Source organism: Serinus canaria, chromosome 2 (assembly GCF_022539315.1).
Source record: "Serinus canaria isolate serCan28SL12 chromosome 2, serCan2020, whole genome shotgun sequence".
NCBI lineage: Eukaryota > Metazoa > Chordata > Aves > Passeriformes > Fringillidae > Serinus > Serinus canaria.
In genome coordinates this window covers 106,376,838-106,521,016 of record NC_066315.1, presented here as the reverse complement: position 1 = coordinate 106,521,016, position 144,179 = coordinate 106,376,838, and the positions used below count along the sequence as shown (strand labels likewise).

At 42.9% G+C, this 144,179-nt stretch overlaps 1 protein-coding gene across 4 annotated transcripts; it reads left to right on the top strand.

Moving 5' to 3' along the window:
- The first annotated feature begins 29,499 nt into the window (after positions 1–29,499).
- On the top strand, positions 29,500–129,936 carry KCTD1 (potassium channel tetramerization domain containing 1). 4 transcript variants are annotated; one of them, XM_050970593.1, is made up of 5 exons: positions 29,500–29,524; positions 96,201–96,379; positions 122,753–122,897; positions 125,763–126,068; positions 128,963–129,936. In XM_050970593.1, the coding sequence occupies exons 2-5, from the start codon at positions 96,216–96,218 to the stop codon at positions 129,119–129,121; spliced, it is 774 nt and encodes a 257-aa protein (XP_050826550.1). In that variant the 5' UTR covers positions 29,500–29,524; positions 96,201–96,215; the 3' UTR covers positions 129,122–129,936. The 4 variants fall into 4 exon arrangements, with proteins under 4 accessions (XP_050826550.1, XP_018765168.1, XP_050826549.1 ...); XM_018909623.3 differs by lacking the exon at positions 29,500–29,524 and adding an exon at positions 61,813–61,938; XM_050970592.1 differs by lacking the exon at positions 29,500–29,524 and adding an exon at positions 62,622–64,487.
- Positions 129,937–144,179: the final 14,243 nt, after the last annotated feature.

The following is a 144,179-nucleotide window of genomic DNA, read 5'->3' as shown; positions in this document are numbered from 1 at the left end:
TCCCTGATTTATGTTGATTTAAAGATACTGAGAAACAGAACCCCATCAATTCCCTGGCCCCTTTACTGCACATTTACTCACCCTCTGTATTCAGAACTGCACTTTACTACCTGTGTAAATTTCTGTGGTTCCAGCTTCCAGCCATCAGTTCTAATTTAGAGCCCTTCAGTAGCCAGTAATTTTTTCTGTCTCTCACTCATACACCACAGCACAACCATCACTGTGACTCTCTTCACTGCTCTTTTCTGTTCTTCCCACCTTCCCTTTACCATGTGAGTGCAAGGTCTGCAGGTAGCACACCAGTATTGGCTTCACAAGGCTTTCACAAAAGACTATTCCTTCTCTTTGTAGACCTAGTGAGTACCACAGGATGTTCATTTTCAGCTCCTTTTCTGAGCACTCTTCCTCCTCTGCCATACCCCACAGACAACCTCCCTCAACTTGTATTTTTAGCATGGAAATGTTTGGGGTTTTTTCTAAGTGGTCCTCTTCTTCCAAGGTATTTAATCACTATGTAATTATAAACTTTTGTTTATCACTTACAGTTGTCTGCCAATTTTGCCAACAGTGATGTTGCAATTCCAGAGCCCTGAAGAAAATGTTTAAGAATATCATCTTTAATGTCCTCTAGTTTTCTCTCCCCTGTTGTTCAAAACCCATTGAATTTCTGTGCTTGTAATTGAATTTCTGTGCTTCTGTGCTTCCTCTTTTGTGTTGTTTGTAGTACAGCTTTTTTTGGAGAGACATGACCTGCAATTTTTATTTCAAGTCATGCTTCTCCTTCATCTTCTCATGGATCGTAGCCTTCAGGCTGCCTGTGGTCCAGGAACCTTTTCTGTCCTTTGGCAAAAACAACACATCTACAGCAGGACCAGAAGTTGTTCCTTCTGCTAACATACCAATTCCTTTCACCTAGGTGGAAAAAAACAGCTCTAAATTCCCTCTCAGAATTACTGCTCACTCATAGAGAGTCAGTGAGGAGGTCTCCTTACACAGTACCACCAAGAGCAGATTTATCTGCTGGAGGTGTAAAATCTTGGGTTGATCAAGGGTTCAAGGCCTGGGTTCAAGCCTTATGTTCTTCAGATGAAGCCACATAGCTGGAGGCAGACAAGACAGACAGCAAGGCAACCCTTGTGTGCAGCTTTTGGTTGAAGCAAGCCCATATCTGCCTGCTGGAGGCTGAGCAGACATGTCCCCAGGGCTCAGTCAGCAGGGCTGTCTCTGTGCCCTGTGGCCTCCCCCTCCCCTCCAGCACACACTGGCACAGTCAAGGAGAAATCCAGAATTTATGCACTTAAGCCAATGGGAAAAAGATATGAAGCAGTGATGTGCCTGGCAGACCTTTAACTGCAGCAAAGGTCTATATGGAAGCATTTTTCTGTAGGGAGTGAAAAGGGCAGGGACAGCAAGGAGGAATGTCCTGACTCCACCACCCATGTGGGAGCTGCAGCATTCCCGCCAATTTAGGCAATTCCTGAGATGAGATAGAGTTGCATCCCAGAAATTGTATCACCACAGCTTTTCCTACTGTGCCTATACCTCACAGCCCTGTGCAGCAGCCAGTTGTTTGGCTGAAGCAGCTGGAAAGTTGCTTCCTTCTTCCTCTACCCCTTCCCTTCTACCCTTATTAAAGTCAAGGAGGAATTCTTAGTGCTGATTTTTAAGCAGACTGAGAGAGCAAAGTGCAGTTGGATGGCATTTACTTACCCTTGGCCAAATTTGAGATGGAAGTTTACGTGTTCAAAGAAATATAGATAGCAATCTTGACTTTGTTGTTTGGATTGCAAAAGTATCAGGAAGCAAAGGTGCTCTGTAACTAATTTCTATTGTATTCTCCAGACAGCTTGCTCAGTAGCATAAATCCTATTAACAGACGACCTCTGATGTTGCCTTTTGAGCAGTGTGCACTTTTGAGGAGCAGGAGCAGTGTTTGCCCATGTCTCTGTAATTTCCCCACTGAATGAACAATGCTCTTTCCTCCCTTTCCCCCAGGTGTGACTGCTTCATCAGCACTTCCCTGGCTCTGCATGAAACGTGGGCATGCTACACAATAAACCCTCTGTTTTCCACAGCTGTACTCACACCAGCAAGACTCTTTGTACCATTCTGAGGCTGAAAGCTCTCACCCTTCTCCCCATTCTCCTTGTGGGGGTGCAAAATATCCCAGAGAAAAACCCAGCTTGTTCAGCTACAGGGAGATTTACTTCATTAGCCCTTTAATCGATGAGAAGGAAGTCACTGGACTATGTGCCATAGCTGCCATCCTGGAGTGCTACCAAGCCCAGCTTCCAAAAGAGGTAGCTAAGTCTGGAAATACTATGTGATGTTACTCTGAGCACTCAAAAGTGGACTTGTCACCTGCTGAGAAAAAGTCCCTTGCAGCCTCATTAACTGCAGCCAATGCAGTGGAAACTCTTGCACGTGCCTCTCTTCGAAAGAAGCTGATCAAGAGATAAAAAAAATATCTCTGATCTTATTTTTTCTCTCCCTCCCTCTTTCTGCCCTTTTCAAGTTCATGGATCTCAGACTTGCTAAGGGTGAAGGATCCACTCAGAATGAAGACACTATAAAAGAGGAGAGCTGAAGATCAGCTCTTCAAGGGGATGAAAAATTCAATGATAAAACCATCTTCCACTTTGTTTAGTTTACCTACCCAAAGCAGGCTCTTACCAGAGAGCCTGCTTTGGGTAGGTAAATCTCTTTTGCTTAATTTCCCAAAATATGACAAAACCAGGACTCACCTCTGGGAAGAATGGCCAAAAGGGAATGGAAAAGTTACTGCTAACCTTTCTTTAGCAGATGGGGAAAGCTTAGCCGAGGAAAGGTGTTGTGCCTTCAGTTTTAAGTCCTACTATGAAAGACACATGCACTCTGTCAACTTCCAAGTCCCCAGCTCATTCTCCCTGAAGAGCCATGGGGCTGAGCCAGCCCTGTTGGGCTGAGAGCTGCACTCGGGTTTAACACCTACGATGGTGCTCTCCATCTGTCACTATGTGTAATTGTACTTCCCTACCGCTGTTTGCAGGCTGGGGGACGGCCATGCAGAGACACAGCTCTCTTCTAATTAAAGTACTCGGATTTAATCAAGGTTACAGCAGCTTGAGGATGACAGACTACCCACAGAAAAGACAGCATCCTGAGCCATCTTAACTGAGTGCATAGAGAAAGGAAGCAGTGCTTTTGTTCCTTTTGCTTAGCACTTCTGCATTCCAGCTGCCAGGGCTGAAGGCCAGCACTTGCTTTTGCAGGCAGCCAGAACTGCAGGCTGTGTGTGTGCTCTCTTTGGTATCAGAGGTGTGGAGCTCTGCTCCTGGACAGACCAAACTGGATGACATCACAGGGAGGGCATTCCTTGGATCACCCCTCAATGTGACCCTGCCACTGGGGGACACTGGAAGGCAGAAGTGGGGAGAGACTGGAAGAGGAAGATGTGAGCCAGGAGTCCTGCAACCCTGTGGCTGCCAGAGTACTGTGCGCCAAGCCCTCTAATGCCTCTAGTGCCAGATTTTCACCATCTGTAAATATTGTTTGCCATTGTCTAGCTAATTTTCAAGTGACACTTGAAGTCTTGATACTAGGTCATGGATTCTACAAACAGCTGTGCCTGTCAAAGACTATCATTCCTAATTGGGGGTTGCCATGCCACTACCAGAAAGCATTGTCACCTCAGCTCTGCCAAGAAAGGGGCACACAAGCCCTTCCTTATCTGCTTCAAGCCAGTTAGAAAAATTGCCTTCCTCATCTATGTAACCTCAGCCAGCTGCCTTGCTCAGGAACTCTCACTGAATCATGTCTTCTGGCAGGAGAAATAACTTCCAGCAACTAGGACAGGAACACCTTCATCTAGGTGTGTTGAGTGCATGAAGAACATACCCCCGGAACTTCACTCTGCAGCACCAGCAGCATGCACAAGACCATTCTCGCACATGTACTCTGTCCTTCCTGTGGACATCTCAGAAACTCCATAGCCACAAGAAGAATGGAGATGTCTAGATTTGGCATTCCCTTCTGTTGGTTTTAGTTTTATGTCCCTGGAAATGGGATGCCAAGCCCTTAATGCAGACGGTCTTAAAAGCCATGCAACCATTTGCTCTCATAATGTTTGGGATCCAGATTTTGTCATTTTTGCCAGCTAAGACTGATCACAGAGTCATTAGTGGGCCAGACATGGTTCCCTACTGGAAGTCAGTTGCCTGAAAGCCATGTTTGTGTTACTGCAGCATCATGCCTGAGCTTGCAGTACTGACACATCAGGTACCACACTTCTGCCTCAATGCTGAACCAATTTCTTAACATGGACTTATGGGCTGCTTCAAAGTTCACATCTTAAAGGCACAAAAATTACCTAGAATTTCTTTGGGCAGAGTCATGCCATTGCTATTGGCTAACTTTTGAGTGTCTGGTCACTACAAAAGATTCTGTCAAAAGACACTACAGAGTGCTTGACCAAAGATAGAGAGCATCACATAACAGAAGAAAGGCCAAAAGACAGATACAACATGACATGAAACTGTGGGAAAATGGGTGTATCTTCAGTTTTGCCTGTTTCAGGTGCTGAGGTATTTAATCTCTTGTAAAACACAATTAACATATGTTTAGGATTCACTGCCTAGAATCCTGTTCCAAGTTGGTCATGAAATTCCTTTTCTAGCAGTTGCCAGAAAAAGAGCTGGTCCTTCAACACCTGAGACTTACCTAGTAGGAAGGACTCAGCAAGTGGGGAGGGACAACCCAAAACCCCTTATCCTTTGGGCTCCCTCCAGCCAGGAATGAGAGAGGAGGTTGAATTCCATTGGACAGAGGGGAGAAGAGCACTGGAAACTTCATGGTACATGTCTCATGGCACTGTCACTTGGTCTCATCTGTCCTGGGGAGGGTTTAGGTTTGTGAGCCAGCTGAAGCAAAAACCTGGTTTAGGTCTGGCTGTGGTAATTGCATAGCATTGAAACCATCACTGCAGATACTCCCTGAAAAAGTAAAGCTCCCTGATTGATCCCTGCATAATTGTAAGCCAAATAAGCTTTTTTTTTTTTTTTTTTTTAATGTGGAAGTCCAAGCTATTTGTGCCTTTCCTCACTTATCCAGAGCTTGCTAGGACACCAAGCCTGAGGCATTTAAAGCACTGCTGCAAAGTATTGCTCCTCATTAAATTCTGTCCTTCCACACCCTCATCCCCTCGCCTCACAGTATTAGGTGACACTGCTACCTTGCAGCAGAAAGCCATCAGCTCTGAGAAGTGATGAGAGCCTATTTCAGGGCTGCAGCACTGCTGTGAACAAGGTGCTCAAGTATGATACATTATCCCTCCAAGGCTGAAAGTATCACCTCTGCGATGCTCCTAAACTCTCAGCTAGGTGAGGTTAACACCACAGCCCAGGTTTCTCATGTGATAGAACACTGATATGCTCCTAACCAAAAAATCAACACTGTTTATACACACAGGACACTGGAGCTTAATACCTTTTGCACTGCCCTGTGCCCGATTTTTATATCCCTTGTGGGCAGGAGAGCTTATTGCTCAGAATACATTCCAATGACTTTTACACATTGAATTTGTTTAATTTGCAGCAGCTAGTGGAAGCCCCACTATGAAATACTGATTTTTCTAAACTAGTAGCTATGTGACTAAACTCTATCATATAAACCAGCAAAGGATACGTCCTCAGACATTGGATTTATTTCCTTGACAGATGTAGTATAGCTTTATACAACAGTGTGGTAACATGGTAGATAACTGTAACATAGTATATACTGTAGTACAGTTTTATATTACTATGTATTTCCAGCAGTTGTTCTGGTAAAATCTGATGTAAACTTTAAATAGTTTAATATATTTATAATGACAAAGCAAATTCTGTAAAAAAAACCCAAGCAGGTTCACCAAATTAGAGCTGTGCTACTGCAGTCTCCAACAGAGCCATATTACAAAATAAAGGGATGCCTGTCACCTGGACAATAAAGTACAGATTTATTTTAAACCAGGTTTTTTGCCCTGCACATTAATGACCTGTACCATAGCTCATGCCATTCAGATGTTTAAATAAAGGGGTAAGTAGGTACTGCTCTGGCAGCAACCACTTCTCTATGAACCTGTGTTTATAAACTTGTAGGCAGCTGAAATATGATTCTTCTAAGGCTTCACTTGAACTCAAAATTCCCACACACTCAGCCAAGATGAATCTTCCTCCAAGCAGAATACACTTGCCAGTCCTATCATAGAGCAACACTGCACAAAACTGCTGGGAACAAACTGAAGAGTGTTTTATCCAATTGCAACTGCCTGAGGTCAATGAAGAAGGCATTAGTTTTATTTTTAGCTTGCTTTTACAGCCTGATTGCATTTTTCATAAGATAATCCAGTAGAGGTTCTCCTCTCTGTTGCTTTGGGTTTCTTTTTAATCATCAAGTTTCCCACATTACTAATTAACAAGCTCTTAATAAATCGCTGATTGTTTAATATGAATCAGAAGAAGAAAACACTGGCATCCCATGACTAAATTTTTTCATGGTTTGTTAATGGAAACTCCAGGATATTTGTCACTGAAGCACCCCAGCACCTCTCAAAAAATGAAGGATTTGGTCTCATACCACTGCAATGGGAAAGTGCAAGAGTGATGTAAAAAGAGGCTGGCAAGTCGGAAGCAGAGCAAAGATCAATTTAAAAACTTGCTTTCAGTCCTAAAAGAAATGGGTAACACCAATGTCAAGGCAGAGTAGGCTGTTTATCAGTTTGTCCTATCTGACAACCATTTTGCAGTCCTGGGGTACATAAGTCTTTAGTTTAGATTGGAAGACTATAGAAATAAAAACAGGCTACAGATGAAAGTCAATAGCCAAACCTGCTTGTAGTTTGGCTTTTGATATCAGATACCAAATATATATTTGCTTTTGTGTAAAGCTGGAGTCTTAGCTTGGAAAAACCTGTGCCATGGAATTTAAGCAACAGTCAGAGGTAAATTTCAGTAATCATAACAGCATTGAGCTATTTGCTTTGCATGACCAACTGTCAAAGCACTCTGCAAATTGCAAGGAGAAAACCCCCACCAGAAAATTCTGTACCTTTTTGTAAAAAAATATCAGCCACAACTTTACTTGTCTTTTCAATGTGTAAAATACACTTAGTCTTGGTCTTAAAATGGTAGTCTTGTCTCTGTTAATTTCCTCTCAGATAGGACTTTGTGGCTGAGAACTTTTAATTCCTGTCTTCAGCCACTTTTTTACTGTTACAATAAATCTTTTGATCCGAAGCTAGAGTACTGGAGCTGGATGAGAGTGTATGCAAATTCAGTCAAAGCCTTTGCCCAGTTGATTCAATCTTCCTTTTAATCCCCATGATGATCTGCAGTAATGGATAAAAATTATGAGCAGGAGGAAGAAGGGAAAAAACAAACCAACCCTCAGGAAGCAATTTTGATTGCTGTGAGGAAGCACTGGAGGCTCTTAGCCCCAGGGAACTCTCCCCAGTTCACTGGAGGCTTTCAGATACCATGGTGATGGGGGACTTCATGAATAACTAGGTAGATAAATGGTAAGTGCTTTTGATCTCTGCTAGCCTGCATTTCATTCTGTCAGCTGGAGAGGAGGCTATTCAAATCTGTCGGCTGTAGGAGGTCAGCCAGGAGAGAGAAAATGTCTTCATTACAGCCTTCTGTTCAGCCAGGCCTCCCAGCTGACCTCGGTGCCCAGGCTTGTCAGTCAGATGAGGCAAATTTTCCAACCGAGGGAAGATGCTGCTGCGCCAGATTTTTATCCCTGGTTTAAGAGCTCGAGCTCGGAGGCAGCAGCATAAGGCCAAGGAAGAGTTAGCTTGCATTTTGACATCTCCCCCAAAACTGCCATGGGATTCATGGGAACCTTCCCCTGGTGGGGTGCATGTGGGGAACCTGGACTCGTTTTCCTCAGCACTTTCTCAGCGCCACTGGGGTAGGAGGCCCTGAAGGCAGGCGTGAACAGAGCCACTATAGAAGACAGAGTAACTCTGTCATTAGAAATGCCTAAATATTGATTACATTTTCTGCCTTGAATCTTCTCATTCAGTGAGTCTCCTCTCACAGGTCTCATATAAATTTCAGGCAAAGGAGCTGGAGTTCCCTTTAGCTTCCATTCCAGGCTGAAAGTGAATTTCTCATGTTTAAAGATCCCACCCATTTTTGTGGCAATACCCAGGAAGGAAGCCAGATGCAGAGCCCTGTCTAATGGAGAAGGAAGATCTCAGCTATTCAGGATGGAGAAGAGGTCACATTTTTGCAAAAGGATGCATAAAAATTGAAATAGGAATTCCAATCCCATTATTTGGTAATGGGATTTGTAAACCTCATGTTCACAGGCTGAGATAAACAATGTATGCTTCCTGAATCCCTCTTGGAAGAAGAACTCCTTGCAGCATAGCTAAATTACACAGTAAGTTATCATTTACAAAGAACAAAAATAAGAAAAGGAGCCAGTGAAATTAATTTATGTCTAAAGGATTTTTCACTTTTTGGATTGAAGGGTAGGGAAACAGGCTCCTCTAAAACCACACTTGTAATGGAGATGATTTTACTGTGTTAGTTCATTTCCAGAAAACTCTATTAAAAATGTTCCTTTTACTCAAGCCAGCCAGGTTTTAATAGTATCAAAGCAAAATATGGTCTGCTATTAGCATGAAATAACATTAGCATAAATAGAAAAGAGTAAGGACACTTGAAAAAAGTTCCACATAAATGGCCTGCTCATTTCACTAGACACTACTGTAGCTGAGAAACTGTGAAATTTCCATAATAATCGAGTGCAGAGAAAAACAAACAACAATTTTATTGATAGGGAAATTACATCCTGTTGCTGAATATAAAACTACGGCTCTGTTCAATGGCCCTTTAACAGCATTGAAAGTATATGTCAATTTGTAAGTGTAAATGAAATGTAAACAAAATATTCAGTTCAGCATGGCCACAGAGACCTCCTGATAGTATTTCAGGGCAGGAACCCTGGAGACATATATTTGGATTCCATATCCCAGACTCCATATCCTAGAGCTAGTGGCATCTGATACCTTTGTGGAAAAGATTTATGCAGCTGCTGTGTGGTGACATACTTGTGACAAAAAGCACCACACCAACGGTCCTGTGAGACATTACTGGCCTTGGGGGAAAAGAGCTCCTTTGGGTTTTTTCCTTGCTTTGTTTTAAAAAGAGGATCCTTCCACACTTTGCATGAATAATCCCAGATATTGCAGTTGGAAGTTACACTGCTGCAGTGCTTACGACTTCCTGTGCAACAGGACTCTTCCCAAGGGAAGTAGAATGCTTCTGTTATGTGGAGAGCAGTAAGGAGAGCAGCTATGGAAAGGGAGTCCAGCTGGGAGGGACCACACCAGTTGTCACTACACAGAACAGAGCTGGCAGCCAGGGGATGGGGCTCTGGCTGCCCAGCAGCCCCTGACTCAATCAGGGCTGGCAGATGCGTGGTGAAGGCAGCAGAGCTGCCTGGTTTTCTTCAGGAGCACCTTCCCAGATGCACTGCAGCAGCTGTCACCATGAAGCTTGGAGAACCCACAGGGAGTCTGGGGATTGTGGCACTTGCTGGAGCCCCAGAGCTGCTGTGGTCCCAGACCCTGGCTAGCTGTGGCTCCAGCCAGGAACCTGCTGTGGAGCCAGGCTGTGGCAGATGGGACCCCACCACCCATCCCAAGTGCTGGTAGCAGCAGATTCCTTCCTTCTGCCTGCACACGTGCCTAGGTACAGAACATCTCTGTCCCCACTGCCTCCCACACCCATGAACGCTGCTGCAAAGTAGGTCTGAAGAGCTCCCCAGTCAGCAGAAGGGCTTTTTACATCCTCTGCGTGCTCTGCATGGCAGTGAGTGATTTCCCCCGGGGCAGCACAATGAAAGGAAAGGCCCTAAAATGATGCCTTTAGCTGCACCCCTGCCAGGCAGCCCCCACCAAGCCCAGCCTGGATGCCTTGTCCTCAAAACAGTGTTGGGGGAGAAAGGTTTGGGGGGATGGGAGCGATTGTGTGGCTACACAAAGCCTGCTGAACAGTTAATGCTTTAACCTTGCGTATAATTTATACAATAAACAAAGTCACATGTTTCTCTAATAATTTAGATGTAAGCAAATGTTGATTTATTCAGGAAGGCTACTGCCAGCAGCAAAGCCTGCAGCACTGAAATTTGAATTAAACTAGGACAGAAGCAGGCTAGTCTATAATAACATTTGTATAATTTTATTTTTGCCCTTGGCTCAGTTCATTTCCTTCTACAGTAGATGCATGAAATTGGTTCTTCAGCCACCTTTAGCTGATGTTCATTGATATAGGGGGTAGGCAGAGAAGCAAGAGAATGTAACCTTTTTAGACTTTGTGTTTGCAATCATAAGGCCATGAATTCTTAGGTCATTTATGACAGTAATTTTCTTCTGTGCCTTTCCTCAGTATTCTCTGACATCTCCATGTCACCTGAAATGATGGAGCTTTTCTCCCCTTTTTTTTTTTTCCTGCATGGAGACTTCTAGAACAGAGCTTGCTAAACAGATGCAAATGTTGTGTTGTTTTTATTCTTTCATTCGGGCCTGAGGGCATGAAATTGGAGTTCTCTTACTCTGCTTTCAACATGAAGGAAGGGGACTGTATGATACTTCAAAATGATGGTGAAAAAAATACACACTAGTACAGATCCCTGCAAAGGATCCCTTGGCTTCTCTTCCAACTTTGTGTTTGAGGAGGAGAAAATAAGCTGGATAAGGGGGAAGATGCAGACCAGCACAGGGCAGTGGTTCTGTTAGGGGTTCCTGGTGGCAGTGAAAGTCCTGCTCCCGAGCCTCAGAAACACAAGAACACAAAGATAAAGTGTTTCACTTTGGGTGAAAACCACAATGGGTTTCCAAGTGGAGTCAGAGGATCCCTCTCCGCAAGTGAACTCCTGTGTTCCTTTTCTGGCCATGACTAGGCACTAAGTGGGAGCTGTCCCACTGCAGAAGGAAGCCCAGCGTTATCTGCCTGCATGCCCACAAGTCCTCTGCAGCGCTGGGCTGCTATGCCCTGGAGACCCTGCTTGAAATGCTTCTAAAGTCAGTGTTTCCAGCTGGGCTGAGCCAGGAAGGACACTCCTAGGCTGAAAGGACTTTATGGGCAAAGGAGTGAAAGAGGAGAGACTGGAGAAAGGGGAGATGAGGGGAGGGAAACAGGAGCTAAGAACAGCACTGGCACAAGAGTGATAACTTCTCTGTCTGGCAATGGCACAAAATCATCTTTTAGCTGCAGCCAGGATGAGCAAGAATGTTGCACGAGACTGACTTATTTTTTTCCAGACATAAACCTGGCCAGGTGTAAAAGCTCACATGCCCATCACAAACTGAGGTAGTAGTGCTCTCATGCATAACACCCATGTATATGGTGATTTCACAGCTGTGGTTTTTGATAAGGAGTGACTTTCATTTTTGCAGTCCTCTCAGTTGCAAATAAAAGCTTCTTAACAGGACTCAAAATTAAACCAAGTCCTGTGAGTCCAGGGCAGTTTCTGGGGCTCATGACCCGTCCATGTGCCCAGCACACACAGACCCTGAAACCTGTCAGTGACACTTTCAAGGCTAGCCCAGTAAAAGTTTGAGCAGAAACAGCCCCCTGATGTGTTTTAGTAGAGGGCTGTGGCTGACTGCCAGGATGGGAAACGCCAGCCTCAAGTTCCTCCACTGTAAAAGTAATATTCTCCCTCTCCTCACCACACAGTGACCACAAAAATGGTACCAGTCCTTGCCCTGCTGAATAACCTCAGGAGTGCAAACACTGAAACAGGACCGTTTTCCAACCCTAAGCCCTAGCAGTATGTGACCTATGGATGTCTTGGATCTTATGGCCTCACGTGACCCACCTTGCACTGTCTCCCCTAAAAAGTAAGGGCCGTGCCACATTCCCCTTCAAGCAACTTTCCCTAGCTGTGGGCCACAGTGAAGGGAGCAGAGCCACCTCTGTGTGACTGCTGTGTCCCTTCAGTTCTGTCCATGGCAATACTCACAGGCCTTTGTTCCAGGTTCCAGTCTTCTTCCTCTCCCCACCCGCTGGTTACTGTAAGCAAGGGAAGGGCAAGCCGGGGGTATTTCCTTTGCCAAAGCACGTGGGAAGCAGCAGCAGACCGCAACACCACCGGCCACAGCCTCCCAGGCTGCTCTTTGGATCCCACAGCCATGTGCCCCTGACCTGGGGCAAAGTCAAGTTTGAGCTCTTACTTCCCTTATTATTAATTAAAACATTGGAGGAGATCCTCAGCTGGAGTAAATATTCATTGCTCCTGGCTCTCGCCCACTGGTTGCTGAAAGCACCCAGAAGTAGTCACATTTATGCTGTTAACACTGATCTTGGCTCACACTTCTGTGGTCAAATAAATAAATATCACTGCATCCCATTTAGCTCTGTTAATGCCACATTAAGAATGGCATGTGTTTTGACATAACCACCCCTTCCCACATTTCTTTTAAACACCATAAATGAAGCATTAAAACTCCCAATCCATCACAGTGACATCAGATCAGTGGACTGTGACTTTTATGACATCAGAACAATTGATTGTATGACTCTTTTATGTGCAGCTTGCTATGCGACAATGGCTCTTCTCTCCATATATTACATCTTAACATCTCGGGAAAATCTCAAGAGATAAAAAGGAATCACTGTGAAGCAGTGAAGTACAGTAGCTACAGAATTGCCATAAAACTGTCATAAAAATTGTAGAAACAAAAATGCCTTTAAAGATGGCAATGTTCCATTATGGGTCCCTAGCTAATGGTCTGGAGTTGCCCTATGCATACCTTACCGTATTTACTGCTTTTGGATATTTCTGTACCTTTCTCCCAGAAGATCATATGGTTATCAAGACATGCTGGTTTCCCTGCACACTTTAAGTCTCTTCACCCTATTATATCACCTCTAACAAGCCAAGTGATGTTTGTAGCAGGCAAAATTCAGGGCTTCTTTTCAAATAGCCCAAAAATAGTAATAAAAAAGAAGGAGAAGAAAAAAAATCTGACAAGGAAAGAGAGGTATAACCTGTTTGTTGTTACAAGATTGCTGAAAGAAAACAGATATTCTGTAGTGCTTATATAGAAAGGTATTGTTAAAATTAGAATCCAGGTACAGAATAAGCAGGTCTCCCCTGCTGAGAGGTGACATGGAAAGCTCTGCCCAGAAGAAAGACCTCCAACTGGATTTTTTACTGTAAACCCACATGGGCTGGGCCCATGGGCTGTGCCACGTAGCTGTGTGCTTTCTTGTGCTCCCCAGACTATTCACACTATCCAAAGCTGCTACCAGGGGCATTGAGCAAGACAGTGCTTCTCTTTTGCAGATACAGATGTGGCTTCTGTTGCTCTGTGGGACAATAAGGCCCAATGAGCAAAAGCTAATTTATTTTTTCATTAATTTTATCTTTTGTTGTAATTTCGAGGCAATTCAATGTAGACAGAAAGATGCTACAGTCATAAGGATGGTGTAGGTCATAGCAGAAGTTAATGCCTTGGGGTCCTGAACGATGAGCTCTGGCAAACCCCATCCCTGCTGCTGCAGATGTCAGTGTTCCTGTCCCTCCTCTGAGCAGCGTCACAGGGTCACATCATGTGCCAGTGCCCTCCCTGATCCATCTCCCTGTGCTTTCCTGGGGGTCCAGGATGGATGTGCACCGTTGCTCCAGCACCCACAGGAGCCACAGACACACGGACAGGCATCTGTCTCACTCCCTCTGCTCCTGCAAGGGGTGACTTCTGGCAGAGGAGATGGGCCAGTGACCTGAGCGAGGGCTGCTGTCCCTTGAGCACCTGCAGCTGTGCTGCTCCACATGTGAGTGGGCACCCACAGCTCCTTCCCAGGGTGTCTGCCTCACTAGAACAACACAGCAGCTTCAAGAAGCACATTAACATCTTGAAAGTACTTTGGGATCATTACACAGAAGGCACTGGAGAAAAGATACATTCATGGTAAAATCTTGATGGGTAGACAGGTGTGCCAACACCCTCTAGTCACACTCAGAAATGATGCAGTAGAAGAAAAGCAGGGCCTCTCCAGCTGTTTTTTTCCAACCCCTCCAGCACACACACACAGAGATGCGCACACACCTGGGAGCTCCAAACCACAGCTGGACAGGACATTTGCTACAGGGAGTAAACACAGACTGTTGGCCCTCCAATCAAAGCTGCCAAGCAAGGAAAGCTGCAGAGAGTTCAGCAGCCTAAAAAACCAACCCCCAGGTATGGTGGCAGCTCTGGGAAACCCCTGGTACTGTGGTGGGAGGGGAGCTTCACCAGACACTCCCAGCCTTGCTTGGTACTCACATGAAACAGGGACCCGGATAAATTTACTTATTACTTTATTTATCCAGGGATAAATTACGCCTTTTTTTCCTCTTCTTCCTCTGTCCCTCCCAAACTGGCACATTGTGGGAGGCTGAGAGAAAATCTAAGCTATCCAAGATGATAAATGATTACTACTTACCCCTCTTTCAAGGATCTGCACTCACTTTTATTGGGGTGAGAGGGGAAGAGATGTGTGGCTGGGACCTTTACAAGAGCCCTTAGCAGACTCCAGGGTGATTTCAAGGGCAGCTTATGGCAGAGGATATTGACAACAACAGAGCCCATCTTGAACACACACCCTTAACTCATTCTTAATTTATATGCAGACCAAGCAGCAACATTATTGTTCAGCTAGGGGCATATTTAATTGCTGAATGTTCTGCAGATGTCTTGCAGGCTGTATAGATAAAGGCATTTTAAGTTGCTGACTTATAACAGCACATCTTTCTTCTTTTAACATAAAAATTCCTACCTTCTTTGATGGATGTAGAATTTTTAAGACTGAAATCCTGTGCTAGTCCTTGAGAATATTTTAGCAAATGCTAAACTCCCTGACGCTGCGTGGGATCAGCTAAACCCTGATGCCTTTTCATTGGGGAAAAGAAATTAGCTTCATTACTGTAAAAGCAGTGTTTTCCCATGACATGAAATTGAGGAAGGCCCATTATTGTTTCTTAAAACCCAGCAGTGTGACTCGCCAGGCTCCAGCCAGACACTGAAGCGATGGCAGTTTATTTAAGTGCAAGCAGCCTGCTCTGGGCTGAATAAGACATCCAAGGAGTGCAGAGCCTTGCCCTAAGGTGACTGTAACCCAAGGGCAGCTCTGCAAAGCATTGCTGGTGCCAAGGGTCCAGCACAGCTTCCCTTCCCTGCAACACTGTGAGGTGCCAAGCAATTCAGGGTCAGCCCCATAACTTTAAGCTCCTGTCTATTGAGAGTTCCGGTCTTATACTTAAGGACTGGATACTGCATACCGTGTCTGGGTTTTGGGGTGTTTTTAAATCTCTCCCAACCTTCAAGACTAATCAGACTTACAAATGGTTGTTCCATATAAATATTTTAAAGACACCTACAATGTCCTTTCTGGCTTGTGCTGCACCAGGACACCTCCATCCCAATGACATAGGTGTCTGACAATTTGTCAAGGAGATAACCATAAATTCGGCAGAAAACCGGACTCCATTTAAAAAAAAAAAGAAAAAGAACCATAAAAGCTGGGAGGAGGCAACTTGATGTGGCATGGCTCCTGGCAATGAGGAAGCATGAGTGCATACTGAAGCTTAGAAATAGAAAGTGATGTCCTCATAAAAATATGGCTCTAGGCTGGTGTGCCACTAGAAATTCTTCTGTCAGTTTAGAATATTTAGCTCTAAGGGATCTCTACTTTCAAATGGATCTTTTGATGCAAAATAGGCTGCACAGACAGAGATAGTGTTGAAGAAGGGAGAGTTGCATTCGCTCCCAGTCATGCTCAGTAAACTGGAGATTTTTAGATAGGCTTTTTGATCCCAAAGTATTGAGAGGGCAGGTGGGTTACCTTACCAGTGTGTTAGGTCTCCAGGTTCTTCTAACTGAAAACTGTTACTGATACCAGGGCAGCTAAATAATAACTGAAAACTTCAACACTGCTGGTTATCAGGGGAACCTCTTTAGCCTAATTTGAAAGCTCAAAGCTTCAGGCAACTGATTTTTTTTCGTTACAGGCTCTTTTGTGTGATGTTCCAATGCAGTATATCCAATCAATGATTCCATATCACGGATGGTACCGTCATGTGGATGTTTATTCCTCCTGTGTTTTGTATTTGACTTGTTAAACTGCAAGAAGAGTTCAGGGAGCAAACAGGGGGAAAAAAAAATAAAAAGCAAGCTCCTTGGCTCCCCTACTGCAGAAATTTTAAACTAGTGAATACACAAGCCTCAGCGCTCCAAGAGAAATGAAAAGAAGCGGAAAGTGAAAATATATACATATGTATATACATGAACAAAACATGAGCCATAGTCATGGCAATCTGGGCTCCAATGTGCCAAACAAAAGGGGTTATTCCTTCAAGCAATCTTTGTGTTGTAAAATTTAGGACACGGCAAGGCTGGTTTATGATCACACTGTAGATTCCACTATAAAACTACACAGTTTCTGTACAGTAAATTCCACTGGATAATTAGAGCAGACTGCTTTGGAAGATTTTAATATTGCATCTTCTAAAAAAGGGATGTTAAGGATAGTCTGGCTGGAGAGAAGGGGACAAGACTAATCATCAAGATACTTGTTCTTCCTTTCTTCTGTACTTCTTTTCATGACACACACTTCATTATTTAGGTTCATTTGGGGAAATGACAAGAACTGTGAGGATTCTTTCTGCACCGAGTTTTTTAACGTAAATAATAATGGTCCTGATCTTCAGATGAAATAAATCAGACTATTTCATTTACAGTGTGTCTGTGTAAATAACGTTAAATTGATTTTATTTATTGGGATGTCAAAAATAAAAGTAAAAGCAGCCTCCATGATGAATCGTTCATTTACAGAGGGTTCTGATGCCTTCTGAGGTTTTGGTCCAGAAGAGCAGGAGCAGCTTAAGGAAACTCCATCAGTTCATAACCCTTTTGATTTAATTTCTTGTGAACTATTTCACTTTGGAGCAAAGATCTCAGCTCAACTAAAACCAGTGCTTATATAAACTGCATTTTTTATTGTGTTTACAAGATTTTACTTTCTGGTTTTCTTGCCCCTCTGTTCTGAAGCAAGCCACAAATCTGCATATCTGGTGCTGTAGTCCCTGGTCAGTGAGACAACCATGAGACAGAAATTTTCTCATTATCTTTTCACACAATCACTCTTAATTAAGTACTAATATTTGCATCTTAGCATCAGCAACAATGGGACAAACAGGCAATCAAAAGTGTCAGGCATCCGGCAGAGATACACTGAGCTGTTTTCTTAGACCAGGAGAAAAATCCCTGCTTTTATTGGCTTGATGGTGCTTAGTGATAGAGCTGATGGTGCTGATAACCTTGTGCTGTCATTGACACTAGCCAGGCACGAGGCTGTTCCATCCTGCAGGGCTGTATCCTGCATTTGCCATTCCCCTGAAGCACTTTCTAGGTAGCTGGATCTTACTTTTTTTTTTTTTTTCCCCATCCTAAAATATAAAAATCATCTAACCACTATTTATGCATTATGAAAGCAAAGTGTTTGTGGACACACACCGGCCTGGAGTTCAACCAGGACTGCTGATCCTTTCCTGCATTAGCTCCCTGCCATGTGAATCTTCATGGTAAGTCCCAAGATGATTCTGTTGATTCCTGGAAGATGCCATCAATGCAGTTGTGACAGCGAGGGATGAAGCAACTCTTACACATGCACACTGGGCGTATTAATCTCATTCACAAGCGAGGCGTTACCCAGATTTAAAGGTATTTCAGCTTAGTAAACAAATCACTGCTGGAGTCAGCTGGGTGTAATCAGATGAGACCTCTTTTCTCCCTTAAAGGCTTTGGTGTCAAAATAACAAATCAAATGGTAAATTGATCAAATTAATGCAAGAAGAGCAAAATTTTCCTTCTTACACCTACCCGTCTTACTCTGTATCCACACAGTTCAGATCTGTTTGTCCACCTTTCAGATATTTTGAGTTCCTGTCATTTCTAAGCAGGAGTTAAGAAGGTGAACCTAAGAAGGCAATGTCTGCCACTCAGGATATTCAGTTAAATAGTGAAAAAAACAGCGCTCTCCAGCTAGGAAGCACAGCAGAAAAGCAAAGAAATGCATGATTAGGAAGCAAGGTGAGCCTGCTGAGCACTCAACCCAGTGAGGCAGAAACAATGGAAAGGCCCGCCCATGCCTGCAGGGGAACTGCAGTCCCCAGGAGTCCTGGAAATTGTGCCAGCACCTGCCAAAATGTGCCTGGGGTGGCACAACATCACCTACCTTTCAGAGTCCTCTCAAATCTGAAATGAAGCTCAGCAAACCAAAGCTAAATACAACTGTAGGGTTTAGGCATTTACCCTGTGAACGCACAGGGTATACCCAGGCATTAAGAAACTGAAAAAAAAAATCAAAACAAACTCCCAAAAAACCAAACCATCAACAACAACAAACAACCCCCCCCAGGCCTGAACAGGTAGGGACTGTGTTTATTTAAACATCATAGCTAAGAGATGTATGAATCCAGGTGTGTTACAAACGTCATGCTCAAATGATGTGGCAAGTGACATTAGAAGGAATGCTTTCCATACTGGCAAAGGCAACCTGGTACAGAATTACCTGCAGAATTCAGCATGGCAAGAACAGCAACTATTTTACCTACTGCCAGCTTCTTTTGTATGACTGTCTGGGAGCTGCATTTTTCTGAGATATCATGACCCAGACCTTCTGGAAGCACCAGCATCTCCACAAGCAAGGGGGCTCCCTTTTGCTGCTATTTATTTTCAGTTTGTGCTGGAGGAACAACACATGCATTTCTGTCAAGTCATGCGGCTCAAATTAATGTCCATCCTAACAATAATGTCAAAAATAACTCCTTTTTCCAAACAGCAGATTTTAATTGCCACTTTAATCAGTGTAATAATCAGTGCAGTATGGAGGGTTTAGGCCCCAGCTCATCAAAGCATTTAAACATGTGCTAAGTATCATTGCACTTGTGCAAAGAGTGCAAAAGAATAAGCAGGGCTGAAGGGCAAAATAAAACTCTTAAAACCAGTGAATGTACTTGTTGCTATTGTAGAATCATGGAATAGAATAATTTTGGTTGGAAAAGACCTTTAAGATCATTGATTCCAACAAATTATGCAAGTCCACCACTAAACCCTAAGTGCTACATCTGCACATCTCTTAAATATCTCCAGGGATGGTGACTCAACTGCTTCCCTAGACAACCTGTTCCAGTGTTTGGCAACCCTTTTTGGTGAAGAAATTTTTCCTAATATCCAATCTAATCCTCCCTTGGTGTAATTTGAGATAAGGTCTCCCTTTTTGAATCACCTTTTCTCCAGTCACCCCACTTCCCTCAGCTGCTCCTCATCAGAGTGGTGCTCTAAACTCTCCACCAGCCCCATTGCCCTTCTCTGGACACACTCCAGCACCTCAGTGTCTTGTAGTGAGGAGCCCAACACTGAGCACAACATTCAGGTATTGTGAGGAGTCTCTCTAAGGAGGATCCTATTGGCATTTCCATGCTAAAAAGAATCAGTAAAAAGCAATCAAATGTCACTACTCTGCAGAATCCAGCAAGTCAGATTTAGAAAACACCCTTTGAAAAGATGACATTGTCTCCAAATAGTGATCAGGAAACATGTCACCTCCCATCACTGGTGATCCCACTGTGTGCAGGGGTGGCTGCCATCTGCAGTCACCCAGGAGCACCCAGTGGCCGAGCTGGTAATGAGCACCTGGACCTCGAGAGAGCCTCCAGGCACTCTGTGATCCAGCTCAGCCATTTAGGACTAGGATGCTTAAACATCTTCCTGCAATTCTCTCCACAGGCTGCAGAGCAGTCTTTCTGATTGTCCCATCTTTCTTCAAAAATATTTTTTTCAAAACTCAGTTGGAGAAAGCCATTCTGAATGAAGCATTGATTGTGTAGCCCATAATTTTAAAATTAGGAAATGAAGGGGGTTTGTGCATAGCTTTGAGTCTACTGCTCACAGATAGATATGTATGTTTATACACACATACAGATATACACAGAAGAGTATTCAGTATTACTATTCCTCTAAAGCAGTTCTCATAAGCCATGAAATTTTTAAAACCTGAAAAAAAAAGGTAACACAACATATTTGTTGCCAGTACTAAAGGTAATATGAAATTGCAGTATGCTTGTTTCCACAAGCTTACACTTTGGATCTGTGATATGATCTTCAGAGTAAAATTCATTTGAGATCAAGATAGAAATGAGAAGTACAAACCTGGTGTATTTAAATCTATAGGAACTTTGCTATTGACTTCAGTTTGACAAGGAGTGCAGTTGTCATGAAAATTATTTTTTCTTGAGCCCCTGAAGTACCAAGTAACTGTCAAAAAAATCCAGAAGGGTGGTATGTGGCACACATCCATTTGTAGGTTCCTCATTCCCTGAAGTGCTGTGATTGAAAGCCAAGCATTCATTACAAGGAAGTTTGCAACACTTAGTAAAGTTTTGCAGCTAAGTTAGTTAAGAAGACTGAAAGCACATACATAAAAACAAATCCCACAGCTGTATAGCTTAGACCATAGAGTAAAGTTGTTGTATTAGCTTTTCTTGAGAAATAGATTGTGCCTTTGTGATCTTACACCATCATTTCTCACTGAAATCCAGCAAGCACGTAAATTCCTTTCACAAACAGAAGTCATCCACACTGATATAGTGTAGTTAAGATGATTTACTTGGATTTCCTTCAAGCTTTTGACAAGGTCCTTTACTAAAAAAATCCTGTAAAAGCGACACAGCAGAGAAGTTGTGTTGTTCTCTGTTGTAAAAAGCAAACTGGGAGACAGGAACTCCTGAGTCCTCATTGTATTTCCTTTGATCTATATGCCCTGTTCATAATACCCCTGACACTTATTCCTTCTGTGGCTTTGGGCAAGTCATATAATCTCTCTGCCTCGTTTTCCTATCTCCAGGGGTATTGCATGGATTAGTTTGTCAATGTTTGCAAAGCAGCTGAAAGAGTATTCACCGGATTCTCCCAGGGAAGCAGGGACACTCAGCTGCTTGGGAAGTCATGACCAAGAAACTCTAAAGCATGCTACAGAAAAGGAAAACCAGAAGAAAAACTAACCCAGTTTTGACACAGACTCCACCTAGTTTTGTTCAACTTGTTCATGAAAAGTCTGCATACACCAACTCTCTTTCCACAGCTATTAAAGGACCCCGGGACCTGCCCAGGTCCTTCAGGTTTTGGTTGTGGCTGCTGTTGAGACAGAAGGACAATTAATTGTTCCCAAAGGGGACACCAAAGCCTCCCTCAATGAGTATTTGCAATAGTGAGCTGGCAGAGGAAAATAAACAGTGAGTGAGTGACACTTGCTGATACTTATTGTCCCATGCCATTGAAGAGGACTGTGAGAAGCCTGAGGGGAACTGAAAAGCTTTGCTGTATCCTGAATTTGGGGATGACTGATGATCAAATGAAATTTATCTTGGATGACTGTAAGGGAATAAACATTGGCAGGGTTTTCTCTGTGACCTCATAGCTTTTACTTTGATTTAAGTTTGGCTTGAATTTGCTGCACAGTCACAGCCAGCACGTTTTCATGTCTGTCTGTATGATAGAATAGAGAAATAACTGAGGATCACTCCTTGGCATCAGCGTGGGTTTAACTGACCACTGAGTTTAAAAGGCAAATTGAAAACAAAAGCTAAGAGAGGAATCAAAAGAGACAATATCACAGCCAAGCCATTGACAAGTGGCACCAAATCACTAGGCAAAGCCAAAGGAATATTTTCTCAGCATTTGTAATCCTTCCTGATCATTTTGGGAACTGCTTTTCTCTGCTGGCTGACGTCATAAGAGTGAAGGTGGCTGCTGCATTAGCAGCATTTTCTCCTGCGGAAGAGAAGTTCAGAACCCAGAGGGATAAGCCACCTTTGGCAGTGTGGGTGCATCTGCAGTAAGTTGTTTTTCACTTTGGAGCAGCTCTCAGTGCACACAGGTAGTGTAATTGCAGGGAGAGGAGAAGGCAATCAGCTGCCTTGGCCAAGCCCTTCCCCTTTCCTTGCACCAGCAACTATGCCAACTACATCAAGCCACTGACTCCTTGCCAGCACTGTTTGCTTTTATATCAGTCAGGGGAGTGCTCCTAGCATAGATGTCACCTTGGCAGCAATGCTTTCCTGCTGATGTGCTCTTACTTTTGAGATGACTCTTTTGTGCCACCTTCCTGGAATTGTCTCTGGATTTATATTTGATGATCATCATGTCCTTTCTCTTCTAGGAGCTCCCCTTTCCTGTGTACTCTCCATGGTTCTGTCGCTCACCAGAACGCTGAAGACTAGAGGAAATACCACAAAAAAACCCAGAGCAGTCTAGCAGGAGGGACTTCTCTCAACATCTGTCTTCTGCTGGTCTGGATGGAGCAAGGTTGCCCGGAGGTATGTATGGCAGTATTGCCTTTGCATGAAGTAGCACAGCAATTTTCATTGACTGTGGCATGAGAGGCAGAGTTTTGCCAGATGGACATTTTTCCCTGGCAGACATTTTCAGCCTCTGCCTTAGGAAATGTGACTGTGTTTATTTTCACAGGCAGTCAACTAAAATCCTCTTTAACTTGTAGGTCTCTTCATGTCCCTCCGGCAGCTGTGATAGGACCAGCAGGGCATGGATTAAAATATCGATGAGCTTCTGGTAAAGCCACTGGTTTTGACCAAGAAATTAACAAATATGGATTGTGATGAGGCCACAAGGCTCATATCTCTGACTGCTATCATTACCCCAAAAAACACTGTTGTCTATCACCACCTACTATATACATTTACATTTTTTTCTTATATAAAAATAGCTACTGAGACATTAATAAAACATGAACATTACCTTCATAACTGCAGCTGGGATATACACACTATAGATGGAACCAAGGAGAAGACACACAGTACTTAACATTTAAGCAACTTCCCTTCTTTGCATAAATTCATCCATCAAATATGGCCAGAGTAGCCCAGGTGCTGTAATTCCCTGCAAACCCCAAAAATTACAGTGATATAAAATCAGTATGTGAAAAACTGTTGCTTTTCAGGAAGTGGCTGGGAGAAAAACCTTATTGATTTAAAAGTGGATTTCTCCAAATTATTCAAAACAGAAAAGCTCCACTGCTTTCCACAGATTCCTGCTTCTACAGAGAAAGAACAGGAGATGCTAGCAACATCACTTTTTTAAAGCTCATGTATAATGTTGAAGGCATAACATAATTTCTGCCACACATAAATATAATACGAATGATAATGTGTTTTTGATTTGGAAAGGGATTGTTTCAGATACTTGCTGCTTCTTCAGCAGAAGGGCAGTGAGTATCTCCTTCAAATATCCTTTTGACAAGATACACTTACTCTACAATGAATCTAGAAAATTACTCTGGTTTCAAAATCTGCAGGTCACTCCTTACAAGCTGTACTTCTAAGTCTAAAGACATGGAATACACTGTTCCTGAGGGGTGGATGAAGCAACAGCCCTGTTCACTTTCTGTGATCTGCCCCTTTCTTTATCCAGATCCTTGAAAACCCCAGATCATAATACCCACTCCTGGACTTTGGGCTATTCAAAACATAGACACAAATCCAGATTTCACAGCCTGAGTTTCTCTTGCAGCTCACTCTGCAGTTTCTCTTGTGTATCACTCTGAAAGATTTCCTCAGTTCAGCAGGATGGTATCTTGGGTAGAAATTCATACTTCAAATAATAATCTCAATGTATTTTCATATTATGCTGAATCACACATTTTCTGGAGGAGAGTGTTTAGAAACACATCTCTGTTGAAAGAAAATGCTGTAACATCAATGTCAATTTTCTTTCTGAAATCTCAAGTGAGTAACACTTCTGAGAATGGCAGTTTTAATGTTAAAAATCCACGAGGGAATGTTGTTGGTGTGTTTTACTATTTAACAACACCAAATACCTCTTCTCATTGTGTCTGTGTATATAGGTGTGCTCAGGGAATCATTTTTATAGGTAGGAATGCAGAGAGATTCTGACACCCAAAGGATGCACAAAGAGATACACTAACATAAATTTCTATGGTGCCCTGAAGGTACTTCCATTGTATTATAGGGCTTCTCATGAGCAGTTCTGGCCCAGGCAATAGGACCACAAAGTAAAACTGAGTGTTTCTGGACTAGATGAACTGAGAATGAGGCAGATTATACTACCTGTAGAAACCATGTTTTCTGGCTTAGGCTATTGAAATATGAAAAGGCAAAACAAGTTAATCAAATGCTTATTTTTCTCCTTACCAATTTCCCTTCTCCCCCAACCTACACACACATACCCACAAAAGCACATTTTACCCACTTTTCCTCGGTGTAGTCTTTAATTAGAATGAGTTGAGCAGTTAAATTGGAACGATCTTAGAGCAATTTGTACAATCTCATGAGATACATTATCAGTTATGCCCTGAATTCTGCACAGTCTCTCTGAACAGTGAGGCCATCTGAGGCTCCTTCCATATCCAACCCTGCTGTATTTCACATGATCCAGCCCAGAAAAGCTCACAGTAACTGTGAGAGTGCATTAATCCTTTTGCAAAGGGTATTGACTAATCTGAAAAAACCATCTGGCTTGCAGTGAGGGGCAGAGGTTTCTAATATACATTGGGAAAATCCAGTCAGAGTAAAAGACAGCAGGAGCAGAGGCAAACTCTGACTTGCCTCTGCCCTCACAAGTTGTTTAGAATGGGTCCTTTCTCACCTATTTTGCAGCAGAGACAGGTTTTCTGTACAGAAATGTCTGAAGGCAGGAAACAAAGTGTGGTACTATCCTCTTGAGCCCCCCAGAAAGTCTCTGCAATCACCAAGCAAGCAGAGGAGATGCTTCTCAGGGGAAAGAATAACTAGGGAGGGAGGAGAAACATAGAGAACATGAGAGCAATGCAGAGAATTTCCCAAAGTTAATTATAAATGCATATGCACATGGGAGGCAATGACACCAGGGTAGGGTTCACATTTTCAAACCTACATGCTCATAGGCAATACTCTAACCTTTTTAACCTATCCACAAGTGTCGTGACTTGCTAGAGGTTTTAGCACCTCTAGCCTCCATTGCTGGCAGAGGGATTTAGAAGTGCTAAAGACTCCCAAAAGTCACTCATAAAACAGCCCCCAAAGCCTGAAGAGAGGCTTTCTGTGAAACTACTCTGTGATCCCTTGATTACCCATCCAGACTGTAAGATTATCCATAACTTCACAAGGGAGCAAGAAGAGTTTTGTACACTCCTTCTGAAAAAAATTTATGCTTCTGGAGAAGGAAGTTCACTCTGGGAGTTTTCATACCAATGATAAAATTACAAAAAATGAGCCTCATGTCCCATTCTAGTGATGCCATTTCACTTTAAAACAGCGAGTCTGATGTTACTCTCTGAAGCAGACAACTGAAGGAGCTTGCAGTACAAGAGATTTTGGTGCTGGGATGCAGAGAGAGACATCACCCCCTCTTACAGTGACTGGCAGACAGAACTGTCATATCTGGTCATGACATGAGGCCAGAGTTAAGTGATCCACAAGGAAATCCACCACTCCTTCTGTTTCTGTATGGATTTGCATTGCATAACACAGGGACAACCACATAACCAGGAAGTGTAGTGGGGTGTAGAAGTAGTTTTGTTCAACTTGTCCTTGTTTACCCAGCAGCAAAAGGACATTAGTGCAAGCAGGACACAAGGACTATTGCAGAAACATGGCAGAAGCACTTGCTGCTGCTCAGGTTCAGTTCCCTTCCCATAGAAGATCCAGCACCTGTAATTCTCACAAATGCAGAAGGGATATTGTTGCTTAGGCTACTTCTTTATTTGGTAGGGTTCACACTGTTCCATCCATTTCACAGCTAAATAACAAAATCTATTTCTTCAAATACTGCATCAAAATATTGCTGGTAATAAAGAAAAAGATACATTATTTTTAACATTCCTTGGGGAAAACCAATCTGGAAAAACTGTGTTTATAAATCTCCCCAATTCAAATGCAATGTAAAATCCTTTTTATTTTTCTCCAAGGAAAAAAGACCCACTGACAAAATATCTAATGCAGGCAATGGTTGCTAGCTTTATATTTCCACACCAAGCTGCTCTTCTCAGTATTTTTGAAACAAAACTTCAGCACGCATGAAGTCTGTGAACTGCAGAATGGAACTTTTAAGAGAAGGTCAAGCTGACAAGAGGGCCTTCCTGAGAAGAGCCAAAGTCCTTGTTTCCAGACAGGATTATAGCTAAATCAGAAATAATGCCCTTTTGCAAGTGGACACATATGATTTGCAGCCATTGGAAAACCTGCCTGTTCAAAAGCTGCAATTTTCCAAACTGTTAACATTGACAATGATATGGAAAAACTACTGTAGTTTTCCAGAGGCTAATTGTGAACAGGTGATGATTTGAGGAAAAACTCAGAAGTCAAACACTGAGCTCAGTTTGAGCTCATTAAGGTTGCTATTCAGCATCAGTAAAATATTCATAATGCACAAACATGCTGTAGTTTTTATAAACCTGTTTAAAAAAAGATAACTCCAAGTAAAATGGAACAGAATTTGGTTTAATGTGTTCTCCTTTGTATGCAAATTACCTCCCAGGAGTTAATAAAGGTAAACACTGCTATCTTATTTAGATATACGTGGCAGCCTGTATGGGCTATATTTAAATCTTGTGAACATTACCAATGTCAAAATACATCCCTAGATCAGAGTTTGAGCTCATCAGTAGTAAACTCAGGCCTGAGTTTAGACAGAGAAGGCTGAGGATACTGCAAACTGTGAGAAGAAAGAATAACCAGAGCCAGGGTCTCTCACCTCTTCTGGGGACTTACTATGGAAACGTTTAATTTGCATGTGAAAAGAGATGCAGATAGTACTTCAGTGGAGCAGTTAATATCGACTTGTTTGAGTAAATCTCCATGTTATTCATGTGCCTTTATATTTTGTATCCCCGTGTAGAGGGAAGAACCAGGCTGCAGTTCCATCTTGATGATAGTGGACAAACTGAGGCAGCACTACCTACCCAAAAGGGCTTGCAGCTGCCCCTGTGGGCATTCACCCTATCCCACTTCAGCCCATAATTTTCTGTCTTGGAGAAGAAAGTTTTACCAAATTAGCCTCCTTAAGGTAAAAAATAATATGATTTTTTACTTCATGAGAAAATATACCTTTTCTTATCTAGTGCTGACATCATTTGATAAACTCCTTGCTGCAGGAAAAATAACTGTACAAGGATATTTTTCATATTTTTAAAGGATGCTATATTGCTATTTTTCTTCCCCTTTCACCATAATAGCCATTTTCTAGCTTGAAATAAAAGTTTGTTCCTTTACTGATTATTTTTCTCTGCATTATGCAGGTCGCTAATGAGTGCCAGGCTGCTGGCATGGCTTTATTTATTTATTAGAAAGAGAAGAGCAGTGAAGCATTTAAAAGTCACATACACAGGCCATAATTTATTTTTTTTCTGTTGACACATTGTAATACAGAAATAAAGTTGGGTCACAACACAGGTGTACTGGATTTTATGTAAGGTTTTATTTCATCAGGATGGAAAACTGAAAATTTTCTTTACTGTGAACTGACGAACCATGAGAACCTTTAAATTGTTGAACCAGCTTTAAGTACTTTAAAATCACTGTGCTCAAGCTGCATCACATTAGTGAGGGTTGCAATGATCCTGTTTCATACGAACCCAGTTGGGGAAGCTGCAGATGGCTGAGGGGAGTTTTCCCTCTTGTGCTCTGCTAGTTTTTGGAAGAATATTAAAAATAGAGTTTGAAGATGAAGCCATGTTTCTTGGGGCACGTAAGCGTGCGATTACTCTAGCTTTACCTTTTAATTTCTGTCCGCCATTCCTGGTTAATTAACCTATTTGTTCTCGTTACAGCAGAATGACAAAGCATTGGCAAATGGTGCGAGATTCCTACATGGGAAGTCCTACCATGTTATTAGGCTTATCACTTAAAGAAAAGAGGAGAACGAAAAAGAACTCATTGGGTTGGATGCGTTTTTAAGCAAGAGAATTAGTCATTCCTTAGGCTGCAGCAGCTGCCGTAGGAGAAGGGACGATTGCTATATTTTGCATTACTTTCTCTAAAATACTAAAACCGTATCATAAAAAGCTAATTGCAGATATTTTCTGGACAAGTCTGTTCTATTCAGGGGCTTTACTGGGCAGTTTTGGCCTAGTAGCCTGGTCTTTCTCGTAGGAAATGTCAGTAAAGTCCCTGAATTAATGGACTGTGAAGTGCTTAGAAACATACCGTTTCACAAAAGTATACAGCGAGGATGTGACACTAATGGGAGGTGACCCGTGGGTTTATGACAAAATAGTCCACTCTAACAGGAACAACAACAAATTAATACAGCTTCTATGCACAGAAGCTTCAAACAAAGCAAGACACAGTGGCGTTGGAGGCGAAGAAAGGTAGAATAAGGGAAAAGTGACCGATAAGATTTGTAAATTATTTGTCTATTTACGGTTTCGTTGTATTCAGGAGAAGGCAGCTGCAAACTGCAGGGTAAAGAAAATTAAAAAGGCAAGGCTCCATTGTAATTGGGTAATCGGAGAAGGAAAGTTAGTAGCATTTGGAAAGATGTCACACGAACCTAAGTGGTAAATTCCAGGATTTGTTTACACGGATTTGTTTTCTTTTAATTTTGCTGCTTAAAAAAAATAAATATAGATAGACACATATAGAAAAATTTTAAAAATGCAGTGCAACTCCTTCAATCTTTTTGCAATTCTGCATGGTTGAACATTTGAAATGAGTTTGTGTATCACCCCCAGGCATTGATTCAGACTTGACTGGGGCAAAGCAGACTCCATGTGCTTATTTTTATACACGTCATTTGGGAAGTTATACAGCCAAGGGAACAGAAAATGTGTTGCTCCACTGCCAAATTATCCCATATCCCTCGATCAAAACGGGAGGTGATCCTAATCAACAAGTTGTGCGACCTTAGTGCAATGGCAATGTCAGGTCAACTCGAGAAAGTGAAGAGACAGAGCTAAATACAAATAAAAAGAAAGAGAGAGACAGAAAAGAAGAAAGAAACAACCAACAATCCTTATAATTATCATCATCTGCTGCTTTTCCCTCTTCTGGCAAAGAAACACTCCATCCATTTGCAGAAATCGCCCGCGGAAACGTTACATCAAAACTAATCACAACGATTAAAATCAGCTTTTCTGTGCAAGAGGAGAGTAAAAAGCAAGTTGTAGGCTGGAATGAGAGTGTTTTTTCCACCAAAAAAATCCGAAAAAATATACACGCGATATATATATATATATCTTTCTATATGCACGTTTCGAAGGAGATCAATTTTATGCCCGTGTGATCAGTTAATTTAATTTAACTTTTATTTCGGAGATTGATTCAGACTGGAGGTAGAGACATGAGCTAATTGTATCCTGATCCTTGCCTTGAGGGGTTTCAAAGCCCTGGAGCAACTATTCTCTGTATTTTGCTCTGTCTACCTTAGCCAAGCTATTGCATTTCTCTCTGGTGTAGCGAGGAGAGCAGACCGCTGCCGGGAGAGAGAAATATCGGAAGTGTGAGTTGGGGGGGGAAAGGGGAGAAAGAAGGGGGGAAGAAAAAAAAAAAAAAAAAAAAAAAAAAGGAAGGGGGAGGAAAAAAAAAAAAAAAAAAGAGGGACACTTTGGCGGCTCCGATGTTCCAGGTAAGGGCTGCTCGGGATTGTTGTTGTTTGCAGCGGAGGGTGCGGAGGGACTCGGGCGCCTCTCGCTTCCACGCATGTGCCGGGCGCTCGCACCCCGCGCGGGGACGCGGCGCGGCCGCCTCGCCCGCCGCGCTCCCCCGCGCAACCCGCGCCCCCGCGCAGCGCCGCGGGGAGGCGGGCGGCGAGCGGCGGCGAGCGGGGGAAGGAGGGAAGGAGGGAGGGGGCCGCTCGGCGGGCGGGCGGGGGGCGCCTCCTTTCCCCGCCGCTGCGATGGGGGGACTCGGGCGGCGGTGTGTGCGGGGCGGGGGGTGGGGGGGTGGGGGGGGGATGTGTTTAATTTAAACGTGAGTGTTTCCGCGCTGGGGCTGCGCGCCTGGCATTGTTCTCGCCGGGCTGCAGGAGGGGGCCGCCATTGTGTGTGTGTGTGTCTCTGTGCGAGAGCGGGAGGCACCTTCCCCCATGCCCGCGCCCCCTCCGGAGCCCCCCGCGGCGCCCTTTGTTGCCGGGGCGGCGGAGGGAGAGGCGGCCCCGCCGTTGTCCTCCGCGCTCCTCCCGCGGGGCACCGGCGGCCGCGCTCCCTCCGCCCCGGGACCGCGGGTGCCCCCCGGGACTGGCAGCGCTGCCCCGTGTCCGACGCCGGTCCGGATGAGGGAGCCGGATCCGCCGGCTAAAAAAAAAAAAAAAAAAAAAAAAAAAAAAAAAAATTTAAAAAAATTAAAAATAAGGAAGAAGAATGCAAGCCGCCCGCCGCCTGTTTCCAATCAGCGCGGTACAAGTTTATGTGAGCGCGCCCCGCGGGCACCGAGCGTGCTCGGACTGTTCGGGGGAATTAAAGATGGGCGAAACGCTTCCCTCTCCGGGGCGGCGGGGGCTGCCGAGGAGCGCGGCTGCTCGCCGGCCGGGAAGGGAAGGGAAGGGGCCGCCCCGTGCCCGCAGGCGGCGCCCGGTGCGCGGGGGGGGCGCGGTGCGGCTGGTGGTTCCCGTTATTGTCGTTCCCGGTCACTAGCCCGGAGGAAAAGCTGGGCCTGGAAGGCAACTTTTCAGCTTCAGCTGCCCCCGAGCTCCTGGGGGCGGCCGGGAGCCGGGGGCCGTGGAAGGGGGCTAGGCGCTGCGGGCGTGGGGAGTGGGGAAACTCCGGGGTGACCGGGGGAAGTTGGGTCCTTGTGCACGCCGAGTGCAACGGGGAGAAAAAAGAAAAAAAAAAAAAAAGAAAAAAAAAAAAAAAAAGAAAAAGTATTGGTTTAATAGTTGCGGGTGGGGTTCGGCGGCGCCCGCGGAAGGATGCTCGGCCCGCGGAAGGATGCAGGCCCCGCGGGTCGGAGGCACTTGGCGAAACTTCCCTTTGCCTATTCAAAATGACTGCGGTGATTTTGGTGTATTAATTGCGCCCGAAGCACAACACAAAATGTTCTAGCACACGCTAGAGGTCCCTCTCAGAGCTGTCAGACGTTAGGGTGTTTTCAGGTTGGGTTGTTCTTCATTATTTATTTTTCCCCGCTTTAACTGTTTGTACAAAACCGGCTGTCCCTTCAAATGCCAGCGCAGCGTGCTTTGTTCAAATAAGGGTGAAAAAAGATTTGCGACTTTCTTGTTTGTGCTCTGGTTGTTTGGGCATCAGTTAATAAACTGCACTCTTGGAAAAATGAACGTAAACGGTATTAATTTCATACAGTGATTTTATGAGTTTTGCTTGAAATAGCCTCACCGTTTGTTGTTGGGGCCAATTCCAAATTTTGTACTCGGTTTTCTTATGTGAATCCTGCCATGGAAGTAAACAGCGTAAACCTTGAATAAGGATGCCAGGCAATGGCTTGTGGTTTTTAAAATAGAAACATGCAAGCAAGCAAAAAGCCAAGTATTGAGATTACAAAGAGTCAATAAAGATGATGGAGGTGACTAAAAATCATTGATCCCGATAAATTTCCATATCCAGACCATGTTAGAAAACTAATTAGTCCCCCCATTCTTCATGTATTACAACAATATTATCACCATTTTACGGATGGAGAAACTGAGAAATAAAAAGAAGGTCACTGACTTGCCTGAAGCCATATAGCAAATAAAAGATAGATCTGGAATCAGCTAGGACAGATTTAGATCTCTTGCTGATTTGCACTCCTTTAACCATTGATTTCAGTGGAATTCTTCTGGATTTAAGTCAAGTTTGGACCTTATGTGTTCCTCTGTCCCTTAGAAACACTGACTTAATGTAAATTCCATTTTGACCATGAGTGGATTAGATGCAAGATTTTAGGGGGAGTATTTGGTGTACATCCACTTTTGAAAGGCAAATTGCTGTGAAACTTTAGGGTTCAGTTGGCTTTTGATTCTTCTTTTTTTTTTTTCCTCATTAGAGTTTCATTTGTCACCTCAGTGTAGTTCCCTAGTTGGGTTTTGATATTGTGGGGTTTTTATAATTGAACTATTTCCTCATGTCTAGTGCAGGGTTTTTACTGGATTCTGAGAGACATTTCTTACTAGATGTCTCTGAATGAAACCTTCAGTTTTATGTTGGAACACCCTAAGAACACCGTAAGATTTCGCGTGAGGAAAACTTCCATTCATTGCAGATCTCTCTCAGGCAGAAATGAAAAATTTCATGAATGTTGCTTGCAAAAAACAGCCAGGCTTTCCCCTGCAGAGTGGAAAGGCTGCATGTAGAAGACTTGCTCACATAGGCTCTTTATTGGATTATGGTAAGTTTATGTATGGAGAAAATGCAATGTGAAGGGAAATATTCACTGATCATAACAAATGTTTGTACATTATTCAAAGTGGGGTCTCCCACAATTAACCAAATACCAAATCTGCCAGTCACAGTCAGATAGCATTTCACATGAGCCTAGCTGGGAAGGAATGATAATTTCTGCTTTCTGTATTCCAACTACTTTAGGAATATTTTCAGGATACCATAAAGCAGACACAGATGTACAGATTGTAGTTGTAGTACTTTGCTCTTCATTTATGAATGTGTGCTGGTATATACAAATTGTCTCCACTGAAGCACAGTATAAAGTTCCTGCTTTCATGTCATCGGATGAATTTAGGAAGATGCTGGTACTTCAGGGAGCTGACATTGCTGCAGTGAGGGTCTGACCTGATATCCTCATGTGTGGGGAAGCAGGCATAGAATTTGGGTGTCGTTAAGACACCCCCTCCCCCTGCTCCCATTTGAGCTTATTTGTCTGAAATAGAAAGCATTTAGTTGGGAATTAGCTCCACAGAGTGCATATGGTTTGTTTAAGACCTTGTACTGGCTCCCTGGCTGAGCAGAGTTTTAACTGCCAGAGCTTTAGCCTCCTTTCTCATGTTCTGTGCAGTAAACTACTGTGCCTCACTTGCAGTACATGTTCAACTCTTCTCTTGTACCAGAGGAAAAATAATGTTGATCAGAAGCAAATTTTAGCAGAGATGCCTGCTGTTACTTATTTTGGATCCTTTTACGCTGTTGCAGCGGAGCCAAGTTGGATCTCCTTCCAGGAAATAAATTTAGTTAGTTGTTGGTTTTTTTTCTGACAGAAACATAATTCTTACTCTAAATGGAATCTTTTCTGTTGGTCTGTGTTGCATTTATGTTTTCTTTTTACAGCCTGGGTAAAATTAATCTCTGGTATAGTGCCATTGACTTCTGTGTTGTTTCACAAGGCATTAATTTGTTTTTCTGTGTTAAAATTCAGATTTCTGTTGTCCCGCTTTCCATAGAATACTTCTTTTTTTTTCAAAGAAAGAAGTTTGATTTTAGAAGGAAACAAATACAAAATGTACATCTTCATTTTTATTTTGCCCACCTTTACCACTCGTGTAGGCAGAGATCTCTTCTTTGGTAAATTAGGTTGAGTATGTATGTTTAGAGAATGTCTAGGCAGGAGAAGGGAGTAGCTACTATCTTCCTAGCTGATAATACCTTCAAAAAAAAAGTAGAAGTGAAAGCCATTAGCACATTCCATATTGATGATGTATGCTGTGGCTTTAATAATCTTGGGTTCTCTAATGTGCATTTCAATCATGCTCTTAATCCAGAAATCAAATGAACAACATCCCATATCCAAATGAGCCAAAGCTGATGCTGTAGTTGTAATCCCGTGTTTATGAAGTGAATGGCTCACCTGATAACCTCTTCCTGACAGCTCCTCATCTGGCTGCCTTCCCCCACTGGCGGTGGAAGTCAGGGTTTGATGTGGTTGGCAGGTTTGTGCAGACGCGGCTTCGCAGGTGGTTTGTAGGGAACTGAAGTGTGCGGGTGAGGAATACAAAGTTTAGGAGTGCTTGCTGGGACAAAGGACAACTCACCCTGACAAGGTATTTAATGGCTTTTACTCAACTAGTCTTCCTTGCCCAGTGCACTTATAGATAAGGAAAAGCCTTTAAAAAAACCCAAAACTGAAAAAAACACCTCTCAACAGCAGGGTTGCTCAAAGATGATAGGAAAAGGAGTTCTGTCTCACACAGGTTAATGGCTCTTTCTGCTTCTCATTCTCGTGGTTGTTCCCCCTCAGCCAGCGTTTATGACTCAGTTCTGCCTCAAACCTCAGGTTCAGGATAGGCATCTATGGGTTTTCCCTTATTTTCCCTGGCATAGTTGAGGATGATTTGCAGGACAGAGCCACAGGCATGTACATCTCTCTTCTGACTCAGTGATTGTGGTTGCCTCTATCTAACAGGCTGCTGGTGTGGGAACTAAACTGCTGTATTAGGCTTTGTCAGACCTCACCTGTCAGCTTTAGTTCTCATAGGTGATCTCTGAAGCCGCATCAAGATTGGATCAGGCAGAAGTGATGGGAGGTAGTCTCAGGCAAAATATCTCCATCAGACAGGAGGAAATGTTAGTATTCCTCCATAAATTATGGGTGAAACTTAATCTGTAGAACAGTGTGCATCTCCAAGCATTCATCTTTGAGGAGAGTGAGCTTGAGCTGGAATCACAGCTAGAAGGCTGACTGGAGAATGGACAGGCTGTCTTTTGAAAGAAGATTAGAAGAGGGTTGAATATCCTTTTTAGCAACAGTGTAGTCTGCAAAGTGATATAAAAATTCCCCGTCAGGTCACAAAAGTGGTGAATCCCAGAGAGAAGTAGCTGTTCAAGCTAAATGACAATAAACGTGGATATAAACTGGGCCTGTTTAGGCAATAGTTTCCCAGAACACTTTTGGATGCATTATCTAGAAGATGCAGCATTTAAAGTGAGACCTTAAATTTGGTAATACTCTGTTTTGGGCATGCCTTTAAAAGCAGGACTACTTGGAGAATATTTCCAAAAAGATACCTCTGTGACCTCTGTGACCTTTAAAACCAGGGTACTTGGAGAACATTTCCAAAAAGGTACCTCTGTGACCTTAGTTTTGACCAATAGGCTGTGATTGACTAAGTTTTTTTAATCAGCATTTCTATCAGTGGACAAAAGAGTTAGCTTTTTAAAGAATATTTATATACATTTACATATATTTACATTTATATATATGTGTGTGTGTATATATAGATATATGCGTCAGCAATCAATTTCCATACCCAAAACCCACTATTTATTTTGAATGTTCCTTAGGTAGAAATTTGAAAAATGCCAACTGACAGAAGCATATTTGAATATAGAATTTTTTCACTGGAAAAATAAATCAATATTTATTTTTATAATCAGTGAAAATTTTGCATAAGTTTTATCAATGGGAGGAATTTCTCATTTGCTCTTGACATAGGATCCTTAGTTTCATTCCAGCTGCAAAACTATTTCTCTTTCTATAGTTCTTCAATTTTTCCAAATTAGACGTTTAATGCTTACAGTTTTCCTATGGTTTCTGTAGTGGCACTCACTTTATTTTCAACACATTGTATAAGAAGGAGAGAGGAGATTCAGCAAAGAAACATGAGCAAAAAGCCCTTTTTTCTTTTCCTCACTTTCTTACAAATGTAACTTAAAAACATCCTCTCGATCATCCAGTCACCCTGTCAACTTCCAGCGCGCTTAATTTGCTTTCATGCCCAGTCTGTAAATCCCGGTGGGGCAGGACCATCTCCCCTCCTGCAGCAGAGCACTGCAGGTATTCCACAATTAATAATATCTGCTGCCATCAGTGTTGCCAGGAGAGCAGGGAGAGGAGAGAGGAGGAGCGGCAGGTGTTGAGTATAATAACTCCGAATAACTGGTGGAAGCCAAAGGCTCCAGGGGCTGCCGAAGCAGCCAAAAGTTTGCTTCCTAAGAGCACTTTGCCTTAAAACAGCTTTCTTTCCCTCCACAAACAAAACTCGGCTGCGGCATTAGGTGGAAGAGGTGCTTTCAAGGGGAATACAGGTCCGTCAGCATGATCCCAGAGCTGCCAAGGGAAGGAGGGAGGAGCGCCCGGTTCGCCAGGACCTAGGGAATGGAATGGAATGGAATGGAATGGAATGGAATGGAATGGAATGGAATGGAATGGAATGGAATGGAATGGAATGGAATGGAATGGAATGGGGGTCTCTAGCTAAAAGACCGATGCGAGTCTCCCCAGGATGCTTTCTAAACCAGGCAAGACTCGCCAAGAGGTTTAGTTAGGTTGCCCTAACAGAGGTTGATGGGCCATCCGTTCAGCTGCTGAATAATTCACAGATCGTTATCGTTTCTGTAGCCCATTATGTACCCATTACACCCAATCACTTCTAAACACTAAAGAGAGATAATCCATGGCTAAGGACCACTCACGCAAGGTAAACAGACATTCCTGGCTTGTCACTAACATGCAGGTGTGAGACCATTTATCTACAGCAGCCTGCTCTGCTCTAAGTGGGACGGCAGGAGAAGGGTTTGACAGGCTTAACATCTGTATGGGAGAGGGCCCAGAGTGACGGCAGGGCAGCTGTCCCAGCTGGTGGCTCTAAGTGAAGTGTGATAGATGAGTAATGCCATGATGATTGACTCTCACAATTAATAGACAAATATCCTGTATATAGGTTAAGTTTTATAGATTTATACTTATGTTTTACCTCCTCGCGTGGTTATCAAGGGACAGCTGGAGTTGAGACATCTGGGAGGGCCGGCTTGTTCACATCTGTATGGGAGAGGGCTCAGAGTGATGGCAGGGCAGCTGTCCCAGCTGGTGGCTGTAGGTGAAGGCATGGAGACCCTTACAGGAGAAAATGAGAAAAGGGCTGACTAAATGGGCAGAGGACAATTTACACCCTGGTTATCAAAGGCAGGTCGCAGATGCAAGGGATTTAGGGAGAGCCTTGAGAACTGGTGAAAGTCCAAGGGAGGAATTCAAACAGAGTCAAAAGGGAGAGCTGGGGCAGGCAGGACTCCAGCCTGTGTGGTCAAACAAAAGGCCAATGGGTTTATTCTAGGCATTCAAGAGATAGTCACTGATGAGATCCAGGTGAAATCTTACATGGATCTGCAGCTTGGCTCTGGAGAAGGGGGAAAGAAGCATCAGAGTTCAAGATGGCTGCAGATGTGAGCTGAGACAAAATGAGAAAGTGCAACCTTCCATATCCTCCAGCTATTCCTTACAGTGGCCTCTATGGTACAAAAATAGCTTGGGATTCCTGGAGGCAAAATGAGGACATGATTTTTGCTGTTAGGAGAAAACTGAATTTCTGAGGCTGGTAATGCTTTTTCAAGGAAGAGACGTCCTGAGGAACCAGTAGGCAGGAGCGTTCCTGCCTGGGAAGAACTCTGGTCAAGAATAAAACAGCTCTTTCTCAGGAAGAGAGGTGGTTCTTTCAGGGAAAACTGTGGCTTTGAAGAGGCATTTTCTTTAACTCAAAACTCTGTGTTTATTACTGGCTGCATACAGTCTTTCCTTTTTTCCTTAGTCTTCCTTGAGTACTTGCATCAATGTCCTGCAACTGAGAGTTCCACAGGTTGCTGAGAGATAAGCTGTAGAGTGATATCCTTATTCATTTATAAGCTAATGCCTTTTCTAATTCCATTAGGTGCCCTCTTGTTTTATGAAGGGCATCTGATTTCTCCTTCACACCATTCATTATTTTATATACCTCAATTCCATCATCTTTTACTGTTTTCCTTTCTAAATGAAATAGTTCTGGTTTTAATCTTTTTGTTTAGAAATACCCCCACATGTCTCTAATCTTTTTTGTTGCCTTTGGCTATCTAGTGTAGCTATCTATCACTCCCATCTTGCTTCTCACTGGATCTTTTAAAGCTAGTTCCAAAGTCATCAGTGTGAAAGAGACTGAAGGATGGTATTGTGGTTAAAGTATATTACTGAGACTCCAAATTTCTTCTTCCAGATATCCTGCCCTATGACCTTGGACTAATCACTTGGCTGCAGAGTTTCACAGTTTCCCTTGTAGTTCCAGAAAATACCACGGGGAAATCTCAAGCAAAATATATTAAGTGTTTCTCTCTGTCTAGATGGAAATTATTCTAAATGTGTAGCCATGTTAAACGTAGTGGTTTTGGTTGTTTTTCCAGAAGGCATCTGCATGTGTGCTGAAATTTGTAACCTCTCCCTAACTCTTTGATTGTATGGTGCTTGACTGTTTCCTATTTGTTACACTCCTCTGATATTAGGTTCCAAACATATTCAATTAAGTAATTTCTTTTTTGTTATTTTATGGTGAGCTTCATATGGAAAGTATGAGTTGCTAGCAATTTGGGCCAAACAGACATATGATTTTCATGTATCCTTGGGGATTTGGAAAGTCAGCACAGTTCTGATGAAAGTGAAAAACAGGATGAAATTCTGACTTTTTTACATGTAGGACACAGCCTGTTCCTGGGAGACACAAGGTACACCTAACTCCCACTCATACTTCCCACGTGTGGGATTTAGACCAAGGTATTGCTGGCTTGCCTCCAGTCTACACAAAGTAATTATCCACAACCTGTCAAGGCTCTTACAGAGAGCATAAGACTCACCCATCTGGTTCCCTCCTCTGACGTTTACAGCAGGGCCTGGCTGTTACATATTTTTAGCACCTCTATCACTCTCCAAAAGCCCACATCAGGTCTGGACACCTTACTGCCTGGGTGTGTCATTTGGTGCCTCATTTCTGGCACACAGGAGCCAGGAGCACTCTGTACATTGCTGTCACAGCCCCACACTCCAAGGAATCTCCCGAGCACACACCTTCCCAGTGTCATCCCATGCTGCAGAAAGATCATGTGTCAAGCAGTAGGGGAGAGAGATCTATGAGTTTCTGAACTATAAAACCTTTCTTTTAAAATCTTCTTGTGCCACAAAAGATGCTGGAAAAATACACTTTGATAGGATGCTATTCCAGCAGAATGACAAAAGCAAGCTGCTTTGACATTTGTAGAATAAAAGTAAGGAAAACTACCTTGTTCTTTACACTGTTTTTTTTTTTTTTTTGTGTCCTTGTTTTCCACCTAGCCCGATAGCTTTTTTTTTTTTTTTTTTTTTTTTTTTTTTTTTTTTTTTTTTTGCCTTGATGTCCCTCTTTCCCTTTGTAAACAGATAGTCAGCTCCTGCTTTCATGAATCCCCCAGACCCCCCAGACAGCACTGTCTGCTCTTTCCACTGGAGCTCAAGCCTCTGTACATATTCCTGTGCAAGCCCCAGGAAATTTGGTGCTCTTGTGGTCTCTGTGAAAAGAGGCCAGTCCTGGAAGACTCCTGATAACCCCGTTCAGGTCGATAGGCTTGTTTGTATGATTAAGGATAACACATAAGGATGCTCAGGGGTGTTGAGACATCTAGAATATTTGCAGCTTTAAAAAAGAAAAAGGGTGGTTTGGATTTTGGTGGGGTTTGGAGTGCTTTGTTTCCCTTATGCCTTATAGCTGGCATTTTGTCATAGCCTTCTGCTCACTAGCATTCCCATGACACATGAACATGCTCAAAAAAACTTCTTGTGAGAAGTCAGTGAGCTTCATTAAATTTTCAAAGTCTAGAGCTGTGATCCTCTTTGCCCCTCTCTACGGGCGGCTGGCCCTGCCAGATTCTGATTGCTTATGTGAACATTTGATAAATCTCACTGTGGACTACATTTGCTCTTTCACCCAAACAGTCATCACACACATTTTCCTAACACTTTAAAATTATGCCTGCCAAACATTTTCTGATGTAAAGTTAAAAGCCATCTATTACTGAAGTGATTTTTCAGCCCTCGTGGGCATGTTTTTCTTTCTTCTTTTTTTTTCTTCTTGTGTAGTTCAGATAGTTTCAAGCTCTTTTAAACAGACTGCCAAGGGTCAGTTTCAAAAAAAAAATTTCTTCTTTAGTTTTCTCCTAAAAAGTATGGTGGTGCTGTTGTTTTCTTTTATGCAGCTCCTTTCAAAGCTGAATTGCAGTGAGTTTAATGTTTTCTTACTGACACGGCCACAGAGAACTTAATATAAAGCTGGAGATTGCTGCTTATTCTCTGTAAAGGTGTCAGTCCTGCACTTACATCAGGAAGGAGACTTTTCCCATTGACTTCAGTCAGCCACAGCCAAATAGAGCCCACCCCACGATGCTGAAGCTGATGACACTCTCTCTGAAGTGGCCTCCACCATGTGCAGTGACATTCATGCCCTGCTGTGCTCCTGAGATGCCCAAACTGGCAATGAGGCTTGAAGGATGCACAGCTCCCCCCTGGCTGCCATGGTCACCTGCAGGGAAGGGAACTGGGATGGAATTGGATCCAACTCATCCAGGCTTGGAGCACTCTCAGGTTCCCCAGTCTAAGCTGGACCTGTGTGGATTTGGTTGCATCTTTGCAGTCCAGTGATCTGGTGTCACTCATAGCCAGGCTCTACATGCAAACCATTTATTCATAGTCAGAGCTTTGCCTGACCCTTCCCTAATTTTTACTCCCTGTAGAGCTCATTCCTGCAGTCAGTGTGTGAGCAGAAGGCAAGATGTCACTTCTTGCCTCCCTTTCCTCCCCTTCTCAGTGCTCCGGGCATTTTCCTTTAAATGCCTCTATTTTTCCTCTGGGTTCCAGAGCTGTGCATGGTTTTTGAAACTGATTAAAGCAGTTTGGCCTACCATGGCAGAGAGATGCTAAAACAAAGCATGTGTGTCTCTTGGTCTTAAACCAGGATTTTTCTTATTCTTCTTTCCCAGCTGCTTGTTTAGCAAACACGGTTAAACAGGATCATGGTGTAAGAAAACAAAGCAAATCTTACCTTTCTAGAGACCACCAGCCTGAAAACACACCCAGCTTTTTTCCAAAACCCTGTTAGTGCCCTTGAACTCACTGAAGCCTGCTCCAGCATGGAATGGTCTGACCAATCTGAATTCATCATTTCCCTTCAAAGAGCCTTGGCAGAACCTTTATTTGAAATCGTATTTGTTGCTTGTTTGTGTCACAACTGCACTTCATGCAGTTTCTGGAAGTGTAGAGACTTGGGTCTGGGCCAGTCCAAAATAAAGAAGCTAATACACAATTACCCCCCCAGCCTGGTGAAAGACGGGAAATACAAAATTACGTATAAAGCCTCCTCTGGTGCAGATAGAAGCTTAATAACAATATAACATTTAAACTGCACTGCAATTAAAATATAATCCTTTAAATTTCTTGCATTTGGAGGGAGGAGAGAATTGGACAGAAGTGCAGAGAAGGAGTCAGAAGTGGAGGCATTACAATCTTTACCCTCAACATGGAACTACTTAAGCTCACCATAATTGCATCACAGAAGGTATGCATACCCTGAAACCAAAAAGGAAGCAGGAAGGCTAGAAAAAACAAACACAGCATGATGAACCAAACAGGTAACCTTCAGGAAAAGGAAATCTAGCCCTGGCTAACCCAAAAGACAGGAACGTAAACTGGCAAGGGAAAACGAAACACGGGAAACAGGAGCACTGAGAGGATATTTCAAATGCAAAGAGACACATTTCTACAAACAAACGAGAAATTAAAATATCTAAAACAGAATCAGTGGATTTGCTGGATCAAAGGGGCAGTTAAAAATGACAAGATACAATTATAGAGACTACATTATATCCTCCCATCAGTCTTTACCAATTGAAAATGCAGTCAGTCTCTAGATATTCTATTTAATTACTGTAGATGGGTGCCTGTCAAACACTGAGGTATCAGAAGAGAAACTGCAGGATTGACATGCTAAAGTAACAAACCTCCCAGAGCAGATGGCATCAATCAAGACTGATAGCTGTTAACAAAATCATGCAAGTTCCCCTTACAAATAGGCTATTCTGCTATAGCAAAGCAATGGAACATTGCATGTATTTTACTTTAAAATCAGGATCATCTCAACCGAATGGAAAAGAAAGAAATGTTGAAATATATGTTAGCAAACTCAAAAATCTGCTTAATGCTAAGCATGGCTGATCCAGTAACAGTGAAAAATGCTTTTTATAATTTCCTAAAAAAGTCTTGAAGTTCTCAGTGATTATGAAGAACCATTTAATATAAACTTTTAAGGAAATTTCAGAAAGTCTTTGGTAATTTATCTCAGAAGACGTTGTTAAGAAAATCTAAATCATTAAGTGAGATGTGAAATTCTGCCCTAGATATGTTTTACAAAACAAAGGAACTGTTGCAGGAATGAAAAATGAAAGGTTGGCAAGGAAGGCAGTAGAATACTTTGATGAATTATCAGAACAATAAGGTGGGACATATAAACATAACAACATTGGGAAAATTATCTGGCTCCTTGGTCATCCAGGGAGAGATGACTCTGAAAAACTTGGGGACCCAAATAAACTGAGATGAAGAGGAAAGTGGCATTAATTTTATTGCTTTGCCAACATGGAAAGTGCCAGCAGTTGGTAAAATAAATTCAGTCTTTAATTTTGCTCTGCCACAATATTAGGAAATTTTTTGTGTAGCAGTGTTAGTTTGTAAAAAAGAAACCAGTGTTATTCCCAGTGTTAACCAGTGAAGACTCAGCTTTTCTAAATTCTTGGCTAGAATTGGCTGCAGCATCACTTCTGCCTATTTCCGTGTTTATTTCCCTGCCTTTGCATGCTGAACCAACCAGGGCAATGATCTCACAAAGATCAGAAATGCAAAAGGAAACATAAATCCAGAAAGTCTAAAGCTGATAAGAGGAATTATATTTTGATACTAAATGGAAACTCCGTGGTGCAGGATGGAGTAGATGACCTTTAATGGTCCCTTCCAACTCAAACTATTCTATGATTTGAAGATTCTATAGCTGACAGCAAATATCATTCAGCTCAGCATGGACTGGCACAGTGAGGTTCATCTGGGGTTGGTCCTTAGGAGAGAGACAGAAAAGAAGGCTGTAGAAAAATGGGACTTGGTGCCTTGGTGCCTATAAAAATTACTATATTTTGTAATCCAAAGGTTCCTTTCACTGCTCTTGTGCATTTTCCTTTCCTTACTCCTGCAATGATCATGTTCTGCTGCAAAAAGTATTCAGTTTGTTATGAGTAATTTGAAATTTTGTCAGTCCTGGAGTGGGCAAAAAAGAAATGGAGAGATGCTTGAATAAAGAGAAATCCTAATTTATAGAAATGAATAGGACATGATTAAAGCAGTGAATAAGTCCCTTTCATCTCACACCAAATACAGTATTTGTGGGATGTCAGGATTATGAATTTCTTGTGAATGACTGAAGTTCAAAATACTCCTATCTGTAATTTTGCAGTTAGTGGCACTTCAGGGTCCAGGAATCACCAGAGGACATTACAGAGAGGGAAATAATTTAGAGAAGAAACTTATGACACAAATCACAGCAGAAAAACAGGATTTACTTCCAACATACAGTACAAGCTCTAGTCTGCAAGCTAAGGAATAATCATATGAAAATTCTCTGCCTAACCTGATCTACAAATAAAATCCATTTAATTCCTCTACCTTTCCCTGGCAAAGAGTAACATTACAGGTAAAATGGTGGATACCTTCAGGTGATATTGCCAACACTGATTTTTTTTATTATCTAAAACAAAACAAAAACAAAAAAGAAAAAAAGAGATTGCATTTTGTTCTTCATAATCAGTGTCCCCAGTGGATGCTTCTGATCTTCTTTAAGGGAGTATTTTAGAAGAAACTGCATTTGAAAGCCCAGGATTTGACTTTCGTTTTTTATAACAGGACTGATAATTTTAGGTGCAAAGTTCCTAGCTCCGAGGGTGCTGAGATTCCAGGCTTTAGAGGCCACCAGAAAACACAGAGCATTCAATATCCAATGCCTTCCCACAAGCTCTCCTACACAGACTCCTGGGCTAACACCTCTTGCTGTGTGTACAGGAGAAGGGCAAGGAGGAAAGTGAAAAGCCACATTGCACAGTCTTCTGTTCACAAGCACAGACTGTCTAATCTCCACAGCTTGGTGCACATCTTTGTGTATATTCTGGGATTAATGAATGTGGCATTCATATCTGCCAGTCACAAAACAGCAATTTGCATGCAAGCTGCTCCGAGCATCCCCGCCTGTGCCAGGGTTTTGTGGAGGTGGTCAGAACCTCACAGGATTAGACATGCTGGACAAAAATTGCTATATTTAGCTATGCATAGGGAGTTCTCCTGTTTCCTTGGTTATCTAGTACATTTGCAACCAGATGTTCTACTGAAGGCATTTTCAAGTGTTATCAATAACTTCTTCAGTCTGTAAACTGATCACAGAGCTGGATAAAACTCATTGCTAAATAGAAAGCACAACTCCATCCCAGTAGACTGTCAAACAGAACAGCAGGAGGCAAAGAAATGAATACCAAAGTCTGTCCAGAAGTTAAAATGGAGCAGGTGGAACCTTTCCTAGTCACTCACAGGGACGGACATGGTTGCTCAATGCACCATGCATTTGTGAATGGTGGGGAGATTATGAGCAGACAGTTAAACAAGGAGATGTATTTTTGTGCTCTGTTCTGAGCGAAATGAGAGAAACAAGTTCCCAAAAGACACAGAGAGTGAGCCATAGAAGTTGTGGATTTGTTTTCACTGTGCTCAGAACCTTTCTTTCTGCTATGAGCAGATGACAGCAAAGTCATCGTAAAAATTATGATTATTTGAATAGAAAAAACACAGATTAATATAATGGTAGCAATGATATTGGCCACCTGTCCTGTTGCATTTTTTATCAGCAGATTTCAAAGTTTATAAAAAAGAGGTGTTTTACTTTAAATGCATTTTCCAGAGAGAGTAACTGCTGCACAAAAGATGGAGTGACCTATCCAAATTCAGCCAGGAGGCAATTGGCTGAGTCAGGAGTAGAAACCAGAGTGCCACCCCAATGAGGAAGGCATCCTAAAACAAATGGAACCAAGCAGAAATGGGAACAATGTCCCCACATTTCAGCAGTGAGTGGTGCCAGCTGGCTCATTCCCCATTTCTTTAAAATAGTAGCACACACCTTTTTTTTTTTTTTTTTTTTTTTTTAAGGTAAGTATTTAATTAATTACTGAACTGGCTCTGCCATTTCTCTACAGAATGAAAACAATCACTTAAGTCTCTCCTGTCAACCCCACCCAACACCTACTCAGTTACAGCAGATGGATGAGTGCCACAGACCAGATGTCAAAATGATCCCAAATTTGACGCTGCACAAGAAACTGTGGCGTGCTGCAGAAAGAGCCTCTCCCACAGGAATACCATTGAAATGCCAGGTTGCACTGATCCCTGTCAGAGGTGGTGTGCACAGAACCCAGACAGCAAAGGCTGCATCTGCTGCCACAGCCTCCTGAAATCTTTCAGTCTCTTTTAGTAGTCTTGCCTAAATTTTGTTGTCTTCTGAGAGTGGGAAGGTTTGCTGGAAAAGGAGATAGAAATACCTGGCTGGGGTCCAAGAGGGATGAGATGAGTGTCTCCTCTCCTTGGAACAGCTTTGATTATACCTGCTTTTGTAGTGCCTAGTAATAGGGCTGCTTAGGAGGCTCCTGGCTGCCCTTGGACATCAGCCTTGAAGGACAGGTGATCTCTCTTCTGAAACACTTAAAGTCTTCTCCTTAATATGAAGAGATTCATCTCTACCTGTCCTGGTGTGGGCAGGTATGTACATATGTGAAGAAGGTGTGAAGCTTTGACATTTACATAGGTGCCCAGCTTCATTCAAATGGTTTATGTGATGTTGTATCCATTGACCACTTTAAGCCTGAAGCAGTGTAAGCTTCTGGGCAAACCTGAGGGCCTTGAGGTTGGATGGACGGCCCAGAGTTACTGGGCTTACCAAGGAAATTGGTCACCCTCTGTGTCTGTAGCATGGCATGGTGATCTGAGCCAGGAGAGCCCCTCCGGAACTGTAGAGCATCTGTAGTTGATACAGAAGAGTTCAGATGAACTCCAGACGTGCCTTTGCAAGCCTAGTTTGACTTCTCCCAGAGCAACACCTCTTGCAAACAAAAACTTGTTCAGTGGGACTGGCACACTCATCCCAGAGCCAGGCCATAGTCTTAGCTGTTCAGACAGGAAATATGTACAAAACAGTCATCTGACAAGAAAAGGTCTGTCAAAACTGAAGTTTTTTGCAGGAATTTTTCAGTTTTGATTAAATTATGAAGGGCAAAGCCTTCTTGGGTAAACTGAGTGGACAAATGAGTACCAAAAGTCTGCTGATTTGAGCAACCACATAGGAGAGCCCAAACACCTGGAACCTGTATGAGACAGAGGTCCACCCTTCAGACCTGAGAATGGTTTTCCTTTTGTCTTAATGGGTATTTGAAACCTCAAAACTCTAATTTCCTAGATATGTACTTGTTTCTGTCACACTCTCCCTATGCTGGAAAGGGAGATCATGGATGACACTGTTTTATTAATTTTAATTTTGAACCTCTGAGTGTCTTTTTTTTTTCAGAGTATTTAGCATTTTGCAGCATTCTGCCCCAGTTACATGTAATGAGCACTTAGCTCTTTCGCAAATGAGATCTCAAGTCATTACAGTCCGACATCCACAGCAAAAAAAAGTAGAAGGTTTTTGTGCCCACTTGGTTTAAGTTACTAGGCCAGTACCCTAACACAGAAACTTTGCAGCAGAGCCAGGGATATAATCAAAGGATGTATCTTCAGCTCCAGGCAAATCTGAGACAAACTGTCGGACTACAGATGCCTATTCAATGAGTCGCATCCATCCTGGGCACTGAATGAGGCAAAGGCCCTGTAGAAAAAGGAGGATGTGATTAGATAATCATTAAGTGCAAAAGAAAATGTGGCAGTAGGAGAAGCAACATAGCTATGCTGGCTTTAAGCTAATTAGTGGGGAAACAGATTTATTTTAGCTGTGGCTGTATGGAAGGCTCTAGTGTTGGGTAACTTGTATTAATGTCACACCTCTAGTTTGCTGAGCAGACTTACCATATTCTCTTTGGTGCCACAAACTCTCAGCAGCATAAGAGAGTCAGGATCTCTTTTCAGATCAAAGCTTAATCATGTTTCTGCTGCCTTATCACGTTCTCTTTATTTCCAGCACATGCGTGGGATCACACAAGGCAGGCATGGCCTGAAATACCAAGGCACTACATGTAAAATGGTGGCTGATTCTTGGCAGCAGAGTCAGGAATTCAACACTTTTTTAATATTCTGTAAGGTCTTTGTTTTCCAACACTAAAGAATAGAATCTGTTCCAAAATCCTTACAGTGTTCTTATGGACATATTATCAAAAATCCTACATTTTTGATAATATGTCCATAAGACACAAGGAGCTAATCCATGTTAATCATTAACCGACTCCAGAACAATGACATGTGAGTGCAAGTTCTTTGTGCATATTGGACCTCATTACTGTGTTCCTTTTGGAGCAGTGACCTCACCATTTTGGCTTGTGTTGCATCAGCACCATCTAACACTGTAGCAATGGAGGTACCAGAGGGTTTTATACATGGCTATTGAATTCTGTGCGTTTCAGTTGAGGTTTTTTATACTGCATAATTTTGCAGCTCTGATTCCCAAGCTGGAAAGCAGTTTCTGTCATCTAACCAAGATCAAGGAGGTGATGCCCACTAGTATCTTCACATCAGTGCAACTGTGCTAACAGTGATGAGACTCTATCAGTAGCTATCAGTGATCAGACTCATCAATTGTTGGTCAAAATAAAATGAAAACTTCCCCATTAATCAGTCACGTTATTAAAACTGTCAACAGACAAGTCCTGATATAGTAAAGGAAGCCTAGTAAGAGAGGACAGGAAGGGACATGGGAGATCTAGAGTTCTCTAGTTGATATTTTGTACTAGTTGATTAGCAGGTCACTAGAACTTCTTGGAATAAATATTTTCTTTGTGACACTTGTGTTTGATAAAGTGTTGGAGAAAACAAGGAATAGCAAAGAAGAGCACCAAGCAATGTATATAAACTCTCTAGACGCAGCTAAAAAGTGCCAAATATGTGTCTCTGGATGGCTCTGAGTTCCCAGTGAAGTCCCCAATGAAGGGTACAAATCAGAGCTTGAAATGTTTTCTATCAATGCCCTTCCCACCCCATAGTCTGTTGCCAGAGCCAGTTACCTACCCCTTATCATCCAGCAGCCCTTCAGGAGCCCTCGCTAAAGGCAAAGGGAAGGAGCATCTGAGGCCATGGTTTCTGTGGCTCAGAAGACTGATTTCCCTTCATTTAAGGATTAATGTTTTTCACAGTTCTAAGGATGACTGCTCAAATGTTCTTAATCGTGTGTGTGCTTGCCTGATGGGAAATGTGCAAGAGCATTTGGGGACTGTGGCATTGGTACATGGCAAATGGCCATTAACAGAACAAACTCTGCCTCCGGCAAATTAACTTTGCCCAGAATTCTGGAGGGGTTTTTTGTGTTGGTGGTGGTGGTGGTAGTGGGTTTATTTTAAAGTGAATTTATTTGATTAAATAAAGGAAATGGAGGATGTAATTTCAGAAGTTTTGTGAGGATGGAGACCTTCTTCCCTGACGCGTGCACATATTTTTCAGTTCTGCTTTCCCACTTCTGTTTGCCTAGGCATTGGCCTGCATCCTTTCATGTGTATTGCCTCTGATATCTGACTCATTATGGCAACAGAAATGTTGATGCCAGACCCAGAAGCAGTACTTAAAAACCTGCTATTCTCTCTCAAGCTCAAAGCTAACCCAGTTTGTGGCAAATGAATGAATCATTTGGCACCTTGTCCGTGCATCAGTTTGGAAAAATAGGACCTTTTTCCTCTGCCCTTCTGTGTCTTTTTCTATTTAACCAGGCTGCCATAAAGACCAGTAACTCTAGGGTGTGGAGTTTAATGATTGGAAAATAAATAACTAGTTTAGTGCATTCTCTCTTGTGTTGCCAAGCCTCTCCTCTCACCTCCTAGTATGTTTCCCATTGTCTCACATCTAGGATTAAAGAGATTCCTGGATTTAAAAAGGGAAAAACAATCATCCTTTATGTTTGGGATGAAGAATACTTGGCCTTTATGTTTGAGGTGGAGGATAAACAGATAAGGCAGTAAGAGAAGGGAAAAGTAGAACAGGACTTGAAAATTATTGCAGTCTGAAAACTCAAACCCAGAAGTTAAGTGACTACTCCCAAACACACTGTTTAAAAAATAATCCAGGTTTCATCTCTTTCTTCATGCTTTGTTTTAGAACATCATGTCATCATGAATACTAGAGATCAGCAAGAGCTGGGCAGTGTTTTACCCAAACACCAGCAAGGACACGTGGCTGAAAGCAGACAGATTCCCCCCCACATGGCTAGGGAACATCAGTCCTGGCAGGACTGCAGTGCTTGGTGCCACCTTGAGCAGAGCATTGCAATTGTTGGGCGCTGTGTGCCAAAGTGAGGAGCTGGAACCTCCTGAGGAGGCAGTCAGTGTTATAGAAAAATGAAGATACTTGTAGAAAGAGGGGTAGAATCATCCTGTCTTTCCCACAGATATTACTGCTGTTTGTTGAGCTGTTTGTGTGGGCCCATAGGAACAAGAGAGCAGCCAGGGATTCTCCCAGAGAAGTGTGGGAAGTCATCTATCATGAGATGTAATCCCAGCTCAGAGAGGAAGGGGTTTTTCTTTTCTCCTGCTTTGAAGCTGACAGCCATGCAATGTTTTATTTCCTCCTGTTTTCCACAGGATTGCAAAGGAGAAGAGATAAAGCAGAAGGAGGAGATCGTAGAAGGCATGGTCAGTGTAGCTTCACATACCAGTTCAGTGTATTTTCTGCACAACTTTTCCCTGTCTTTCATCTTTCCAATCTCTCCTAGCAGAAAAGTAGAAAACAGTTAAGGCAGATGGGTATGTAATTCTGCTCATTCCCAAAGGAAGAACAGGTGGTGAAGGAAAGGGCATGGAAGAAAGCATGATGTGATTTGGAGAGAGTGGAGGATGAATGAGCAGGAAAAGCACTGTCCAGGCTGGGACTGATGTGTAGCATTTAAGTGGCTATGATGCACAAGGCAGAGGGGGAAAACTGAGGAGTTTATCTTAGAAGAATAAGAAAAAAGAGTCCCAGGACAAGGATAATTATCAGCCAGATTTACCAGCTCAAGACTGGACTGTTGACAGTGGCATCAAAATTCAATTTCTAGTTTCTTTCAACTGGAGTGAACAAAGAGAAACTATTACATTTTGTACCCCTTTGAGGGTTGTAAAAATAGCAAATGAGAGAACCCTTGGTGTACCTTAAAACACAACTTTTGTTCACTTTCAGCCACCTTTGGGACAAAGTGGCTGAAGCCAAGCAAGATATGTGAAGCTTGGCAGCACTGTTTGGAGTCCTTACCAAGTGTCTCAGAAGAACTCCTCTCTTGCCTCTGCAGGCACAGCAAACTTATTTAGGCTTTACCTGTGACTGCAGGAGTTTGTCTTGAGAGAAGGTTGATGGAGGTTTTGTACAGAGCTGACCTGAGGCTCTTGTTGTCATCTTATCACAAAGCTCTCATACCTTCTCAGTGATTTCTCATGGGCAGCTCCTCACACCACTAACTGCTTCTTCATAGCAAACAATTCCAACTCCCTTCACAGCACAGCCAACAAACCCCATCTCCCTTTTCTACTACCTAGCCCACTCTTTTGTAGCACTCTTCTTATTGGACACAGCTGTGGCCTATTAAGGCCAGGCCTGTTCTTAATCTTTGGTGATTAGTACAGCTGCAACTCCTCAGGTGTGAGACTACCTTCTGCACTATCTTTATTTTCTTACATTCCATCCCTCCACAGGCTCTAGCAACACAGAAGCTCCTGAGGGCAGCAGATTGCCTTGAGGAGCAAATCAGCTCTGGTTCCAAGTCTATGTCATTTGTACCAGAGCCTTAGAAGATGACACTTGCTCCTGCTCCTGCTCCTTCACCAAGGCAGAGTCACTGCTGGAAGGGAAAAGAGGCAAATCCCACCTCTTGTCAGCTGTCGGATGAAGGAAATCTGGTTCTGCAGCATCCTTCTTTGTCTCTGTTATTTCTGGCCCCTCCCTTTTCTGTGTTGAATATGCTCTTGCCCTGAACTTTGTCCACTCCTGCCCTTTACTAGGACAAGAGCTCAAATTTAGTTTTGCTGCTGAGAATAATTCACTTCTTTTGGATATAGAGCTCATGAATATGCCTGCATGTGCCAAAGGAACATAAATGGATCAGGGCTACAGGAATGCTCCTACAGTGACTTTTTCTATCCAGTGGGTCTGCTGATGGGGAGAATTGCAGGCAACCAGACCACATCTTCCTCTGTTAAATGCTTCTCTCAGCAAAATTTTGGAGAATTGTAGACAGTTTGACAATAGGATAGCTTTAGGGCTCTAAAGGCTTGGCTAACTGCCAACAAACTTATAGGGCACACAGGGATTGCTAGAGGAAAACACAACCTGAGTGGGAGTAATTTCAGAACTATTTAATGTCCTTCTGTGGTACAGCTCCAGGACCCCACCTTTTCCTGTTGTTCACTGTTGCTCCATCTTGGTTAACTCAGCCCAGCCCTGATATCCCAGTATCAAATCGTCTCTGATACAGCAGTGGCAGTGGTTCAAAAGGAGCAAGACAGGATGCTAATGGAGGAAAGAGCCATCTGTTTGGTCTGGATTTCTGTGGGGTTTGGTTGGGGTGGTTTTTTTTGGCAGGGGGAGGTCCTTACTCAAGAAGAATGTCCGTGGTGAAATTTTACTTTTCTCTATTATGACTTTTAAGTTATAATGGGTCAGACTGGTTGTTGTGAGTCCAAGAAGAGTTCCCCTCAACATTGTTAATTTTACTAGTGTGGTGGTAGATTTTCTGGAGTTCTTGCTCTCTCCTAGAAAATCTTCATGACCCTGAGCTCTGTATCAACATTGAGGTCTCACATATATCATTAGGGCACAGCAGCAGTCTTGGCATCCTTGCAGTTTACTGAGAATGCCCTTTAAAAATATAATAGTTAGTTGAATGATGGTTGATTTCACAGAGCAAGGGGACTTTCTATTTCTTCCATGAGGAAACCAAGCCAAATATGTGATTCAGATTATTCTACCGGAAAGTTTTTAGCTCTTGTGCCCAGATTACTAATATTTTCCCCCAAGGTGTATGCATTTTGCAGCGAGCACAAACAGAGTGGCATGGATCACCAGAAGCTCTCAGATGACTGCAAACAGCTGAGACAGAATTCTCCCTTCCCCAGTCTATTTGCTAAGCCTTATTCTGTTGGCAGATTCAACAGAGTCAGCCCAGGCAGTGTCAGCCCAGAACAGAAGGATGCTCTTCATGGCTGAATGCAAAGAGACAGGTGCAACCAGTGGTCTTAGATTCTCTTTTCTTGCTTTTGGAGTGCTTCTTGAAGTACTTTGCAGGATTAGATAATAGGTGCTTTATGAGCAATAGGCAATTTCCACATGATAAAAGTTTGGTCTTCATTATCCAGCCAAGTGTCTTCAAACTGGTTATGCCAATACAATAAAATCCCTGCCCGTTTCTGCATACTTTTCTGTGATTTGGCAACATTTTACACACACACACTTTAGAGATACACTCTTTTAGCACCGTGTAAAACAATTGTGTCATCCAAGCCAGAAGATTTATTAACTGGTTTTGATTGTTTCCTTATTTTTATTAGTCGGTTTTCAGATAAAGTGGTTTTTTCCTTTGGTTTATTTTTTTTTTATTCCAGTTGAAGTTGTAGAACATTCACAACATTTCCTGTTTGTTTCATGTCCTTTCTGCAAAGCAGAAGAAATTGAGAGGAACGATTCTCTCTCTGAGGTTAAACTGAAGGATAAATTTTGTAGGGCCAATATTTGCCACCTTTCATTAAAAAATGTATTATTACTGATGTATTGTGTGGAGGAGTCTTGCCTAATAAAAATACCACAGTGCTTACATTCAAATTATGCTGGAAAATGTTGCTTTACATTTCTGAATCTTTTAAATGGTGAAAACTTTTCTTATTTTTAAGTATCAAAATTGTTCTGTTGACCAGCAGATAACACACTATAAGCTTTCAGATATTACTCCACTAACTTAACAAAAATACTGAAAAAGTATTGGACTTATCTATATTTGTTGTTTTATCAACAGTCACCAGCTCTAGAGAAAGCTTAAGAGATGGAACAGTCCTTCAGAGAGCATGAACAAACCAGAATTTAGCAGCCTGTACCTCAGGTGGGCTTTTGAGCAGCACAGAGAAGGGAGGTAGTGGCATTTGTCCATGGTACTAGGGAGAAGCTTCATGAAAGCTCAGAGCTCATGAACAGAAGGTATAAAGAAATGAAGATCTGGCAAAATTCCTCAATGTGGAGGTGGTTTATAGCTTCTGTGTGTGTCTGGTACTACTGCAGAGAGCTGGAATTCTCAGCATTACTTCCTAGAATAGGAAGGCTTCTTGGACTTCATAGAGCTTAAGAGCCATGCAGACAGATACCCCTGCAAGGGTCAGACTTGTTCTGCTGGGCAGCCAAAAGGCCTCTGGGTTTGTATGCTCCATACAGCAGAATTTCAGCAACCCCAGTGAGTGAGAAGAATTATACAAGTCCTGGGGGGACAGGCTGACCCATGAGCATCCCACCATGAGCTTCTGGCATGATACAGCTTCAGAATTGTTTTCCTGTATGAGTTTGGATGTGATCAAAGGAAGCAAAGCAGGCAGGTTCAAACTGATTTCCTGTCTGTGGGTGCTAATTAGTCCTGCTGACCTCAGTAGGACATCAGGATTTTTCTAGTTTATCAGCTGCATGTGGGGTTCTTTCTACCCATCCCTAATTAGCGCAGGCACTGGTGGCCAAACTGGAATTCAGTAGCCAAAATCCTGTCCCTCTCTATATGGGATCTGACAAACTCATTTGAAGCAATGGGTTGTACAAAATTCTTGTACAACTTCCTTTGAAATACAGTTCCTGCCCCAAAAATTGTTAAAAATTGTTCCAGATACTTTGATCCATTTAGCTTTACAAACAAAGCTCCTGTAATTCTGCCTCTACACTTTAGATAAGACTGACATTCCTAAGTACCTAAACTCCACTACTTTCTGATTGAATAAAACTAGTTCTTAGAGAATATTATGAAACTTTTTAGTGTAAGCCAAGCCAAATATATCTTGCTGGACAAAGAAAAGCTTAAAAATTTGGGAACTCCAGTGAAGATAGAAGAACTAAGATGATTAAATGCTCTGTCTGGAGCTGTGCAGAATGATCCAAGGATAACTGCTGAAATAGTAGGAGATTTTGGTAAAGTATCCAGAAAGTGTCATTTAGCTAATCTTAAGGTAAAGAAAAATGTGGTACAGAAAATGTAAACCCTAGAAAGAATGTATTTCCCTTCACTCCACTACCATGTGCCAGAGAGAGGGAAGGTCAGCTGCTCAGAAGAACACTGTGTTCACTAACTCTAATTTAATTATCTACATAAGCAGCCATGTTTGCAAATGGCTAAGGACCAAGCAGCTCCCATGGAAACCATATCAGGTGCAAGCCTGTTTAAAAGTACAGCTGGCTTAAATACCTATACAACCACTATTGAGTGCAGAGACCTTCTGATAATCAGAACAAAAGGAGTTCTAGTGGTTCTGAGAACTTGAAGAAATCTGGGTATGAACTTCTTGAAGTAGTTCTTTGTGATTCTCTGACTCTTCTACACATATTGCCAAAGAGGTAGCAAAAATGGCTTGTGTGTAGGATTTGGAAGGTGATTTTTTGATTAAGAAATTATGTGAGGCAAAGAAGTCAGTAATTTAGAGACTTGTCCAGGAAACCAGTTCAAGTTATCAACTCAATGAGTTCTCAGAGGCAGTTTTATCTAGGAAATCCCAGGAGTTCCAACCAGCAGCATTCAGAATAAAATCTTAATAATATCTTAAAATTACAGGCATTTCTGCTTCCTAAAATTGCAAAACTGTGGCTCGCCTCCTGATTTCCAAGTATTTACAGAGAAGTAATTCAAGCTTTCAAAGTTGTCTGCCAAAGACTAATTTTAAACCTCTCAGTTCCAGCATATGGAGGAGGAAACTCCAACCAAGAATAGTGAGGCTCTGAGATTTGGCAACCCTGCCATCAAGATGCTACTCTTGAGGCCGAATCCATAGGAATGGCCTTGAAAGAAAGACCCTATTATCTCTCACCAGCTCTTCAAACTCTCCATCCCCCAAAAAACTCTCAATTGCAATAGGATGCTGGGCTGTTTGCAAATAGATTAAATTGTTCACAGCTGCTTGGGAATTAACAAACTTCCTCCTCTTTACGGCTTATTTCTGAGCCAGGTGGAAGATACCGTGTGAGATTCTTGTAGGACCTGCAGTTGGCACAAGGAACACTGTTTTCAAGTCTGCACATATATCTGAGTTACCAGGGCTCAATAATAATTTTCTGGCAGATTAGTCCTGCCCTACAGCAGGTTTCTATGATCACTAAAGCCAGAATGGAAGCAATGGGTCTGGATTTCACACTTTATATCCTTCCACACTGAAGCTTTGATTTTAAACGCCGCTTTATTTTTTTTTCTTTTGACACTGATCTGCAAGAGCAAGTGTGACAATTCACAGGTAAACAGCAGAGTAAACTGAAGGAACAGGTCCATAACAGACCCAGTGACACACTCATAACTTGAAGAAAATTACTCAGAATAACTCGATAAACCTTTGCCAAGATTGCTAAGGGAGAGATCAAGCACTGCAAATTGCAAATGTGACCTTGTTTTGTCCAAGGCAAAGGAAGAGCTGGTAATTTTTCTCTTGCTTATTTTAACAATGCTCATTTCTACTAAAAGCAGGGTCTTTACTGGCAAATAACTACCTGCTTGTAGTTGTATAATTCATGAATGTGCAAAGTCTTGGCTCTAGGATTTTTTAGATTATTTTAATTTATTTGATGATACCTTTTGCTCTGTAAAAGGAAATTGAGTTTTAGCCTTGATCTTCAAATAAGAAAACATTGATTGAAGCCCAGCTTAACCTTTCATAGATAGAAAAAGCAAGGCTATTCAAAGCACAGTACAATTCAGGGCTGGACAAAAAAGCTTTGCAGTTAAGCATTCTCAACAGTTGCAGAAGTGGTTTGTTGGGGTGTTTTTAGTGCCAAACTCTTACAAAATACTGATGCTTACCAGATGCTAGAAGGTATTTTTCATCTGTTTCATTACCTGATGCTGGGAAAAGAGAGGTATATCCAATATATCCAGTCTTTTTCACTAAACTTTATAAATTTTCTTTTTGTCTTCTCTGAATAATTTCAGGTTTTCTACTTTTCCAGGCTTTACTCTCTATAACTTAAAATGCAGCAAAATGCAGGTGCAAACTGCAAAGAGACCTGAAAGGTCCTTTATGGCCTCTGGCTTTAAACCTCAAATGAAAGTCCTGACAGTATCCTGAGGCTTTTCCCCCAGTTTCATTTGAAGACAGGTACAGTGGGAACATTTAGTTCATGCAAGTGGTTTTCCATAAAGAACTTCCTTTATTTTTAAATATTCTGCCACATTTTCTACCATTTTTTTTCTCAGTATGAATTAAACCATGCTGATAGAGGAAGTGATGGGGTCTGGCAGTAAACATTGCAGTACTTTTTTTATCCCAGCACTCTTTTTTCATATGACCTATGAATTTGTTCCCTTCTACTCGAATGCTGCTTTACAAGTTAGTGTAACTTAAAACTCAACAGCAGTGGAAAGGTGGGTCTGGGTGACAGCCTGAGCAGGGCTCTGACACTGTTTAACAGTGTGTATACACCCTCTGTGGGCTTCCTTTGAACTCACACAATTCTAAAGTTGCTTAAATTGGGTTTGTGTCAACCCAGCTGAGATAACTCAATTGAGAAGAGAAAATCCAAGAAGACAGACCATTGGTACTGGGGTTTTTGCTACATAAATACCTGAAAGGGAATTTCCAAATTCATGATGACACAGACATAATACTGGTGGAAAAGGGGAATAATCAGTTTATTTCAGTCACTAAATCAAAACAAAAGTATATTGACAGTGAATTCATTCTATAAAGAGGCTTTAAAGCCACTAGTTGACAGTCAAAAGAAGATTCCCTTTTCCATGCTGGGCTGTAGGCCAGCTGTTGTCCTGTCCCTTGAGGATCCCAAACTCTGAGAAAAGCCTGGTATGAATAAGTTGCATAGGGTGTAAAGCTCTGCCTCTGGCCCTATGCAGGGATCAGTGCTCAGCACACCTCATGGCAACACAGAAGCTTTGGGTCATGCAATGGGGATGGTTAAAGGAACCAAGATAAAATCCATATGGTACAGAAACAAGTGGGAAAGTGCACTTCTTCAGAGTCTCATGTTATTACACTCTTGTTTGGATTCGAGGTTTTTGGGTTTTTTCCCTTTTTTCCTAAAGGAATGTTTAAGGAGTTTTCTTAGCCAGATCTTGTTATCATATAATCAGTTGTCCCTCCCTGCATTTGTAGACCTCATCCAGCCCAGTGTGACTTCCAGCCGGAACTCATAGTTCAAAATAAACTTTTACTGGAAGATTATGATCAGAAAATAGGATTTCAAGAACTCCATATCCAATACAGCATAAAGTTATGCTCTATTACATAGTACTTAAAACACTGTAAGAAGTAAAAGCTTGTACTTAGATCTACAACACCTGTAAGCTTTGTGGTTTCACAGGGACCCCTCTCTTTGGAGCTCCCTTTCTTGAGTTACTGGCTATGTCCTTGTAAATTTCCCTCACCTTCATGTAGAATGTATGGACTCAGTTGAGAAGGAATAAAAACTAACCAGTTATCAGCCTGGATAGAAAAAGCTCTTTCTGCCTCCATGGAGAGAAAACTTTGTGCCACTAACACACCAGGTTGCTTGGTGTCAGTAGTTCATAGAAATGATCAGACAATCACAAGTGCAACTTTAACCAGCTACCACTGTGCCACACAGACCAGCCAATTTGTTTCAAGTGCCTCAACACCAGAGAAGCAAAGACAAACACAAACTGAAATACAGCTAAATAAAAGCATTAATATATCTCCTGGCAACTTACCTCCAGCACATTTTAAAAGACCCTTAAAACCTTTATGCAGCACAATGCAATTTATTACCTGCCTCTCTCCAAGCTGTCTGATAACATAGCTCTTCCATATTTTTGGAAGCAAAAGTGCTCCAGCTGCTTGACACTGAAAATAAAGGTGATTTGCAAAGTCTTGCTTTTTAGTTTGCCAAGCACTGAATGTGTGCTTTCTTAAAAAGATGATGGCTTGGTGTTTCTCTGGTTTATTTTGAAAACAAAGCAGTTGGGAAACAAACTGTGGCCTCGGTAGTAGAAATATTGCTTTTGTAAAAGGTTAAAAAAAAAAAAAAAAAAAAGCCGTGAGTGAGTAACTATAAATACCTGCAGGGGAAAAAAATAAAATAGGAGCGTACTGGGGAAATAGGCTTTCAGTTGGCATCTGGGAGCTTCACAAGGGGGCTGGCTTGATGCTGCCTTCACGTTTCACAAGGTTTGGCTGGTAGCTGGTGCTTTGATATGCGCAACTACTACTAACATTTCATAATATGACGATCTAAGAGGTGAAATAGCTTTTGTATTTTAAAACCCATTAAGAACAGCTGCAACTTAGTGCTGATGGATACATCCTCACTTTACTAAATCAATGTCTCCTTTGTTGAGTTATTTGAAGCTGTTTCATTGCCACGCAGATGGGAAATACTAAAAAAGAAAAGAAAAGAAAAAAATTTAAATAAAGGTGATTTAAAATCTGTTATAGCACACTACATGTTAGCATTAGCTGTTGCCAGTATGAAAAAGTAATGAAACAACTAGAAATATCATATACAAAAATAAAAGAGTAAAATAAAAATAGAATTAGCATTTGAAGTGACAGGTCTGAAATGCTAAAAAAGCTTATCTCAAAACTGCATGTTTCTGGGTGGGAGAAGGATTTCTAGGACATGCTTTTTCCCTGAGTGAATTTTCCAAGAGTCCCAAGTGTTATTTGCCTTCTAGTTCTGTAGTGTCAATATGGATTTCTCATACCAATTTCCACATAGCCTGCCCCTACAGTGAAAACATCTTGTGTTTAGAAAACGTATTACGACATTTAAAAATGTTTACTGTATTAAACAGTAAACGTGTATGTGGAGAAAAAGTGATTTTCTTTAAAAAATGCCTGGTGGCGAGCATTAGGGTTAACTCGCAAGTGTTTTTTAGCAGTGTTTTTTAAATAAACTTTTCCATATGCCTAGACAGCATCATAAGAATCAAACGGACCCAGTGGTTTTTTCTTTGCTTATTGGCTTTTGGGATATTCCAGTTTAGTTCCTCATGAAGCCTCATGATGAAACACCTACCAAGACTCACCAAAGCATGAAGGTTTAGGTGGCTGTAATGAAATAACCACTCACAGAGGCTATGGGAGGAGTAGATTTTTTTAGTCTGAAGGAGAACTGGGCTGTGGAAAGCTTTAGCACAATAGCCGATTGTCAAAGAACACAGCTCTAGCAAGCTCTCCGCTTGCCAGAGGCGAGGCCAGGGGCGAGAGTAGCTTAAAAAAGAAGTGAAGAAAGACCTGAAACTATTTGCTAATGTGGTAACAAGCACTACCTTTATTATGAACCAACTGACTCATGGAGGAGGTTGTTTTGGTTTTTAAACCGGCACGCTCATTCTGTGGTACATGAACCGATCTCCAAGTACTCCTAAGGATAATCCTTAGTGAGGCCAGTCCATGATTAGTGTTCTGTGGGTATCACATCCTCTCTCCTGACAGCAGTAATAAAATGGATTCTCCAAGTGCGGACAGGACCTATTTGATAATCAGCCTCAAACCTTGAGTCCTAGGGGAGAATGTAGAATGCTGCCTCTGCCTGCACAGAGCTCTCAGCAGGATAAACCTCTGATTAGTGACGTGGAGGGTGGAGTGGATGTAAGTTTAATGTTATATGCCAGCTCACATTAGACAACCTTGTGCAACTCTGTCAGTTTTGGAATGCAGTTCGATTACCTTATCTAACTGGATAGCTTGAACAATAGGATTTAAACTTCTGGAATACAACTGACTATGCTAAATGCTATTTTTAGGAACGTAGATAGGTAAGTTAACATATGTGTATATGATTAACTTACCTATTTGCATATAGATTATACAGCTCTATAACTTATGCATGTGTCTTCCCAGTTATGGGCACCTGCAGCACTCTGAACACCTCACTTGCTACTCTCTAAATTCCCCCTGGCTGCTGAGGTGCTTCCAGTTGATGTGTGTAATACGGATGCTCCGTATACACTTTTCCCCTCCAACCTCACTGCAAGTTCTTTATGTCCTTTATACTTACTGTTCATATACTGGGCTGCATATTCATCTGCAAGTCTGTCAACATAGTTCACCTCCTGTAATCAGAAAATGGTGATTAAATGAACATCCAAGTACAGAAGCTGTCAACCTCGTGTTCATCTTTTTTAAAGTTAAAAAAAGTATTCAATTACCTTTTGCACTCATATGGCTCTGAAAAGGTCTTAAAAAAAAAAAGTGTCTTCTACGATCGTAAAATAGAATCCAATGTCAATGCCGATCACGTAGTTTTTAGCATTTATAGGAATAATAAAGAAAAATAATGTCTGTAAAAAAAGTTTATGCTGCAAGCCCGGCAGTTATCTGTCTTCCAGGGTGTGTTGTAAAAGCTCCTAAAAGGAGCTTGTCTGGGGAATTTAGCTTTTAACCCCAACAAGGTACTGTTTGTTTTAGCTATCTGTTTCAGCATTTGGTCCATCTCATGGGACGGTCTTTGAGACTTTGTTTCAGGATTAGGTTACAGATAGAGTATGACAAAGAAAGGAAAAAAAAAATCCTTATTTATACCCTCTTACGTGCATAGGGAAAAAATGCAGAATTTTATAAATGCGCCCTCGACCTAGGAGGGAACATAATCCACTCTCAAGCTACAGAGTGAGCACAACTTCTGTAGTGCGTGCAACAACTTTGACCTCCGTGTAATTACTCCAGGCTTACATCAATATAACAGTGCTGGGTTTCTCTTCAATTATTTCCCGGGAGTGGCAGGCTCTCTTCCCGCAGTGCTTATTTATTTGAAATTGGCCTAATTTGCTCAACAATTTGCACATCCCTTCTTTGGCGTCCCACATCTCCCCGGACGGCGGGAGCTGGAGCTGTCCGGGCCGCCCCGTCCGTGGCCGTCGGTCTCTGCCCCGGGGGAGCGGACCCGGGGCTCGGCACCGCCCAGCACCGGCGGGCACCGAGCCCCCGCAAAGGGAAGCATCGCGGCTGGGGCCCGGCGCTGAGCAATTCTTACGGATGAGTAAGCAGCAAATGTGGTAACTCAGGCCAACAGCTCTGCAATTAGGGCTATAATTTCAGGTGTAGCCAGCAGTCGCAATGAATATTTATTTCATCCTACCGAATAAAAGAAATGGCCCGGCTAAATAGCATGGGGAGTTATGTGGAGTACTTTGGTTGGGAGAGTTGGGGGGACCCACCTCGTCCCCTCCCGTCCCGAGTGGGACTAGCTCGCTCTCCCCGCGGTGCGCGGCCGTAGGCTTATGCCCTCGTTCCTGCCCGAGCCCAGCCGGGCCAAGGACCCTTCCCGGGAAGGAAGGGTAAGGAAGGCAGCGTGCAGCCAGCCGCCTTCCCGGGGCAGAGCCGGCCGGGGGACGGAGCGCCCCGCGGGCGGGGGGCGCGGGCGGCGGGGGCAGGGCTGAGCCGGGGCTCCGCGCCCCCCGCCCGCGCTGCGCCGCTCCGGGGCTCCCCTCTGCGAAAACACCCGCAAAGTGTTGTGTGTTTTGGGTCCGGCGGCTCCGCACCCCGGCGCGGTTGCGGGAGCCCCCTCGGGTTTTGCTCCGTCGCGGAAGAGGGTAGCAGTGGAAGAGCGCGGCGGGCGCGATGGGAGGCAGCGGCGGCACGGGGGGGCCGAGGCCCCTCCGGCTGCCCTAAGGTCTGCAGCCCCAGCGAGCAAGAGGGCGGCCCGGAGCGCCCGTCAGCCCCGAGTCCTTATTGCTCCCTCTCCGCAGCCAACCTCGCCGGGGCTCCCGCAAGCCAAGCGAGCGTCGCGGCTACCGACTGGCTGTTCCCGGGCGGACTCCAAGCCGCACGGATGCAATGCCCCGAGCGTCCGTCTCCTCCCGAGCCCCTCGACCGAAATCCAGGCGCCCGATTAAAGGTGCGAGGTCGGCGGCAGGCGATGTCGCGGCAGCACGGCAGGCGGGGAACGGGGCCGGGTCCTCCGCCCGCTCCCCGGCAGCATCCTATCGAGGTCTGAGCCGTGCTGCGGACAGGCACAGCCCGAGTCTTTTGTGTGTGGGGGGGTTTGGGTTTCGTTTGGGTTTTTGTTTGATTTTTGTTTTCTTCGCTTTGCGGGTTTTTTTTCCCCGTTTTTGGTCTGTGTTTAAGTTACTGTGGAATGAGGAGGTGCGAGGCATCGTAGCAGCTCGGTGGCGGTGCGTCCCTACCGAAAGAGCCGCTCCACACGCGGAGTGCTTTCCTTTTCGGGGATGGGGAGGTGGGACGGGCGCCGAGGGTGGCGGGGGAGCCTCCGGGCCGGGGCGCACCTGCCCGGCGGTTCCCCCCCGCTCCCGGCGCCCATCAGCGTTGCTCGACGGGACGGACCCGAGGTGAGCGGCGGGCGCGGTAAGTACCGCTCCCTTCCCCGCGGTACCCCCTCAGCGCGACTCAGCCTCCTCCCCATCCATCCCAACCTCTCCCGCCCCTTCCCCGCCGCCGCCAGTGGGAGCGCGGCCCCTTTAAGAGCCCGGCTTTGCCTCCCGGTAGCTGAAGGTCATTAAAACACAAAAGCGCTCCAGCGCTGCGGTCCAATATAGCGCATGCGCCCTGCCCGAGGACTGGCAGGGAGACGGCAATATGGCGAGAATGCCTGGCAGCGGCGGCGGCGGCGGAGAGTGGAGCGGCGGCGGCGGAGGGGGCGGCGGACGCGGCGGAGGCGGCGGGAACAATGCGGGGGACCGGCCGTCCGGTCGCGGCGTCGCCCCCCGCCCGCACCGCTACTGCAGCGCCGGCGAGGAGGAGGAGGGCGAGGAGGAGGATGAGATCCAGGAGGTGCAGATAACGGGGGACGAGGAGGAGGAGGACGGAGCCGATGGGGGGCTGCTGCTGGACGAGGAGGAGGAGGAAGAGGAGATGGGTCTGGAGTGGGACGGCGAGGAGGAGACGGAGCCGCTGCCGCCCGCCCCGGGCCGTACACCGAGCGGCGGCAGCAGCGGCGTCGGGGCTGCCCCGGGGGGCGCCGCGGCGGCTGCCCCGGGGGGCGGCGGCGGCGGCGGCCCCGGGGGGGCGGCGGAGGACGCGGAGCTGGAGGCGGCCCTGCTGCTGCAGCGGCCGGAGCGGGCGCGGCTGAGCGAGAACACGCGGCTGGCCACCCGCTACGCCGTGCGCATCTTCCGCGAGTACCTGAGCGAGAAGGCGCAGAGCCCCGACTTCGAGACCATGGACAAGGGGGCGCTCTGCCGGGTCCTGCGCTCCTTCTACGCCGAGGCACGCTCCAAGAGCGGGCAGCTCTACTCCAAGTCCTCCCTCATCAGCATCCGCAGCTCCCTCAACCGCTACCTCAACGAGCCGCCCTACTGCCGCACCCTCGACCTCACCAAGGACCCCGAGCTGCGCGCCGCCAACCTCACCCTGGCCGCTGTCATCCGCAAGCTGGAGGAGCAGGGTGCCGGGCCGGTGGTGCAGAAGCAGGCCATCACCCGCGCCGACCTCCGCAAGCTCTACACGTGCAGCGTGTTCAGCACCCAGAGCCCCTTCGGGCTGCTCAACAAGGTCTGGTTTGAGACCTGCATGTACTTCTGCACCCGGGGCCGGGAGAACCAGCGGGAGCTGGAGGAGGACTCGTTTGGGCTGGCCGTGGATGAGGATGGACGCAAGTTTGTCTACTTCAAGGCGCTGGGGCCCTACCACAAGTCACGCTCGTCCTCCTGGAGCAAGAAGCGGGCGGAGAGCAGCGACGAAGAGAACCTGCCTCGTATGTATGAGACTGGCACAGAGTTCTGCCCCTATGCCAGCTTTGTCAAGTACCTCTCCAAGCGCAACCCCCTGTGCAAGGCCTTCTTCCAGCGTCCGCGGGACCACTGCAGCGAGGGCGACATCACCTGGTACGAGAACAAGGCCATCGGGAAGAACCTCCTGGGTACCCGCATGCAGATGCTCTCTAAGGCGGCCAAGCTCTCCAAGACCTACACCAACCACTGCATCGGTGCCGTCTCCATTGCCACCCTCAACAGTATCGCTGGCATTGGCACCAAGCTGGGAGGACTGCAGCCACCCCACCACCACCACCCCCCTCCCCACCACCACCACCTCCTCCACCACCCCGCTGGCGGGGGCTGCTACACCCCTGCCGCCCTCAATGGTGGACCTCGGCCGCGGCCACCCGCTGCCAACCCCTATGTGCTGCCCAAAGACGGTGACGCTGCGCCTGTGAAAGCAGAAGCGGCCGCAGTGGCCCCGGCCAAGCGGGCGCTCTACGAGGCAGTGTTCCCGGCAGGGGCTGCGGCCGGCGGCGATGCATGTGGGCCCTCTGCCTCCCCAAAAAGACTCTGCCGCCGCCCCGCTGAGCCCCTGGATGCCGCTGCGCCCGCCGTGGTGGTGGTCTCAGTGAAACATGACCCCTTGCCTCACCTCCTCCCCGAAGCAAATGGGCACAGAAGCACCACCTCACCCACAGTAGTTTCACCTGCTATTGTTACCCCCACACAGGTAACCGGAACAAGAAAAAGGAAAAAAAAAAAAAAAGTGGCAACCCCTCACCCTGTCCCCACATAGTCTGCACTGCCCCCCTCTTTTCTTGCCCCCAAGGCTGGGCACTGAGGCACACCGCCAGCATTGGGGTGGCTCTTGGGTCACGCTCACTCTTCAGGCACCCAAAGAGCCCGGACGCGAGTTATCCAACTTACTTGTTCCCCCCAGTCTCTTCATGCCCTGCCACTGGTCCAGTGGCCACTCACTGTGTGCCTGGTTGTTGGACTTGATGGGTGCCTAGGTGCTGCCATGCTCCCCGTCGACGGCAGCGCCGACAGTTCAGCCCTATGGGCTTCCCTTTTCCTCCTTTTTAATTCTTTTCCCCCCTCTTTTATTTCTCTTTTTGCGGGAGATGTGACTTAGGGAAGTCGAAAGTCAGTCGGGCCAGAATAGTAGATAGGGGCATCAGGTATCATTAGTGTGTGTGGTGTTCTTGATGTGCTAATGAACTATTTGAATAACCTCAAATGCAAGAAACAGCCGGGAGAATACTCAATTACACACTAGTAATGAGGGTGTAATTTTAAACTTCAGAAGTTAACAAGAGGGTTAATATGGCAATTGCATTCATCTTGTATTTGTTTATTTAAAATAGCTCTGTTTCCTGGCAGTGATCCCTTTTTTTTTTTTAAGGCACATTGGCTTTACTTACATTAGTTACCATAGTGGCGAAATATACAGTTAGAGCACAATTAAACGGGTTTAGGTGCAGCTTAGCGGTGGAATGAGCCCAAATTCATTAAATGTGTTTCGTTAAGGTAAAACGGTGTTGTCGAAAACGCTGTTGAGCTGTGCCTTAATGCGTGCCTTGCAGAGCCCCCTCTGCCGTGTGCCAGCACGTGCTGGTGCCTGCTCCCCATCCCCTCCAAAAGTACTTTCCTCTCGGGTGTTTGAGCGCCCGAGCTAAATTACTTCAATTAAAGCCTCGCTGCACCTCTGCAATTGGCTTGAAGTTTGGAAGCCATTCTAAGTAAATCTGTAAAGCGTATGCAGTTACGTTGTGCCCCATAAAATACCGCGTTTCGGGCAAGAACTTTACTTCTGGCTGCCCTACATGATTACAAAACCCCTCTGACATTCTTGTGTCAAGTAATAACAGGGATCGCAACCGTCAGCCAGGGAGCGCGGCGCTGGGCAAGCACAGGTATATGACATGCCTGAGCTCTTTCCCGAGTGGAAATACCAGTTCTGGACAGACTGACCCTTTCAAAGAGTTTGCCAACTAATCAACCAGCCTGAAGGCTAATTGGGGTGGGGAGGGGGAGGGCAGGGCTCCCGGCGAATGCCTGCATAAGCATCTATGTTCTTTAAGATACCTGTGACCTCTCCTTTCTTTCAGGAGGCTTTTTTTTGGACCACTTCAGTGGTGTACTGTAGCTTGATCCCCTGCTGTGTGTATCTGGTGTCTCTGAATGGCTTAGAGGCTTGATTATGTGCAGATAATGTTTTTGTTCTAGCTCATTATTTCACGTAAAAGCTAATGCTCTTCCCTGTATTTAACCCTAGATTCCTCTTCCCCTTGCTTTTAACGATCTTGAAAGCAATTTTGAAACTTGGAGCACAGTTCAGCTTTTTAGGAGGAGCACTGCCCGCGCGTCTGGGAAGGGGAAGAGGGAACTGAGCAGAGCAGTCAGGGAAGTCAGGGAGTGTGTGTGTGTCTTTAACCTATTAAATGGGGTTGTTACTTTCAGTTGTCAGACTGGAGAACTCCATCTCTAGTCTGGCCCACGAATCCCTTCACACTTGCATAAAGCTTAGGCTAGGAGAAATCCAGCTGCTGTAGTGTTTGTTGCAAAGCTGAGCTTCCTACGGGAAGCGTTCAGAGCTGTAATTCTCATTAGCAGTGGGCTGTGGGGAGAAAGGGAGAAATAGCTAAAATAGAGTACACAGGCATCTGCTGTCTTCCTAAGCGTATCAAGAAAGAAAATGTGCAATCAGCAAGGGTAACAGCACTAGGCAATGTGAGTTTTATCAGTAATTATATGGAAATGTTCACCTCCATTCATAATGTCATGAGTTAAACAAGGTGCCCACTCACTTTTGTAGCTGAATCTTGCCTTTGCTACAAACCTCTTTAATTTAAATCTTTAATAGGAAAAAAAAGCATGTCTCTTTTATTTTTTTTTTAATCCCATTTTCATCACCAATTTTTCTTGTGTCAGTTTTAACTTATGCACTTCTGGGATGTGACAAAATGAAAAAATACTGGCTGTGGAATGGATTTCCTTGGGAGACTGTTAATGCTAAACTTTTTCTCTCTAGCTACCTTTTATGATACTTACTCTAATCGAGGTCCAGGGCATTTCCTGGGGAAATTAATGACTGGCTGAGGTTAATGGCCCAAGGCATTGCCTCAAGCCATTGGCTCTCCCAGCCCGGTCATTAATCCCCAGGAAATGCCCTGGCCCTCAATAGTTATTGCTTAATTATAAACAAAGAGTTTCTAGGCCTTTTTACTGAATATATGTCATCAAGTACCATGACACTAAATTCCACTGTTGACAAATATTACTGATTCCTTGAAAACATGAAGGTCATAAGTTTGTGGTTTATTGGTTGTCTTTGTAATTAGTCTTCCAGGGGACAGATTGTGCAGAACTCATGGATTTGTGTAATACTTTGGTGAAAAAGTGGTGGCATAATGTGTGGGTTTCTTAGCATATATTCTTTATACTGTGAGTTTTGGTTTAATAGCATTTAGTAAAGTGTGGAAAATGAAAGTACTAAATGGGGTGTCTTCAATTTGCATTGACTATCTGAGCAAGAACGTTAATTTTGTGCTTTTGTATTGTAGCTCCCATTTTTCGTTTAGCCCCAAATTGTCTTTTCAACACTGAGTTTGTAGGAGCCTCCTCCAGAGCTCAGGAAAGGTACATTAAATGTTCATCTTGATCCAAATACTGCTTTAGGTTTTAGCCTTAAGAACAGCATTTATAGTGTATTTTAAGCATACTGCACTGCCATCATGGCACAACTTTCTTTTCAGTCCTTATTTGCTCTGAAGTGTAGCAATTTTCCTGCCACTGACAGCAGTACTTCAGTTCAAGTTGATGACAGAGAGATGTAATTTGGCTGTTGTTCATCTCCCATGTTGCTGAAAGATGAACAATAGCTAAAACTTGAACTTTTGATGCTACAGTGTGCTGGTAGCGTTTGGGTTTTATAGATCAGGTACATGCTGAACTTACTACAGTAGTAATACCCAAAAATAGGTGTAGGAAAATAGTTTGGCCTCTGCTGGAGAGAGGAGAGTTGCCTGTCACTTGCAAATGCTTTGGTTACATTTGTTCTGTAACTCAGTTGTGTTTCTCTGGCCTGTTTGTGAAGCATTTATTAGCTATTAAGATATCTACCAAAAGCTTGGTCAATAAAACCTGAGCCATGTGCATTTGTTGTAGCTGTTTTGGGGAATCCCAAAATGCCTTTTTTTTTTTCTGCTTTAAATTCAGAGTTGCCCTTTTTGCTGTCTTTTGATCTGGCATATGCCTTTTCATTGCCTTACATTCTCTTTGAAGGGCTTACTTTGACCTGAACCAGAAATCCAGTTCTGGCTGCAGGTTTTGCAAAAGAAGGCAGAACAATGGCACGTGAGGGATATGAGTAGACAGTAGTCACAACTGGGAGCAAATCAAAAGTAGCTAACAAGTCTAACCCCTTTTAGTCTTGGATTTTGGAGGAAGCAGATAAAAATCTGATCTGGGAACATCCTGCACATTCCTTAAATAGCCACAAAAAAGACTCGTGTTTTGTGCAAGTATCTCCAGTACTCTGAGCACAATCGTTGGTAGGTGCTTCCCCAGTGTGCAGGGCAGAAGTCATCAGGCAGCTTCAGGGAAGGATGCCTAGGATAGTGGTGGAAGGATGCTAGGCTTTAGTTCTACCAGGGTAATAGATGCAGCAATATCCCTATCTTAAGGGCTTGAAGTACAGTGGCTATTAAGACTGATGACTGCTAAAGACCTTGTTAGTTCTTGTGACAGTACTGCTATTGATCAGGTTTCAGAGGTTAGTGCTGTGCTGGTTGCCCTAATGCATAGTTAGTGCTCCTCTCTTTGATTACTGGATTATCCCAGGCCCAGGTTGCAAGAAAATCCACAGTTTTCTAGGGGTCTTTTTTAAAAGAAGCACTGAGGTTAAAATTGTAGAAGGTAAGGGTTAAAAACACTTTAATCTGTGGTTTAAGAAATTATACCTACCGTTGAGGCTACTGTTTGTTACTTTGTTCCTTACAGGTTTTTTAATGACGAAGGTTTTTGGTCTTCTGCTAAGTTACTGATGTGGAAAGTAGATCTGTGGAAGGGACTATTATACCTAATACTCATCAAAATTGCTCTGAAGTCCTTGGAGGGGAGAGGGATAAAGTAGTAGTGGTCTCAAGTATGGTCCCCAAGGCTTTCTTATCAATCTCCATAGTGAAATGCAGGAATCCTGGCTATGGCTCTTTCGGGTAGAAGTCAGTGTTGTTTGTAACTAAGCACTTCTAAAGATTGTTGAAGAGAGATAGGTTTTTTCTTTTTAAGAAAGTAGGATATCCCAGGATACATTCCTTATAATGAAGATGAAGCTTGTTAGGCATGTGAGTGTTTCCCAAGATGAGTACAAGACAAGCAGAATAGAGATTAGGCATAGTGATCCTATATGGAGCTTTGGGGGCAGTACATGCACTGCAAGGAATGAAGGGAACTGGTTTATTTTTCTTTCCTTGGCTGAGGTTGGTCCATGTTGAATCAGCTGTTAGGGAGTTGTTTAAGGTGACTTGGGAGAGTATTTCAGAGCAGATCCAAGAGTGATGTTTTGATACATGCATTTAGAATGGTGGCTGTGGAGCTACTCTCTTTGTAGGTCCTCTCGGTTGCATTGGCATGATATGTTGGAGGTATTAAATAGTGCAACTATTTCAACTGGTGATTTCTACTATCACTTAATTCTTCAAAATATTTCTCCTTTTTAGAAGTTAGGCTAATTTTATTTAGTTGTATCACATGAGCTGGTCAGAGAACGTGCTTTGTCCAGCCTTCAGCGATGGCAGGAATGCAAGAAAAGACCAGTTCCTTGTAGCTCAAATGAGTATGACTTTTGTGATACAATCAGGAGAAAAGAAAACAACATCACTGAAGATGCTACTGTATTTTGACACTCTTTTACATCCTATAGAATCTGAAATGACTATGTTGGTACTCTGTGCACATCAAAGATAAAAGGCACAAGCTTAAAGGCAGCAGAGAGCTGGATTTTTTTTTTTTTTTTTACATAAAAAGTATTCTGTGATTATCCTGTAAAAGATTTCCCTTTGCCCACTGCTCTGTTTCTAGAGAGCAAGAGATCAGAAACTGCTCAGTCTAATTGGTGAGTCTGTGTGACAGGGAGCTGCCTTATTTCATGTATGGTGTAGAAATAAATGAGTGCTTAAACCCTTTGAAACACACCACTACTGCAAAAGCCATAGGCTGTAATTAAATTGAATGTGGGGTTGTATTGTCTTGTGCCCTTGGCTATAAACTTGATAACAGGCCATGGTACCCCCACTATTGTGTTGGAAGCTGGAACCTAATTAGAGATGTTGTAGATTTTTTTTCAGTCACTTTAGAAACCCTTCTGTTCATCTTTTTCCCTGTGTCCTTTCTTATTATTTTACTTTTCTGTTTCTGAAGCAACAAATGCACCCTTCTTTTCAGAAAGAAATTGTTAAGGGCATGTAGCCAAATATGTATGTGCAAGATAATTTTTTTATCATATTTTGGATTCAAGGGACAAGTGTTAGTAACTGCATTTTATCTGATGGGGAAGAGATTTATTAGTATTGAGACAGTAAAAATATATAATCATGTTTCCAGGGAATGCTTTCAGATTCTTCTAGGCATTAGAATGGGGAATAAGGAAGCAATTGGAACTTTTTGTAATACCTTGATCTGAAAATAACATTGGAGAATGTACAATTGAATTCTGTTCTGGTTGTTTTTTGGGGATTATCAACAAGGAAAAGTGGCTTTTCTGGGCTTTTAGAAGTTTACATGCTTTGCATTCAGCCAGTTTTAGTTGATCTGAAAACCTTCAGACTTGCTAAGGACTTAATCCCCGATGAGAACAAGTATCTTTGATGTGTTCTTAATGCAACTTCTAGTTTCAAAAATAATCAAAACCGTAGTGCACAAATGTAATATAAACATTTCCAATAAATTCTTAGGTAATTGATAAGCTTACCTATTGTGTGCACCAGTACACTTCTGTAGCTAGGACAGATCATTTTAATGAAACGGAAGTTGAATGACATGTTAAAGGCCCATTCACTTTACCAATGTATGGATTTATTTTTTTTTTTCCACGGTATGTTTAGGACACATCTGCTCCATATAGCACAGTTCTGAGGTAGCACCTCCTTGGGACTTCTGACTTGCTTCAAATCCTAGCCTGAGTGTTCTGATGTGGTTTGCAGTGTTCTTAGTACTCAAAATAAGTCATGTAGTCTGGATATAATGCATTAGTGTGTGACTTCTGGAAAGAGGTATTCAGTATTCTTCAAACAGTGTCACCAGCTGTAGAAAACCAATCCTTCCCCAAGGTGGAAATAGAAGATGAGGACTGAGTGGAGCTTTTTTGGTAGTGAAGATAGCTTGTGGTGGAAGGGAGGTTGTTTGATAGGTGCTGTTCAGGTATCACAGGCTGGAGCATTTGTCTGTGTAAAGGGAAGAGAGCAGAAAACTCTTTACAGGAGGCAAGGTGTGAAGCTGAATTTTGGCTTTCCTTTGCAAGTGAATTTTGGCATTCCTTTTTCTGTTTCCTTATCCAAAAAATCTTGTGGAGGTGCTGGGGTGATTTCTGAGCTGAGCTTAACTCTACTACAGTGCTTCACTTCTCACTCTCCTCCTCAAAGTGCCCAGGGACCAGGTCTGATGATGCTGTTGTTTGTTTTAGTTTGGTTTTTGATATCAGGAGTGAGAGGAAGAGGAGCCTGTGTAGTTGAGACTCTTCTGCTTGGTAGCACTAATGAAGGAGCCATAGCTCTCAGGCTCCCCTTCAAATTGGCACCTGTGTGTACTCTGTTAGTACTTCTCTGTCAGCCTGTCAGAAATGTAATGCATAAATTCCTAAAACACCTTCTTTTAAGCCTTTTGTGTGTGCGTGTGTCCGCTTATGTTTATTCAAAATGAGAGATTGCTGGAAAAATTTCAAGAGTGATTTCTCAACACCCTTCAGCTGAATCCTGAGCTTTTACTCACCACAGCGATATTTTTAGCTGCTTCTTCTGCTGCTGTTGATTTTTCTCTGTGTGGTTCTAGGAGGCTTCAATAGTGGCAGAGGGAGGTCGTTCTGGAGCAAGGGCAGCATCCAGTGTCTGGTGCCTTGGCTTTGAGTCATTCAAGTCCAGTGTAGTCATACTGAGCTCTTGCTCTGATGCAGGGTGGGGAGCTTGTCCCTACCTTGCTGGTGAGAGCTCTTGTTTCATGGGTGAGGTGTCTGCAATGCACACCAAGGGACAGCATTGAAACTTTTGGGCTCAGTAGCACCAGAGGTTAATTGCTGAGCATCCTTTGGGTGAAAGCTGCCCTGGAGAAGTAGCAGCAGAGGCGTGTGGTGTGTCTGGCCAGTGTGGGAGCATGGCTCTGTGGGTTTAGCGTGAAAGAGAAGGGGAAGTCCGCTCGTGTTGCCCTCCTCATTTCATTTCTATTTGAGAAATGGCTTGAGACTCTTTTTGACCTTTTGTCTGAAAGTGGGGAAGAGGAGAAGCAAGGAAGATGAAGTTGACTTAAATAGTTTCCTTCCTTCCTTCTTAACAAGGGCTGGCAGTTTCACCTGTGACATGCCTGGTAAATTCCTTCCCTTGTATTGAAATCGCCCCGTTCAGAAGAACTCGAGTCATCTGAAGTGCTGTAATTAACCCATCTAGTTTTGATGCCAAATTGGGAGGACCTAGCTGAGAGTTGGGTTGACAGGTTGGAAAGTGTAAATGGGAGCACAGATGTCCTAACAGAATCCTATGGCTGTAGTACAAACTGTTTGAAATTCAAATAAAGAGGGAGCTTGCTTCAGCTGATTGCCTTTTTGAGGGTTTCCCTGTGCTTCTAATGATTTTATAACTAGCAGCACTGGCTAGTCACAAAAAAAGGCTTGTGTGCTAGTCCTCCTTATCTCAGATATGACAGTGATACTGACTGTTTGTGGTGATGCTTTTTGTAGGCTTTTATCAAGTTGATCAGTACCAGTTTCCGTCTTGGGTTTTGAAAACCTCGTGTCTTTCTTGTCATGATACAGTAGTTTCTGCAAGCTCTCCTAGACTGTTGCAAGACCAGGTTCACATTTCACTCAAGTTCTTAAGATGCTTTTTAAGGGATGGGGGAAATAATAAGATGCTCTAAGCTTGCACAGTTTGACTAATCAGCAGTTCAGAATAACCTGTTGAGTTTTTTAGTTTATTTTCTCTTGCCTCTTAATTTAGTAATGCTGAAGTATGTATCTTGCTGATTATCTCTTTGAAAATACAGTTTCTTGGGAAAAAAACCTAAACACTTTCTTTGAAAACACACACTGATCAGTGACTGACTGACTTAGGAGGGGAAAAGTAATTGTTCTTTGAGGAAGAACAGATAAGGCAAAGCTATGGGGTCCACAAAGCCATGTGAGGAAAACTTAAGTTCTCTAGAACTGACTGGATCTGGTAAGAATATGATTATGATTTTTTTTCCCCAGCACAAACACTTGAAAAAGTCATATTCCTTAGCAGGGATGGCAATGCAAAATTCCTCAGCCTTTGAATCTGCTTTTTTTCCTCCTCAAGTGCCGTTTGAAAATAAAACAGGCAGAATTGGACTAACGTGGTTTTGGTGTCAGCCTCAAACTGCTGCAAAATCGGCTTTCTGAAGCTGCTGCCAATCCAGAGCAGTATGTGTAACACAGTTACAGTTTGATTTTTGAAAAACAAAAATAACTTTTATGTCCTTTCAGAACTTTGTAGTTTTGCCTTCCTTTTGGGGTATTTGACACAATTTCAAAGTAACCTTATTACTGGTTTTATCTCTTAGAAGTCTTTGTAAGTTACCTTTTCCAGGAGACTTTCAGTGTGTTACTTTTGAAATGCACTTGAATACAATTTTTTTTTGGTTGTTGTTTCCACTGAAAGTACTCTGGATCCGAGCTGTTCTGTTCAGGTTTAGGCACTGGAAAGTATCAAAAGTAAGGAATTTTTAAAAAGCTAAGGAAAATGAGGTTTATTCAAACTAGGAAGAACAAATGTGTCAAAATGGGCATTGCATGTAGAATGTACAGTGACTCAATACTAAATATAGTATTAGTTGAGTTGCTAATGTATTTTATTGATGTATGGAAGTAGCACTACACTACTGTGTAACTGGAAAAATTATCCCCATGGTACAGAGGAGGATAATTCAAGACTTCAGAGTTTATTGTGGTAATTCATTAAGAAAGATCTCTCCTTCTTGTGCTAAAATAGAATTTTAACCACGCAGTTTTTCTCAGTCTCAGTATATTCACTTCCAGACTGCCAGTGGATATAATCAGAATCATGAATGTAATAGTAGGCTAAATTTGCAGTACAGGATAATGATATGGTAGTAACTGTGATTGGCATGTAAAATATTCAGAAACGTGTGTTTGTTGTTTTAATTGTTGGGAGATACAAAGACATCAGGTCAAATCTGTATCTTTCCAGGAAAAATATAAAATAGATGAGTTTTTTTTTTTTTTTAAATATAGAAGGCCCATGTCCAAATTTTTGCTAAAACAGCACAACACAGTCTTCCTGCTCCTGCTTGGTAACTCAGCTGACTATTCTAACTTACTAAGGCGTTTTTATTTCTGTAAAGTGCTGGACTGATTTGACTGGACACTTCTTTTGCTACAGGGTTATGATCTTACCAACTTAGTTGTTGTGAAATGCTCTGGTGTTGTGGCTTTGTTCTGCATAGATTACCAGCAGCAGAGCTGCCAGAGCTACCCAGCTACCCTAACCTTGTCAGCAGGTGCCCCTGGCCTGGCACAGGGGCTGGCAGTGCCCTCTGTGGCCCTGTCCCTCCTGCAGGGAGCTGGTTCGGGCTCCAGCTGCAGGAGCACTGCCACTGCAGCAGTGCCCATGCAGCCCTGCCTGTGGCTCAGGGTTCTGCAGGTCTTCTCAGGCTCCCCTCCCAAAAAGGGAACTAATGCTAGAAGGAAAAATTAAAATGTCTTCCCCCTCATCCCAATCTTTATAAAATCAAAAAGCTCCAAAAAAGCCCCACCCTAAAAAGCTTTAATTGTCTTTAACATTAATGATAGTGGTCTAAATAGCTGTTAATTACTTTATCTGAAGGGACTAGATTTTTAGGAGGGGAAAGGAGCAGATGTGAGCTTTCCAACCTGTCAGGAGGCCAGAAAGGGTAAATAACTGAGCTAGCAGGATTTTGAAGGCAGAGCATGATTACTTTGTGAGAAGAAAGAGATGGAATTAATAAGTTGAAATGGAAAATAAGAAGGGGAGGAAAAGCAGGGTGAGAACACCTTACCAACTATCTTGTTGCAGCATATCAGTTGGGGAATTAGATTAACTTCAGTATGCCAGTGTGCTTCTGCTGGAATAGTTAATGGATTCAAGGATCAAAAAATAGTCTCTCTGTTTGGAAAGGGGCTAAAATTGGAGGAAGAAATTAGGGGGAAAAACGTCCTTCTTTCCTAATGCTAAATAACAAATTTAGTAGGTGCACTGAAACAAAATCTGATCAAGGAAAAGATGGGCCCAGAGGGCGGCAAGAAGAACTTTGCATTTTTTTCTTTAAAGTAGAAAAACTAGAGGAAAATATAAAAGAACAGTTAAGGGGCAGGGAGGGAAGTCTGAGTTTTCTTCAACTATAGAGTGAGTAAAAAAAAAAAAAAGTGAGTGGGACTTAAATTAAGTGTGTTGTATTATTGCCTCTTAGGGGAACTAAAATATAAAGGATTTTTTCCCTTAACCTTCAAAAATGTGAAATTTAAAACAGTGGTTTCCTGTAGAGTTTTGTATTGGAGTAAGCCTTGGTTCTTGGGTATGTATTCTCAAAGAAATCTGCTGTCAGCAGGGTGGTAAAATGGCCTGTAAGCATTGTGTTTGGTTTTATGCCTAATGGACAATAAAGTAGTTTCCTCAAGCTACTTGAAATACTCCTTGTAAACTAAAGTGTCCGGATCAATTTCTCATTCACATCTTATTAAAGCTCACTGAGGAAGTTGGGAAAGCATGTTTTTGATCAGAGCACTGTAGAAGCTAGTCATAAACTCTCTTAATCCTTAAGCTACTTCATAAAATTCCTGAGAAGAACCCCAGTGGGTTCCTGCTTTCAAAGACAGCTTCATCCCACCTGGATGCCAAGCAGGGAGAGCAGCTCCAGCCTATGGTGGGAGGGCACTCGGGAAGTGTATGGGGTCGAGGGGAGACAGTTGGAGTGTCTTGTTTTTCCCATGTTTATCTGACTCACAGTTTCCTAGTGGAATACTAGGGTTGTTGAATTATTTGCATGAATAGCTGTCTGCATCCAAAATGACTTGTGCATGCTAGTCTATTCTCTATATGTTAATGCCTGAATTTCTCTTGTGTAGTCAGTTCATGTTACATGACAACCTTAAATGCCTCGGTGGTGTGCTTGATCAAAACACAATTCCCCCCCCCAAGGACACACATGGTGTCACAGCTCTGAGAAGTTAGGAATTTCTTGTTGGTAGGTAGATGGCTGAGTGCTAGCTTTCAGCATCCCATTCTTGAGAAGAAGTTAAGCTCTTATCATACTGTACTCCACTTTTTTTATAAATGTATTTTAAACTTTTATGATCTCTTCTGTCAAGTTTCTGCCTATGCATCTGCATAAGTAGGAGGCTCAAATCAATATTTACAGGATTTGCTTTCATGCATTATATATGCAGTTATATCAAGATACATGGTTGTGCATTTTATAAGAAACTTATGCAAGGGGACGTGTTCATCTGATCAGCAATATCTGCTTTTTTAACAACGATAGGAGGATGCTTTGAGCACAGTTGTATAAGGAATGTGCTTTTTAGAAACTGCCAAATATGCTGGCCACTTTGTGACTTGAAAACTGTGTTTAACTGTGGAGAAACGTGGCCACCACAACTGTGGAGAAACGTGGCCACCACAACATCAAGCCTCCCTGGAGCAACAGGTGTGCTGCCTGCATGCCAGTGGGACAGTGCCACCAAAGTAAGTTGTGTTTCAAGTCACAGGAGATGACAATGTTGGAGATGCTGTAACAGCCAATGGAAGGCTGTAAGCAGGATACAGGATAGATGGCAGAGATGTTATTCTGACTGCACTAGTGAAAGAGTCAAAAAAAAAAAGAGGGTGAGGGAAAAGGTCCCCACCTGTAAAAATGGAAATCGCGTTAGCTCTTCCTGAAGCACATTTTTTGGTGACTTGTGAGAAAATTAGCAGTCTCAGCCTGGGTCTTAGTGGGCTAGTATCCTTGCAGTGGAAGCTCTGACCTCACGCTGGTTGTCCCTGTTGGCAGCCTGGGTGGTGAAGAGTTGCTCTTGCCCCAGAGGTGAGCTCCTGACTGGCAGGACAGGGTGACAGCCACAAGAGAAAGCTTGCTCTGCCAGTGGTGCACTCTTTGCCTGGGTAGTCTGCTAGGCTGTAGATGTGATGTTACCTCAAAGCAGCAGACTCCTGTACCAATTTCAGTGGAAAAACAAGACTAATGGCCAAATTTCTACAAATTTCTGTGTCTTTCACTATTTGTGAAAAATAGCAGTTTGCTTCTCCATCCTCCTGGCTTCACCATCTTTTTCATATAACTCACTGACTTTTACTTATGGCTTCTTGTCTCTAATAATTTCTTAATGAAGCAGACAATTATATTTTATTTTATCATGTGTGAGCTGCTTCTCATCATTTATTCTTGTTTCCCTCCACTCCATTTCCACTCCAGGCAAAAATTATTTCCAGTGAAGAAGGGCTGGATGTGTGTCATTCCAGCACTACTGTAAATGACCCTACAGATTTGCTTGCATACCCCATTTTCTCACCTAGAATGCATGCAAGGAAGGTCATATGGGGCCTGTACCCATACCCCATCCCCACATCAGTGGCCAAGAGCAGATGTCTGTAGAACAGAACACAAATAGACAGATAGGTGATGCTTTTCATGTGGGTGTTATAAAGATCTTTGCCACTTGTCCCTCTGAGGTGTGACATGTCAGAAGCACATTAACCATTAAGAAGCAGATATTAACAGGGTCACACTGGGCCTTTGGGATGTATGGACCCCTTTACATTTTCCTCTCAAACTGTTTTGATGGGAACGTTGATTACAGACAAGGTAAACTTGTTTGTACTTCATTCATTAATAACAAACTATAAACTGCCCTGCCTCCCCTCCCCACAGGCAAGGCACTTGAGGAGATGCCAGGCAATTAAAGTACTTAAGACAGTAATTACAGTCAAATATACAACAAAAATAAAATCACTGCACATGATTTTTTATGCTTGGTTTTGTTCTGTGCTTTTATTAAACCACAATTCTTGCCTCACGATTGAACAGGAATCTCTCAACTGGTAATACCAAAGTGTTTGACAAGCTTTCTTTGGTTCATCTGGGTATTTAGCAAGCTCTTTGATCGTCTTCCTACTGAATTCATCACAGCTCAGATTCCTGCTTTTTAGATGTATCTTGCTATATAAAGCTGGTGTACCTCTGAGCCTCAGCACCGATGGGTAGGGAGGTGATACCATTGCTATTTTGAAACTCTTCCTTTCTTTCTCTTCTTGCTGGTTTTCTTACTGTACAAGGAGTAGCATCTCTAGTCGTAGTGATGCTTAGGAGGAAAGGCTGAATTAGGCTGAGGTGTTCATTTGGCTTCAGATGTTTGAATTGATCCTGATGCACTTTAAACTCCAGAAATAAGTGTCAACAGGTTTGATTTGTGAACCTATTTACTGAGGTAGCGTCCTGCAGTAGAGAGTTGTGTGTACGTCAGCTCAGTATTTTTAAGTGAAATTCTAAGGGACTTCAGCATTCCAGATAAAGTGCACTTTAAGAAGACAGAAACTTAACTGTAATGAGATCCAGCTGGTGTGCATAAACCTTTCACATTGTGTTACATAGTTAAGTCAGTAAGTAATGTATGGGGAAAAGTTCTGGTGGCTTATTCTTTTGTACTGGAGTTTTACGAGGCTGTATAAATGCTGTAAGTATTTAATGGGGGAAATGCAGGATTAAAAGCAAACAGCTGATGATGTATGGTACAGAAATGTCATAGAGCAAAGGTGTAGTAGTATCCTTTCAGTAAATACGAGATGACAGAAATTTGACGGTGTTGACTTATGTTAAAATAGCTCTCATAAGAACACTTTCCAATTGATTGGTTTGATTAATGTGACTATTGCAGATTATGCTGAATGGCATCAGAGTGTAGGTCCTCTCTGACTAATGTTTTGACTGGTCTTTTTATTCAGTAAAATCTACATTGCTGTGGTATTCAAAACAGAGGACAGGCTCATGGGCTCCTTACCATAGCTTAACAACCTGTTCTCCTTTTAACAAACTGTAATTACAGAAACATAAACTACATCTTCATTTACTTCAACGGTAAGAGCATGGGAGAAGAATGTGGGAAGGCATTCTTTGTGCTGCCATCAATTTACTTGCCTACCCTGCAGTTGTTTCATAAACATCCTAGAAAGCTCCTGAAAATACCGAATGTGGAATGTGCCAAAAGTGGTTAAAATGCAAAACTTTGTCCTCTGACAGACAAGCCCTGGCAAATCTTAGCTTGATGTTACTGCCCTCGGCTGCCCTCCTCCTTTGTGGAAGGCTTTTGCTCCCTTGTGGAGTCAGCAAAAGGAGCTGTGTGCTTGTACTTCAGCAGCTACAACAAACCTCGGTCAAGGGATTTGGGTTTTTTGGGTGCTGTCACTGTCACTGGTAAATTGAGTTGCCACGTTTATTCTGTGAACTGCAGCAGAGGAGGCAGGGGCATGTAGTCTGTTTTGCCAGCTCTGCTATGGGGGTGGTAGCCCTGGGGAGAGGAGTGGTTAAAAAAGAGTTGTCCGAAATTGCACAGCTTCTTGCTGCATGATGATGTCTGAGCCTTCAGCTACCCTCATTTAAAGGGAATGGTCAGGGAGGTATCATAACATATTTAAAGCTTAGGTAGCTCTCTTATGAAGAATATAATTCACAATAATTGCCACTTTTAATAATGAACTGATCTATTTGAAATGGCTCAGTGCCCACTAAACAGTTAAAATGACAACATAATTTTAAGATGCTGTTACCGATGTAGGTATATTGACCTCGAACTGTTCAGAGGGATATTGTGGGTGATTTTTCCGTAGCAAAGGTATATTATGCTTAGGCACCCTTCTCCAAAAGGGAAACTGAATTTAAAACTAGAAATAAATCTTCACTTTCTCAAGATTTATTCAATGAAAGGTGAGAGGAACATTCAGAACATGAGTGAATAATAAAAATCTTCTGGTTATGTGGGTTTGTATGTTCTTGTAAATCAGTCAGCAAGTTCCCAGTCATGACAACCACGTCCCACACTCTGACATTGCAGCCACCGCAAAACTCAAGAGAGGGATGTAATCAACCCCTAGTAAAAGTGGCAAACCAAACAAGCAGCATTAAAAAAACCAAGGTGCTGTCTTGCAGATTTTGGGCTTATTTTTTTGCAGCTGTCAGTATGCCAACAGACTCTTTAAACCTTCCCCCCTTTCCTCTGTGGGTCTCCACCTTGCCTCTTTCTGCTTGGTAAAGAAACAAGCTAAAATTGTATAATGGGACTTCGTGCAGGGAAAATTGGCTGAAGACCTTTAATAGCTTATACATAAGGATTTGACATGGCTCAGTGTTCTGTGATCCTTGTTTTTAAGGAAATGCTCATGTAAAATATGGAAAAGAAATGGGTTGAAAGACAAAGCAGTGATAATGAGTGCTCTTCGGTTTCTCTCACTGCTCTGGGGGCTGAGATCCCCACTGCTCCTGGTGAAGCCAGCATGAGGAGTTGGGCTGAGCTGCTGGGCATCAGCCCTGCCTCAGGATTTCCAGCACGGGTGAGCTCTGGGCATGCTGCACCATGCCACCCAAATGTCCTGGGTTAAAAAATGGGGATAAAAGAAGCATTGCTGCTCAGCAGCCTTGGATCCCTTGGCAGGGCTGTTCTTCTTGCCAGCTTCTCACTGTGTGCAGGAGCTGTGAATAGCCAGCGGACCTGCCGAAGCACTGGGAGCAGTGCTGAAGGTGCTGCTGGGAATGACTGTGTACCCAACACCTTGTGTGCTTCTCCTGTGTGGACTGGCCTCGCTGGGAGTGAGACGTGAGCTTGCTTCAACCTCAGCATGGCTGATTCCAGTGCTCTGCCAGCCTCTGGCCAAAAGCTGGCCTGAGCCGACCCTGCTTGGCTTGAGATCTGGTGGGATGGCAGTGCAGTGGGAATAAGAGGCACTTTGTTCTCCATCGTAGATACACTGTGATTAAACTTGGTAGTCATGAGGCCAGATTTACTGCTGTGCTCTCCCTGTTCTGCATTGCACAACAGCACAAACGCCCAGAGAGCGAGCAAATTTGATCCGTGTTTCCTAAGGATTGTGAAATTCTCCTTCTGTACTAATTTGCTGGCTGAATTTAAAGCGTGATTTATAAAAAGGGCCTTTCCTCTTAGAGTAAATGTGATTGCCCTTTCTGTAGGGCTGCAAGATAAATGTTCTTAGTCTTCAAGGGAACTTTTTTGGCATGCTATCCTTAACAAGATTTTGGCTCATCTTCCCTGCTGCACACTTTACTAACTTAAAGCTGTTTAACTGAGATGCAAAAGAAAAATTATTTCTTCAGCATTTGGACTTGATGATGGTATACAAGAAACGCAGAGTAAGGCAGGCATTTGTTTTGGACTGTTCAGAGGCTTTTAAAAATCCTTGAGTCTGCAGTGGTTCTTAATTTTGGTCAGTTTCCTCTGACTGCCATTGCAAGTAGACTTTCTCTTGCTAATCTGCTGCCTGAAATACTCTTTGTTCAGGAAAGCAAGTCTCTTTCTGTTGTAATCAGGGCTAGGAATTCAGCTGCAGGGTCACTCTTTGTGCTGTAGAGTTCACTGACCATGTTTTGCTTCTGGCAGTCCTAGCTTTGGCCCCTTTACACAGATCAATGCCAGGCTAACCCCATTTATTGTTACTACTGAATCAAAACTCTGCTTCTCCTATTTAATTTAGCTCAAAATAGATGTAATGCAAACAAGCATCAGCATGGAGAAAGGAGGAGAAGAAAAAAACCATACTCAGTTTTTAAAAAAATTAAATATACAGTAAATGGTTCCAGGCTGCAAGGGGAAGAATTATTTGGCGTTGTATCATTAGAACATTTCTAAAAATCAATCATCATCATTGATTCTAATTTGCATATGAGTATTAGAGTTTGTCTGCTTATCTTCCATTCCTTTGTTGTGTTTAAAACCATTTATAATGTAACTGCTACTGCTTAAGCTCAGCCATGCGTTCACATTTCTCCTGGGTCTCTCAGTCTTAGATGAACCTCCTGGCTTGCTTCACTGTGCCTCACAAGGTGAACCTCCATCCTTTATTACTGGATTCCACAGTGTCAGCACCATAGAAACTTCCAGACTTGCTTCTGGTCGAGTGAGGCTGCTGTTGGCAGGAGTGTGTTATTCTCAGTGAAGCCACTTGATGCTGAGCACTTTGTAAGACTCATCACTGTGAGATGGGTTAAGAGGTTTTGCTGAAGCAGGCGTGTGGCAGGCAAGACTCCTGTGGCTATCAAACCCTGTGAGTCTGATAGAAATTTTTTCTGTGTCTGTGGCACACCTCAGTGTGAGAAAGTGTTGGGCACCTCGGGACTTACTTGAATTTTAGATGACAAGAGCTTCATGGCGTGGTTGGCATCCAGCCATCTTTCCTGGCCAGGGCTGGAGTTAGGAATTTCACTTGCCACACCTCATTCCATGCTGCTTTTCAAATATGTGGAATAAGGCGCACACATACCCTCACCCACTGTTGATTTCTGTTCGTTGTGCAAGGCAGTGTGGGTGGAAATCATGCTGTTTTTTCTGCTGAAAAACAAAATCTAGCCATTCATCCTTCCACTCTAGCCCCTTTCCCCACAGGTAAACCTCTCTCCAAGCTATTCCCTTTTGGTTCTTCAACTCTAAGATGGTGCTCATCAGAAACCAAGTGTCTAGTTCACTGTATTTGCAATGGGGTGGAAGATAGCTGAGACAATCTACAGCTTTGGGATTGTTACTGAAGTTAAGTTCTCTTATGCTCTACTGGGTGATCACCACAAGACTCCTGAAACCCTTCCTGTTTGTTTCAGATGCTCCTTTATTTCTGGCATTACAAATCTTCTGTTCTTGAAGCCAGGCTTCTCAAATATATTTTCTGGAGCAGAGACCTATGAACTGAAATGTTTGGCATTTGGGGGAAGTTTGCTTTAGTTTTGGGGTTTTTTCCCCCCATTCCTAACAATTTAATGCCTTCTCCTTCTTCTGTCTGCTCTTTCCTTTTCCTTGCAGGGCTTTGTTGTTTGAAAAGGGGATTCTTTGGTTTCCCACTCCTGACATGCACTGCTGTCTCTGTTGCACTCTGTCCTTGCCCTTTTCAGGAAAGCTAGTGCTTCAGCCTCTGCTTTCCTCCTTTTCCACACCAGGGAGAGAGATGATGGTTTCCCCCACTGCTCCTGAGTGGGAGGCTAGCATGAAGTGAGACCCCAGCTGTAAGGCCTTCCTGACGTTTCCCTCAAATTTACCTGGTTCCAGACAAAATCCTTCACAGTTATCTCCCATACTTTATCTGAGATTGGTTTTTTAAAGACTCTGGATGTGATGCCATATAAAATTGTCCCTTTACTTGTCAACCTTTTGTCTTGTGAATATTTCTTCCACTTTTCAGGTCCCTATTGGAATGTGGTGGGTTTCTTGCAAATGGTTTTAAAAAATTATTTCATCATAGTTGATGGTTTTCTGCACCTGACCCCTTTCATAGTTTTGATATTCAAAACTGTTCTTTTAATGATTTTTTTTTAAATCTTTTTTGTCCCCAGTCTTGTAGTCTTAAATCTTTAAGCCCCCAGTCTTAAAGTTGTTTTTTCTGTATTGCAGAAGCTAGGTTCAAAACTCTGGTTTTGAGCAGCATGGTCTTACTGGTTATTACCACTCAAGACAGTCAGTGAGTTTCTTTCCTCTAGCTTTGGTTAAATGAAGTCTTCCCCTGCTTCCCTACAAACCCAACAAAAGATTTCTTCAAGCATTATTCTGAAGGATGAGGGTAGGTTCATCTAAGGCTTACTGCCTCAACAGCAGTTTGAGTGAGCTGAGCTGAGCCTTTTGTCCACTGCCAGCTTCTCTGAGAGCCCCGTTACAGGGCAGCCTGACAGAAGAGACATTTATTTCATAGCCAAAGGCCTGTTGCCCCTTGGTGGCTGGTCCAGCTGTGGCAAGTGACAGCCCATGTCCAGGGTTGTCTCACTTAACTTCTGTATGTTTTGAAATTAATGTACCTTTATTATGTTTATCTTTTGTTTTCTTGATGAAGCTGCTTTTTGCTGGTTTAAGTTTGAGGTGTCCCTTGGAATCATCTAAGGATGTGATTCTTCTCTGTGCAATGACATAGATAGGGTGACTATTGGGGTATGCCAATGTGGTTTTATTTCAGTTTAATCGACATGTCTTGTACATTAGAGGCAATAAAAGCTAGTAGCTAGAGAAAATTAGACAGGCGTTTGTCTATGATTGATCAACATGGGTTTTGCTGCGTCTTTAAACATTTTTGGGTCCTTTTGTTGCCCAGCCACTGGTGTTTTGTGTTTTAGTAATGACCAGAGAAGTATTGCCACAGACTTAGAAGCAGGCTATGCCATCCAAAGGAGTGCATATTGTATATAATGAAGATTTCATCCACTCTTCTGAGGTTGTATGCATGGTCTGGTTTGGTGTTGGATCGAGTAAAAGCCCTTTTAATATAAGAGTTTGCTGAGCTATTTAGCAGAGACTGTTTGTCCACAACTAAAGAGTGGATTGCTTGTTCATGAGGTTGGCAGAGGCAATGATGGCTGCTGTTAGCATACAGTACAGGGTTATATAGATTTGGGGTTAATCACCCCTGTGGGTAAAAAATGCTAAAATTAGCTGCCAAATGGATGTTTTTATCATATAAGCTACAAGAACTACTTGGGGAAATCCCTATGGGTCTGAAAACAATAACCAAAATTGTATTTCTTAGCCATGGATCTTAGAGTATCTTTTACATATAATGGAATCAAATGAACCAGATCTAAAATATGCTTTGTTCATGTGCCATATGGTCGTTGTCTTGCCAAGCACTCTTTTTGCCTGCCAGAGCAGACTCCTGTGTTCTCCTTTCTTTGAATCCTGCCCTTCACACTAACAAAACAGAATTGCTGCTTGACCCTCATAGGGAATGGTGGGCATATGATTTTCTCCATTCCTAAATGCTGGAAATTTCCCATTTCCAGCATGTAAGAAAACTCCAAACACCAGAAAAGAGGCAAAGTGAAATAAAAAACCTTAATGTGATACTGCATTGAAGGTACTTTTGAATTTACTCACAGCTGTATTTAGCTTAGTTTGGGACTTGAGCATCTTCCTACCAGCCACCCAAAAATATACCTGCTTCTGTAAGGGATTTAAAATCCAAAGGTGGACAGATTTTGGAGTAGGGCAGGGGTAGAGAAGTGTCTGGGTCACCAGTGGGTTTGAGTGCAGGTTTCATGTGCCACATGCAGAGCCCATTCCCAGAACTCTGGGAGGAGGCCCCCATTGCTGTGTGCTGCCTCGTGCATTTTTTTAGCAGGGGGCTGTTTCCTGCCCCCATATAGTGACACCTTTGTGGTGTTATGCTGCCTGTCCCAAGGTATTAAGTAACCCACAGGCATTTTGAAATAGTTAATCATAATACGATTTCTCTCGTGATAATGTTTGGGGTTTTTCATTCTCCTGCTTGTTATGAAATCTGTAGGCTGATAATTTTAATGGGAGTTACAAGAGGAGAGGAAAAATTCCCAGCTAGCCCTGGAAATGCATGGGAGAGGCGGGTAAATGCTCCCTATTGCAGCTCCTCCTGACAAGAACCTCCAAAAAGCCTGTCATCTCAGTAAGTTCAGCTCTTACCCTTTCCTTGCACGGTTCTCCCTCTTGGCAGTCTCTGTCCCTCTAGTGGGGTTTTGATAAATTATCATTTTAGTGAGACTGGGACGTTGCTTTGCTAAGTTCAGCTTCAGAGACTTGTTGGAAGGCGAATAGATGAGAAAGAAAGAAAACTGAGTGACACAGGGGTCCTGAAGGTCAGGGTTTTTTGCTCATGGTGTTTCATTGATCCCGGAGTGAGGAATGCATAGTTTAATATCACAATTTCACACCCTATTTCTAATTCTCTACAAGACTAAGCTGTGACTTTCAAAATTGTGGTTCCGTTTACATCTTTATCATAAATTAGATAATTACAAATGTGTGGCTTCAAAGCACTTTCATGCCTTTTTCCTGCAGTCAGGTTATAAATGAAACTGTTTTACTGGCTACTGCCATAATTACCAAATGGACTCAATGTCTTCTAAACTGCAATTCCAGCTGAGAATATTTTATTACTTGTTGCTTCAAGAAACATCTGGAGAGTGCTTAAAGCTCTTGTGTCTTATAACGTTTCAAAGATGTGGTTTTATCAGATCCTTCTATTTTGTCCCTTACCTTTTAGCTCTTAATATGACCAGAAGACCTAATAAAGATTTCTTGGGTTTTTTTTAAGCATGGTAAAGGTGATTCTAGATACAAAATTCTTCAGATAGTCCACTAGTGGGGGTGGTTTTTTGTTTTCATGTTCTGCCTGAAGTAGATATCTTCTCTGGATGGGTCAGTGCTATTTCTTTCTGCTCCTAGGCAAATTAATAAACCAAATTTAAAAGTGCAAAGGAAAGCAGGCGGCTGGCTGATTCAAAGGGAGAGGCTATGTTTTTCATCACCACCCTTTCAAAGCCTCTCTGAATCAAAAGAACCATTGGATTGCGAAGGCAAGACCTATGCCACACCAGAAGCTCCCAGTTCAGCAATTTTCCCAGGGTAAAATTATAACTCATGTTTCCTCAGCACAGGCTGTAACTGGCAGCGTTCCTTGTACTTCTAAGGGTGAAATCGCTGGGGGGAGAACAGACATCTAATGTGCCTCTGGAAGTTTTACAATGGGTGTTAGCCTCCCTTTGTGGAAAGGTAGATGTTCTTCTGGAACATACCCAAGGGCAGGTGCTATTCAAACTGGAGTGTAAACTGACTTCAAATAAGGCAGTACAGGCTTCTTTTTGTTCAGTTAGTGAGTCAAATCTAAAGAAGAAAAACCCATTTCTCAAATTCTGACAATTCATTACAGTCTTCCAGTTATCCCACTGAAGTCTACATCTTTATGGATCTTTGAAATCTTCAGATGCAACTGCAATTCAAGACATTAATCTTTATTCATGTACTGCTGATAGGATCTTACCTTGCAAACAAAACAGATTTTAACAATGCTTGTTTTTTAGTGTTACTTCTCACCAGAAGATTATTGGACAGATTGCAAATTTGGTCCAAGAAGACGTAACCACTTGGTTTCTTTCCCACTCAAATCTTGACACCATTTGTGAGGATTTGTTTGACTTTGCATTCAAATTCATACCAGCATGGTTCTGGCAAAGAGAAGTCCTTTCCTACTAAACCCAGGAGGGAGTGTTTGTTGTTGTTTTTCCCTTTTCCTTATGTGAAGACTCTTGCAAAATATGTGTAGAGTATCTGCTAGAAGTGGATAAAAGGCAACAGCGCTTGAGTGAAAAGTCTGACTAAAAATTACATTATTAATAAATCTCAACCTACAAGTAGTTTACTTGGGAACAGTTGAAAGATGGATTCCAGTGTTCAGAGTTCCCCTGTTTGTTCCCACAGCTGTTCCTGGCCCAAACCCCATGTATGTGTGGTGAAGGTGGCTGTCACATTCCTGCCTTCACTGGTGCAGGAGATGAGCTGGCAGATGCTACATCCCTCACAGAGGCACTGGGAGCTGTTGAATGCTCTGTGCTGGGCTATTCCCTGGGACAGGGGAGAGCTGACTGAGTGGCTGCCTCTTTCAGGGAGGAGCTGTAGACTCTGAATGGAGCCCCAGAGCATTTAGGCATGCTATCTGAAAAGTACCTGGCATGCCAAACCTCTTGCAGCAGGGATGAAGTGGTCCAAGACATTTGGATCTATGCTTCTCACTGTGTGGTGGGGAAGTAGTCTGTCATCTCTGCCCTTTGCAAAAGGTGGAACTCCCTTTGTGTGTGCTCGCTTTCCTATGAAGTACAAGTAAATTCACGTTTTCTCTGCAACCTGAGGTTTGATAGAGGTGCGAGAAGAAAAGCGACCTATTTTCCAGGTTTAAAGGAAAGTAAATGAAACTGTCCTCAGGGCAGCAGAAGCAAAGACTTTAGTATCAAGCTGTAGTGTTGTGGGCAGGGCTGCCAGGCTGCTGAAGGCTCTTCAGAGCTGGAAGCCTTTCCCAGGGACTGCTCATCTTTTAATAGTGTTTCCTCTTTTTTTTTTTTTTTTTTAATTGTCCACAATGGCTGCAGTCATTCTGTGCTAAGACGAGGGAGCACTTCGTGCTTACTGGCTTGTTTCTGCAGTATCTGATAGGATACTTGACCCTCTTGCAAGTGAGAATAAAGAAGTTTGAGTGAAGGTGACTGAAGCACTGCATTGTGTACCTCATGAAATATTTTGAACTTGTCATGTCCAGCTCAGGCGTTCCAGCTCAGGAGTTACATTTTCATTTGGTCACTCCTAATTCTCATTAGCTTCATTGCTAATTTGAATAGATGCTGGTGCAGAACAGACAAGCCCTTGGTGGAGCAAGTGGCCTGAAATGCCAGCTGTCCAGTCTGCCTGTATCATAGGACACCCTTAGCAGCATCATGGCAAGTCTGTTACCTTTGGTCCCATGTCCTCCTGCATTTAAACACTGTGTCCTCCAGCATGGTTAGGGGATGTTTTTGCCTGCTGCATCCTGGGGTGAGCACCCTGTGATTAGAGTGTCAGGTGGGCAGTGTGTGCTGTGCACTAACTGAGAGCAGCTTTCAAATCCGGTTTTACTTGTAAATTAAATGGACGCTTTTGCTGAGTGAGAATTGAATCGGCACCTCTAAAGGCTGTAGAAGTTCTCCTTCCGTGGCGAGAGCCAAAGTGTTTGTGTTGGGAGGTAGTGAATCTGGGCTGGACCCCCACATTTTGTTTGGTTTTTTTATGATACAGTGGATTTGATCTATTCCAAAGATCCTGCTTGTGTTGGGGGCTTCAGTCAGATTCTGTGCTGGCCATGTTTGCCACTTGCTTGACCCAAGCACAGCAAGTGTGCACATCAGCCACCTCCTACAGAAGGGTTGTGCTTGACCCAAGGAAGAAATGGGTAGGCAGTGCAGAAGAATGGGGATGTAATAAAGGACAACATTTGTGCTGACCTCAGCACTACTCACCCAAACAAGCAAGGGGCTGAGTTAATCTTCCATAAAGAGTGCAAACTTATAAAATATTTTGAGGGAGGTATTAAACTTTTGTCTGCAGTTTCGAGGCTTAGGGATGTTTACAGAGAACTTCATAAGCACTTGAGAAGATACATCCTGTCTCTGTAAACCTTGCCAGGTTTTTGGACTCGCCTTTACTGCTGTACCGGTGTAGGCACAAGCCCTCATTTGACTTCTGGCACTATCCATGAATTCTTTTTCTCCACTTAAAGATTTTTCTTAAGGGTTCAATGACAAGTTTCTGATGAAAGTGTGGTTAGAGCTGTTCTGCTCAAGCTATAGACTTGTTGTATAGCACACTAGTTGTGTGCTATAGACTTGGCTCCTGGAATTATCAAGGTGCCTCCAAGCTCTTGTCCAAGGGTGGTTTTTAACTGTCCTGTGTTTCCAGGTAGGCAGCTTTCTCCACCCAGCACAAATGCCTCACTTCCTTCAGCCCTTTGCCTTCCATTTGGTTCTCTGCACCTGTGTCATTTATTCTAGGTCCTGGTCAGCTCTGAAATCCCAGCAAGGCTCATTTTCCCAAGGAAATGCCACCACATCTCTCCAGCGCTTGCAGCACTTAGCGTGTGTATATGCTCTGCAGTGCCAGCATCTCCAGGAGGAGAAGGCTGAAAGCAGCCAGAATTTGGGATGTGCTGCAAGGGACCCCTGTCTTGAGGGGCCAGATCAGCGCTGTACTCCAGGGACAGTGACTCTGGGACAAGGAGAATGTACCAGTTAAAATTGTCCCATCAGGTAAGTCCAGTAACCACTGCTGTAGCCACTCTGGTGTGACCAGAGGTGCATTTATCTCATTTGTAGGCTTGATCTGCATTTGGACTATTTCAGGATACAGAGAGAACAGCCCAATACTGTTCCTGACACCTTCAGGAAAGAGTTTCCGCCAAGGTTTTTGTTTCACAATGAACGATATCCTCCACTCTGGCTATGAGGGACCCTTCTGGCTATCTCTGTCCACTCTCTCAGGTGGCCTTGTGACACCCACCTTTATAAAATGCATTGCTGCATGTGTTTCTGCAAGTAATTCTGAGTGCCCCAAGCATGGCACTTGTGGTGTGAGGAGTGAACAGCTGCTTGGCATAGTAGATCTTCTGCAATTCAGTGGTTCAGCATATCCAGGAAAACCTTCCTGCTTTTCAAGCTCTCCATTGTATTTGAGAGTCTTGCTTAGGATAATTTGACCTTCTGTTGTATATTGACATTCAGAGTTTAAAATGAAGCTTTAGAGATTTAGAATAATAAATCTAGCACTAGTATTGAGTCTCAGTGGACCTGGTGTCTTAGCTTACTGTGACATTGAATTGCAGCTGATTGTGTTTTGGGCCTGTTTCTCGTGTGACGCTCAAACACAATTGTTCTGGAGCTTTGCCTTATAAACATAATTCCTAATGTTCAGAGTCAGCAATCCTAAACCTTGCAGCTGTGAGAGAAAGGGCAGTTGTATTATACTGATGAAAGGCAAAACATGACAGTGCAATCGGCATATTTTTGCTGGGGAAAACAATGGGCTGTTTCTTTGTTTTGCAGACCCAGTGGCAGCAGTAAAGCCCAGCCATGTCCTCAGGGAGCTACCAACCATTGGTGTCAGGGTGAAGAAGCAGAAGAAAAGGATGGATGTGCTTACATGTAAAGACTTTTTGACAAAGATCTGAGCAATTTCTTTGTGCTTCTGGGCTCTTCAGAAGGAAGGTGAAGAGAAAGCACCATGATGGCATGCACACCTTGAGATCAAAATGCAATTTGCATGCTCTGTGTGGTGCACTTGGTCATCTTTGACCACCTTGCAGGGCTCTGTCTGAGGGGCCAGCACAGTTGGTGTCATCTGTAGATGCTGAGTACCAGAGCCACAGCTAGAGAATTTGGTGTGAGGACATCACCAGCCCACAGAGGTACCCAGGGTGCGATTTTCCCCTTCCAGCAGGATAAGCTCCTGGATTTCTTGGACATGTAGCTTTGTATCTCTGCCTGCTTGCTACACCTTCCAGAAGTGCTGTTTGTACTATACTTATATTATTTATGTTGAATAAATGCTTTCTCCAGCCTCTTTGTTGTGGCAACTCTTTTTGCTAAATTCAAAAAAGGGGGAGGGGGGTACTTGTCTAAGCATTGTGGTGAGACCTGATGATGATTATTTTTTTAATCTTTAATGAAATGTTTGTTTTGAAAAAGTGCATCTTCAAAATGGGGACATTTGTGCAGGAGCCAAATCCAGGAGCGGTCCTAATGTTCCTGGTTTGGATGAGGTTCTCGAGCTGCACATTCCCCCATCCCACAGGCACCCCAGAGCATCAGCCTGCTGTTTATTTCAGAGTGCAGGCACACAGATGTCCCTGACACTTGAGTGGTTTCTGCTCTGTACTGGAGGAGAAGGGATTTGACACCAGCTTCTGAAGTTAGTTTGCTTTTGGATTCATTCCCCATAGAGTGGGATACATGTGTTCAGACTCTTCTGCTGGAGGTGGCTGATGTGGATGTGTTAACTGCTGTTTGCAGTTGTTCCTGGGCACCAAGCTTTTGTGAGGAGAAGCATCTGTCTCATGTCTCTCTGTTGTGAAAAAAGGATAATGAACACAGACTGACTTGATATTTTAGAATAAACTACTGCATGATTTTTCGTTCTAACGTCCAGAACAGACAAGCTTGCTCTCACCTCCCCCAAAAAGTCCAAGGGAGTTAGAAATGTGTAAATCTGAGTTTCTCAGCAGTAATCATTGCTGGGGCTTTGACAGAGAATATATATGCTACTGAGTAGCATATACACTTCTGCTTGAGCTGGGCTGGCTTACAGGGAAGACATTGGCTAAAATAATTCCAGCCAGCAGTGTCTTGACCTGCAAACTGAAATGATCCTCGCAGTCCGGTGAGTCAAGCAGACAGTTTGTACTTGAATGCCGGTCCTTCTGTGCCTGAGCTTGGCTTGTCTTGTGGTGGCATGGCTTCTGTCAAGGTTTCTTTCTTAAGAAGGGAACTGGGATGACTTTACTCAAGACCACAGAGTGTAAATAAATAACACTTAGAACACCAGTGCTAATATTTTGAGGGGAGGAGTAAGCCTCCCAGCTCTTTGATTTTTGTACACTTAGCACGTTGCAGTGACTTGTGTTCTTCAGATATCTCCTATTCCTTCCACCTGCTGCCAGAACACTGACATGGTTCCTGTGTTACTGTCATTTGGTAGTCCAGTTGCATGAGGGCACATCTCAGCCCTGCAGCTACTGTGGTTTGTTTCAGCCCAGGTGTAAAGGCTTACTCTTTAACAATGTTTTTGAGAGGAGTTGGGGAGAAGATGGTATAGAAGAAAAGGCAGGGAGAGGAGAAAGGATTTGTAAGCTCTTTTCCATGATCCTTGGCCCCCTTTGGTGGGAAGGCTTCTAAATTCTACAGATTTTTGTAAATCCCAGGAGGAGCAGTTAAAGCAGTTGCTTTTGCTTTTGTTGAGCTTTCAGGAGGGCTTGCCTAGAGCAGAAAATGTGAAGCAGGTTCAGATATACTCTAAAGACCTGTGCCTGGAAGCTGCTTGTTGTGGAAAGACTCCTTCAAATATCAGCAAGGAAGTGGAGGAGTCCCAAACTGCTCTAAGAGCAGTGCTTTTGTGTGCTAAACCAAAACTGAAAAGTTTTAGATAACCTAATGGCCTTTAGCTGGCCTAGCACACAGGTTTTGGCACTTTTGATTACATAGTTTCACTCATTCTGAGTGAAAATGGGAACTAATTTTTATGAAAAGTTGTTGGAGGCAGGGGGGAATCATCTGGATATTAATAATGATAAATGCTTTACTGGGTATTTGAAGTATTTTGGTTCATGGAACTGTTATAAAGCTCTATTTTCTGTTCTTACTTAACTTTTTTTGTAGGACAAATAATAAAAGGTGTGAGAAGGAAAGCTATGAGGGGTCAGGCTGTTGACAGGTCAGGAGGGTCACTGACCATCCAGGCAGTGCAGGTGGTGGCCATGGTCTGTGCCCCACTCATGAGCAAAGCTGATGCAGTTCCCAAGGCAGACAACAACCTCTGTGATCTCCTGTGTGGGAACAGCCATGGCTGAGCTCTTAACCCATTCCTGGGTTCATGTCTCACCTGCCTGACACCAGGAAAGGCTTCTGAAGAGCTTTTTGATTCTTTTTGTTGTCAGCTGTTCCGGATAGCTTGCTGGAGCCCATTGAGTTTAGTTTCTCTGACTCCCCTCTCTCCACCTGTAATTCTTGCTCAGGAATTGTATTTGTAATCACATTAGGTGTGGAAGCTTAGCTTACCAGCAGTGCCATGCTTTAATGACTTTTTACCAAAGCTTGTTCACTTCCACGTTTGCAGTAATGCAATGCAAGCCATGTATTTCTTCAGAGGCTGTTTGCCCCTGTGTTATCTATCCTTACCATAGCTGAACAATACAGTGATTTAACTAATGCAGTTATATAACTCTGATCTGTTAAATGCTGTACCCATTGGTGATCTTCTGTGCTCTGACAGTGCTATTGAGTTGTGCCACATTAAAAAAAAAAAAAGGGGTTTTTTTAATGGACTTGCTTCTATGAATCCCATTTTTGCTTTAGTTTCTCTGGGTCAACGGCAGTAGAAATACAATTGTTTAATTTCAAAGTATCTCCAAAATGGTACTGAACTGTCTTTATGCAGAGAAGTGTGCTTTGTGGGCTGAGACTGGAGCAAGGTTAGCATTATTATACTTAATATCAGCCACTGAGAAGAAGGACTTTGTTTCATGAGACACAATAAATACAGGTAACTTGAAGAGGAAACATTGAAAAGGAGGAGGATGAAATAAAAGAGCAAAAGGTTTTACTATAAAGCATTTTTATTTCTTAGGAATTTTGGTAGGTAAACTGTGTGAACAGCAGCTTGGTTATGACTTGGTTTTGGAAACTGGTTCCCTTTTCTTATGCTTTGTGGGTTCTTTTGCCTTTTAAAATGCCCACGGTCCTCCAGCCTATCTCCCATCCTGGCAGTGATGTTTATACTACACATTCTTCTACTGTTGTGTGCAGCCAGTGCTATCACAGCTACGCTGAATGAGGTTCTAGCCTAACTACAATATTAACCCTGCAAATCTGTTCATTTGCTCCTGAGCAGCCCCAGGCAGGGTATACAGGAGAATGTGTCCAATTGAAAAACTGACAGACTCCGTGGTGCTGCACTGTGCTAAATTGCAACACAGTTTTTTCTGCCAGAGAGGATCCTGTGAAGGGACGTGCTGGTGTCTGTGTTGTACAAGTTACAGAATTTGGTTTTCGTTTTAGTCTCAACTTTCATTGATAATTTTATCTTTATTTCTGCCAAACTGTCTTCTTTTAAGCACTGAAATGTGTTCCTCCGACCTTCTGCTTTCCTCCTACTAATCGTCCAATGCATGCTTTCCCCCACCCCTAGTTTGTATCAGTCCTTGACTTCTTACTTTCACCTTTGCAGTTGTTGGTTTTAATTTTTTCTTCATTATTTTACTAAATACCGCTCTGCAGATCAGTAGCATCTTGGGTGGTGGTTGTACCACATAGCATTTGTAGCAGACATTAGTTTTGCATAGCGTGTGTACCTTATTTTGTCTGGACTTGTCTTCTTTGCGCTGCAGGCACCTCCTCCAGCAATTGTAGTGATTAAGCCTGGTATTTCTGCAGATTTATATTAACTTCTGCCTATAAAGAAAGAGAAGAAACCCAACCCTTCCTTCCTTACCGCCCCCCCCAACATCTAAACTAGATTTTTTTCTTCATTCCCTTAGTTTTTATCAGTCTTAGACCGAAGCTAGCTTTTGTGTATGAGAGAAAATTAGTTAAGTACCTTGTGGTTTATAGATGCCTTTTGTTACATACTACTCGGATTTATTGTGCAACCTTGGCCTGTAAATCATTTCAGCCAGACGATTACCTGGCTCATGTTGCCTTTGTTAATTTGAGCCCTTGAACAGCCATGAAAAACGGAGAAACGCTGGTTTTGGCGGCGGCGGACTCTGCTGGTCCGAGCGCCCCGTGGCTCTCTCTGATGGCCGCGCTCCGCTTTGCTGAGGTTTGCTGCCTGGCTCCGAGGAGATGTTTACAAGGAATCCATTACTCTGTGCCTCTGAAAGACGGTGTTGAAAGAACAAAGGGAGTTTTGTGATGAAGTGTATCTGACTTCTCGCTGCTTTGCTTACCTTTTAAATGTAAAACTCGGTCATTTGCAAGGGCTTTTAGTTCTCAGGGCATCCCTATAAGATTCCACCCCGCGCGGAGCTGTTCTTCAGTCGAAAGCGGCGTTGTCTCAAAACCGCTCTCGAGAACGCATTTCTATTTTAATCCCCAACTTTGCCTGCCGCCTGCCTTCCTGGCTCCAGCTCACGCCCTGCCCTGCCCTGCCCTGCCCCGCCCGCAGCGCGCAGGCGGCCGCCGCTCGCTCCGCGCTGCCGCAGCGCTCCCATTGCCGTGACTCAAAGTCGGCTTCAGCAGCGGAGCATCGGCTCCCGCTCCGCGCTCAGCCCGCCGGCCCCGGGGCGCCGCTCAGACCTGCAGCCTATGTGCGGCACGCCGGGGCAGCTGTCGCCATACGTATAACTCTTAAATGGAAAATGTCTTTCTCAAAGGCTGTCGATGTCCAGTGGTCTGCAGTCCATGAGCAGTTGACTAGTCCAGGTGTTTCTGCTTCTGTTCCTGTGCTATGTGAATTGGGAATTCAAGAGAAGAGTGTGCAGGATGGAGGAGTTGAGGGTTTGTATTCCTGTTCTGGTGGTACGGCAGTGACGGAGGGCTTGGGAAGGAACAGAAAGTCTACCTGGGGCTGTCTCAGTTGAGGAAAATACTGTTCTCGGTCTTTTTGTCTGTACCTCTTTCTGTCAGTGCTTTCATCAGCTCTTAAAAGTGAGAATGACCCTTTTTGCTGGTATGGATTGACTGTCGCAAATAGCGTTCAGGAAAGAGTTGGTTTTGAACGTGATTTCTTCTTTGTGGGTTTTATCAGTGCGTTTTGCCCCACCTATTTCAAATGTAGCCATTTCAAACTCTTGGAGCTGCATTCGTTTTAAAAACTGCCGAGTGTTTGTCTGTGCTTTACAAGAAAAAAGTCATAATCTGAGGCTATGAGACAGTCCTATTGATTCAAGACTGGGGGTTTCTGTAAGGTTTTTAAGGAGATCATTAACCCAGGTCTATCTTTTCACAGGACAGTCGGCCCAATATGTCAAGACCTCTGATCACTAGATCCCCTGCATCTCCATTGAACAATCAAGGCATCCCCACTCCAGCACAGCTCACAAAATCCAACGCACCAGTTCACATTGATGTGGGTGGGCACATGTATACCAGCAGCTTGGCCACGCTTACAAAATATCCCGATTCCAGGTAACTTTAAAAAGCTTCTTCTGCATGTCTTTGGCAAACTCCTTTTCTTCCTTTTCGTGCTTGGACGTCCTGGGGCTGTCTCAGAATGATGAATTTAGCTCCTTTTGTTTCAAAATTAAATTAGCTTTCTTTGTTAGTAGGCAGTTAGAGACTTACTTTTGTTTCCCTGCTCCATTGTGTTTCTGACAAATGGCACTTCTGCAAATCCTGATGCGTGTGTACTAAAACAAAGCTGAGAGAAAAGAGCACTTACTTTCTACTACCTAGGATTCTGGGTTTGTGCCAGGGCACCCATGCTGTGGTTTGTTACATTCAAAAAAACTGTAGCGATACTACATTTAATCCCAAAGGTGGGGGTGTTGGAGTATTTGTTTTGTTTCTTTTGGAACAGTAACCGCTCTCCTGTGCTGTCAACACGCCATCTCAGATGTGTCACTTGAGGCAAAGGCAAGGTTGAATGAAATAAACTCCAGGACAATATTAACTGAATACTTTTTATGTAATCTTAGGACTTTTCATATAATTAGGCTCTTAACTCTCATGTACCTTTTGAATGAAGTATTTGTGATTCTGGAGGCTCACTGGTATTGAGCAGTCAGAGAACTGCTGCATGTGTGAGTAAACGGTGCCTGTGGAGTAGCTAAAAGAAGAGTGCATCTCTAAGAAATCCAGAGTGCATTTAACAGTGTGTGTGGGCATTGCCTGGTGGTGCTGGCAGTCAAGCAGTGTAGCTGGAACTCAAAGAGTTGGTCATGAGACAGCAGGAAGTCATTGTGTTCACAGTATAATTCTATACCTTGCCCTTTGCTGCCCAGTCCTGCTCTAGAGGGCAGGCAGTGTTCCCATTGTGCTCTCTCCAGTCTGAGGGGGGAGATTTTCAGTTTCTTGATCCCACAGCTCTTACCTGCCTTTTCAAAGGGCACAAAGCCCACTTGATGGGATGGGACTTCCTTCAAAGCCTGGGTTTCACTTGATGCTGCTGCCTGTGCATCACCAGCTCACAGTGTTAGGTGGGCTGCAGGCGTGCTCCTGACGGGGCTGGAGGAGCAGAGCCCTGCATACAGAGAGGCACGTGGCCTTTCTTGTGACAGCCTCCTCAAGGAAGGACAGGCAGAGGGGAGCAAAAGAAGCCATGCCAGAGCCTGGGTCTGCCAGGAGAGATTGAAGTAATGTCTGGGAAAACTTGAACTGTTCTATGAAAACCAAGTCTGTTCTTTTGGGGGTTTTTTTTAGAAGCTGCTTGTGTTCAGCTCCTAGTAGTTGTGATGGCTTCGTGGGTTTTTTGGTAGTTGGAGCAGTGATGGTGTCTGACACTGTTGTGTATGCAGAATGAGAGGCTGCTGCTTCTGTTTTCATGTGAAATTCACAGAGAGAGTATATTACTTCAAGTGAAGAAACACTAAAAATGTCATTCAAAAATGTGTCTGGTGGCAGTGGAATTTAAGCTTAATGTATTCTGTGCTCAATTGAGCCATTGTAGCACTTGAAAGTGAAAGCTATGCCTGTAGTATCAAAGCCAGTTTAATAAATTAAACATTTTAAAAGCTCTTCAAACATAATTTAAAGAAAACCCAAACTCTGAGTTGCAGTCATTCTGTTTCAAGTCGTTCTGACGTGTGTTTGTGTTTCAGTTCTGACAGTGTCTTTTGAACCTCTTGATGAGTGAATATTTCCAGCGTAGCTGTTAGAACCTGGAATTCCCAGCCACTTCCAGAACTTGAGAGATTTTTTTTAACATTAGCAACTTCAAAAGAGCAATTATTAAGCTCGTTTGAATGTCAAGACAATGGCATGAAGCAATATGCAAGTAATCATGATATAGTTGTTTGGGTTTTGTCTGAGATCTTGCCATGAGGTTTTTCTCCAGTGTTGGGTTGGGATGTATATATGTGTGTATATATATCTGTACATATTTATATAGAGTGAGTGCTCGGTAAAAATGATCCAGGAATATTTAGACATTAATACAAATTGTTTCTTGAAGCCTGACTTGGTCAGTTTCATATCTAGCTAGACTCTGACTTCATTACTGACAAGGTTTTTGTCGATGCTCCTTGTATGTTTCTTTTTCTGCCAATATCACGTGTGTGAATGGTATCAAAACTAAGGGAGGTCTCACAGATATTTTTGAGCCAGTTGAAACCTCCTGAGACTTACTGTTATATGAAGTATTGTCTATGAAAAATAAGGTCTTGATTATCTTGCCTGAAAGAGCACTGCTTGAGGGATGAGTCAAGGCATCAGTTACAGGCTCCAGCATGTAACAGGTTGAGACATGAAAGTCATTAGGTTTCTGACTCGTATTACATGTAGTCTAAGGGCCAGAAGCCTAAAATGAACCTTTCATCTGTGGGCCAGGTACCAGAGTCATCTTTCTTTGTGAGATTGAAAGGGTGATATTCAAACCAGCAGCTCTGGAGTCACTCTGGTTTGCTGGTGTGAGGGAGACCTATTCTGATAGAGCAGTCTCTGCTTTGGAGCAAGTGTACTCTTCCTTCTCCTTCTGGAGTCAATAGCCCCTCATCTTGTACATCATTGTTTTCTTCTTCCTGGACAGTAGAGCACAAATTTGAAAAAGAGTTCTTTAAATGATATCAGGTAAAGACTTGTAGCTTGAAGGGATCATTTTCCATAATTCTTCTTTTAGGTTCCCCAACCTGGTTTGTGCCTTGACATGTAAAATGCCTACTGACAGATACCTATTCATCCCTCCAAAGAAACCTTGGTGTGACTGTAAAAGTGTCTTGCTACTGTTGCTGGATCCCTGCCCTTTGCTTTGGAAAGACAATTGTGGGTCTCTCTCAAATGCTCTTGTGCTTGAAGAAGCCAAAGAATCAGAACCAATCTGTGTTTTGGGCAAAAGCTGACTCAGTGAAGCAATCTGACAGACAAGCAGCTTATCTAATGGATGGTTTGGATTGAGTAATCCTAGAATTATAAATTCTGAAGCTAAAATAATGCTTTAAAAAAGCCCTCAAAGTCAATTTTAAAATCTAGTAGCATATAATTTCAAAGAGCCCGGTTATAATCTAGACTAGGGAGAACCCATTGTTTTCACAAGGAAAACTCAAATGCCTCAAACATGGTCTCATGAAGCTAAGTAATATAATTTGCAAGACTTAGGCTTTGGGAAGAAGCCTAAGTTTGAATCAGCCTGTCTAGCAAGAAGACCTAATGTGAGGTCTCTCTGCTGAGATAAATAGCAATTCTCTTTTAAAGTCTGAGGAGGGAGCAGGTATCTTTCTATGTAGCTCTCTCCACTGAGACTTCAGACCTTGGTGCATTCACCCCTGCAGAGATTGTACCACCTTTGGTTTATTTGAAGTTACCAGATCTTCAGGTTGGAATCTGGCAGCCTATCTGCCAAAGATTTGGGTGTACAAAATTTCTTTTAAATTGCTTGGTTTTTGAAAATAAAGATTTTTTTAAAGTTTTTTTTTTCCACAGGCCAGGGAAAAAAAAATTCCAGGAAAGGAGGATCCAAGATAAGGGTCTGCTAAAGGAGCCTTTCTCCCCCAAGAGCTCAGGCACATGCATGCAGTGCCATTGTTCCCCATGGTCACCAAAAAGCCTGAAGAGAACAGGTTGAGGTGTTAGGATTTGTGATTGTGAGGAGAGGAAGCACGGGCTGGTTGGCTCTGATACTTTAACCCCCGCAGCCTACTCTCCTTCCAGTGCATGCTCATCTTGCAGCAGGATCAAACCCTTTGCTTGGAGATCTCTCAGCCTTAATGCTGTCTGCACGGCATCTACCAAAAGTTATTGTGTACCAGGCTAAGACAACCTCAACTGAATATCCGAGCTGAATGGGAAGATGTTGAGCTTTGATCATACAAGCATCAGCTGTCTGATATCTCTGATATCAGCAATATCAGCAGTGTTGTCTATCTCGTATGTTCAAAGCATCTGAAGTTTTAATTAGGTCTGTCCAAGCCATCTGGTACAAATATTTGCATAACACCATGGCATTGGATTGCCACATTCTATATTCCCACCACAGAATGGGAAAAAAATCACTTAAAACCTTGTATATAACTCTGTAGAACCTTTTGGAGTATCTGTTTGTGTTGCTACATCTCCCATCTTGAGTTACTCCCTGCATATGAAGATGGATTCTTCTTATACAGTATTTCACAATCCTTCCATATTTCTGCCCAGGGCTATTTCAGGTTTTCATATGAACCAATCCATTCGTGTCCCAGTTTTCTTACCCAATCTTCACTCTCAGCCCTCAGGGAAATTAAATTTCACACACTTGGATCCAGTTAGGACACTGGCATTTTTTATTTTTTTTTATTGGTAAGGGTTTCTTTTGCATCAAGAGCACAGAATTACTTAGGAGAATGCCCAGACTGTCCTTGGCCTTCTTTGACAGTTTGCAAGAAAGACTTATCCTTCCCAAGTTGTGTAGGTAGACTTTCAAGGAGGTGCTGTGAAGCAGGCAGCACTGCTTGCCTGTATCAGTGTTCTGGTAGTTTCTATTTTCAGTCCCCAGGTCCAAAACAAACTGACATGGCCCTTAGCTCAAGCTCCTGCAAATTGCAGCACCATGCTGGAGACTCCTGTCTTGGTAGGAGACTGCTGAGGTGAGGGTGTCTGCACTTTGCGTAGCCCTCCCTCTGTAGCAACTCCATGAAAGCAGCACTGTCACAACTTTCCTGCTCACCTTGGAAAGTACCTCTCAAACTGCTCTAAGTTATGCTAAACTTGAAGAAATACAAAATTTTCTAACTACTGAGCATTTGGTGATTTGGGTTTTTTAAGGAAATATTGGGAGAGTGGGTGTTACTGCATCTTTACTTCCACTCTCCTTATTTGGATTTATCTTCCTGAGAGGCACAGCTCTATCTGTATCTCTGTAGAATGGCAACATCAAGGGCAAGCTTCTGTGAAAGAGCAGGCTTCTGTGAAAGTTTTCAGTATTGCTGTAACCAGCTTTGTCTGCTGTATTAGCATGAATGGTCCAGGTCACAGCTTTTTAATGTTTTGTAATGTTCCTGGCAGGAGGGAGATAGGCAGAAGAAGTTGGCAGAGGGTCAGTTCAGTCTTTGTTATCTAGCCTTCTTACTCATTATTCACCTTTTATATTTCATCATTTGATTGCTGCATGGTCTTGTGGCAAGGAAGAGTGAGGGCTTGGGATAGGGAATCACACTGACTCTCACTGACCTGTTCTGTGACCCAAGGTAACTGATTTAACTTTGAGCTTCACTTGCTTCCCACCAAGGTTAACAAAAAAGCAATTTGTAGAGTGCTTTGGGATGATGATTGAAAGTGTAAAAGATTGCTATCTCTAAGCATAAATATTTATAGATCCAGTAACTGAGATAGGTTGATGATGTTGGTATCATCAGTAACATGTATTAATAAAAAGTTGACTGTTGATTCATGAGGACCAGACTGAACACAGTCAGGCAGAACAGTTGTGTTGGTTGGTGTAACCACGTACACAGACTTGGAAAGAAAATGGAAACAGAATTGTGAATGATACTATGGTTCATGCCTATTTAAAGAAATTCAGAGAATTTGCACAACTGATATTTTAAAGAGAGCTCTCTTGCAGCACACATCTGTCAATAAAGAGCTCGGAGGGGTATTTTCTGGTCCTGGCTGAACCAAGATTAATTGTAGCTCTAGGTATGTATATTGAATTTAGGGTATGTATTGACCTCATTTTGCCTCAATTAATGATCACCACAGGTCAGTCATCACTGTTGCCTCAGTAGAAGTAAATATTTTTCAAATTGTAGTCCTGTAATATGTTAAATTTGCAAAGTCAGTAAGTTGCTGCTGTTTCTTGTGGCTGGTGACTAGTGAAAGAAATAGCACCATCAGATTACCAGCAGATTAGCACCATCAGATTTGATAACTGGTGGTGAGTCATCACTGAAAGGGGCCTCAAAATTGATGTCTGTCTTCCTGTTCTAAATGTCAGTAAAAGTGAGTTTACACAAGTGAGTGTATTTACTTGGAGGGTAAAAAGAAGTGTCCTGTGCTTGTTCAATGCTTTTGCACTCAAATCTGTAAAATGACAGTAAAATCAAAATAGTGGATTGTTGGAGAGCTCTTTGCACATATGCAGAGCCAGGGAAAGTAGATGTGCAGACTTGATGTACAGGGGTTCATTACAAGCTTGTTCTGGCTGCCTGGCTATGACAGTGTCTGAGGAAATATGTTCAGAGGAATAAGTGTCTACGTTCAGGAGTGTTAGAAAGCTAAAGACTTCAGCTCCTTATTTCTGAGGCTAGTAATCCTCAGAAGTAACAATCATTTTTTCTTGAGGGGAAAGAAGAAAATCCATAGCCATATAATCAGTGTAGGGATTCCTTTGCCAGTTGGCTTATGTGGGTTTGTCGGGGTTGGATCAGCCTGTAAGTCCAGCAGATGGATGGAAGGATGTCAATAACTAGTTTAAAGGTCTGTGCTTTGAGAAATCATTTGATTGCAAAGGCTGCTTGGAATCCTTGGATGGAAATTTGTGGATGGGAACTTTACAACTTTTGTATTTTTCTGCCCAATAGCATGGTTTCATAAGCTACTCTGAAGGAAGGCAAGCAGTATTTCTCACTCTGCCTGACCAATACCTGGGAAGATAAAACAATATTCTGAGTCTCTGACCTAGTAAGAAAAAATCCCATTAGAAACTAAGGTGGCACTGAAATATTCTGCTTATTGGTCACTTCTGATAGGGCCCAGGTTTGAGCCATAGTCATGAGGTTCAGTGGTTTGTTTTGCCTTTTGCTGTACTTACAGAGGTTCCTGATGGCAAGGGGTGTGTTAGCACGAGGTTTTCCTTCTGCTCCCACATAAACTGTTTGTACTTCATTGGTCTTTCATAAATTGCAGTGTAGTTGCTAAGCAAATTGGCATCTAGTACATACATAATTGCAGAAGCAAACGTATTTGGCTTCCAGTTTTGCCGTCAACACCCGGCCACCTCTTGGGTGTGTTTGAAGCTTTAGGATATAGATTCCAACTTCTGGCTTACTTCTTTCTGGTGATGATCAACCTTCTGGCTGGGTTTCATGTATACAAGTATGCTTGCCATTTGGGGATGTATTTACAGAGGCTGCATAGGAAATGGTGAAAACTGCTCAGGACTCAATGGTTATCTGCAGTCATTTTAATGCAAATAAGGCACAAATGCTTTGTTGGCCAAGGGAATGTCACTAGTTCCTGTTATGTGAACTTTTCCTCTAACTTAACTAGTCTGCAGTTTATTCAAATATCATAAGCAGACAAGTGTCATCAGGCAAGCTTTGTTCTCCTTTTGTCTTTTGTTCTCAACTTTTTTTTTGCCTTTGTCTGCACCATGCAAGATGTAGATGTCTCTTTGACGCTTGCCTTTCAGTATCTCTTTTTCTGTCCCTGTTCTGCTCTGAGCATTGACCCTACTTCTGTCCACTAAAGTCTTTCATTGCTTTGTCTTCATTTCTTTTTTGCACACACTTTTTTATCTCTGTTGGAAGGAGTCAGAGCTCACAGTGGTCACAAGTGATCTTTACCTGACCAGATCAAAGCACATTGCTGGCTTGCTTGTCCTTTTCCCACCACACATGTATGGTTTTCTGGCTCTTGTTAATAGTGAGCTATCTTAGAGTAGGTAAGGAGCCAGCATATTTTAAGGATATCTCAGATACTGCTTTTGCTGTTAGTGCCATCAGTTCAGGGATGTCTCTGAGACTCATTCACATTGATTCCTTTCATTGAGTCTTTAAATCAGTAGTAAAATAAATTGTTTCTAGCCCTGATATGTACATTTGCTTGGGTCCGTAGGACTCTTCCAGCACAGTTGCAGCTCTCTGCAGAAAATGTTGGCACTTTTCTAGGCATTTTCAAGGCACTTTGTGCTTCTGAGAACCAACGGGCTTCTGTAACAGTTTGAAAGCATTTAAGCTGAGCTTGTAGCTGCTACTTGTGGACTGCTTTGAAGGGACATGCCTTTAGGAGAGCAGTGGGCTCACAGTCACTTTGCTATCCAGTCCTTCCACTGTGCAGCACCATGTGCGCAGACACTTGGGTGGCTCAGGCGCTCAGAGCAATGTAGCCCGACGCTCCACCTGGACTCGTTTTTCCTGCTTCCAGCAAACTCAGCTGTGCCACGTCTGGTACCCAAGCTAATTACCGAAGACCTATCTTTGCAATTTCTTCACACTGCTGCATTTTGCAGAACAGGCATTCGGTGATGGAGAGCAACACGGGCAATTCAGTTCCTGTGAATCAAAAACTTTCTGTTTGCAAAGGACTAAAAGAGGTGAAGGGGGAGAGTGACAGGAAGAAGAAAGGGTTTTGTTCAGAAATGAGATAGTTGCACAAAGCAGTGTTAAATGCAATGGGGTACGCTTCTGCAGCTCAACAATTTAGAAAGATAAATTCTGCCTCCTAGACCGCAGTGGGATTTACTTGATAAAATGTGAGAAGCCTGTCAATCAAATGGTAGACATAATTGTTTTTTAAGTGACCTATTAACATCCCATTCCTTTTAATTAAAAATTGTATTTAAGTTTTCTCGTTCAGGCCATATTTGAGCAGTAAAAACTCTTTCCACATGAGGCGTGTTGCAGGTGAAAGGCTGTCACAAGCTGTGTGACACATGTAAAACAGGAATGATTGAAGTCCCAGTGCAGCAACATGTGGCTTGCCTTTGGCTCCCTGCTGACACAGAGGGAGATGGAGGGATAAGCAGTATCTCACAGAACCACACCCAAACCCTTTGCATTCCCTGCCTAAGAAATCGCTTGTAGTTGCTTATTGTGGCGTAGAAAGTTATAATATACAGCATTTGCCATAAGTGTGTCACTTCAGAGCAAATGATGGATTATGTCCTTCCACACCCCAAAAGTTGTTCTTTGTTCTGTAATTAAAAAATAAATGTTGCAATGTTGAATTGGAAATATTTTGTGCCGTACAATAAATTTGTTTTGTTAGGTTGCCTGGGTGTAATTGCAACAATGTCACTGCATTAAACCCGTGTCATGGGGTAATGCTTTCCTGCCCCTACGCCAGTGCCAAGCCCTGCTTTGCTTAGCAGCTCTATTGCTGTTTATCTCCATCAGCCCCTGTGATTACTTTGCTTCTGTGAAACTTTTTTCCTATTTTGTTCCATGCACACTATAAATTATAGCTCTGTTCGAGTGCTAACCACAAATCCCAAACAGTGGGAAGCTCTGCCATGCCAGAGTGGCTCGGCTGGGAGCTGGTTTTAGGTTTGCCCGAACTTGTTGGTGATAGGAGGGGAGGAAGGTGCTCCAAACCGTGACGGTCTGCTGGGCCCCTTCTACCCATCTGAAAATTGATCCCTCTTAAACAGTTTAGAGGACCCTCGGGGTCTTGCAGCTTACATAAAAAATGAAAGCCCTTCCTGTCTTAGAGCAGTGCAAGCAGTCAATACAAAAGAGAAAAATGATCTTTTAAGTGTATCCCATTGAATCCATTATCTCGAGGGCCAGTGCTTGATGCTTCATCAAAACATCATCGTCTTGGTGATACATGGGGGAGAGGGTGAGGGGGCATTCGGGGGATTTCAGAGAAAATGCTGCAGTACTCTCAGTGCCACAGGACAGGCTAAATATAATACAAGCCAGAAAATGAGAGCTGCAGAAAAACTGATATGTTCCTCCTTATAACATATTGAATTCTGCATGTTTGAAACAAGCAAATCTTTCAGGAAAAGTTTTGAGTTTTTCTTTTGTGGTAAGAATGTCCTGTTGGGTGGCTTGTACAGTAATGTCTTCGCTTTCAATGAGAACGTAAATTTGCAGGGTTTTTTCTTTTTTTTCATTACAATCATAAAGGAGCAAATAAAAATCAGTGTTTGTACCATCAGTACCTTCTACCCTTGTTGTGGGAGGTAGTGATAGGGTTGAACTGCTCTATCATTACCTCTAATGGTGTTGGATTTCTGGTTCTCATGAACTAGTGTCAGGATTGTTAGTTTTTAAATGCTGAAGTTTTAAAAATCTTTTTTTATGCCTGTACTAATGATTCATATGTTTTTCTTAGACTAGAGTGCAAGAAAAATCATTGATTTCTGTCGTCCTGAGTTTGAAGTATTAATAGCAGCACAGTGGAGTTTCTTACCAGATTACAGGGGTAGGAGCTGATCTTTTGCCGTCAGTGTTTCCTTACTGGAAATACTAAAAATATTGCCCTTTTTCTGGATTATAAGCAGTAAAACAGAAGAACTGGAATTTGTTTTCAATAACCAGTAGCATCAATAATTCAGAAATACTACTGAAAAAGGTGGTTTTTTTTGGAAGACAGAACAACAAAGAAGCACTATTTCTGAATGTAACTGAGCTGTCAAACGCACATCCTTTGGGGTGTCTTCCATTTCCTTTGGTGAAAGCCCAGCTTAAATAAACTGAGCAGTAGGCAGAGGGTGTGTGCCTTTGCACAACAACATACACCCAGGTGCTTTGTTGGCCTGGGTGATCCCAAAGGCAGAGTGCTGTCAACATTCCTAATTGGTTATTACCCAATAACACACACCCTCCAGTGTCTTGGGACTACAAAACACTTTTTACCTAGCCTTCCTACATGAATAATGAAGCACTTCAAATATTCATCCAATTATAGTCAGCCTCTCTCTTGGCTAAGGATTGCCAAATGCAATTGGACATACTTCTGACATAGAATTTCAGGCTATATCTGTGTTGGAAGGGTTTAGTCATAATTCTTGACTTCTGGGGAGAGATTAGATATCACCATGATGGTAATTTCTCCAGCCTCAAAAGCTATTGTTTATTCACTTTTGCTATGAAATTCTAGTTTACTAGCGGTATAATGTGGGAGTTTTAGGAATATTTTTTTCATTTTAGACTTGGAGCTTGTCACATGAAACTGCTCATGTTTGTTTGAAACAATGAGATGTTTTGCTTTTTCTCCAAGTGCTGTGGCTTCAGCTGCGAGATTGAAGTTGCCATAAAGCATGTGAAAACCAGTTAATGTTTACTGTCAAACATGTAAGCTATATTTATATTCATCTTATATTTTTTCTGAATATTTTGCTGCCCAGCACGATTGACTCCTGATGTGCCAGTGGCTGACTTTTAAATAAGTTTTTCTCTTGCCTTGCTAACATTTTCAAAAACAATGTACTTTCCTTTGCAGAATATTAAGGCTTAATTTTGCTTTACTGGCTTCTCCTGTGTATGAGCTCCCCTGAGTGATAATCTTCCCTCTGGCCTTTCAAAACCTGATGAGGGTGGTGCTCTGCTCATGGCAGCTTCCATCCCTGCTGCAGTAATGCCATAGGGAACCATTCTGGCTCCATCGTACTGCCACAGAGAAAAGTCCAGTGTCCATTGTTGGAGATGCAAAGGAGATGGATGAGTAGGGAAGTGGTGGAAAATGTTATTCTAAGGAGATACAAGCTGGCAAAACAGTGGCAGGTAGGATATCTGCCTGCTTATTTCCCCTTTGGAAGAGTTTGTGGGAAAGGAAAAGGAGAAAAACTGCTGCTTTTCTGTAGCTAAAGCATATTTGGAGGCTCCACTTTTCATCAGACATTCTCATTTTCCCAGTTTCTAATACGGCAGTCTCATAAAGCTGGGCCTTGGGCCATGCCTCTCATACTAGCCTTCCCTTGCTTAGTAGCTAACCTCGATAAACTCATCAGCAGAGCTACAATTGCACTTTCCCACTTCCACTTTGGATTAATGGTGTAGCTGAATGGATGCTGCTCTCCCGACCACAGAGGTCTGATTCTAGGTGAGCATTTAATTCCCCTCTTGGGAAGCAGAAATAAAAGCCCTAATCAGGTATGTTTCATGCTTCTCTCTAGGGTAGGCTCAGCAAAATGAAGGATGAAAAGATGCTATTGGAAGTCGCTGCTGTCTGCTATCATTACAAGCATAAAGCACTGGTTTGAAAATAGAAACAGCTGGTATGGGTGCAACTTTCAATTGTGTTTAGTTTCCATATGGGTCAGTTTATTATTTCCTATTAAAATGCAAAGTAGTTCAATCAGAGGCATAAGCCCTTCTTCCTTTTGTTTATTAATGAAATCCTGGAAACATGATAAACATGAATGGCCCTGGGAGTGATGAAGAACATATAACAGGTTTGGTACCGTGTAAAAACGTAAAGCTGGCAGTGCAATTCCTATTCAGAGAAGAAAAATGAGTCATGTTCTGCAAACCTGAACCTGAGCCTGTAGAACCTCTGCTGGGCTGTGCCAGGCTGTTTCACATTGGGACAACTCATCTGCAGCTCTTCTGGGAGTATTTCTTCCAATACCCCTTTCTGTTGCTGTGAAGATCCACAGAAAGGGCTCTGTCCCTTGACCTTGCATGGCAGAATATTTTTCTTTGCAGTGGGCTTCCTCTGGGAAAGGTGATGAAAGTTTTATCAGTTAGAAATTGCAGAGGCTGTAGACAGAACAAAATAAATGGGGTGAGGTCCCAAAAAAGCAGTCAGTGAAATCTAGTCCTGGTAAAGGTCAAGTTTGTTGTAGCACGTTGCTGACTAAATGCACATCCATCATAACAGAGAGTTTATTTTCCTCACTGATGTCCTAATATTATTCTGCCGTAGTAACAAAATATTGGCAATGGTAGGGCAGGTAGTGTGGAGGGAGTTGATGTCCCTGCTCTGAAGTGACTCCACATGCTTCTGCCAGCAAGAATGTGCTGCTGTCAGCTCTCCTTGCTTCAGAGTTGAGGTGAAGCTCCTTCTTTGTCATGTCTGAGTTTCTGTTTCTAATAAATAATAAGCCAGTGTTGTGCTCCCAGAATTAGACGTGGAATTTAATTTTGCCTGTGTTCACGGACCATGAGGAGCAAACATGCTTTGTCTGACTTCAGTCCTGCCAAGTAGCCTGAGCTGCTGTCCAAAGTCATATGCTGGCTGTTTCTGTGCCCCTCAGCATTTGTTTAGCAGAGGATTTTCCTCAAAGATCAGCCAATCCTTGAAGCACAGTGGAGAAATACCCCTTCCTTTTGTCATCTGTTGTGAGGCTCAGTTCTTTGTAAACACTTCTCAGGGATCCCTGCAAAGCTGTTGCTGCCTTTGTGTTAGCCCTGTGAGTGTGGCAGACTCGTTCTTTACTGCAGTGTAAATCCCTGGGGCAGATCTCTGCCGGAGGTCTTCTGACATCAAAGCACAGGGATAGGTGTTGGTGGCAATTAGAGGCAGCAAAGATGGATTATGTTCCTGCACCCACTGTGGCTGGAGCTCTGGGTGGGCTGCAGGATTCAGGGATGGAGTGGGCACAGCTGCTGAGCAGTAGGGCTTGGGGAAAGAATGATTCAAGGGGCAGCTGCAAGCAAATGAGACCTGTGGTCTTGCTGCTCTTGTTGACTGTGCTGCTGCAGTATCACTGGTGATATAAGAGCCCAGTCTGACCTCAGGTGCCTTCTCCCTCCTGTTAAAACCCATCATGGTGCTCAGCAGCAGGTTCTGCCTTCTGCTGGACCTGCCCAGATCCATTTTGCCTCCTGTCATTACTTGTGGGTAGTCATCTTGTGGCATACGCTGAAGGAAGAAAAGCTGTGCAAAAATGAGGGGCCAAGAACTGCACTGTCAGCTTCCATCACAGGACTGTGAGGTTAAAACAAATAAATACAGACTCTTGTGCTCAGGGTGGTTAGCAATATTTAATTTGATGGTCTGACTTCCTAGTCAAAGTTGGTCCTTTTAATACATTATCTTTCTCCAGACTTCTTCCTTTCATGGTGCTAATTGGCTTCTGCCTGCCATGAAAAGAGGAGGTTTTTAGCAAGGTAATGGAAAATAATCCAAATCAAGCTATAGCCCCAAACTGTTTGTTGCCACACCAATGGCTTTTGGAGAGATGGGACTTTGATGAAACAGTGCAGCTCTTGATTACCTTAAACTATTTTCAGTCTTCTGCAACTTTCGATAATGTGGTTCCATAGATCTCCTGTAAAGATAGCAGAATACAATTTATATCTATGCCTTAGGGAGAGGAAAGGAAAAAAAAAATCAGAAATCTACCAAGACACCTGGATTTCTGCAAAATTAAAATTTTATTACATTCACATACAGAGCGAAAAGCATTGGTATTAACTAAGTACGCAAGTGGAGGGAATAATGCAAGGTGGTTGTAATGTGTTTGATTTTCAACAGAGGGGAGGAGAACTTTCTGGAATAGTTTTCTGTCCCCAAAAATGTCTATATTAGAACTTGCACTGTTCTAAAAAACTGCGGGTTTGAAATTCAGTATTTTTCTCAGTAAATTCTTAGCTGTTTTTTCTTTTTGTTGTTAAGGAAATCCATGTCTATTGGTATATGTACCCCTGTTGATTCTTGATCAGGTTTTGTTTTTTTCAGTATTAGTGCAAGCTGCAACTTAATTTATTGATATGAAGGTTGTGTGGTGTTACTAGCATCTGGGGAAAAGGGCAGATGCAGTATGGAGAGCCCCTTAAGAAATGGTGCTTTTTTCGCTTCTCTTGTTCCAGGTGTAGTTATATTTTCCTCTTTTTAGAGAAAAGCTTCACAGTTAAGTGAATGAAATAATGAAAACCTACAAACTCAAGCAGTAGTCTGCTTCATCAGCAGCATATTTCTACTAGTTTAAAAGCAGTGCTCAGGCATCTTCTTGTTTATTAGCAGCCTGGAACCAGCCCAGGAAGATTTTCGCTGTTGGGTTGTGCTGGTTTCCACCAGGAAGATCCCAACGGATGTAGGACATCTATCCTCACTGCTGTAAATCCTCCAGAGTGATGGAGTTAAGCTTGTTTGAGTGTTTCTCCACAGATCATTTCCCACCTGCATTCAGCATTTATTAGTTGCTGTGTGACAGAGCTGTTGCAATCTTTGGGGTGCACAATCAGTGCTGCAGTGGTGCACAAGGTGTGCGTGGGATGAGAGCCAGCCCCGTGTGGGTGGGCTGCACTCCACGGCAGTCTGTGTCTGTCCATGGGCTCTAGCTTGGTTCTACAGTCAGCTCACCTCAACACCCTACTAAAATACTTGAGGCTGACTGCCTGCATTTAGGAAGCAGAGCTCCTAAGTATGACTTTGGATGTCACTCTTTTGTATTCCTGTAGTGAAGCTGTAGCTCAGGAGGAAGCTAGGACCAGTCAGCTCCTCTGTGTGAGAGTAACCTGACCTGCCGGGCAAAACTCTTAAATTAAAAATGTTGCGAATTTCTATACGATTTAGGAGCACTACAAACTTTTGCTCTGAATTTAATATTATATAAATTTGTAATTTTTTATTTAAGAGAGCCTGACTTTTAAAAAATTGAAATGAGTGTCTAGGAAGAATGTTAGATTTTGTCTAAAATATGAATTTGGTACAGTTAGTTTCTGGTCATTTTTGTGAGTGGGATACACTCACCTTGACATGGGAAGCTAATGCCTGTGCACAGCTTCTGCTCAGACTCTGTGGCTGCTCCAGGAGGGCACGAGCCTGCAGTAGTGTCCCTGTGCCATCACCCAGCACTTTGGGTATACTAGATGCTAGAGTATACTAGAGTATCTCAAGTGGCAACAGGCAGCTGAATCACATCCTGGATGTTGTTTATCAAAGGAACCATGTTGTAACATTTACTTTTGTCATGTGGTATTTTCGCTGATTTTGCTTTCTACAGTTACGGCACCTTTTTTCACATCCGTGGATTATTCCTTGCACCACTAGTTTATGGGGCTGTATTGCTTCTGTACTGTGTCTCACTTCTCTTCTTTTCTCCTCTCTCTACCTCCTCCACAGGATTGCATCTGGCCTACTGTTGGGTTTGGTATGGCTGCAGGGATGATTACACCATGGCAGCATCTAATTTAATAAACAATAAAGCCACTGTTTTGTATATGTAAAGTTTGTCAGTGGAAATAATGTTATCTGTGTGTTTTTTTATCACCCCACCACCAGCAAAATGTTCAGGTGTGGCTTTGGCATTTCTAACCTGTGCAATAAGCATTATTTATTGCTCAGAGCCACTGTCTAAGATGTTTTAGGTGGACTTTCCTGTCCTCTTAACTGATTAGAATGCAGGTTCTGTATGAACTGATTTGGTTAATGGTGTGATTTTTCTAGTTACTGAAGTGCATAAATCACTGCAACCTCTAGCATGGAAGCGATTAAACATGGAAATGTGTGGGAATGAGTTGTACGGGTATAAACACGTTTCTCTATATAGACACTTGTGTGTGTCCACATGAAGAATCACGGCAGTGTAATTCTACTGGATATGAATTAATCAAGAAAAGAGAAATGTATGGTCCTGTGTTTCCCATATTAAATTCTGTGCTCATAACACCCCCCTCTTCCTTGCCTCTGTTGTGCATGCTTTTATGCTATATGGATCGCCTTTCTAGAAGAATTTGTAATTTAGGGTCTTAGTCTGAAAGTACTGCTTTCTGTCTAGGAATCTCTGAGCAGGTGGGCTAAGTAAGGGAAAACACTACTATTTGAAGTGTAATAAATGTGCTATTGGGTAGATGGCCTTGCAGCTTCTCTCACTGCAATTAAAGTAAGCTTTATAGGAAAAGAACATTATTTGGGCACCCAGAGCAACCTTTGTAGTTTTCATAGAATATGTGTAATAATATTATCTCCAATACATTTGGCTGCCTCTGTGCAGAGAGATGTGTTGCTTATTTACTAAACATGTCATCAGCATCTCCTGTTCCTCCTCTGTTCAGCATGTGTCCCTTGGGCTGTATTTTCTACATATTATTTGAGTCCTGTTCTGAATAGTCATTCTTGCATGCTTTCTTCACAATGTTCCTTAGTCTGGTACCTTCTTGCTTCACTCAAAAAGGGCAGGTGTGCTTCCTGGTAGCATCAAGAGGAAATCTGGCACATGCTTGGACAGAGTCCATTTTTCTAGGTCAGCCCCCATCTACCTTACCTATTTTCCCTTCCTGCAGTCCCTTCCTCATCCATTAGATCTCCAGCAGATGAAGCAGGGGTCCCATGGGCAACAGCCTGCTAGGCTGTACAACCCTGGCTTATACTTGGCTTGGGTGCCAATTTAAGGGTACTGTGAGAAAAGAGTGGATCATTAAAATCTAAGGTCTAAAATCCTTCACACAAAGGGAGGTTTGCAAATGTGACTTGCAGGAGCATCTCTAATATCTGACATATCTTAACTTGTGAAGCTTGTTTTCACTACCTTAATAGTGTTCTTTGTACATGCATTTTTTCTTCTTTCTGTAGGGATTTAAAAAAGCAGACTGAACGTCTCTTCCACCTTCCCTGGCAAATTTGTCTTCTTACAGTCCAAGCCCTAGTTCAGCAGCAGGGTTGGGACCTGGTAATCTGTTTTACAGGCTTCTGCTGCACAAGCTAACAGCAGCAAATTGTTGTCCTCTGTGTGAACCGCACTTACGAAGGATGTTACAAAGTTTGTGTGTGACTTTCATGGGTATTTATTGAAAGCAGAAGAGTGAGGATGTTTGGGAATGCTTCATTCCTTCATCCTGGGCTCTGGAGGGTGGTGTTTTCTGGGAACACAGGCACAAACATAGTTAAGACACAGACATCTAAAAGTTTTAGAAGCGCTTTGTCTCTCTGAATTTTATTCATTAATGGGAAGCTTTTACTTAGGCTTTAATGCAGTAGTGGCCTCTTTCTCTCTCTCAGGAAGCAGTTCCTGTAGAATCCCCACAGAGCACACAGAGGTTAATTGTGCAGTCTCCTGCTTTTATGGGCTGCAATGAAGGAGCTTGTGTAACTCTTGCAAAGGGAAAGGCAAGTGTGTTCTTGTCTTGTCTATGGAAACGTGCTGTCCTTTCACTTAGAGAAGGCAGCAGTTAACAAAACAACATAGATGTGATTTCTGGCTAAGTAGTCAAAGTTGTGAAGATCTTGGAAAGTTTAATTCATTAATTGGTTTCATGGTTTCATTGCCATGTTTGTAATTTAAATGGAAAGAGGTTCCAGGCATGTGAGAGTGATGCCAGGTTCTCAAAGTAACATCCAGGAAAGGGGCAGAATTAGCGACACTTTACTAATTTTTCAAAGCCTACGCATGCTGTAGTGGGATCTCTGTTGGGTTTGGATCCAGAACTTGTTTTGCCACTACTTTTCTAAGGTATTTAATGGAGAAACTTGGAGTGTTTCCTGATTTCCAGTGATTCGTATGTGGAATTTTGATGCTGAGTCTCCTCAAGGATACAGAGGAAATACTGAGAACTAATAATGGTTTGGATGAAATTCATGAAAGCTGAGGGGCAAACTTGATGTACAAAGGAATACATCAAAGGATTTACCCTATTCTGAGAAGGTTTTTTTGTTGGTTGTTTGGTTTTTCTTGATCATGAGTTTTGAAAGGGGAGTGGCTTCGGTAGTTTTTTCCAAGCTACTTTAACAGTGTCCTCTCTTTGTTGAATCTGCATGAACAGATTTATCAACAGGGATTTGAGGATGGGTATTTTTAACTATTATTTTATTAAAAAAAAAAAAAGTTGACAGGTTCAAAGGAGGCTGAGTTGAAACTGATATATTTTTTGCTTTTTACTTAAATGTGATCCTAAGACACAAGTTCCACTTTTTTACATTGCTGCCTGTGAATGAGTTCAGTGTTCTGAATATATAGATTATCATGGCCTTTGGGATGTTGTGCATCCACTGGTTTACCTACTTTCTGGATTTTGGTATTGAATGATAAACACTCCTGTTCTGCTCCTATCCTCCATTATCTGCACTCACAGCCAACCTGACCATCTTAAATATGATTAAAATAAAATTCAAAAGTTATTAGCTAATTATGACGCAAAGTACTTAATTTGCCATTGCACCCTAATAACTTAAAGGTACTCCTGATAGCTCAGTAATAACCATATCATAAGCAAAAGGACACGGTTGCTACTAACTTAATAGGCAGCTTCCCTCAAGATAAAACAAATAACATACCTCAATGAAATCGGATTCAAGCTTAGTAAAATCATCTTGGCAAGCAAAGAGAGTATTTGTTAATTTTTCTGTGAAATGTTATCATTGCCAAGAAAACTTGGTTACAAAAAACAGAGATGGCAAAAGTATTGCATGAATAATTGATTTAACATTTCATTGGTTTAAGTGATTTTAGGAAAAGTGGTTTTGATATGCTCTGGAAAACTAGAAAGTTTTTAAGGACTTATTTGCAAGATACCAAACACTGTAGGAGATGTGGGGCTTACAGGCTTGTAGACTGTTCTTTGGTATATCCAGTGCATGCACAAGCCTGAAAAGAAAGAACAGTAGAGATGGCATTTTAAAAGGCTAAAATCCTGGTGCTCAGGCTGTGGCTGTGGTCTCTGGGTGTGCAGGGAAGCCCATGTGTGTAGCTCCTTATTGCCTGATGTCCTCACAAATACCTCGAGCGAATTGCCCCCTGTGATGAGAGGGGTGATGGCAGGTATCTGCAGCCTCCTGCCCTGCTCTGAGTCTCCAAGATCTGGCAGGTGGGTCACTCAGGGTGCTGGCTGGTCCCAGAGGTGTCTCAGACTCCTAGAGGAAGAGTCTGTGGCTTGGCTGAAGAAACAGCCAAGCAATCCCCCAATTTGGGGATTGCAAGGCTTAGGTTTTCTGGAGACATATCTGTATGGTACCAAAAGGACTTGAAGGTGTTTTTGGTATCTGAAGACAAGCAAAACTGTGAGGATCAGGGATGTATTCGGTCACAGGATACTCTGAATTGGAATGGATCCACAAGGATCATCGAGTCCAGCTCTTAAGTGAATGTCCCACACATGTCTTGGGAGGTGTCAGTGATTTCAGTGTCTGTCAGATGGAGGAGCCTCACTTTCTGAAAAATGATGGGGTTTGTGGGGTAAAGATCCCGGTTTGGGGTGGGAGAACAACTGGTGAGCAGTAGATAGATCCCACTCAGCCACATCTGAAGCCTGTAATGCAACCTAAAGATCCAGGAGGTTTGGCTGACACAGTATTGAAATTGCTTTTAAAATATTTACCTGCCCAGCCTAGTGTGAAAAAATGCAGATTGGGGTTTCAGCTGTTCCTCTTATCAGTCTGCATCTCCCTGGTACACCAGAGCAGAGAGAGAAGGAATATGGTAAACACAAACTCCCTGGCCCATCCATGGTCTGGGATAGTAGTGTTTTCCTGGCCTCACCCTTGTTACCATCTTGCAGTGTGGGAGATGGTTTCCATCCACCTGCATATGCTGTTCTCTAGTCATGAGTCAACAGCTCTCAACATCCTGTCCCAACTATTTACTCCTTTCTATTCTAAAATGTCAGCATTTCTACCAGTGCCATTTGTGTCTGGGCAGATGATGGTCCTGATTCCATGGTTTGGGAATGAGGGTTTGAATATCCCAAGAGAAGGCAGTGACATTTTTGGACTGGCTTCTGTTGAACATTCAGGCACCCTACACCCACCAAGGTGACTGACTGTCAACCAGTATGTTCTGTACACCAGGGGAGTTGCTGTTTTAGCTCTATTTCATGGTGTAATCATTAGTTCTGGTGTGAAACTCCTAGGTGGCTAGGTCACCACTTTAGCAGGGAAAATGCAGCTTTTATTTTATTTTGGAAAAACTTCCTTTTTGGGCAAACAGAGGTTAGGATGCTTCTACTGACTTGTGGAGCCTTGGCCATCCATTTTCTAATGCACCCCTGTGTTTTCTGTGACCCATGTGTCCACATTTGTTCTGCTGTCATTTCGATACCTGTCTCTCATTCTCCACGCTCATCTGTGGCGTAGAAAGACGTAGTTTGCTCTCATGTCAGTAGCATTCCTGCAACATGACTACACCATGTTGTGCAATTCATACTTTTCCAGTTAATGTGTCAGTTTGTCCATCTGGATTAGATCCAGCAACTATTAGTCCATTTTGTAATATGTCTGATAGGCTTTCATCTCTGCTCCTGATGCTGCCTCTGATCAGGCAGGTTGAAGCAAATCCCATGTTTCTCTCTTTTTTTCTTCGTTGTTTGGGGGTTTTTTTGTCTCTCATGTGTTCCCTGATGACACCGTGTCACTCATCGTTTCAGATCCTTCCCATCTGCTCCTCGCATGCTTTGCTCTGCCTTTAAGATTATTCACCACTTTTTGTCTATCTCACTTCCTTCTAAATGCCTTATGAGCCCTCTGAGCATGGCCCTGCCTTTTCTTTTACTGTCATGCTGAAGTTACAATCTTAAGATGTTTGAAATCTTCTTCATGTAAATGATTCAGTTCCTTAATCTTTAGCAAATATTTTTACAAAGGTTTGACATCCTTTTACTCAGTATTTGGCACTTATCTGTTCTTTAAAATGCCATGTAACTTTTCTTTTTTTTACATCTTGTGAGAACTACTGTTTAAATACCTCTTCCCGTACATTCTTCTTCTCTGTAATTTTGGCTCCTATATAAATACATTTTCTGTCGAAGGTTTAATGAGCTTTTAGGTTTTAATGCATTTTTCTGCTGTTACCTTTGCTTTATAATTATTTGTATTACTGCATCTTCTCATAATGTAGGAAATGTATGTGCCAAGAAATTCCTGAGACTCATGGACATGAAACCTTAAATTAAATGTAAGAAGAAAAAGATAAGAACAAATTATAATAGCACGGAGAGCAAGAGATTACAACAGGGTATTTGGTTAAAATGTGGTTTTCGTAATATATGTTCCTGAAAATTGCAAATGTATTCTGTTGTGTTTATGAGCCAACTTTTGTTATGCAGAATTTTAAAGATTGCTATGTATTCAGTGTCTGTGGATCCAAATTATGTGAGTTATTCAAAAAAGAAAAGCAGGTTGATACTGTCAAAGTGGTTTTCTGAAAAAAAAAAAAAAAAAAAAGAATAGAAACCTCATAATTCTCCACTTGGGTAGGATAACATTTCTCACTGGCATGGACACCACTTCAGCTGTAGTAGCTGCTAGGGGACAGTGCAAAATTATATAATTTAGACATACGAGGAAGTAAAATTAAATAGCCATGAGATGAGCATACCATTAAACAGATCTAATTTATAATGGACTCTTATGCAAATTGCCTTTGAGCACTCAGTAAAAGAAAATGAAAAGAAATTAATAAGGACAGCTTGGACTAAAAAGTTGCAGAGGAAAAAAAAAGTCAAAGCTTGTTACAGCTCACTCTTCACACACTCCAGAGTGTTAAATAAGCATTCCCATTGGCCACATAAATATAATGATGTGATAATAAAACTTGCACTTAACTTTTAAGGACCAAACTCCTAATCATTTTGCTGCAGTGGCTCCAACCAGATGAGTAAGATTTCATATAAAATGCATTTACTTTGTTATGTGATTCATTATTGGAGGGAAAGAGATGTGTTTTCGTGAGTATTTTGCCCTTTGCTAGCTGCTGAATATCCTCCCTCAGTGAAATCCAGGCAGTTACTTGCCTTGCCATTAGTGTGGGATTGCAGGTCCAGGGCATCACTGCTGCTCCTCCTGCTGCACAGCCCCCTCTGATGGGTTAAGGAAAGGACTTCTCACCAGTTTTCCTCCCTTTTTCCTGTTCTGTGAAAGACGTGGGGAGCATGGAACTCTGGCAGCTCAGAACTGTTGAAAGTAGTTTATTGCAAAAGATTTTCAGTTAGTTTGGAGTTTGTAGTGTCCTCTGATAAAGATGTTAATACAAGAAATTATATTCTGAATATATCCAATTGTAAGAAATCTGTATTTTCTCAGAGAAGAAATACAGAAAGAATTTTTACCTTAGTTTGAAAGTGATGTAATATTCTGCATGTTTGCAAACATCAAGCTTGCAGCTTTTCCATGTTCCCTGGATCCTTTTGATTGAAGAAATGAAGAATTTAGCTCTGTCCAGTGAACCCATTAAAAAAATCTGTAGAACTCTGTCATTTTTTCTTGGCATTAAGAGAGTTTTGCAATAGTTGACTAGTTTAATTACTCCTGGCCATCTTGATCCTAATTATTGCTGCTTTCCCACATTTCCAGCTGAGGCAGAATATACTAAAGTGAAGTCTTTTCTCTTTATGTGTATAATAATAGTATATTTAAATATTTATACAATGAGAGATCAAGGATATAAGCACACTATGTAATACAGTTTTGCTGCAGACAGTATATTTTTATACTTGACAAGCAGGACTTTTTTCTGAAGAATTTGAGAAATCCTGAAAGCAATCGTTTTCCTGTGTACCTTTTTGGTATAGAAATGCTGTTACAGGAGTGCTGATCAGTGGGAAGAAAAATCCATCCCTGTAGTATTTTATGGAATTTAAACAATGATATTTTCCATTCCCTGTTGTTTTTTCTCCAGTAAACAAGGGCTTGTAGCTATACCTCGTTTGTGTCCTTTAAGTAAAAACAAATTGTCACATGGAAGAAGGGTTTTCCACTGGTTATATTTTCAACCCTTGAAGCATTCGATTTCTGACAGTGGAATATGATACTCAAAGCCACAGACATTAATTATTACCCATTGGAGGTCGCACTTTCAACCCATGGGACGTTAATTTTCCTGATATATGGAAAGTTCCAGCCTGTTAGTTTTAATTAAATATTTCAGAAGCACATTTTCCTGTAAATGGACTACAGTTTCTTATCCTTTACCCTTGATATTTGGCTAATTCTGCATATAATTATCATCTTATTTTGCAAGCCTCCTTCAAAGTGCTCTCCTGTCTCGAAACTCCATTCAGCTGTTGCGTATTTGTCATTTAAAACAGAAAGGTGTCTTTGCCAATCATCAGCCAACATTGTCAAGAAGGAGATGGGGAAAAACATCTTTCAGGTTTTCTTGGGAAGTGAAATTATAATGATTTAGCAGTCCCTTCTTGTGCTAGCAAACTGTTGTCTCTTAAGCATGTATAATCCCAGTGTGGGACCAAGCAGGAGTGCCAGCAAAGCTATGGGTGGCAGGGAGGATGGTGATCAAATTGTATTGTACAGAGGAAGTGACAAGTGAGGCATGAGAGAGTGCTTCCCAATGTGCCCCTGGGATCACAAGAGCTCCTGGTGAGGATGCTGGAAGGTGAGAATGCTGGTTGTTCCCAGATCCTGGCATAGCCCAGTCTCTTCTCCTAATGGGTGTTGCAAATGCTGAGTAGGAGCAGGACTATGTCACCAGATTTGGATCCCATAGTACCTCAGGTTTTTCTGTGAAGACCACATGAAAGATGCTGGAATCTACATTTTTCCACCTGAAAAAAAAACCCAACAATTTCTTTACAGAAGTCTCTCTGCTGGGGGTCAACCCTTCCAATGCTGTTTTAATATGTGAAAGTGTATTGCAGAGTGATCCTGGGAGGGGAGTCAGGAGAGAATTGGGACTTTGCAGTTCCTGGGATTTTGCTGCTGCTGCTGCTGCTGCTGCTGCTGCTGCTGCTGCAGAGCAACAGAGCACTAAGGCAGCGCTTTCTGTTAACATTTCAATCCATTCCCAAAGCCATTCAGGTCCCAGGTAGCACTCCCACTGGCTGAGCACTCTCCTCAGCCATTATGGTTTTGTCTGTAGGCTCCATCCTCTGATACTATCTTGCTCTTCTCTAAACAATTAATAAAATGGAGACAAAAAGCCTAGAGGTTTAAAATATGTAATTATATAAGTAATTTAGAACTAGGAAAATGCTGCAGAAACCAATTACAATTATACATTTCTGTAATGACTGACTTGGCCAAATACATGTTTTGTGTGTGAATTCCGTGATAAATTTGAAGATGACATGCTTGAGTATAAGGGAAAATTAATTCTAAATGCTGAGTACTTCCATATTAGACATAAAATGTGGCTCATACACCACATGAACAGGAGCCTGTGTTATATGGGCTGTCGCAGCCTTTGAGCAGCAGGGCAGGCAGTAACAAGTCTTTGAGGAAGAAAGCTCCATTAGTTCAAGGGATGGCTTTAAAAAAAAAAAGCCTTCTGCACCTGCTCATGATGCAAAATATATTTAATTCCTTATATGTTACAGATTTCATGAAACTTGAATTGATTCATGCATTTATTACAGAATTGTAAATGGCCAGCTGGGGTTAATGGAGTTTTATTTGTTTTCTGGTCTCCTCCCAGCTGGTGAGAAACTATAGATGAGATTTGTATTCTGTTCACAACTTATATATATACCTGCTCCAGGCACAGACATCGTTCCAAACTCAATTTGGGTTGCCTCTGCCGTTTTCAAAGGGAGGATATTTGGCTGTTGATACAACACAGTGTATGGTTGCCTGGAGCCCTGCCCCTCTGCAGTTCCCTGAAACCCTGCTGCAAGCCCTGCTGCCTCCCCCTCTTTGGGAGCCACTTCTCTCTTTTGCCTCTTGAACACCTTCTGGACATCCCCTTCTGCTGGCCAGTGGATGGGGCATCTCTCAGCCTGGGGTGCTTTGTGCTGCCAGGAGGGCTGATCACCTCTGAGTATTTGGTGGCTTCTTTTTCTGTTGCTGGTAATGGGGGTTCATTGTTTATTCACTGCTTTTAAAACAAAACAAAAACAGTGTGCAATGACTGTTGTCAAAAAGTACTTCCATGTTGCACATACAGACATATGAACAGGCACACAAAATCAGACCTGCCAGTCACTCCTGCTCATTTTATTGGGAAACCACCAGTGACTCAGGATTATTTTGCAAATGCCCCAGTGCAGTAACAAAACATTTATTTGGTGTCACTCTGAGGGTTTTGTTTGGCTTTTTTTAGCCCTTCCTAAAGCTCTAACTAATGCTGGTTTGGGAGGGCAACATGCAGAAATGTATGTGTACTCAGTGGTTGATGTTGCAAGACCTGTTGCCAAGCAGAGGCTCTCTAAGTGGCTGTGTGGTTCTGGTGGTCAGTGGGTGGTGTCTAAAAGCTGAGACATTTTTCTGTATTGTTTGAGTGTTCTGCTTGATACCTGCCACAAGCACTTAACTTTTACATTAAAGCATTACCTGACATTGAAATGTTATCAACTCTTTACCCCCGTCTTTATGTTACCACAATGTGCTGCCCCTCATCTTAGCTGTGCCTGCCCTAATGTTGGTTGTAGTAAATGGTATCCAAAAAGTGACCTGAGTTTAAAAGCAAGTGAAAACCAAGCAAAGAACCAAACCAAACTATTCCCCAGCTACAGTTTCCAAACTAAATCAAGTTCCCTATGCAGTGCTCTATAAAGCAGAATGAGTCAGTCCAGGGTGTTGGAGCATCTAGAGGGGATGTGCTGTGCTGAAGGGGACTATCAAAAGAGGTGTCCAAAATAATTGAGGGATTGTCATCTTATGAGATAAAGACTGGGGCAGTGAGGTGGGTGGGAGAGGCTGCTGGCCTGGCTTCTTCCCTTCACCTCCCCAGCTGTGCTGCTTGGAACTTAATGAGGCCATGCTGGAAAATATGTGGCTTACACAGTGGTTTGAAACCAGCCCTTTTCTAATGAAACAAAGCCACAGAGCTGCTTCAGTGAAGTTTGCATGGGAGGGTTTTGTAGTGCTGGGCTGTTCAAGCTGCTCTTGAGCTGAGTTTGGTCTGACTGTGCTCCTTGTCTCTTGTTTCCTCTCCAGAATTGGCCGGCTTTTTGATGGCACGGAGCCCATTGTCCTCGACAGTCTCAAGCAGCATTATTTCATCGACAGAGATGGGCAGATGTTCAGATATATCTTGAATTTCTTAAGAACATCAAAACTCCTCATTCCCGATGATTTCAAGGTGAGATTTCAAGGGACTTGGGTGTTTTGCATGTACCTTGGTAAAGCAAGTATCTGGTGTGTAGTCAAAACAGAGCCCTGGATAGGGAAGGTGGACTTGCAGGGTATGCTGTTTGATTTCAGGTACATGGCAAAAGTAAGAATGGGGATGCTAAAGTGGTGTCTTCCTTTCCAAGAGTGGCATCAGTATTAAACTTTCCCCTCCTGGCTATAGTGGTAATGAAGCAACCTTGCCACATTTGACCTAGGGAAATTAAATCTTGTACCATACTCATAGAAACAGAAGCGATGTAACCATATGCAACTGACTGCTCATGAGCTTTACTGATTATCTGTCCTCTCATCCATTTTTATGCTTCCGCAGTGATTGCAGCAGTTCCAGTTTCCACTCCCACACTGAAATTCAGAAAATGGTGTGTGAATCACAATATTGACAAAATAAACTGCACACATGGTAATATTTGGGCATTAAGTCATAGACTGTTTTCTCCCTCAGACTCTTGAATGCATACTGCAAGTTTAGTTTTGGAGTTTTAGAGAAGTCAGGAGTGAATCGTTCTATGTTTAGTATTTAAAATTTAATAAAGAGCCTGCTTTTTTCCCCCCAGTTTTTAGTAACAAACTGAATTAGTGCTAGTTCAATGTCAGACAAAGGCTACAGAGGCAGAGCTTCAGAACCTATGTGATGTTTATCTCCTAGTAGGTATGAGGGTGTATATGTGATGTTTTCAATCAGAACAGATCCTTACCTTCACTTAATGATCACACATCAGTGCACCTGGTTCACTGTAGGAAATGCAGCAATTAGGATGGAACAGGAGAGGTGATGGGTGATGAGGCAGGGATGGAGCAGTTCACACTGGTATTCAGTCCTTTTCCCTTTGTAGCTGAGACAGTTTTTCAGGCGTTTGGGCTTAACAGGTGTGAGGCTGAGTTCAAGAGCTGTATTTCAGCAAGCTTTGAATCATCTGCTGTAGACACATCCTTGCTGCTCCCCTAGTGACAAGGGCAGATCTCCCTGAATAATGTGGGAGTTTGGAGCAAACAGATAAGTATCATTTCCTTCTTTTGAAGCCTTAGCATGGCTTTGTGCTGCTCTCGGCACTTCTGCAGGCAATCAGAAATACAGAAAAAGGAAAAGCCACCTTTCATGCAATATTAAGAAATTACATATATAGAGCTTTTTAAACACATAAATATACTGTAGCTGTGTTGAAATTAAAAATGCAATTCCTGGCAAGTTCACCCAACTGTGATGTTCAAAGGGGTGTCCTCCTCAGTTATGCTTTAAGGTGTTCAAAATAACCAGTGATTAAAATGAGCAGTGTTTCTTGTTTCTTAGAAATACATAGGTTACATTACTTTTTTGTCACACAATAAATGTAAGCAGTATTTTTACCATGATTTTTAAGTGTCCCCATCAAGTATTTGGTTTCTAGTTCAAATTCAGGACCATATTGACTGTTAGCAGGCTTCTCTTGCCATTCTGTTTCTCTCTCATCCCTAATTCTCATGTATCTTTTTTCTCTGTATAAATATTTTCCAAATGGTTTTATGCTCTTACACCTAGAAAAACAAGAGTTTTTAAAAAATATTTTTTAAATTTAAAAAATGGCAGTAGGCAGACTGCACATCATCAGTTCTAAATTACTTCTGCAGTGGCTATGCCTAGAAATGTGTTCCCTCCGCTCTGGCATTTGAGATGATGTAGTAAACAATACTAGTGGCAAAATAGGGAAGTATTAAAAAATACTTAATTTTTAAAATGCACTAATATGTGTAAACATTATGCAAATATCTGAATCATTTTACACTAACAAACATTGCAGGCTTCCTCATTTACATTCTTATACCTGTTATAATGCCTGCTAGTATTGCTGTAAGACACAATGGATCCTAGTGATGAATTTTCTGAATCCTGATTGAATTCTGTTCCATCTGTTCAATGAGATCATTATTATATGACATCACTGTGGGGATGAAATATGGGGAAAAGTGGGATTTTTTTTTTTTTTTTTGCAGAAGGGGGTTGAACAAGCCTACTCTTGCAAGTGCTGCTGCACTCATTGTGTTCCAAGTGGCTGATTGTTGGAACCCAGGAAATTCCTCTGGCTGCCCTGGAGGACTTGAGACACTGACAGCGGTCTCGGAGACCTTGGCACAGAGTCAAAAACACCTGTGCCTTTGATTTTAGCCCTTGGAAAAACAATTACCACCTTTGTATGAAGATGTACAAGCCACAAGAGTTTGAATAGAATGTTAGTGAAATTATCACAGGGTGAAAACGTAGAATTTTTAGTTTTTAGAATGGGGATTCAGAAGCCAAGATGGAGGGAGTTGGGCATGCCTTGTCCTTCCTTCTTCTTCTTAGCCTCCATTTTCTGGGTGATGTTGGCATTTTTAGATTGGTTTAGAGTAGAAACACACTGTCTAATATAGGTGATGGGTATTGGGAAATGATTGTAAATAATGTACATGTAGTTTTTAGTATAAAAGATAACAATGCGTCTGAAGGCAGTCAGTGTGCCTCAACCTGATTTGCCAGACAGACCTCAGCAGGTTGGAGAAAGAATGTTATAGATAAGAAATAATAAACAACCTTGAGAACAAGAACAGAAGAGTCCTGACTCCTTCAGCCACCAGGCTGGAAAAAGACTCTCTAACACATCTCAGGATCATCATGACCACAGTGACCCCTGAGAGTTGATGGTTGTTTTTTGTTGCACTGTTACTTTATTACACCTTCCTACACAGTCATTAGGAGCTCTCTCCGAAGGGTTCCAGACCCAGAGCAGCGTTGGCCGGAATATCCATCTACCTTAAGCACCACATTAGCAATGCCTCTCTTAATTCATGTGTCTTTCAGGACTACAGCTTGCTATATGAAGAAGCAAAGTATTTCCAGCTTCAGCCCATGCTAGGAGAGATGGAACGGTGGAAACAGGACCGGGAGAGCGGCCGCTTCTCAAAGTCTTGCGAGTGCCTGGTGGTGCGAGTGGCCCCAGATCTCGGCGAGAGGATTACACTGAGTGGAGATAAGTCATTGATAGAGGAGGTGTTCCCGGAGATCGGGGATGTGATGTGTAATTCTGTCAACGCCGGCTGGAACCACGACTCCACACACGTCATCCGCTTCCCGCTGAACGGATACTGTCACCTCAACTCAGTTCAGGTAGGACGTCACACCTGCAGTTTTTGAAAGGGAGCTGCTGGCCAGGTGCCAGCGGGCTGACCCTGTTCCATGTCACTGGAGCGTTTTGGTGAGCAGAATCAGCTGGAGGCTTTAAGCAAGTTATTTACTTCCATGTGTCGAGTTGTCTTTCTCCATTTAATTCATGTATCACCAAATCTCTTTGCAAACAAACTACAGTAGTGTTAGAATTTTCTGTGGTCATAGGGAAAACCCTTCACTTTCACTTCCAGTGTTTTTTCCTGATCTTTTATAGCATAATAGAGGCCTGTTGCAATTGATAGGACAAGGAATAATGATTTAAACTAAAATAAGGTAGATTTTTACAAGACAAAAGGAGGAAACTTTTTCGGTGAGGGTGGTGAAACACTGGAACAGGTTGCCCTGTGAGGTGGTAGATGCCCCATCCATGGAAATATTCAAGGGTCAGGCTGGACAGGGCTCTGAACAGCCTAGTTTATTTAAAGATGTCACTGCTCATTGCAGAGGGGCTGAACTAGACGATCTTTAAAGGTTCCTTTCAACCCAAAGTATTCTGTGACGCAATGTAGCAATGTCTAAAATCAGTAGATGTTATGAAATGGTTAAGAAAAAATCTGGGACACAAATGCAGGTAAATCCTGGAATAATTATAATCAATTTCAGTGTTAGTGTTATGTTTTTGTCCTTTGTTGTTTGAAAGTAACCAACCTCAGACACCTGCCTGCCCCTAGTTAGCACATACTACATAGTTAGCACTTCCCATGTGAAATCATCAATGGCTTAATTGATGCTGCTTGGTTTAAACACACCTCCTAAATGCTGCTTGGTTTAAACACACCTCCGAAATGCTGCAGGCTCATGGATGAATTCTGTTACAGAACAGGCTTGCAAGCTGAGTTTGGCATCTTTTCATCTGCCAGGTCCCACTGTCCAGGTAGAGAATCACAGAATCATTAAGGTTGGAAAAGATCTCCAACATCAACAAATTCAGGCTTTGATCAATCACCACCACATCAACTAAACCACAGCACTAAGTGCCACATCCAGTGATTTCTTGAATATTTCCAGGGATGGTGACTCCACCACTGCCCTGGGTAGTCCATTCCAATGCTGAACCACCCTCATAGTGAAGAAATTCTTTCTTTTTTTCCAACCCAACCTGAATACCCCCTGGTCCATCTTGAGGTCATTTCCTCTTGACCTGTTGCTGGTTCCCTGGTAGAAGAACCTGGTAACTCCCACCTTGCCACAACCTACTTTCAGGTAGTTTTAGAAGGTCATCCCTGAGCCTCTTTTTCTCCAGATGAAGCCAGCTGAGCACTGGGGCACAATCTGAAGGCTGGCCAGGCACTGCATTTGTGCTAGCACTTTATGCAAAGGTCCTGATGGACCTATCTAGACCTATCTAACCCATGTTATACTTGGACAGTTGTCTCTTACTGGCCTTGTCTGTCATGCTGAGACATCACAATTGTTTTGTCATAGAGATTAAATTTAGGACAGCCATAGATGTCAGATTACAACTGAAAAGGAGTTTCAAGGATGGCTGCTTAGCTATATCATAGGATAGTTATCAGGGCAGTTGTATCCTTCAGCACTTTGTGACTTATTCTGATGCTTACGTTTTTGTTGCAGAAATAAGAATTACAAAGCATATTTACTGATGTGAAAAACCTGAGTCAGAGTGGAAAAATATGTACAGACTTGTGTTATGATCCCACATTGATAGTGGGAGGACATAAGTATCTCCCAGTACTGATAAAAATGGGAGACAGAATGAGGACTACCAATAGACCTGAAGGGTGAGGTACAGATCAAATGGATTGTCCAGGGCTGAGCTAGTTTCCAGAGTTTCTTCTCCCACATTTTTTTCTCAGGACCCAAGACCTCCTGTTCTTTTCCCCAGTTTCCAGGCTTACACTGACACATTTGGGCAGGGGATTTTGGCATATATTGTTAAAAGCTAAAGATCACATGTGTTTTGATCGCTGTTTCCAAGTCTCTTTTCCCATCCCTTCCTTTTTTACATGACTGCTGTGCAATTAGCCATGCTCAAGTACTTTGGAAAGACATTTGCCCACCTGAAGCTTTTTATGTTAAGATGTGGCATGTCTTCTTTGAAGCATTTTTAAACCTCAGCTTGCTTCTTTCCCTGCCCTAGTCCTTTGCAGTCTTCTGCCATTCTGCTTGCCAGTGTTGTCCCAGCAGACATTCAAGTCAGTTTGACAATTGATGAAACAGCTGGGAAAGCCATGGTAGGCACCAGATTCCAGCACAACCCTTCTGAAGTCTGGTCATGCTAAACAGAGGGTCCCACATCCTCTGGGGTCCAGGAGCATCAGCCCCTTCCTTGGGTTTGGCAGCTGTCAGGCTGACCCTGGTAAATCCCAGGAAGTCCCCTTCACAGGTGAGGCACAGGAAGCCCAGAACAGGTGAAGATGATGATAGAAGTAAGAGAGCTGGTTGTTAAAGAGTTGGTTGTTAAGTCTCTAGTAAATATCATGGTAGGTTTTCTGAAATGATGACCATTGTTATCGACACTGTCACCATTTCATTGTGGTGTTTGCTCAGCATCTGCTGTGCAATTATATATTTGCCCTTTTGTGTTGTAAATTCCATGAAGCAGAGAATGTGTTTTTTTAGTCTTGCTTCTGTGGCCAGAAGAAGACTGCATTTGTTTTCAGTACTAAAAAACGAAAATAAATTTTTATTCATTTTTCTTTTTCACTGCTCAGTGGCCATAGTCAGCAGAAATCAATCCAGTACAGTTAAGCTATGTAACCACTTTTTTCCCCCCTAGCTGAATCCATTTGCAAACAGCAGTTATTATCATTGGACAGCAAATAGTCTGTTAATTTACTTATACATTGGTATTTGTTTCCTCTTTCTTGCAGGTACTTGAGAGGTTACAGCAGAGGGGGTTTGAGATTGTTGGCTCATGTGGAGGTGGGGTGGACTCTTCCCAATTCAGTGAATACGTACTGAGACGAGAACTCAGAAGGACATCTCGTGCACCCTCTGTCATTCGAATAAAGCAAGAGCCTCTGGACTAAAATGGACATGTTTCTTTATGCAAAAAAAAAAAAAAAAAAAAAAAGGAAAACAAAGAGGAAAAACAAAAAGGGGGACATTTCATTTGCAGTTTGGACTCCAAACAAGTCCTGGAACTAAAATTGAATAAAAGACACATTTATATCAAATATAGAGACCACACTGAATTCATATGGGAACACTTGGAATAGTAGTGATAATAATAATAACCTCAAGGTATAAAGGAAAACACACACACACACATAAAAAATATGTATGTATATGTATGTCTGTACATATATATATGTATGTATATGTCAAAGGGTAGGAAATGCAATGACAAAATGTGGTAGATGAGGTTGGTGCTGTGATGGCCATTAAGTGTCCCAGGCCTTTCCCGGGCCCACTTAACGGTGTACAAGCCATTGCTGGGGGGGGGATTCGTGGACTGTTCTTCACCCATTTTCATTGCCAAACAGCCATCCACTTTTTAATGTGTACACACCTTGACTCAACTTTATTTGCATATGGAGGTTTATGTCTGTCTTTTTTAGAGGTGGATGGGCAGGTGTTCAGGAGACCATCCATTGCATTGGAAAGCTGAAATTTTAAATGTAGTTTGTACAGAAGTCGCACACTTTTTGTCAGCCCTCACAGATGTGAAAGGTTAACTTTTCTTTTGAATGAGTTTTTTTGTTGTTTTGTTTTGTGTTTTTCAAAGGGGGCCAGAATAATTAATATTTGGTAGAGATGCTCTGGTTTGAATCTGCTGCTTTCCTACAATTTTTTCAAATTTTATAATGTATTAAATACAATAAACTCCTGTTTAAAATAACAAGGGTCTGGTTTAAGCCAACAGAAGCAGAGAGGTGGGATTGCACTGCACTCCAGCATGTAAAGGGGCAAGGCAGTGGGCAGGCCAAACTGCCTGCACAGGATAAAGTGAGTTTGAGGCAGCAGAGGGTGTTGAGGGATCTTCTGGTGTGGTGTACATGGCTGCTGTTCTTTCAGCACTCTCCCAGTTGGAAGAGAAACTGTTGGTCAGGTGTGAAAATAACACCAGCTCAGCCCAGGAAAACCCATGAAAAAATGACACTTCGTTCTGTAACCTTCAGTGTAACAGTGAATTCTTGCATCATTCCCTCTGATTAAGGAGTTGCCAGCTTTGACTCTCCAAGCCCTTGCCTTGCTGAGTGTTAGTCAGCCTGTTTGGTCTTCAGGTTGCTCATTTCCCTCATTTCAAGCTGTTGTTCTTCTGTCCAGGAGAGTGACATGGCCAGCCCCTTGTGTTACCATCGGCTGTGTGTCCCTTGGTAGCAGGCAGTCATTCCACATTCTGCATTTGAAGCCCTGCCAGCTGCTCTCTTGCAGAGTCTCACTGAGGCCGCCTCTGCAGGCACAGGCTCCAGGCCTGTGAGATTTTGCAGAGGCACCACATCCCAATGCCGCTGCACGGACTACTCATGGGTTGATGCACCAGCAACCACCACCTTTCCTCCAAAGTCTCTTTTTATGCACTGTTACAGAATATGACTCTCTGTTCATCCTAGTATGGAGATTTCTATCAACACAATGGTGCTAGCATTCCATTCATTTTGGTGACACTTGGTATTTATTTGAGAAAAGAAACTGTTAGATACATGTAACAAGGTTTCCAATATAGTAAAAAAAAAAGTTACATTTTTTTTCTGGGTTTTATTAAAATATGTCTGAGGACATCTTTAAATTACTGGCAGCACAAATCAATGTTCTGGAATTACTGAAGTGTGAAAATGGGTGGGGGGGGCCCTCAAAAAATTAAGGTTCATTAGTGGGTTATTAGATCTTCAATGTGATGCTGATCAGTCTATTCACAGTACTGAAACAGCTGCCTCCTTGAAAATGCTTGTTTTCAATTAGCAGTAAGAAGTCCTCTTACAAAATAAACAAATGCTTGCTCTTACTGCCCACAATTTGGTTGTTAGTCTGCATAGAAGTTGGAAAGCTAAATCCCGGGGAAATAAGTGTTTTAAACAGATCTTCAAACCGTTGGAAGTGATGAAATCTATAATGTCCAAAAAGATGCTGGTCCCCATTGGTTTGAGAGTCCATGAGTGACAGTGCAAGGTGATGTGATTCTTCAGAGACTGCTGTGCAGGCTGGAGATGGGGGGAGTGCAGCTCCTTTCCTGCTACTTGGCAAGCAGACACCACAAGCCTGCCTGGCCAGGAGCACCAGCAGTCCCAAAGGTGTCCCCCCGGTGCTGGCAGGGCCCACACTGCCTGCGGCCTCTGCACAGGCAGGGACTGGAAGGCGAGCAGCTTTGCCTCTGATGCTCTCCAATATGTGGCTCCCAGATCCAGCAGGTTGTGCTCTGCTGGTGGTTTTGCTCACTCAGCATGTATCTGTCCAAGTCAATGACCTTAAAGATACCACTGTGCTCCTTCCAAATCCTCAGCTGGCTGGTCACCCTTTCACCAAACCTTCTTTTGTTGCTGATGGGGTCAAAAATCACTCTGAGACCCTGAATATAAATGTCTCTGCAGTTACAATGTGGTCATGGAGTAAGAGGTCATGAATATTCAAAGTAATGGCTGATGAAAAATGTATGCAGGAATAAACTGGCTGTGGATTTTTAGAGAGCAAATGAGATTAGTCCTGTTTGCAATTGAAGTGTATAACCATGTGTTTTTAAAATGTTCTTTAGAAAAACTGATTGACAAACGAATGAGCAATTTCTCCAGGAATGTGGGGGGGGTGGGGGGGGTACCAAGAAGGACCAGATTACTGTCAGCTTGTCTCTGGAGGTTAGTAATTTTGACATCTAAATTTATCTAATTTTTTATTGGAAAGTGTTGACTCCATTTTATGCTATCGGTGTATTTAATAACAAGAGGCAGAGCTGCAGTGAGTGGTAGCTGCCAACACGGTACTTCAGCAAGTTGGTTAAGCAGCTGCCAGGAGAACTCCTGCAGACATGCAGAGATTGCAGATGGCACCAACTCCCCTTCCCACAGTGAGACACAGGCAGAGGAATTTGGTCCTCACCTTTTTTTTGGGTAATGCATATGCTGGATTTCTGCAACAGCCATCGACCCAGGGTTTAGTTCTTCCCCTAAATGTACCAAACAGCTGTGTAATGTAAGTATGGATCCTGGCATGCTTGGGTGAACCTTAAAACTGAGTGTCCCATTGGAGACTGAGCTAATTTACTCTGTGCTGGAGAAAGTGAAGTCCTGCTTTGTCACTGGGTTAAACTATCTTTCCAGAAGCAGTACAGGTAAATAGGTGCTGCTAATTTATTCAGTCTTCAGGTAGGTACTAGCCAGGCAATCTGGCCCAATGAAGGATTTTCCTCTCTGTTGCCACACGTCTATAGAAGGAAGCTGATCATCTCAGTGCTTGACTGGAACAAGCAAGTTGAGTTGACACATTGTTTTATGATGCCCACTGAAAAGCATAACAAAAACCAATGGGGAAAACTTAGTAAACTCCAAAAACATGAAAGTTGAGCCACCCATTCAATTATTTTCCTTTATGCTGAACAGGCACTGAATTCAATTTAAGTCAGACATTTTGTTCATAAGCATAATTTTTTGCAGCAACCTTTAAAAATTGATTTCTATACTAATTACAGGGTTTTTACTGCCATCCAAATGACTTGTCAAGTGAATTTTTCTTTAATGTTTCCATTGCATGAGTTGGTGGGGGGGGGAAGGGTTGGATTTTGGGGGGGTGAGAAAAGCATTTTTATTGACCAGTGGTCAGTTTTTCAGAAAAATAAAAACATTTATTTCCATCTGTCATTTCTTCACTGCAGAATTCTATATTATGAATTATTTCTATGGACAACTGGTATTTGTATGTCGGCATTCAAGCTGCCTGAGGTTTATTTACAGTGGAAGTGAATCTAAGATATCCTTAGGGTCTGTAGACCAGTTGCTTTTTCTCAGATTTCAGTTTGAATGGTTTATTATTTCTTGAGGGTCTGGAGGGATCGCCACCACCAAAAATCAATATGTTGCACCAGGTCCCAGCGTTGGCTTTGGCTGCTGCCCCATTGATCTGTTTTCTTGAAGACCCCAAAATTGACTTAGCAAAGGGGTCCTCTATTTGAGGCTGAAACTGCTAAAATCATAGCCCTAGCTCCTCTTAAAATAAAAAATGCAGGTACATAGTACAGAAGTTCATCCTCTTGTAAGCTGAGCTAGCTCTGCTAGGTGGTAACCAGGATGTTAACATTGATACTAGGGGAAACCCTAGTGCTAGCCTGCTGAAGCATCTTCTATTTGCACAAGTAAGAGCTCCAGAAATGGAAATGTCATCTGACAAATGGAGAAAAGCCCACTTCTCCTTGAATCTGTTTCGGGAGGTTTTTTGTTTGGGTTTTTTATTTGTTTGTTTTGGGGTTGGTTGTTTGGGTTTTGGGTTTTTTTGGTTTTGTTTGGGGTTTTTTCACATTTTTTTACTAGGGACCTAATAGGAGTCCTGTGCCTCTAAAATAATAGGAGTGTAATACTTTTCAGGTGATGTTGGAGATTTTGGGCCAGATCCCATCTTCTGCCTTCTATACTCATGGTGAACTTGCCTCACACCCCAGTCAGAAGCCAAAGGGGTGCAGTATGCCCATGGACTGTCAGTGTCATTGCACCCACAGCAATAGTATGTCATCTCTGTTGCTTCTAAAAACACAGTATTTTCCACTGCAGGTCAAAGGAAGTATGGGTTGATGAGACTCTTCTCTCAGCCTAATTAAAGCCCCATATACATGAGTTCTCTCTGGAGAGGCTGTTGAACAGGCTGGATTTGTGCTTGGGGAGCACGGAGTGCTGGTGCCATGGCCCAGCCCATTGATCCCTGTCCTGTGGTCCTCAGAGCGCAGCTCTGGCTTGCTGGTCTGAGGAGAGATGGAGAGAGGGACATTTGTCTCTGTGCTCTGGAGTTTGGACTGATAAATGATCTCATCTACAACCCTAAATGGTCTTGTGGCTTCTGTTATGTAGCTTGTCAGTGTTGTTATTAATTTTCCTGAGGAAAATGTGAAGCATGGGATGGCTGGCCTCACCTCCTTACCATTAGGATGCAGTCTAAAAGACAGGGTGACATTGACTTAAAACTAAAAACTAAATATGGTGAAGTCCCCTAAATTCATGTACTGCATTCATTCTGACTTCAGGTCAAACTGGAGGGCTCAGTGAGGCTCACCAGTGGATGTTTCATACTTTGTTTGATTAACTGCCAAGAAATTGCAAAAACAAAAGGCAAAACAAGCAGAGCATGGATGCTTGTTCTGAAGATCTGGAGCCATAATTCCACTAATCCCTGCTGCTTCTGAATAAATATTTCAGTTCTGGGTGGCTTACATTAAAACCAAAAGCAGCTGTGCATTTCTTTCCCTTTCTTTCTCCAGTTCAGTTTTTCTTCTGCTGGGGGCTGTGCCTGGGCAGCTCAAGAGTAATAGCTTTGGCCTAATGCACTTCTTGGTCTCTTCAAAGCATTGTACAGAGCTTCAATTAAGCATCTCTCCACTTCTAAGGGAAGAAGGCAGCAATAAACTCACCTTGCAGCTGGGGAGGCTGAAGAAGCTTGACTGCCACTCACTTGGGTCTCAAACTGCACATCTGGAATTCCACTTTTCCACGAGCCCTCTTGCAGTACAGAAAGAGTTGGAAATCAAGGAGGAACTGTGACACATTTATTTTTTTAAGCTGAGAGTTTGAAGCTATTCAACACATAGAAAGCATTGCTGTGATGTCTGCATAAGCTTAAAATGTTAGCATTACTACCATGTTAGGCTTGACACATCTTCTGATTTCTTTTTCTAATTCCTTCCAAAGTGAGAGAAAAATAAATTAAATGAAATAAAATTTCCTTTACCTTACATGTTTTAAGTGAAGTCAACTGATGGTCTACTTGATTTCCTTTCTCTGCCTCAGCTCTTCAACAGGGACTATAATTTTCTGTTTATGTCTATGTTCCTTAACACAGAAATCAGGCATTAAAATGGGAGAAGGAACCAGTGCAGTTTGTGAAAGAGCTTTGTTTGTTCATGCAGTGGTCACAACAAAATCCTGCTGCATGCCAGGATGACAGGAATGTTTTTCAGGTGTGGTTGTTGAGATGGGGCAAGGCACTGCTGGCTCCCAGCTTCGAATGCTCCACAATAAAGATTACAACAGTGGGAAACTAGGGCTCAAACCCTCATGGATTATCTTCCTCCTTAAACATCTGCTCATCTTTCTCACAGTTGTAGCCTTTAGATGAGTAAAAGCTGTGCTATCATCTCCGCTGTAACCAGTGCAGCTATTCCAGAAGAAAGCTGCTTGGATCAGGGACAGCTGTTCTGCAGAAAAATTCTCTTCTGATGCATTATTGATAGATGTAAGTTAAAGCCATAAAGCTCACAGCTTTATCAGGCAATATCTACTAAATCCTGGAAGCATGTAAGATAACCTAAATGTAATCTACTGCATACCAGCTTCTTCAGTGATGGATAGCACAACAAAAGCAGGACTAATGAAAAATTAATGAAAACAGTTACTTCCATAAGAAAAATGATCTGTTTTCTCCCACCTTTGTATTGATTTTAACTGGCCCTGTAATTGGAAGTGTATAATTTTTTCCTCAGGTAAAGAGGATTGAGGGTGAGGGAGAGTGAGTATATAATTCTATTTATGTTTGTGACATACTTTCAGGCTACAAAAACAAAGCATTTTCCTTAGGATGTTGAAGCCGCCTGTGAATGCCGACTTCAAGCATATTTTCTCAGCTCAGGCAAACTGCCATGCTGGTTTGCCTGAAACCAGATAGTGCATGAGCAGAGTACTTGGCACACTTTGAAGGCTAGCAAGGAAGTACAAAGAAACAATGTTTAAGGAAAACCAAATACACTGCACGTAACTTGGTGGGTTTAACATGTTTCATGCATTTAAGTTCATTCCTGATTGATCTGCTCCTTGGTAAAAGGGAAAAATCTTCCATTGCTCTTTGGAGACAGAAGGAATGTCAGGCTCTGAGGAAGGACCTTCTCTGTGAGACCAAACCAAGTGTACAATGATGTTCGTGTGCCAGCTTGGTAGAGAATTCACAGCCACAGTGAGCCTCAGCCTCTTCTCACTAAAGCACTTAAGCACAACTGTCTTTTTCTCTAAATTTAATAGAGCATTTCTGTCTTTTTCACCATCTCACAGCAGAATTCAGTCAGATTTTCAGCTGCTGTAAACTCTGTTTTAAATTATTCTAAGTCTTTACCTGCTTAGTGTTAATATATCCATTGAGCCTGAAGGCCAATGCTGAGATAATAAATCAATCAGAACAGAATATAGTTTGTTTTGCTAGGATAAAAAAGTGCACATTTTTAAAGTGTTTAGGAAGTGTTGCTTTCCTGTTCCCTGTTGTATATGCTCTGGGTCTTTTTCTTATCTCTTCCATCAAAGACATGATATGGGCCTGTAGTGTTTTGAGGACCAGGATGTTCCTGCACATTTGTAGTATATGTTACTCTTAATCTTTGGGGGTTTTTTTAGCTGATATGCCTTCATTTAAAAAGTACTCTTTTTTTTTTTTCACCTTGAGAGATTTAGCCATGTCTTTTTGCTTTTATTCCTTGCTTTTCTTATTGGCCTGATAACAGCTCCAATACAAGATGAACCACCCCTTTCAATGCATGTCTTTTAAAAATTAGGGCATTTACTTGTCCTCAGTGTTTGGCTTTATTTTTGTCTCAGCAGCCTGCTCTGGTCCAGCCTCAGTTGGTGCTCCACACAGCAGATATGGTGACTGCTTGGCACCTGTGACCACAGAGCCTTTGTGATGGTGTTCTGCCCAGCTCATGGGGCCCTGCTGCATGAGTGAGAGCTGCAAGACCAGCACCAGTGGTGAGAAACCCCCTAAAAAGTGTTACAGCTGTAACCATGCAGCAGCCAGAGGGGGTGCATGCAGCCCAGGGCAGTGCCTGTACTCACTGCTGGGGCTGGGAGAGGTGCTGCTGCCAGTGAGGGGTTCTGGGTGCCCAGCTCCCTGTTCCACCATCAGGCAATCCTCTGGGTCCCCTGGAAATCAAAAGGCATCTGGACACAGTCCTGGGCAACGGGCTCAAGGTGGCCCTGCTTTTGCCAGGTAGGAGTGAACAAGATGATCTCTAGAGACCACTTCCAACCTCAACCACTGTATATTTTCTGTCATTTCCAACAAGAGTGGACTGATTGAGATGTGAAAGGTTCCTCAAGAAGTGTGAAATGTGGCCCTCTTTACTTGGTGCCACTGTCATATTATCTGGAGATTTAATTCTGTCCTGTCTTTCTTTTCAATCAAGAGAGATCTTTTACTTTTTTTTTCAGTAGTGAGCAGAATGGGGATGCTGTCCTGATGGGACTTGAAAGCCAATGGGTGCAGGTGCTGGACTTAATATAATAAACTGTATTTAAAGTATTAGTCTCAGAAATTCTGTGAACAGTGAAGCTGCATCTCATAATTACATGTCACTGTTGCTGAAGAGCAAACAAGGAACTTCAAGAAAGGCAGATGCAGAGCTCCTTCACATCTTCTTTGTGGGTTCCTGATTTGGGGAGGCATTTCAGGGGGCCCTTAGCTTTTGTTACAGTAGAAGTTCGGTCTTCATTTCATGGGACACCCACGGCACTGAAATTGCGTTTGTATTTTCATACCTCACCAAGTGAAGACACAGAGGGGCAAGAACACAACAGAGAAAGCTTCCCCCAAGTTCTCTCATCTGGATTTTTTTGTTTGTTTTACTTACTGTAGGGCTAAATATTGATTTTTCAGCTCTGAAAAACTGAAGACTTAGCATCTTCTTCTGCCATGTTCTCAATATGCTTAAAATGAAAAAAACACTCCATTACCACATTTTTCCCCTACAAAAATGTGAGCAATTAGCACAGCAGGTTCTCAGCTCAATATGTATAATTTATTGTAAAATGTATATAATTAGTTTGGCAGACAGCAAAAGCATCAACACAAGCATAAACCCTTTTATGAATCCATATGTAACATTGGATGTGGATGGATTATTACTACAGGAAGATGTCATGTTAAATAACTGATGCAGATGTACAGTAGCAAATAGTATGCCATTTTCATTTAAAAGGAACCAAACAGAAAAAAAAATCTTCATATCTTCATTATTTATTGAAGTTGGGGTTTTTTTATATACTCACTGCTGGAGCATCTGGGTGTATTAAACAGCTGAATCCAATATCACATTAAGCTAAATTGCCCACAATGGGCAGCTGCCTCATTTCACTCTTCTTAAAAGTCCAAAATGTGTTTTCTGAACCTGAGGCATTTGTCTCCTTGCCGAAGTGATGTGCTGGTTAGTATTTCACCAAAGGGAGAAGCAGTGGGGGACATGTCCTTCTGCTGCTAAGACCCTGGCCAAAACATTCTCAGTGCAGGAGAGAGGACAGGGATAGGAGGAGAGGTCAAAACAGTGCTCCCAGCTTTGTGTGGATCTGGTTTAAAACCTGGTAAACAAGGAGCATCGTGTGCTGTCACTGTGGGGCTGGATCTGAGGAAAGAGCCACCCTCCTGTACAAGCTCAGAAGTCTCCTCAGTTCTCTGGCTCCCGAATATCTATGTGCCATGTAGGGGTGTAGGGCAGCACAGCCTGCAGCCCTTTGGCTTCCTGGTCAGGTCTTGGATAGCCCTGCAGCACTGGACCGGGGGCTGGGAGCAGCAGGGTGGTGCAAAGAGGGATGTGGGGGGGGGTCTGGGCAGGGGAATGTTCTGGAGGAGCCACCTGGACATTGCTCACCGCTTGGACCACATCCCTGCTCTGGGCTTCTCAGTCCTGCCAGAAACCCTGAAGCCCCTCAGGAAAAAGTAGGAACTCCTGCAGCACCTGTCCAGGCTTGATCTCTGGGGCATGTCCAGTAAAGTGGGCCAGACAAAGGACCCCCCTCCATTCCTTCCCTGCTCCATTTTCCCCTGTGTCTTTTTCCATTGAGACTACAAAGAGCTCAGACATTTTATAGCCTCTCTGGAGGTGTCCACACTTCTCCAGGTGTTTCCTCCTGTCATCTGTGAGGCTCAGAGCCAGATGTCAAAGCCCCCTTATCAGTGCCTGTACCCACAACTAGCTGTGTTTCATACCAACCTTCCTACACCTGTGTCCTCCTTCTACCTCTTCAGCCTCTCTCTCATCCCCAAGTGGATTTTCCAATTAACTTCCCACCTTTTATACGTTCCTCCTCCCTTAGCCCATTTTTCATCATCTCTTTCCAGTTGTCTGTTTTCTTTCTTCTCCTATAATCCTGTACATTTGGATAATTTCATTTGGACTGTTTAACATAACCACCAGATTTGTGTTTTAGCCTTGCTTAGCAGGTTGGAGGCTCTTTTTTCTATTTTATGTTCTGCATTTTCTTCTCCCTCTTAATATGTCAGCATTAACAGACTGGGATCCAGCTTCACTTCAGTGGGAAGTTTCACCAGTGATTTCCATAGAAGAGGGAGAACATTTGAAATGTGAGAGGCTAAACTCAAGTGAATGGATTTGTCTATTGCTACATTTCCCAAGCTTCTCCATGCTTCCAGCCTCTCCTAGCTCCAAAGGGACCTATAAGTAGAAAGAACAATGTTTCTGAAAAGCTGGCCACATTTCCTTAAATTACAGAGATGGAGGCAGCATCCTACCTGGAACTTTATCCCCAGCATGTCCCTGCTAGGCATGGTGCCAAGTCCTTCAGTCACATTTATAAGTATCAGTGGTATATTTAAAGGGAAGGAAAGAGAAAACCTTTTTTGCCTTCCAATTTTTTTCCAGGGGAAGCTTGCAGAGGTTCATATGTTCCAAATAAGCCAGAAATCTCCCTCCAATCCCCCAGATTATCCAGTCACACATTACCTGGCTGTGGTGCTGCCCCACATTAGCGTTCTGAGCACATGTATTCTGCAGACATGTCATCCCTAAATGACAACTGCAATGGCTGAAGTCACTCATCCACATAGATAATCCAACAAAACCACCAGTAATGCATTCAGTGATATGCTAGAAAATATAGTTTTTTCTGGCAGTATTTATCCTGTGACCCTGCTCCCTTCAAGTGAGCAAAGCAGTCAGAGATGTGAGGGATGCCCACAGGAAGCCTGCCCAACATCTGCACAGCCTGGGATGGCTATGCTGCCAAAGCACTGCTAATACAGCCCTAGGAATGGACAGCCCTGGTTGTTTTCAGCCTCGACGTGTAGAAAGATTCCCACATTGTGCTCTGATCACATTCAGGTGGGTTTTATTCTGCAGCTGCAAAACACCTCAGAAAAAGAATCCAAACTGACCTCAAGAGTGAAAAAAAACTCGAAGGGCAGCTGGTTTTGAGTGAGGCTCCTTTATCAAATGCTGTCTGTTCCAATCCCTTCTGTTCAGGAACAGTCCCAGCAGAAAAAGCCCCACTTTCCAGCTTATCCTTTCTGCAGCTGTCACTGCACTGCTCTTTCTTCGTGAAGTTACCAGCACCCATGTCTCTAATATGATCTAGAGGCTCCCACTGTTTATTGCAATGTAAATATTTTTTTTGTTGAGAAACAAAAGGGGCTGGAAAAAGGGAGGTTATGGGAATATTCAGGATGAGATAAGGAATCTGAGGCAGAAAAGAACACACCAATTACCTGAGCTCACATGCTCATCTGCCAGATGAAACCAGTTTTACCGGCTGTTGCCCAAAGGCAAAACACCACAGGGCTTCTGATGTCATGTTGGCCTTTGGTTATGAGCCTGGGTAAATGGGTACCTGGCAGAGAGAGAAAAAGAGCTGTGCTGCTTAATGCCAGCTTCATCTATTTATGTTCCTCTAGCATCAATTAAAAATATCTCTGTCTCATTCTGCCTGCCTGCTACTGTGGTATTTGTTTTCCTTCCATAGCACTGCAGATTGCCTTGCAATACAGTTTACAACAGTGAGAGCTGGCACTTGCCTCTGGCAGGGCAGAGGATGAGAAACCATTTCACTTTTCCTCCACTCTGTCTTTGTGTGGAGCCGCAAAGGTGTTTGATGGGCTGTTTGTTGTGAAGGGGTGATGTACAAGGCCAGGGCTGTTGTTAATTTGCAGTGCTTCAATAGCATTAGCTTTTTCCTTAGGATTTAAATTGAATTGGTAGCATTGCTGGGACAATATAGTGCTGTAGATCTGAAGTGTGTTCTGTGTACTCATCTGTCTTTTTTTCTTTATTATATTACCCTTCTTTTTCTTCCTCTTTCTTTTTTTTTTTTTTTTTTTTTGCATTTTTTTATATCACCAAGACCCAGTGAAGCAGATTTTATGCTGCAATAATTTTGCGTGTTTTGGTTATAAATATCCCAAAGCAAAGTTAAGGGTTTTTTTCATATAACTATCAAAGCAAGTGTCTGCTTCAGCCCAAATTGAAAGGGACGTTTTACATATAAAAGTTCATCAGTGGATGGTAAACAGCTTCTGTCCTAAGACAACTGCAAATATTCTGCTGCGGCACAGACCAACACCTTTGGTGAAACTAGTGGTATCTGACCTACACAACAGTTCCCTGTGCTAGTTGCTGTCCCTGGAACTTAACCAGGGTCTGAGCACCCAAGAAATCCCAGGAAAATCTTTTGCCCATAGCAATATAAAACATGTTTCCAGTTCTCCAGTCTCCTTGCATTCCTAGCTGTCTCTTTGAGAACAAATAATGCCACAAAGTAATGTAAAAACAGAGGAGGTAAAAATCAGTAACTTCAGCAATAGCAGCACAGACAGTTTCCTCCATCACGATCTCCCATCTAGATTTTCCAAGCAGACTTGCAATTTCAGTGGTTGCCTTGGCGTGTGCCCAGCATGATACGCCTGAAAGCAGCCAGGCTGTCTGAGAGCAAATGCACAATGATTTTGAAAAATCAGGGTTCTTCAAGAGTTCTCAAGTTGATCATCAAATACTACTAAATATTTCTCATTTTTCTCCTTCCTCAGAGTTGCACACCCTCAGAATGGCAATTGCTTCATGATCTGAAGCCAACACAACAGCGCTGGTATCACTGGCTTGCAACAACATCTATTTGAAGGGATGTTTTAAAGCAGTCTGCAGTGCTGGAAGGCGGCTTTTTCTGTACTGCTTCTAGCTAGGATGTGCTGATCTGAGCACTCGGCAGCATAATTTATTTATTAGGACTTCATACAATTTTTTTTTCCCCATTGACACAGGATTAAAATTAAACTTTCCTAACTGCACAAGATGAAAGTATAGCTTAGCTCATTCAGGTACGTCTACATTAGACACGTGTGTAAGGAACTGCTCTCCACTAGCTTCATCCTGCTTTCGTGTACAGGCAAAACTCCCCCAAGATGACTCGCCTGAGTCGGATGTTCAGCTGAACCCTGACTGTGCCCAGAGGTGGCAGTAATTGGAAAAGACCAGAGCAAACCTTTACAGCCTTTGATTCTCCAGACTCTACCAATAGCTGCCATTGAAACTGAGGGGGACTGTGATTAGAGCTGAGATCCTTGCGAATTCATCGATTCCTTGGCCCCATTATTTCACCTGCCAAGCACAGTGCTGCACCCACACGCAGTGAAGCTCAATAAGTCACCTCTTCACGAGCTGCTGGAGAGGAGATGCATTCCCAAGCCATGCAGCTGCCTGGCTGCCAAGCGCTGGAGACACAAGACAGCCACCATCAGCATGGCCTGTGGTCACTTGGGCTGACTCCACTTCACTTGAATACTTTGCTCATACCAGTTACCAAGTCTGGTACCTTGCCGTGGTCTCATCCCTTGATACTGCCTCTCCCAGAGACAGTCCAGGCAGACAGAAAATATCTGGCTTAGTGTCCTACTGCTAGTGTACAGCAACATCTCACAGGGTCACACTGTGTGGGGCCAAAATCCTAAGAGCAGCCCTTGAGACCCCCAGGACCCAGGAGAGGGAAAGGAAAAGCATCCCCCACCAAAGATCCATTGTCAGGGAGGCAGCACTAGTTGCTGTGGGTGCTGGGAAAAGATCAGATGCCTGCAAAAACCCAGCTGGCCGGGAAGACATCAGATGCAGAATAAAAGGTCTCTCTGCATCCAGCCACAGCTGTGGGGAGCTGATTGACCCAGCCCTGAAAAACCCTGCTGGGCTCTGCCCTGCTCCTGCAAGCAGTTTGCATTCTGCCTCTCAGTCAATAAATTTTCTCCTGCTCCATCAAGCATTTTTATCCCAGTGTCTGGGCTGACAAGCATGACTTTGGGGTTCCAACATGACAGATGGGGAAGAAGGACTCCAGAAGATACCACCGGCTTTTCAGGGAAGAAATTTGTCTGCACATCTTCTTTCCTCAGGGTCTTTGCTACCCTTGCACCTGGGAGAGGAGTGGTGGGAAGCAGTCACCCACCCTGGCCACAGGGCATGGGGCCTGCTGGTCCTTTGCTGGTGGATATGATATAGAGAAGTCTGAGTCAGGCAACTGATTTGGTAGTTTGTGGCATACTAGGAGCATGCATGGTGCAGACTTGCTTGAGTGGACTATGTAAAGGCCTTGTCAGGGATGGAAAGGGTTTTTTTCAAAAATGCTGTCTATGAGGGTCCCTAAGCTTTGCAAAGCCTGGAAGTGAGCACAGTGCTCTGAAAGGAGTGGGATGGACTGTGGTGGACTACTATGCCAGAGCAGATGTGGGTTTCCAGTGAAAACAACCCCTAGTGTTATCTAAAAGCTGAATGTTTCCCTGGGAAAGATCATGAAGGAGAGATGAAATATACCTGGAATATCATTGCTGGAAATATCACTGAATGCAGAACTTGATGCCTTTTATACCACTGACTTTGAAACACATCCTCATACTGCAAGGTTGGCTCTGTCCTTCAGACTCCCTCTTTCTGTGATAAGCAACACATGTATTACTTTGTCCATTATTCCCTGTGCATACATTATGTGGTGACATATGATGTGGTGATGACACTGAAAACACCTGTTGGTTGCCCAAGGTCTGAAAAGGTGGCCTGGAATGGAAACTATTGTCACAAAGACACATGGGTGGGTTGGTTGGTTGGTTGCTTGCTTGCTTGGTGATTACAGACTAGGAAGGGATGAGTGAGTAGAGCCTGGGCAGTTTTGCTGCAAACACTGTGGTCCAAAGTTATGCTGTAGATGTTGG

Excerpts from the sequence above, each read along its gene's own strand:
- KCTD1 (XM_050970592.1), top strand. The coding sequence starts at position 62,637 with ATGGCGAGAATGCCTGGCAGCGGCGGCGGCGGCGGAGAGTGGAGCGGC. Across the intron at positions 122,898-125,762 it reads TCATTCCCGATGATTTCAAG|GACTACAGCTTGCTATATGA; the intron begins GTGAGATTTCAA and ends TGTGTCTTTCAG. Across the intron at positions 126,069-128,962 it reads GTCACCTCAACTCAGTTCAG|GTACTTGAGAGGTTACAGCA; the intron begins GTAGGACGTCAC and ends TCTTTCTTGCAG.